At 40.0% G+C, this 144,179-nt stretch overlaps 1 protein-coding gene across 1 annotated transcript; it reads right to left on the bottom strand.

Moving 5' to 3' along the window:
- Nucleotides 1-34,510: 34,510 nt before the first annotated feature.
- LOC137501059 (zinc finger protein 135-like) lies at nucleotides 34,511-109,562 on the bottom strand. The gene is made up of 4 exons (XM_068227948.1): nucleotides 109,317-109,562; nucleotides 81,088-81,213; nucleotides 76,302-76,384; nucleotides 34,511-36,261 (listed from the first exon to the last, which is right to left on the bottom strand). Exons 2-4 carry the CDS (start codon nucleotides 81,151-81,153, stop codon nucleotides 35,346-35,348), a joined length of 1,065 nt encoding a protein of 354 aa, XP_068084049.1. The 5' UTR covers nucleotides 81,154-81,213; nucleotides 109,317-109,562; the 3' UTR covers nucleotides 34,511-35,345.
- Nucleotides 109,563-144,179: the final 34,617 nt, after the last annotated feature.

The raw sequence follows: 144,179 nt of genomic DNA, 5'->3' as shown, positions 1-144,179 counted from the left end.
AGAGAGAGGAAAGTGTATTGATATGATATGACGGCAATGAAAGTGTACACGCGTTTATGGGAGGGGGACAGATCACAATATACAGTAGGTATGTGGCGTGGGTTAAAAGCGGGCGTTATAGCGGACGTGAGTCAAAATGAAGATATATTTAATGAAGTATACGAGCTTGAGGGCAAATGTTATGAAACAATTGAATGGTGTCAAGTGATGTTTGAAACGAAGGATCAGAGTTGTAAATTAGAGTGATCTAAGAACTCATTTAATATACTTATTATTGTGTGAGAGGGCTTGTATACCGGACATGCAATTGACGTGGGGAGAGGATAATATGAATTTGTTAAGCTTGAGCACAGGCAGCGTTGAGAGGAGTTATAGAACGGACACTGAAAAATGAGATGATTAATACTGGCATCTGCGGGTCAAAAATTACATAGGGATGTTGTTGTAAACGAAATCGAAATTTCTATAGAGGTGTGAGAGCATGATTAAAGCGAAGGCGTAAGATATTGATGATATGTCGACGGGTGTAGTTTGAGTTTTGATACCAGAAAGTAGTAGGTAATAGTGGTTGTAGACTATGATAGAAATTTCCCTTCTCGCGTGCATATGTTGTCCATATGTGTTTCCATAATTGGTTTTGTTGTGATTTTAACAGAGATATGAAATCTGAGGATGGAACAGAAAATGTAGCTTAGCTCGTAGGTAATAGAGAAGCCCCTTTTGCTTATCGATCAGCCCTTTCATTATCTGGTATGTTTTTATATGCCGGTATCCAAATGAGTGTGACTTGGACACCTAATTGGTGTAAATTAAGTAGGATGTGGTTTACGTTATATACATACAAACTGAGAGTAGACATGATATATTTTAGTGTTTGGAGCACGGATAGGGAGTCGGTAAATATATTAGCAGATTTTATGGATATTTTTTTACGTATTTCTGCAGAAAAAATAGAAAAATGTGACGATAAATGATACAATTCAGCATACTGAGTTTGTTCATAGTAAAAAGCAGCTCCAACACCACAAAAGTTTTGGATCCATCAGTATAAAAGTTGTTGCATGCATTAATGGATGAAATACGAACTTTTTTAGAATATAGAGGAAAATATGAAAGCCGGTAAGGGGGCATAGCGAAGGGTGATTCTTTAGAAAAAATAATACTAGGAATGTATTGAATCACATCATATGATACAGAATAGTATGGTAACACATGACTACGAATAATATTAGGTTTTAATGGGGAAACGGACTCAAATGCCCAAATTAAGGCAGGGGCTTGGCAATTTTGTGTTAGAGGTGATGTGAATGATTGAGCGAATAGTTGTATTTTGGGTACAAGGTGATTGGAGATCACGAGAAGTCGTTTGAGAAGATATTTAGATGCAATAAATCTGCGTCGAAGTAGAAGAGGAGGGTCACCAGTTTCTATTAATAATGCATTAGTAGGACTGGTATATAATGCACCAAAACAAACTCGTAGCGCTTGATTTTGTATCGTATTGAGGGACTGAAGGGACGATGGAGATGCAAGATCAATGATATGGGCACAGTAGTCCAAGAGAGCACGGATGGTGGAGCAGTACACTAATTTTGCTGTAACAGGATCAGTTCCCATGGAACGACGTGTAATAGCTTTTAGTAGGTTAATATATGTGGCAGTACTGTTTCGTAGGGTTGTAAATGTAGAGAAAAGTGTAATTTACGATCAATTATAATGCCAAGATATTTATGATGCGAACGTATGGGAATTTCGTATGTATGGAATAGTAAAGGCTCTGAATTATAAACACGCTTGGTAGTAAAAATTACCGCAGAGCATTTATCAGGAGATAAGGATAACCCGTGAGAGTGTAACCAAGACCGGACTTTAATCAGGAGCTGAGTTATGCAATTTCGAGCAACATCCACATCTTTATGGGAAAAATAGATAACTATGTCGTCAGCATACATAATAATTCTCGCAGATTGGATGCAAGTTGCCTTTCAAGATCCGATAAATATAATGCAATGAGTATTCCACTGAATATATCACCTTGAGGGAGGCCGATAGTAGCTTGACGAGAGGATTGTGCAGTGAGAGGAGGTTTTGAAAATAAGAGTGCGATATGGCGTAGAAGTGTTTTGAAAGTGGTCGGGGTTCCTTTCTGTAATAACACATCCCATATTATATTCAGGGGGACTGAAACAGAGGCTCCTCGTATATCTAGGAATACAGAAATAGTGTGTTGTTTCATAGATTTAGCTAATAATATGTCAATGATAAGCATTTTAATCGGATCCTTAGCATTCCTACCTTTATAGTATGCTTACTGATACTTCGGAAGAAGGGAATAATACTCTATGTACCATAGAAACCGTTAGAGCATGATTATGTGAAATAGTTTGCGTAGACAAGATGCCAAGATTATTCAATATTCCCCTAATATTTGAGCGGTGGTCACTGGACGACGAGGCTTTGGAACTGGGACTAGGAAAAAAGTGTTCCATTTCGGAGGAGGAGTCATAGTGGTTAACAAAAAATTAAAGTACTGAACAAGCACTTGTAGGGCTTTCATCGGTAATTGTTGTAACATAGCATAAGAGATATAATCAGGACCTGGTGTGGACGATTTGCAAGAGTTAAGAATGGACGTAAGCTCTCGGAGAGTAATGAGACGAAAAAGGACTGAAGACCGACTAGTGGAAGTAGAGAAAGCTGGGGTGTAAGGTGTGATTACATGATCTGGAGTTAGGGATGTGAGAAATTCATTAAGAATATTCGACGTGATATGAGGGCGTGGAATATTCGTGGAAGCCCTAGTGAGAGCACGGATAGAATTCCATAATTGAGATACAGAAATATATGTATGGAAGGAGGATAAACACGTTTTCCAGGCTTGTCTTCGTTTTTTATTGAATACACGTCTGACATGAGCAATATGATGTCTGAGATGATATAATTTGAAAAGTCTCTTGCCTTTGAGGATTAATTTGTGGCATTCGGAATCCTACCACTTTAATCTAGAGGTACAAATTGCTTTGGTGCTTGACGGTGTTTAAAAGAATGGTATAGGTCAAGATACTGTGTTATGTTGAGAATTGACTGATAGAGTAATTCTGTTACTGGGCATTTCTCTAATTGGGTTACCTTAAAGGACTTAAAGCACGAAGCGTTGAAATGTTGCAGGGAAGTAATTTGACCCGTGTAGTTGTGGTTAGGAGGGTGTTTAGTAATATACCCACGTCCGTAAGTAATGATGATGGGAAAGTGATCACTTGTATGAGTGTCACTTAGTACTCTCCACGTAGTTATAGAGGCAAGAGTGTTCCGACAAAGTGATATATCGACTGCGCTTGGCAAGGAACCAGGAGGAGTGGGCCTGGTATGGGGACCATCATTCAGAATCAGGAGATTATATTGATTTACACCATGCAAGAACTGTGTGCCTTTAGAGGTGTCTAGATGAGTTCGCTACGTAGTATGTTGTATATTGACATCTCCCCAAAAAAGAACGGCTATCGGATGGAAATTTATTAAAACCTTTGAACCATTGTCCGAATGAGATGTAATTATCTGGTGGATTATATAAGTTTAGAACGTATGTGTTATGATATATAAGTCCCAGGGCATAAGTGTTTGATATTATGTATTGCAGATGTAACTGAGTGTGTGATAACGAATTATGTATCATAAGTGCGACACCATCATGGCGTTCAATAGAATAACGTGGGAAATAAAAGGTAGTAGTATAGGAAAAACAAGTTTCTTGCAGAGCGAGTATATGAGGAGATATTTCCTGCATTATAATTTTTAGTTCGTGTTGCGTACCACCATTATTAAAGATAAGGTGTAAACAATCTCGTAGTTGACTAATAGCTGGTAAAACATTGGGGTGATCTCCAATTAGTTGTGTAAGTTCCATTAGAAGATTGAGAACACACTGTTGAACATGTTCCCGCTGTGGGAGTGTGTTACCTGTTTGTAGTTGATGTTGTGCGGGTTGTAAAGTGGTTACTTGCTTCGATGTTTTTGGAGCTGGCTGAGTGGGATGTATGAGGTATTGATGATACAGAGATTGCAGGGGGCGGGAGGATTGAGTGGATTGCACGATGTGGAGTTAGCCAGCTCTGTCATAGCCGAGAGGAGGCTTAGCTGGCAAGTCCTTGACGATCACTTGCGTGAATTTACGTTTGCGCGGCATTTCTGGCATGGAAGGAAAAGGTTGAGTGGGTAGGGTAGGAAATTATTGAAGGTTATTATAATCAGAATAAGTAGGTGGAACCGAAAAGGAGATATTATCAATGCACATGAGTTTCTTAATTTCTACTTGTCTCTGATGGACAGCATAGTCAGATGAGCCCGTTTCATGCTCCCGATTACAATGTAAAAATAATTTTCATTGGCAAGGCAATCTAAGTTAACATGATTTAAGCCACAATTGCAACAACGAAAGTTTTTAGACTGGCAATTGCGTATGGTGTGACCATAACGCTGGCATTTTGAGCAAATAATGGGGTAGAATATAAAGGGATTAACTTCCAATAATACTTGATAGATTGAAACATATATTGTCAATGTTTTGGAGCAAAAAACAATCTTTACTGAACCAGTAGATAGATATGCTACCTGGCCATCCCGATGGGTTTTGCGACTTAGGCGATGAACAGAGTGAACTTTGACGTCGCTCAGAAGTAAAGTAAGAATATCTGATTCAATCACCTCTTTTCCTACACCTCGTATATTGCCTACTCGGAAGATACTGGAGTGAGGTATAAAGGCACGTACCTTGTGTGTATCAAGGAGCTTATTCTTCAAAAAGTCATTAGTATGACTAGGATAGTGAAAGTTTAACTGAATCCAATTACGGCCCTTATACTGAATGGATTTGACAGGAAAGTTTCGTTCATATAGTGAACGTCCAATAGCCATAGGGTGAAGTTTACCAATGTTATTACCATATTTTTGATGAAACAAAAACAATATATGGGCCTGGGTGGTTAAATGGGTACAAATTACATGCAATATTGTTTGTAACTTGAGCAGGAGTTGTAGGGTTATTATTGCGTTGGGTGAAATTTTGCAAAGAATAGGTATTATGAGAACTATCAGTCACACTTGAATCCATATTCACCACTTCTTCTCGTTCAACATTGCTATTTGATTCGGGATGAGAGTCCTGATCACCTCCACTGTCAGTGCTCATGTCACCACTTCACAAAATCACACGCAAGCTATCACTCGAAACTAGGCGTAAGTTCTAGAAACGTCAAGACACGGGACACGAAACCTAGAACACTTCCAAACGTACAGTACGATGTCGCGAACGAGACCAACAACTCTCTAATCTCTTGGACTCTAGAACTCAAAAACAGCTGATTGCAGCCGATAACCGGAGAGATTTTCTGGTCGCAATATTCTCTCATTGAAAAGTACATGAAGACTGAGTTAAGCAGATCGTACAGTTGACATACAAAACGGTTCCAAAACACTTCAAATACTTCATTAGAAAACGTAGTACGTAGACAACTGATAGTGATTAGATTATATAATAGTAGGATACATAAGAAGATCACAAGGACACAATGTATACTAATCTTCACGCTAGAGTGACCAATCTCAGCGACTTTTTACACAACGAAGAAGACCGGGTCTAAAAATAAGGTATAAGTAGGAAAGGGAGGTTGAACTACTGAGGGGTTAATACATGTAAGAGTGTGGGACGTTGGACAGAGGGAACTTAATATCTGGTCAAATTATATTGAGGACATAGAGAGAGGAAACTGTTATTGATATCGTAAACAAATAACCAAGGGACGTAACGTTGTGATGTTATGACGTCAATGAAAGTGTAAACGCGATTGGGGGAGGGGTAAAGAAGACAAAATACAGTGGCTATTTGGCGTGGGTTAAAAGCGGGCGTTATAGGGGAGGTGAGTCCAAATGAAGATACATAATATGAAGTATACGAGATGGGAGGGAAAATATTATGAAACAACTGAAATGTTTTTGTACCGGGCGGTAGACCTCCACGACGCAAATTCAAATATTGCGCCAGTCGAAACTCCTCTACAGGAGAACGCCTGAACTTTAACAAACTATATTAATTCAATGGTTCCTCGAAAGATGTCACCACAGTAAATTTGGTAATTTTGCAGTGTCTGAAAGGTGTCTATTTCGACTTGTGTTTGTTTCCTCTGGATCAAGAAGATTGGACGTTCCCTAACAGATGTCTCTACAAAAACTATAATAACGCACTTTGGTGTAAAGGAATGAACTGTCCTGAAGAAATTTAACATTCATAAGTTTTGTTTTTGCTAAATTTTGTTCTGTGGTTTGAGAGTTGGCAATGTTAATCCATTCTTTCTGCCAGTTTTGAAATTAGCCAATCCCGAATTTCTTAAATTAATTTTCGGCCAATCGGGGCTTTCTTCCCCAACCTGCTCTGTAACTGTGTTCTGTAACCAATAAACTGCTGTGGGTGTGTCTTATCATTCATGAAAGGTCTCGAATGTTCAATGAGGGTATATAAACTGCTGATTTTCTTGTCTCGGTGCCACATCATTAACATCTCTCCTAGTGTGATTATGTAGCAGGGGGCGGGAAGCGCCTCTTTCTTCGGGCAGCAGTTCATCTATAAGGTAATGGCCATTTAATAACTTCATTTCTCGCTAGCTCAGCAGTTTAATCCGCGGGGCAGGTTCGAAACCTTTCTCATGTAACCGACCTTTAATATGTAAAAGACATTTGGTAAAATTCTGTCTCTTTAAGTACAAATTGGGATAGAGTGTGCTAAACCCTCTCGAGCTCCCACTCCTACTGTTTTGAGGTGACTTTGTTTTCACAACCGTTTCCTTCTTTCTTAATGTAATAATGTCTTTTTATACAAGTCACCTCTTTAGTATGGGATTAGCCCTTGTGTATGCGGCCTAGTGCCAAGTAGGTTTTAAAAGTGTATTAGGAGTGCAAGTTACGCCTCCAGTCAAGTTGGCATTTTGGGCCATGTAATTAACCTGCTTCTTTACTGAACAGGCCCAGTAGGTTGGGTATTTATTACCCCTGTTCTTGGTATGCCTTGAGGGCAGTTTCAAGTATAGTTTGTTGTGGCCTTTGATGGGCTTGAACCTTGAGAGCGGGTTTGCTCTTTCTTAAATTTGGTTTCTGTGTGCTTCGAGGAGGCTTAATATGGTAATCAGGAGCCAGTGCTCCTTGGCATAATTGGGGTTTTCTGCCCCTTTGTTTGAACTTGGTATATAGGTAAAGTTGGGCTTATAGCTCAAGGTTCGTGAGTGTCGGGCTCAAAGCCTAAATTTTGTAACGAACTAAAATTGTACTTTCTTAATTTGTTGATCTGCTACTTGGTACCTGTTATAGTCTGTTATTTGTTTATCCCGAAAAGAAAATATAACCTTTGTTAAAGTTTTAAATTAACTTTAATTTCGTAAGTTGTGACCTATTCCCGCCCGCACCTTCTTTCACCTCTGCTGGTCTACGGGTAACCCCGTAACAGTTTTCAAGTAATATTCGTAATGAAGGATTAGAATTGTAACTTAGTGTCATCCAAGAACTGATTTAATATACTTATTATTGTTTGAAAGGGTTTGTATACCAGACATGCAATTCACATGGGCAGAAGATAAATTTGTTAAACTTGAGTACAGGCAGCGTCGAGATGAGTTATACAACGGACATTGAAAAATTATATGATTAATAGCGGCATCTGCGGGTCCACAATTACACAGAGGATGCTGTTGTAAAGCAAATCGAAATCTATAGAGGGGTATGAGAGCATGATTAAAGCGAAGGCGTAAGATATTAATGATTTGTAGACGGTTGTAGTTAGCGTTATGATATCAGAACGTATTAGGTAATAGTGGTTGTAGAATTTGATAGAAATTTCCCTTCACACGTGCAGATGTAGTCCACTGGTGTTGGCATGAGTTTTTTGTTGCGATTTAAGCAGAGAGAAGAAGTCAGATGCTGGAGCAAAAAATGTGGACGGATTTTAGGTAATAGGGAAGCCTCTTAGGCTAATCGATGAGCCCTGTGATTACCTGGTATGTTTTTGTGTGCAGGTCTCCAAATGAATGGAACTTGGACACCTAATTGGTGTAAATTAAATAGGATGTGCTTTACATTATACTCGTATACATACCAATTTAAGGTAAACTTGTTGTATTTTAGTGATTTGAGCACAGATAGGGAATCAGTAAATATGTAAGCGGGATGTATTGAAGAATTTTTTATGTAGAGTAACATTTGTCGTATGGCAAGCAGTTCTGCAGAAAAAATGGAGAAATGTGACGCTAAATGATACAATTCAACATACTGGGCTTGTTCATAGTAAAAAGCAGCTCCAACACCATAAGAATTTTTGGATCAATCAGTATAAAAGTTGTTACAAGCGTGAATTGATAAGGTACGAACTTTTTAAAATATAGAGGAAAATAAAAAAGCCGATATGGGAGCATAGCGAAGGATGAAGCTTTAGAAAAGGTAATTGTAGGAGTGTATTGAATCACTTCATATGATACAGAGTGATGTGGTAACACATGACTACGAATGATATTAGTTTTAAATTGGGAAACGGACTCGTCCGTATACATACGGACTCTCGCAGATTGGAGGGCGAGTTGTTCAAGGTCGGATAAATATAATGCTAAGAGTAGTCCACTGAATATATCACCTTGGGAGAGGCCGAAAGTAGCTCGACGAGGGTATTGTTCAGTGTGAGGAGGTTTGAAAATAAGAGTGCGATATATTAACAGATGACGCAGATGATTTATGGAGTTAGTAGGGATTCCTTTCTGTGACAACACGTCCCATAACATATGAAGGGGAACTGAATCGTAGGCTCCTCGAATATCAAGGAAGACAGCAACAGTGTGCTGTTTCCTGGATTTAGCTAATAATATGTCGATGATAAGCATATTAATCGCATCCTGAGCATTCCTACCTTTACAGTATGCATATTGGTACATTTGAAGGAGGGAATAATACTCTAGGTACTATAGAAACAGTTGAAGCATGATCTCGAGAAATTGTTCACGTATACAAGGTGCCAAGATTATTCGCCTGATATTGTAAGTGGTGGACATTGGAAGACGAGGCTTTGGAACAGAGACTAGGTAAAAAGTGTTTCATTCCGGAGGAGTGGTAGTGGTTAACACAAAATTAAAATACTGTAGAAGCACTTGTAGGTCTTTGATAGGTAATTTTTGTAACATAGCATAAGAGATATAATCAGGTCCCGGCGTGGACGATTTACAAGAGTTAGGAATGGACGTGAGCTCAGGGAGAGTTATGGGACGAGAAAGGACTAAAGACTGGCTAGTAGAAGAAGAGAGAGCTAGGGGTGTAAGGTGAGACTACATGATACGGAGTTAGGGATGTTAAAAATTCATTAAGAACTTTCGAAGTTATATGAGGGCGTGGGATATTATTCGAGGCCCCAATCAGAGCACGTACGGTATTCTATAACTTAGTTGCAGAAATATGTGTATTAAAGAGAATATAAACGTTTTCCAGGCTTGTCTTCGTTTGTGATTGAAGACACGCCTGACATGTGCAATATGATGCATAAGATGAAAGTAGTGTGAAGGGGTTAAAGTTTTTCGATATATTCTAAAAAGTCTCCTGCGTTTGAGTATTAATTGGTGGCATTCAGAATCCCACCAGTTTAATCTAGAGGTACCAGAGGTTATAGTATTCGAGGGTGTTTTAAAAGAGTGGTATAGGTCAAGATACTGCACTGTTATTTGCATTATCGAATGATAAGGATAATTCTGTAACTGGGCATGTCTCTAGTTGTGTTACCATAAAGGACGTAAAGGACAAAGCATTAAAATGATATAGGGAGCGAATTTGACCAGTGGCGTGCTGGGAAGGAGGGTGCTTAGTGATATACCCAAGTTCATAAGTAATGATGATAGGAAGGTGATCACTAATATGAGTGTTACCTAATACTCTCCACGCGGCTGTAGAGGCAGGAGTGTAGCGGCAAAATGATATACCGACTGCGCTATTCAACGAACCAGGAGGAGTGAGTTTGATAGGGAACCATCATTAAGAATCATGAGATTATGGTGATTTACAGCACGTAAGGACTGTGTGCCTTTGCAGGTGTCTACATGAGCTGCCCACTGAGTGTGATGTGTATTGACGTCTCCCAAAATAAGGAGTTGTCTATCAGATGGAAATTGATTAAAAATTTGAACCATTGTGCGAATGAGATATAATTATCGGGTGGATTATATAATTTTAGAACGTATGTGTTGTGATATATAAGTCCAAGGGCGTAGGTAATGGGTATGATGTATTGCAGATGTAACTGAGTGGATGATAGCGAATTTTTATATAAGAGCCAAACTATCAAAACCTGGACCATAATGCCGTTCAATACGATAACATGGAAAATAAAAGTTAGTGTTAGGGGAAAAGCAGAGCTACTATATGAGGAGTTGTTTACTTCATTAGAATTTTTTGTTCGTATTGCTTGCTTTGTAGACTCCTAGCATTCCATTGAAGTATGCGAACTACCATTATTAAAGATAAGGCGTAAACTTTCTCGTAGTTGACTAATAACTGGTAAAACATAGGTGTGATCTCCATTTAGTTGCGTAATCTGCATTAGAAGATTGAGAACACACTGTTGAACATGTTCCCGTTGTGAGAGTGTGTTACCTGTTTGTAGTTGATGTTGTGCGGTTTGCAAAGGGGTTACTTGCTTTGATGTTTTTGGAGCTGGCTGAGTGGGATGTATGGGGTATTGGTGATACAGAGATTGCAAGGGGCGGGAGGATTGAGTGGGTTACACGATCTGTAGATCGGGAGGAGGCTTAGCTGTCAAGTCCTTGGCGATCACCTGCGTGAATTTACGTTTGCGCGGCATTTCTGGGATGGGAGGAGAAGGTTGAGTGGGTAGGAGACGACATTGTTGAAGGTTACTATAATCAGAATAAGTAGGTGGAAATAATCTAGCGGAAGCTTCCGAAAATGCACATGAGTTTCTTAATCTCTACTTTTCTCTGATGGACAGCATAGTCAGATGAGCCCGTTTCATGCTCCCGATTACAATGTAAACATAATTTGACATTGGCAGGCAATCTGAGGTAGCATGATTTAAGCCACAATTGCGACAACGAAAGTTTTTAGACTGACAATTGCGTATGGTGTGACCATAACGCTGCATTTTGAGAAAATAATGGGATAGAATATAGAAAAGAATGACTTCCAATAATACTTGATAAATTTAAACATATTTTGGCAATGTTTTGGAGCAAAAAACTATCTTTACTGAACCAGTAGGTAGATAAACTACCTGACCAAACTGATCGGTTTTGCGACTTAAGCGGTGAACAGAGTGAACTTTGATGTCGCTCTTAAGTAAAGAAAGAATGTCTTGTTCAGATAACTCGTTATCTACACCTCGTTTAATACCGACTCGGAAGATATCGGAGTGAGGTGTACAGGCATATAGCTTGTGCGTATCAAGAAACTTATTCTTCAAAAAGTCATTAGCATGATTTGGAGCGTGAAAGTTTACCTGAATTCTATTACGACCTTTATACTGAATGGATTTGTCAGGAAAGTTTCGTTTATGTAGTAAACCCCCAACTGCCATAGGGTGAAGGTTAACAATATTATTACCCCTCTTTGAGGAGACAAAGACAATATATATGGGCCTGGGTGGTTAAATGGGTACGTATTAGATGCAACATTGTTATGAGGTTGTACAAGTGGTGGAAGGATTGGGTTGAATTTTGCAAAGAAGAGGTATTATGAAAACTATCAGTCACACTTGAATCCATATTCACCACTTCTTCTCGTCGAACATTGCTATATGATGCGGGATGTGAAGCCGCATTACCTCCACTGTCAGTACTCATGACACCTCTTTGCAAATCACACACAGGCTATAACTTTAAACTTAGCGCAATTTCTAGAAACGCCAAGACACGGAAGACGAAACCTCGAACACCTTCAACCACACGGGACGATGTAGCGAACGAGACTCAATTACGTACCTAATGAACGCGATGTATAGGAAACACACAAGGACACAGGGTGATAAACTTCACGCTAGACTGACCAACCTCAGCGACTTTTTACAATACGAACAAGACCGGGTCGACATTTAAGGAATGGAAAGGATGAGTAGGTGAAACTACTGGGGGGTTAAATATTAAAGGAATGTGGGACGCTGGACTGAGTGAAATTAGTAACTGAACAAATGGTGTTGGGACATGGAACGAGGAAGGGTTTGTTGATGTCAGATGCAACTATCCATATCTCGCAACGCTGAGATAATATGACGACAAATGAATGTGGATCCGCGATCTGGAGGGAGGGAAAAATGGCAATAGACAATAGCTATCTTGAGTGGGTTAAAGGCAGACGTGGGAGGGGAAGTATGTCAAAAAATAGACTCGAATATGCAGTATACGAAGTGTTAGGGAAATGTATCAAGAAACCACTGATATAATTTCGAGTAATGTATGTAATGAATGATAAGAGGTGTACATTGGAGTCGTCAAAGAACTGATTTAATATACCGAGTATCGTGGGAGAGGGACTGTAGAGCAGACATGCAATGCACGTTGGAAGAGGGTGATTTAAAGTTAATAAGCTTGAGTACAGGCGGCGTCAAGAGGAGTTATACCAAGGATATTGAAAGGTGATATGGTTAATATCAGCATCTGCTGAACCACAGTCACAGAGAGGATGCTGTTGTAGACGAAATTTAAATTTATAGAGGGGTGTGGATGCATGATTAAGGCGAAGTCGTAAGATATTAATGAAATATTGACGGATGTAGATTGCTTTATGATACCAGTGTGTAGTAGGTAAGAGTGGTTGTAGCGTATGAGAGAAAGTTCCCTTCAACCATGCAGACACAGTCTATAAGTTTTGCCACGATCGTGTTTGTTGGCATTTTAAGAGAGAAAAGAAATCATATGCTGGAGCAGTGAATTTGAGTAGGGGTGTAATTAATATGGAAGCCTCTTTGTCTAGACGATCAGCTTTTTCATTACCTTGTATCTCTTTGTGGGCAGGAATCCAAATGAGGGTAATTTGGACACCTAATTGGCATAAATTATATAGGATTTGTTTTACATTATATACGTACCAGTTTAGGGTAAACTTGTTGGATGTTAGTGATTGTACCACAGATATTAAATCAGTAAATATGTTGGCGGAATATATCGATGAGCTTTTATGTAGAGTAACGTTTGACGTATGGCAAGCAGTTCTGCAGAAAAAAATAGAAAAATGTTACGCTAAATGATACAATTCAACATACTGTGTTTGTTCAGAATAAAAGACAGCTCCAACACCACAAGAGTTTTTGGAACCGTCAGTATAAAAGTTGTTATTAGCATGAACGTATGAAATACAAAGTTTTTTGGAAAGTAGCGGAAAATATGTAAGCCGATATGGGAGCTTAATGAAATATGATGCTTTAGAAATAATAATGGGAGGAGTGTATTGAAGCACGTCGTATGATACAGAGTAATACGGTAGCACATTGCTACGAATTATATCAGATTTGAATGGGGAGACGTAACCATAAGCCCAAATTAATGCTGGGGCTCTGCAATTTTTTGTGAGAGGTGATGGGAATGAGGCAGCAGGGAGTTGTATTTTGGGTACGAGATTATTTGAGATAACTATTAGTCATTTTAGAAGATATTTAGAGGCAAGAAATATTGGGCGAAGCTGAACAGGAGGTTCACTCGTTTCTACTAACAGTGCATTAGTGGGGAGTGGGGTGGTATGCAGTGCACCAAAACAAATTCGTATCGCCTGCTGTTGTATCGTAGTGAGGGTCTTAAGTGCTGAAGGGGATACCATGTCAATTATGTGTGCACAGTAATCAAAAAGAGCGCGAATTGTTGCGCAGTATACTAATTTTGCTGTGACAGTGTCAGTTCCCCAAAAACGACTCGTGTTCTCTTTTAGTGGTTTAATATATGTGGCAGTACTGTCTCGTAGGCGTCGCAAATGTTGGGTAAAATTTAATTTTCGATCAACTATAATGCCAAGATATTTGTGATGAGTGCGGACAGGAAATTCATATGGATCGTATTGTAATGGTTCTGAATTATAAGCACACTAGTTGGTAAAAATAACGTAGAGCATTTATCAGGAAATAATGTTAATCCATGTGTGCTTAGCCAGTACTGGACTTTATTCAGGAGTTGCGTTATGCGATGCCGAGCAGTATCAACGTCTTTATGCGATAAAGAAATGACTATGTCATCAGCATACATGAGGATTCTCGCAGATTGCAAGACTAGTTGTTTGAGTGTTGGTAAATATAATGCAAAGAGTAGCCCACTAAAGATATCTCCCCGTGGGAGCCCGACTGTTGTTTGACGAGAGGATTGTGCACTGATAGGTAATTTGAGAATGAGTTCGATAGATAAGCAGATTACGCAGAATATTGTTAAAGCTAGTAGGGATTCCTTTCCGCGATAACACATCCCATTACAGATGTAAGGCTACGGATTCGAAGGCTCCTCGAATGTCAAGGAAGACAGCGACAGTGTGCTGCTTCCGAGATTTGGCTAATGATATATCGATGATAAGCATTTAATCGCATCCTGAGCGCTCCTGGCTTTACAGTATGCATATTGGTATTTTTGGAGGAGAGAATAATACTCCAAGAACCAGACAAACCGTTGTATCATTATCTTGATAAATGTTTTACGCATACAAGATGCTAAGATTATGCCCCTGATGTTTTAGCGGTTGTCATGGGAAGACGAGGCTTTGGAACAGGAACTAAGAAGAAGGTGTTCCGTTCCGGGGGAGGAGTGGAAGTGGATAGTACAAAATTAAAATACTGCAGAAGTACTTGTAGAGCTTTGATAGGTAGTTCTTTTATCATAGTTCAACCGCACCATGTCATTTTATGGCACGTTTGCCTTTTCTGAAGTCTTCACGTTCCTAGCGAACTCTTGTATCTATGAACATTTACTCTTTCCAATCATGTGTTGTTACCACCACGTAATCTTTCCTTATTCCCTTTGATGGCATCTCATATGTTAGAATATGTCAAAGCATTTCTTTTCTGCCCCGTCTTGTTGGGTTATCTTTCTGTTTGGTTGGGTGTGGAGAGTTTTGACTTGAGAAGATGGAAGGATTGGATTTCCAAGTCGCCTTTGTGGCATATAAAATATATTTTAACAGATTCAAGATGTCTTTGTATATATCTCGGCCCTTCGAGAATGTTAATTGCTTATGTAATTCAGGTATTTATCCTTACTTAATCTTCTCTTGGTTTCATAATTGCTTCGTTCTGTGCTCACCATGGTTGGGTTAGAAAGGTTTCCCTCATTACGTGTGTTTCTAATTTCTTTAGTGTTAACTGTGATTTGACACGCTTCTTTCGGTATTTTCCTTCACCGATTCACTATGTTTGTTTAGAAAACTGAAAGTGATACAGATTCATGTGTGTGTGTTTGTGTACGTGATTGTTTTCTGTGTGCCGTCCGAGACCTACTCATGTCGCTTCATTAACATACCGCTTGAGCTCATGTTGTATTATTTTATGGCGTGTTCTGTATAATTCATGTCCACTACATATACTTGGTATGAAAACAAGCTAATAACGCGATTGGCCTGTTTCTGTGTGTTTTGGTGTTGGAGATACTCCGTCTCTTTAAGATGGACCACTTTCTGGTTCATATTGTCTGAGCTCGAGAGCGGTTGTTTATTTTGTTATGTGCTGTAAGTTGACGTTCTCATACGTCCCTTTATTCGGCTACCTAACACCTTGGTCTCTGCGTGATCGTGGGTGGTTCTGACGCTTGGATCCGTAATATTTTTTGTGTATTGTTTACTTATTAATTGTTCGTTTAACATTGCCGCCATTGGCTTTCTTTACCTATTTTCTGGTTTAATATGTTTTCTATTCTTTGCGGGATGGTTTTCATTTTATCTTAGTTGTTTTGCGTGAAAAATGGTAACTTCCCCTTTTCTTTTTACTTTAATTTTATGATCTCGGTGCACCCTTCCCTCTTCTCCCGTTTTAAGCTCTTTTACTGAATGATCTTGTTTTCTCGAGGGACGTGAATTTTTATTGTTGAGACCTTTATGTCTTACCTTATAAATTGAAAACGAGAATTTTATAAAAAGGCGTTGTTACTCCCTAACTTATGGTTGTTTAGACCTGATGTGCATAAATGAAATACTTTGTACCCACCTGAATACATATTCTTCATTAATTATGATGCTGCCTCTGTGGATCAACGGTAGAGTGTCGGCCTCCGGATCCCGAGATAGCGGTATCAAACCCGGCAGAGGTAGTCGGATTTTTGAAGGGCGGAAAAAATCCATTCGACACTCCATGTCGTACGATGTCGGCATGTAAAAGATCTCTGGTGACACATTTGGTGTTTACCCGTCAAAATTAATTAAATCTCAGCCATAGACGCACAAGAGAGTTTCGGTTTACTCGGTCTGCCATCTAGTGGGCCTAGAGTAAAACGGAACGTCGAAATTGACGAGCAGGCAGCCAGATGGCGTCAAATTGAAATGTCTGCACACGGTAGCTGAGGCCATACGATTATTATTATTATTAATTATGATAGATGCCCAGCCCTTGTACCTAACTTTTCATCACGTCTTTTATCAAGGTAAGCGTGTGTAAAGATGCTATAATCAATGAATATTATATATTTTGATTATGGGCCACGTATGATTAATATTATCTATTTGATTTTTGGCCCCATTGTTTTGCCTATGCAACTTTTTTTGATTTTCTCTCCATAATAAATTTAAATTCTTGCCCTTATTACTGTTATATTTTTATTTCTTTGCGCCTCTTCTATGTATGTTATTTGTAAGAGGCCCGGGTTGAGTTCCTGGCAGTCTTTGCTAGTTTAGACCAAATCCACCGCACTGGGTCTTCATCGTGTTCTTAGTGTCAGTTCATAGCATAAGAGATGCTGTCGGGCCCTGGCGTGGATGCTTTGCAGGATTTAAGGTCAGGGAGAGTTATGGGACGTGTAAATACTAAAGACTGACTAGCAGAAGCAGAGAAGGTTGGGGTGAAAGGTCGAACCACATAATCTGGCGTTAGGAATGTTAGAAATTCGTTAAGAATATGCGACGTTATATGACGGCGTGGGATATGGTTCGAAGCTCTGGTACGAGCACGTACGGCGTTCCATAACTGAGATGCAGAAATATGTGAGTTACAGGAAGATATAAATGTTTTCCAGGCTTGTATTCTTTTTGATTGAAAACACGTCTTACAGGTGCAATGTGATGCTTCAGATGAAAATAATGTGAGGGGGTTAAAGTTTTGCGATATATTTTGAAAAGTCTCTTTCGTTTGAATATTAATTGGTGGCATGCAGAATCCCACCACATTAATCGAGATGGGGAGGATGTGGTGCTATGCGAAGGTGTTTTAAAAGGGTGGTAGAGGTCACGATACTTGTATATCATTTGTAAAATCGACTGATAAGATAGTTCTGTCACTGGGCCTGTCTCCACTTTTGTACCATGAATGACTAAAAGCACGAAGGATTAAAATGTTGTAGGGAGCGAATTTTACCAATGGAATAGTTGGTAGGATAGGTATGAGTAATCTGCCCAAGTCCATAAGCAAGTATGATGGGAAAATGATCACTAATATGAGTGTCTCCTTATACTCTCCATATGGTTATAGAGGGTTGTAGCGACAAAGTGATATATCTACTGCGCTGGGCGCAGAACTTGGAGGACTTAGTCGAGTAGGAGAACCATCATTTAGAATCATGAGATTATGTTGATTTGCAGCATTTAAGAACTGGGTTCCTTTTGTGGTGTCTACATGAGCTCCCCAGTGAGTATGATGAATATTTAGATTGTTGAGAAAAAGGAGTTGGCTGTCAAATGGAAATCGGTTGGAAAATTTTAACCATTGTTCAAATGAGATGTAATTATCTGGAGGATTATATAAATTTATAACGCAGGTATTGTGATAGAGAATGCCCATGGCATAAATATGCGGTATTATATATTGTAGTTGTAACCGAGTGCATTATATCGAATTTTGGATCATAAAAGGTGCACCATCAAACCCTGGTCCGTCATGCCGTTCAATGTAATAGCCAGGAAAATACAAGTTAGTGGTTGGTGTGAACCAGACTTCTTGAAGAGCTACAATTTGTGCAGATGTTTCCTTCATTAGAATTTTTTGTCCATATTGATTGTTTTGTAAACTTCTAGGATTCCATTGCAGAATTGCGACTACCATTGTGAAAGAGAGACTGTATACTTTCGTGTAAATGACTAAGCATAGGTATTATATTGGGTTGATTTCTAAGTAGTTGTGTAATTTGCATTTAAAGATTGAGCACACACTTTTGAACTTGGCCGGGCTGAGTGACTCAGACGGTTAAGGCGCTGGCCTTCTAACCCCAAATTGGCAGGTTCGATCCTGGCTCAGTCCGGTGGTATTTGAAGGTGCTCAAATACGACAGCCCCGTGTCGGTAGATTTACTGGCACGTAAAAGAACTCCTGAGGGACTAAATTCCGGCGCCTCGCCTACCGTAAAAGTAGTTATTGGGACGTAAAGCAAATAACATTATTATTACTTTTGAACTTGTTCCCGCTGTGTTAGCGAGTTGCCTGTTTGTAAGAGGTGTTGTGCGGGTTGCAAAGGGGTTGCTTATTTTGATGTTGAAGGAGCAGGCTGGGTAGGAGGTATGGGGTATTGATGGGACAGAGTTTCCATGGAACGTGGGAAATGAGTGGGTTGCACGATCTGAAGATATCCAGCTTTATCATAGCCAGTAGGTGGATGGAAAGTCCTTTACAATTACTTGCGTGAATTTCCGTTTGCGCGGCATTTCTGGCATTTTTAGGTAAAAGATTGAATGAGGTGAACTGAAACACTTAATAAATAATAAATATTACAAAATCGCTCTGACCCACTTAATCTTTGTTTCAACTTAGCAAAACAAGTCGGCCTAATTTCAAGCTAATCCAATTCCACTCAAAATCATTAACATAGAAAAACAATCTTTCGTAAACTCCAAATCCATATAAATACATATTCAGTGATTAAATATTTTGCATCACTTAATAAATGCATTTTGAAAAATTCGTTATAACAAGATACTGCCGACGTCAACTTAATTAGTTCATTCATTTAATTACTACCTATCGTGTTTCGTCATTATTTATTAAATATGGTTGACTTGTGATATCTACATCAACTTCACTTGAGTGACATTTCAATCCAAAATATAATTACATTCCTTCTTTCCATAAATTGTTTAATCGGTATTAAATCTTCATCTACAACTAACACAAAACAAATCCGGACCCAAGAGTATATCAGACACGAATACTACGGAATATCACTTGATTTTAACTGAGAAATATTAACTCAATATATACATAATCAGCTATTTCATATTTCACACTGAATAAACACAAACTGGTAGCGAAGAACCCTACAACTAATACAAAGCCCCCCTAAAGCTTATACCTACACTGAGTCTACAGCAGTGGGACAGAATCTCTGCTTCAAACATGACAACCACATGAAATTAAATCCACAGATCAAAAATCATTACAACCACAAATCAGAAATTGTTTTGCCAAAAATATGCAATAAACAAATTCACATAAACAACAACATAAATTCATTCACCAATAATAACCATCAGGAAATCCTAAATCCATTGACCTGGTGGAGAGTCGAAGTAACGACCGTCAGATGTGACATTACAGTGACCTAAAAATTCCTACCATTAATTAGAGCATTACAAATGATTTTAAATCTTTAAATCTCTTTGTGCGGTTATCTTACTAGTCAATCTGAATCAAATAATAAATGACAATGTAACTATCCTTTGACCGTATTTCAACGCGGTTTATTCTTTAACACGAAACGCAGAGCAGTGGAGAAATCTTATCTCGGAACTTGGGCACATTTATCCCCTTCGCAGTTTCAGCACATATATCTGTCAACACACCAATATCATAGTACTCCACATAACTTAGCCTTCACTGGGCTTTTATTCTCAATTGTACCGGGCGAGTTGGCCGTGCGTGTAGAGGCGCGCGGCTGTGAGCTTGCATCCGGGAGATAGTAGGTTCGAATCCCACTATCGGCAGCCCTGAAAATGGTTTTCCGTGGTTTCCCATTTTCACACCAGGCAAATGCTGGGGCTGTACCTTAATTAAGGCCACGGCCGCTTCCTTCCAACTCCTAGGCCTTTCCTATCCCATCGTCGCCATAAGACCTATCTGTGTCGGTGCGACGTAAAGCCCCTAGCAAAAAAAAAATCTCAATTGTTCTTTGCATTTCAAATACATAATGTCTAGCCTATAATCAAATCCCATCATGATTCACATCATTATTCATCGAGAACACTTAATCTCTTTATCTTCAATATTCTTACGGTACCTCGTTCCATATTAGCATTGGTTCACTGATCGTTTTGTGTGTTGAAGTACCTTATCTCAACTAAGCTCGAAAATAAACTACAGCGTGAAGTATATAAAAATATAAAGTAACTCACAGCACATATCATCCTGACAAAATCAAGTCACATATCGATGAACAAAACTCTAAATATTCACTTGAAAGGCCCGTAGATAGTCACTGGTTCATATCCGCACACACAATATCGGTGAACTTTCTGGAAGAGTCTGAATACTCATGCAACATGCCGCAATACAATTACCGTGCCCCAATAACTACTAAAAAATGTACTCAGTGCCATTTATCCTGATTAAATATAACCAAACACACGAGTACCGTTTCAAAAGATCAATACCACACGCTTACATCATTTCAGAAGGTAATATAACACAACACACGCTTATTAAAATACTTTAAAGGTCACAATAACATTAACACACGCATATCAATACACAAAATACTCACTCCCCCAAGGCTTTAGAACTATAAATGAACTACCTAACTCTAACTGACCCTTGCTACATTTAAAATCAAAAATGAAACTTAATCATCACATGCAAAAATTTAGCTAATTTGCTGATCATGCATTTTGGAATAAAATAAACTCAAATGTACTCATCTTAGTCCGGTTTCGTTCCATGTTCAGCCACACACCACTCCGACCATGAGGTCGGCCCACCAGCACGGTTCTCACATCATCATGACGGAGACTTTACCCTCTGTGAAAAATCTCATCTTGAGGTCCATGTTCTTGACACACTTTACGTATGGTACATTCGTACACACGTTGTCCGCACACCTTTGATGCTCTGAGCATACAAAGAAAAATATATTACAAATCATACACAAAAATACAATCTTCTCACTTGCATACAATTCCCGTAGCAGTGAATTCGAATTAAATCTCGTCAATAATCCACGATTTCGTGATAAACTGCACTCCAACGCGTCCCACAACTTAATTTTTAATCACATTTGCTGCTACTCGGAGAATAGGTTTATCGGCACTCAATACCTAATAATTTAAATCTATTACAATTAGAATATCTGATCCCTTATGGGAATAACCCTTGCGGATTAAGCTCTACATTAGCCACTTATTATTTATTAAGTCAGGAAATGCTCAGATCCACGTTTCTCCGACGGCGATCACCATACACTTCCGTACAGTATCGTCCCGAAGTTAGGAGAGTAGCGAGTGTCCGCTTCACCACTTGGCGTCCTTTGGTCCGCTTTCCTCGTAGCACAGCATCTAGAGAATCCCCTGACCAATTTAATCATATCCTGCTTCCAGTAACCACATATTTAAATTAAAAGGTTTGCCAAGATATTTCAGTTTCATTTGAGGTAACATCGCAGCGCGTTCATATTGGTGTTCCTGCTACTGCATCACTTCTCTCTCCGCGCGCTATCTTGTAATTCGCTGGTTAGAAAGTTCTGCCAACTTAATTTAGGATATCTCTGTCGCCTAAGTCTCACGCTTCTCTCTCTAGAGTAGAAGATTCCATTGCCTTCTTTCTTATACAATATCAGCCGAACTCTACACGTGTGCTACTGGACTTATAGCAAGCTCATTTACAACATGCATCCTGCTTCCCGTACAGACTTTGCCTCATTTAATATTACTTCCATTCAATTTTGACAATTATATGCCAATGACATGAACCAAATGGGTTCAATATTAATAACAATGTTATTGGTCTGACGTCCCAATAACTACTTTTTACTTGCCGAGGTGCCAGAATCTTGTCCCACAGTTTACCTGCCAGTAAATCTACGGCTGATATACTTGAGCACCGTCAAATACCAACGGACTAAGCCAGGAGCGAATCTGTCAACTTCGGCTCAGAGGGCCAGCGCTTTAACCGCCTGAGCCATTCAGCCCAGTACTCTTCTGAATATTACGAAACTATATGTGACTTAACTAATGAATAATTTCCATTAAGTATTAATTGGTTTCTGTAATATAGGGCTAATCATTGATTATTTTGTTTAAAATGTATAACGCAGACTTTGCGTCTCATTTCAGTAATTCATTTCATTCTTATTCCCCTCAAAATTTGCGGAAGATATACTTACTTTAAATGAAGTTTAACGTGAGAGTGTCTCACGTACGACCACTCGTGTTATAGTTTCGCTGGCTGCCACTCACGGGTTAAGAAAAGAATTTATATTTTTAGGAATAAGTAATAATTATATTCACAAATGTATAATATTTTATTTGCATAAACTTCGTAGCTCATATTCTTTGGATGTTTTCAATATTGAGCCACTTGGGTGAATGACTAGAACATTGATTTTTTGCGAGGAAAAGGTGCCGATGCTGCGTACCACTGCGTACCACCAAAAAAGAAGCAATGATTATCTATTATTTTTATTATTATTATTAATAATAATATTATTACAAGTATTATTATATCACCATCATTGTACAGAAAGGCACACAGAATGAGGAACAAAGGCTAGGTCAGCAATGAACTTGTGAATGATTCTGTGACCATAGGAGAATCTAAACTCGACCATGACGGCTAAGGGAAGTAGAGAGAGGCCAAAGGGTGGTAAATTCGGTTTTTAACCTCTTAATGATATGAGGTGGGCAACTGAACGAGGCCCTAGTGCTATGGAGAGACTTAGTGAATGCACAGAGGCTTGCAGACTAATCACTTAAGTGCGCAGTAGTATATAAAGTGTGAATATATTGTAATCTTGAAGCATTCTGAAACAATTTATACATCAAATATTCAAAAGTCAGCCTCTGTGGTGTGGACGTTAGTGTGATTGGCTGCCACCCCCGGAGGCTAGGGTTCTATTCCCGGCTCTGCCACGAAATTTGAAAAGTGGTACGAGGGCTGGAACGTGGTCCGCTCAACCTCGAGAGGCCAGCTGAGTAGAAGGCGTTCGATTCCCGCATCAGCCATCCTTAAAGTTGTTTCCCCAATTCTCCCCCAGGCAAATGCTGGTATGGTACCTAACATAAGGCCACGACCGTTTCCTGCACTCTTACTTGTCTCTCCCTTCCGAACTTCTCATCCCCACCACAAAGCCCCTGTTCAGCATAGCTGGTGAGGCCGCCTGGTTGATCATTCTACCCACTTGTATTGCCGGATCCAAAGTCTCACGCTCAAAGGTACTGCCCTTGAGGCCGTAGAGGTGGGATCACTCGCTGAGTCCGAGGGAAAAATCTAACCCTGGCGGGTAAACGGATTAAGAAAGAAAGAGAGAAAGGAATATTCAAAAAGTACTTTCTACGATCATAATCCCTAATTTCTGTATGTAATCCACGGCATATTTTGTGGAAATGACCTTCAGACTCTAATAAGTATGTGTACCTGAAGGTTCATTTAATGAAACAGTTATATTGGAGATATAACTTCTGAGAACTTCATGGGTATTCTATAACATTATAATTCATAAAAAAGGATGTGAAAAGGACATCTCATTAAAAAAAACAACGTATTGTAGAAATTGCTTTCTGATGATAACAACTAGGACACGGAAGTTAAAGCCCTATAGAAAGAGCTATAATAACAAAAGGGATTAAAAACTGCCAAACGGACGTAATAATGCTACAAAAATACATTCTTAATTTTAGTTTTAATTATATTTAATGAGGGATTACATTTTTTTAAATATATAATTCATGTGGCATGCAACATATAGTGCCAAAATAATGTCTGAAATTCTACTTCCTTCAGACATTATATATTTTTAGATTAACATAATTGTAAAAAAGGAATTCCTTGTCTGATAAAAAAGTACTTGCTTAATTTTGAATGAAATGTTTTTTCCACTGAAATTGGAATTATTAAACCTTACTTCAGTTGGATTTGCGGTATATCACAATAGTCTTCTCCAGGTTCTTAGGTGTGAAGGATTGTCTGGTTTCAGACAGCACGTTACAAAACATTGGGATACTTCTCTCCACATGAACGGATGTTAAGGTCATGTTTATAGTGAATTAGATCTTCCACTTTAAAAGATCCTGCATCAAAATTTCCTCCTTTAAATATTTCACTTTACTTCCACATAAATTCATACCCCTGGTTTTTTCAAACATTTGAGAATAATCTTCCTATAAACACCAGCACCATATGATTACCATCTGCGCCAGACTTCACAATCCTGAGTGAGTAGATTCCAAATACGTAGGTCTGTTTAAATAAGTTCAGCAGTTTTCCATTTTTAGGAGTAAACATATAGATAACCAGACAGACAGACACCGAAGAGAGAAGTACTACCTCATGTTTCCTCGGTGCTCACTTGCATTAGGTGCTATTAATTTTCAAGCCGAGCGAAATATTATGCATCCTGTTATGGATGATTCAAATAACTATAGGTCTGCGAGTGTGTCGTACACTGGGTGCAGAGCATGAAGCCAGTAGAAAATAGTATTTTTCTCCGTCATATGGAGATTAGGCGAAATTATGTAAATAATTGAAACTATTTAAAATGAAGAGGTGCTTAACATATTATAGTCTACATATTTTTATACTGAATAGTGTAATAGGAAATTGAAAACACTCTCCTGGTCTTCCTATAAACCTCCAGTTGTTACAGTGATTTTTAAATGATACGCAAATCGAAACGTGCTCCTGGATGAGAAGACTGTAAAATGAAGTTTGGTCAATATACAATCAATAATGTAAAAGAAAATTGTAAAAACTCCCCCAGACGACGTATAAAACCCCGGTCTCTTCTGTAGTTTTTAAGTGATATACATTTCAAAACCTGCTTCTTGAGGAGTAGATTCTAAATATGAAGCTTGCTCGAGATATATAATCAGTAGGGTAAGAAACAATTGAAAGAAACTCTTCTGGTCTTCCAAAAAAGAACAGTCTGTTCAGTGATTTTTAAATGATATGCTTATCAGGACCTGGCCTTGGAAGAGTAGACTGTAAATATGAAACTTGGTCGAGATATAATCAACATTATCAAAAGTGTAGTAGAAACTTGAAATCAATCTACTAGTTATCCTATAGCCCCCAGTATGTTCAGAGATTCTTAACCGATATGCATGTGAATAACCTGCTCCTCGATGAGTAGACATTAAATATGAAGTTTGGTCGACATATAATCAGTATTGTAAGAGGAAACTGAAAAAAAATATATCCCAATGTTCCTTTCAACCCCCAGTCTTTTCAATGATTTTTAAATGTTATACATATAGAAAATTGCTCCTGTACGAATAGACTTTAAATATGAAGATCGGTTGAGATCTATTCAGCCTTTTACTCATGATGGTGGAACAAACAAACATACATAAAACAGACACGAAAGCTAAACACTACTGGTTTGAACATGCGTTGACCTAAAACGGATAAACATATCAACATTTGGAGAAATAAATGACATTACGGACAGCGGACTCACTATAATTTTATTTATAAGACTATTACTACAATCCGTAACTCATCTTCCAATTAATGAATATCAATTTGCCCTCTTGAAATCACACTGATCTTCATAATAAGATATTTCCTACATTTAAAAACTCAATTCAAGCTTATTCGCCTACTTACGTTATTCCGTGCCACCAATCCACTGACATCTAAGAACATACCGCTCAGATGAACTGCTCAGCGTCCTACTCTTAAGTCTTACCAGTACAAATCTTGCAACATATTCGTAAAACTATTTTTCCGGAAATCACATAGAATAAAATTGTGGTGCTTTACATTGGATCTTTCCCAGTTCTCGATTCATGTAATCCTGGTGTGGGTTCCACACAATGGAACGATACTTAGATTGTATTCTTACCAGGAACAAATACGCAATATCTTTAACATCATTACTAAAACCCCTAAATGTGCTCAAAACCATATGAATAGTTCTATAAACTCTAAGTAAAACCCCTTCATGTTGTATTGAATACTCCGGTACTCTAGTTGAGGATAACCTGAAATTGGGGAGAGAGTGTGTGTTTTATTGCAATTCATTACATACCTGGATTACATCACAAATAATTACAATTACACTGTTCTACAAAGGTTTTATTTCCTGGATGAAAATATGCAATTCTAAAGGAATTGACATTGTCAAATTGAAACCTGAAATCAGAATGGCACTATCAGAGATAGTTTCCTATTCATCTGAACTTACATAGGATATGTGGTATCAATGTTTGCGGCAAATATGGTACAAATATGGGGAGGGAGCATTGATTGATGAATGAGTGAGTGAATGAATTGGTGGACTGAGATGAACCATCCATTTTGAATGAATGAGAAAGGGACTGCCTAAATGAATGAATGAATATTTTGTGTTCCAAATCTTCTCTCCGAGTCACTACAACCAATCTAAATATTCACTGTAATGTCTGTAGATAGTCCCTAGTTCATATCCGCAACTCAATATTAATGTTCTTGAAGATTATGAATAGTAACATGCCACTTACTATAAGTAACATGCCCCGAGAATTACTAAAAAAGGTACTAAATGCCATCTATCCTTATCATAATATTCAGACTCGAGAGTATTATTTCAGAAGATCACACGCTTATATTATTCCATAAGACTACAGTATAACCCCACCCTTATGAAAAATATTTTAAAGAGCACAATAACATTAACAGACGCAAATTATATGTAAAAATACTCATTGCCCCAAGGCATAAGTACTATAAATGAACAATGTAATCCTAACTGACCTTTGCTACGTTTAAAATAAAAATGAAATTTAACCATCGCATGCAAGAAGATAATATTTACTAATTTAAATGACAGACAGGTCATGCATATGTAAAGTATGTAAAATCAGAATGTACTCATCTTAGTCCGGCCTCGTTCCACGTTCAGCCACACACCATTGCGGCCATCAAATCGGTCCACCGACCTTGTACTCACACCATCATGACGGTCGCGTTACCTTCTGAGAAGATTCTTCTCTTGAAGTCCATGTTCATAACACAGTTTGCGTATGGCATAACACACATTTCCACACTCGTTTGACACACTGAGCATACACAAAAGGATAATTAGAATTAAATTATATTACAAATTATACAAAAAGTTACAACCTTCTCACAAGCGTGCAATTTCCATAACAGTTTAGTCAGAATTATATCTCGACAATGATCCACGATTCCATAATAAACTGCACTCCGAACGCGTCCCGAAATTTCACTTATAATCACGTTTACAGCTGCATGGCGAAAAGGTTAACAGTGATCGATACTTAATATTTCAAATTTATGACACTCTGAGATCTAATTCCCTTATAGGAATAATTCAGGCGGATTAAGTTATACTTTAGCAAATTATTATTCATTCCGTCAAGCAATGCTCCGGTCCGCGTTCCTCCGACGCCGATCACACAAGAGAGAGTGTATATTTCCCTGCTTGGCGTTCTTCCGTCCGCATTCCCCCTAGCGCAGCATCCGGGGAATCCCCTGGCCAGTTTCATCATATTCTGCGCCCAGTAGCCTCATAAATTAATTAGTATTTATTAATACAACATCTCCCATGAGGAGACTGCCACACGGACAAAGTATATCCACTACACAGTATTTTGTCTTCTCAGTCTGCTAATATTCCAGATGGAAATACCCATCACAAGGCTCAGGAATATGTTTGGAACGAATTTGGATTGTGGCATGATGTATGGTTCTTCAAGTGTTATATAGATCGTTGCGGAGTATGGTTACTGAACCTCGTATTGCGGCGATAGCGATGTCGTTAGTTAACCAGGATATTCCAGTTTATTTTTTCTAACCATTTAGAGGTCTTATTCATCTTTTATAATATCACCTTGTGGATTTCAGGTAATATTACAGCACGTTCTCACTGGTGTCCCTGCTACTGCATCACTTCGCTCCTCGCGTGCTGCCTTCGATTCGCTGGTTCAAAAGTCTTGCCAAGTTAATCTATATATTCCGCCCGTTTAAGCCACGACTAACACATTAGAGACATGAGACCCCCTCAGGGGTGCTCAGTAAGGGATTGAAATGTTCCATAAAAGAAATGGTGTGGATGAAGGAGATGGGCAGATATAAGTAAATAATGAACCATCGAAAAACAAATTAATGGTGGATGATTTATTACAAAATACTTCCGTCCTAAGAATTATGATTGTGTGAGATGATCACTAATAATTTTAATTTTACGTTAACTCTTGCTGTACATCCAAAAATAAAAGTAAATGGGATGGCACATGTTAATGAATTCTTATTAATTCTGAAAAAATTGTTTTCATAAAGGACACATTTTATTGAATACTATTTTGAATGTTAAATTTGATTTTGCTTAGAGAATGATGCTCGTACGCATGTCAAATCATGCCGGAAAATCTGGAACAAGATTTTAAATGCTTAAGTTACATGACTGGTCAAAAGATGAAATTTTTAATAAAATTGCTTTTGTCACTTAATTTCACTTTTATTTCTTTCTCCAATTTAACTCGACCTTTCAGTGATTATCTGTTCAGCGTAACAGAATACACGTGACTTCACGTGATAAAAGTAAGCAGAAGAAAATTTTTAAATTAAATTAAATCTTTAACCATGTGTCATGACCTTAACACAACGCCGAAACTCAGAACAACGATGGTAATACACACATCAATAATTCACAATAAAACAAAATCACTCAACCTGTGGAAATAACAAAATAAAAATGCACGTAATAAGTCTTCCCGTTACCATCATCCACCAAGGAAAGAATTGTAACCAACTACAACTAAGGATACTATTTTACAAATATACACACACGTCCACATGTTATCCGTCCATTTCATGGGAATGGCAGACTCCCATAAATAAGGGTTTGCACCTATAAGTAATCCATCCGGTACAAATAGTCTGGGTAATGGTGACTTATAATATCGTCAATATCTGAATCGAACTCAGGACTTTACCAAAAATTATCAAATATCGATGAGTTGAGTAATATTATACAGCTTCGATTTTGGTATTATTGCGATGAAGCTCACCCAGTATGACAAAAAAAGGCTCTAACCATCTCATACACTCAATTTTATTTTGTAGGAAGAAATGTGGTTCACCTCGTGGTTCAATAATATATTATGACGATGCTATCGCCTATGGTTCTCTCATGAAAACAACAACTCGCAAATACATAAAAAATGACAATAAATTATTCCTAAATATCCATTCATCATTGCATACAACATTGCAGAAAATAGAATACATGTGCTTCTGTTCATAGAGACACGAAGATTCGCCCCCAAATAGCACATAAAATCACCATAATCCATGCCGATAATTCTCCACATGGCACAGTGTGAGAGGTAAAAGAGCGAAAATAATTCGCAACATCCGTCCAAAATATCACGGGAAATTTCTCATTAATGTCTGGAACCAGACGTAAATATAATAATCAGACAATGTCCTCCCTTAAAAGTATTAAATTGGATCCAAAAGAAAGCTATCCGTATCGTTAGCGTAGCATTAATATGTCAGATGAGCCTGCTCCCTCATGAAAAATGTAGCAAACACTTTCGGAAAAATATAAGAGAAATACATTCCGAAGAATGGAAATACGCGGACACAATCCTCAATATTATAGTAATGGAAATTCCTTAAAGGTTAGCCGATGGCTGATATTTAAACCAGATACTTGTCTGATGACATGACTTATTGAAACCCGCATGGTCGCTGATGTTGACATACCGTCATCACGCACTTTAAAATTACATAGTAAGATGATGATGATGATGCTTGTTGTTTAAAGGGGCCTAACATCGAGTTCATCGGCCCCTAATGGTACGAAATGAAATAACAAAAAATTCAAATTCATCCCCTGACAAAAATAAAGTGAAAAATGTCATGAAGAATGAATGGATGTACATGAACCATACAAATAAAAACAAACAAACAAAAACAGTGGATCAGACTCAAAAAGAAGGTAGTTAATTAGAGTATTACTGACCAAGGGACCATTTATAAAGCACAATGATGCTTGATGTCTGAATGGGTGCTAAATTCACGTCTAAGGCCTCGCAGAATGGTACATGTCGCGAGTAAAGTAGAACCATGGTATTTGTCATTTTGGGGTACTGATCAAAAGTAGCGAAGACTCACGGTGGTCCACACAAGATGGCACTACTCACAAGTATTGCAATTCGTACAGGGAACGCAGACCTATGATGTTTCTCACACAATGGCGCTACTCATAGCCAACGTAAACCGGTAAGGTTCCTCGCCTAGGTGTACTAGTCACGGGCGCCGGTATTCCTGTGGTGTTCCTCACATAGTGGGCACCAATCACAGGCAACGCTGACCCACGGTGCAGCTCATATAGCGGTACAACTCACAGGCTACGCCCAGACCCGCGGTGTTGCTCACATGGGTACAACGCACGTGTACTGGAATCCACCAGGCCAGGCTTTTTACTGCAACTAATCACAAACCTATTTCGTACCAATTTAGTGATACTACTCGCAAGTACATGCAACCCATGGTGTTCCCCGCATGATGGTACGAATCAAGAGTAGTTTCATGGTTTTAATTCAATCATCCCTTGGTCGCCCCTTGTAGTCGCTTCTTACGACAGGCAGGGGATACCGCGGGTGTATTTTACATGTGCGTCCCCCACCCGCAGGGGGTATTGTGTTTGGTCCGCGAGAGGTATTTTATTTCCCTCAAGTCTGCCGGCAAGCCGGTTAGGACGCCCCTATCTGCAACCTGGGACGCGCCACGTGGGAGTATTACCTCTCCCCCTGCTACGCCTGCGTAGCAGGTTCATGGTACATAGTAAGAGAAAATACAAATCCAACGTCGTATAACACAAGAAAATGACATGGGAAAGATACTAGAAATCTACACAAACTACTGTTCAATCAATAATCCCTTGAAGAAGAATGTTAACTACTTATTACAGCTACATAGAACAGATAATACCCAGTGTAAATGAAATGTCGACTTAACTTGGACGTCTTGATGACCCTGGTCTCCTTCTAGGCTGGATTCGTGGCATTAGGACGCTGCCAGCATTGGTCCTGTCTTTTAGTACTGCATCCTGATGTGGGTGATGTCTCCGGGGCACACGAATTTCTTACTGTAGGTCTTCATTGCCTTGGCCGGTATCGAACTTGTATTGCTTGAGGTGCACTGAAACTTTCACAAAAATGTTAGTACAAATTCCCCACTCGTGGTTTCACAATTGACATGTAATGATACGTACTTTCTTCCTAGACACTATTGACGACTGTTATGACCGCAGATGGTTTGTTAAACTGCTAAGAAATGACACTGTTCTCCTCGTGGTGCAAGTAACAGCTGTCTAGGTCTATAAAAGACCTCCTTGCGTAGTGAGCTTCCGAGCAACACGCGTAGCCAGCAGATAAGCAAGAGTAAGAATATTCTAGTTCGGTTCGCCACCTATATTCTGAGCTCTGACGTCATACCTCGTGATTCGACTGACGTCCTGAATTCCTCGACGTTGTAATTAACATGTCCCCTAATTTCTTGTTAATTAATTAGATAATTAATTCCACAATTAATTTAATTACCAAATATTATTATTCATGCTTTCCTGAAATGTGATATCAAAGCTTTTATTAAAACGTCGAATCTGAAGTTGTGATATTACGAAAGATTTTGAATTTAATACTTCTCGTGCATGAAAAGTTCTGCAGTATTAAATTTTTTCCCGTCTTTTCTTGCGGTAATAACATTATCTTTCACCCCTTAACAGGTTACCAAACAGAAAAGAATAAAGTTATCCCTTTGGGAACACCTGGCGTACAGTCCGGTCTTATAAAATTCACTGCCAATTACAATAGACCTAAAATTTCACAATATATAAAATACGAGTTTTGTCTGTACATTGGTCCGAATTTGGAAATAATTGTATTAATTTATCTGTCATGTCCATAGTAACAAGGAAATGCACTTTTTTACTTCTCCGCAATTTCTGTCTGTATGTATGCATGTATGTACGTATGTATGTACACGCATCACGAGCAAACGGCTGAAGAGAATTTAATGAAAATCGGTACAAAAAGCCCGGGAATAAGTCGCTACAATCTAAGCCATAAGTAAATCGTTTGCACGCTGAAAGAAATGGTAGTTTACGGGAAGGCCGAAAATTTAATTCTCAAATATTTATTATTGTCCTATATTAATGAAACTCGGTATGCAAAGTCGGGGAAAAAGTTGTTATAATCTAAGCCATAAATAATTTTATTCACTCTGAGTGAAATGGCAGTTTAGGGGAAGGCCTAAAATTGAATAATCAAATATTTGTTATAAGTGGTCCTATTGACAAATTAGTATATAACTAAATTATATATTATTAAATTTCCGATCATTTGTGTCATACATTTTACTGTACCGGCTATGATAACAAAGATATTCATGAATTTGGATTATTTTGCTAAGTCTATTTCAGCGCTGTCACTAGAAAATGGATAAACGGATTTTAATGAAAATCGTTATGTAAAATCGAGGAATAAGGAACCACAGTCTACGCTATAATTAATTTTATAAAACACCCTAATATTACAGAGTCGAAAGATAAGTGAATGTGAAGGCCAACAATAGAGAAAGCTCATAACATTGATCAACAAAGAATTACAGTGACAACTGTTTGTTGTGATGTGCTTTGTGTGTCTGTTGCTGCTCATCTCCGATAGATGGCATTACTGCTGTATACCGAGTTTTTAATTTACTTTACGACGCGCCGACACAGATAGGACACTTGGCGAAGATGGGATAGGGGTGGGAAGGAGGTGGCCCTGGCCTAAATTACGTTACAGCCCCATTTAACTGGTTAGGAAATGGGAGATCACGGAAAACCATCTACAGGGCTGTCGACAGTGGGGTTCGAACCCACTACCTCCAGGACGCAAGCTCACAGCTGCGTGCCTCTAACTGCACGGCCAACTTGCCCGGTCGTACTGAAAATAACAGCCTGCCTGAATATTTGCGGAAAGCAGCTGGGGAGTTAGATAACTTTCTTCTTTAGCATGCCGCTGCTCTGGTTCATATATATTCAAATACTAATATTACATAGCAAACTGGTTCATCATAGCATTCGAGCTATTCAATCCCTACTCTGAGGCACTGATTGGAATGAGCAGCGTGCATATTTAATGGAATAATGTTGACTGTTAGATCGGCACCGTAGTTCTGTTCGCTAAAAGTGAGAAAAGGTGTGGTTTTTTATTTGATCGAGAATTTTATATAACATTGCTTTTAGTCGCTACATTCCTACCGACGACTTCAGGTAGGAAACTACAGTCTTTCGGAGAATCCCGTAGCAAAGCACGGGTACATCAGCTAGTTTTGGATAGCTCTGTCGCCTAACTCTTACACTTCTGTCTCTCGAGTGGAAGATTCCACTGCCTCAGTTCTTGTGCAATTTCCGCCAATTTTCACACGTCCGCTATTGGCCTCATAAATTCAGCAGGCTGGATTAGAACATGATTCCGGATTCCCATACAGACTTTGCCTCATATATTACTTCTAGACAATTTTCACAAATATGTACGAAAGATATGAACCAACTGGGTTCAGAACAACCAACTGGGTTCAGAACACACACACACACACACACACACACACACACACACACACACACACACACACACACACACACACACACACACACATACACACACACACATATATATATATCTACACGAGGTTGGTGCGTACATTTCAAATCTCGTACTTATTGTGCATGCTTTCGACTTTTATTTTATTTTAACCAGTTCTAGAGCAATATTAAAAAGATTAAGTAATTAATGCGTGAACATGCTCGGAAACGGAACAGTTGAAGATGCATCTATCAAGGCGCACTTCGAAGTTATGCCGGGATCAGTCAAGAAGCTTCTTGGGGGACGTGAATTGTAAACTGAAAGGTTTTCCATAAAACTTCAGATAATGAGTTTCTACCAGATTTCTACCTACACTCGTTCCCGAATTGAAGTATTCTCCTGCCACATCCATAGACGTAGAGAGATATTTCTCCGCACTGAAGCAGGTGTTAACAAAGCCACAGAATTTAAACAGAAAACATGGAAAACACGTTTGTAGAGCATTGCAAAGAAAAACAATAAAGACATGGATATAATCATTCAAATCATACATCTGCTTTAATATGTTAACAATTTTTAACACAGAATAGAGAGCGTACAACATACATAAATCGTCCTTATTCCTAATAAATGCACAGATGATGTAAATGTGAACTTTTTAACATAAAAATGAGAGCGACTTCGCAGGGTTAAATTGGCGTCGTAGGTAAAATTTCTGCCTCTTAGCAAGTTGACACTCTGATGTCCATACCATGCCGTAATAAATATCTCAAGCGAAAATGTATACTTGGTACTTTTTAAATGTTACTGCTATTATGTGAAACGGAACGGAATTCAACTTATATTCAACCCAAAACTTTATATGGGAAATAGAAACATATTTTAAAATACAATATATTTATTTGTTAGGTCCAATTTCGATGCAAGCCACTTATAGCTCATAAAATGCGTGATCGGCTCGTGTATATGGAAAAATTTCCAAGTGAAATGTGTGGCTAAATTCTTGATTCTACACTGAAATAATGACTATTTTTATCTACCTTATTTTCTACCTTACTGAGCATACGAGTGGAGTATTCATAATGAGGGCAGGTTGGATAATTAAAATTGCATTATTATTTGCGAATTTTTCAAATGTTTGATTCTTACAAATTATCACAGTTTTTATTTGATCAATTCCGCAGCCAGAGGTTTGATTAGATTATTTTCTTTATCATTATTACGATTATGTTGGACAGCATGGTGCTGCGGACGAATGGCTTGCCAAGTGACATATAATAGTGAGGCTTCTTGCCAGTGTGAGTGCTGAAGGGCACTTTCAGGGTACAAGAGTTGATATTTTATAGCATTACTCAGCACTTTTTGACTTCTAGCGCGTATGCTTCCGTATATATTTCAATAGCGTGAGTTTCTGCGTGAAAGCAGTATGGCTCCTAACCCGTATGTAACCGAGTGTGTTTGGTTAGGGCACCCTTTTGGCTAAATCCCTTGCCACATATATCGCAAGCGTATGGCTTTTTTCCTGTATGCGTCTGAATGTGTTTGGTAATATAGTCTCTCAGGCTAAAGGCCTTTCCACAAATATTGCATGAAAAGGGCTTAATGTCTGTATGCGTTCGCAGGTGTTTGGTTATATCGCCTTTATCGCTACAGCCCTTGCCACAATAATTGCAAAAGTATCGTTTCTCACCTGTATGCTTCCGCAGATGTCTGGTTAAGTGGCCTTTCTGCCTAAACGATTGCCCACACGTTTTGCACGAAAAAGGCGTCTCATCCGTATGCGTCCGCAGGTGTGTTGGAAGACAGCCTTTCTGGGTAAAAGCCTTGCCACAAATATTGCAAGAATATGGAGTCTCCCCTGTATGCTTCCGCAGATGTCGGGTTAGCCCGCCTTTAACGCTAAAGCCCTTACCACAAATATTGCAGGGATACGGTACCGCTTCTGTATGCATCCTGAGGTGGTTGGTAAGTTCGACTTTCTGTCTGAAGGCCTTCCCACAAATATTGCAAAAAAAGGGCTTCTCGCCTGTATGCGAACGGATGTGCCTTGTCAAATGCGACAATCTTCTGAACATTTTCATGCATATTGAACAGTGAAATCTCTTGTCGTCTCTATGAAGCCGAGTGTGAACAATCAACTTCCTCTTATTAGTAAAGCATTTGTGGCAAATTTCGCACATGTGGATGAAGTGTTCCATATGAACCATGACGTGCTCAGACAGGCTGCCTTCGCTACTGAACAGCTTTCCGCAGTGATCGCAGATGAGGGGACGAACCTCTATGTGTCTCTTGAAATGTCGTCCGCCATCTGGAGGTGGATGATCTGCGTAGCTCACTTCTGGGCTCGATCTAGAGTGAGAAATTGAAACCATATGACCAATTGTTCAACAGTCAACCCCACTACAAATCTCACACAGAGGAAAGGATACTGAACATTTCACTCACTGATACCCCATACAGTGAGCTCGTTACTAATGACCATCACATTCTTGAGGGTAAACATCATCTTCACTTAAATTCAGAGTGTAGTCGTCAATTACAAAAGCACTTGCTTGTTACGAGGAGGTGTTGCGTCTTTTCTCTCGAATGCCCAACGTCACAATCTACAGTGCAATAATCTTGTGACAATTTAGTAATGTACGAGCTCATGGACTACATCATTTAAAGAATGAACGAGGAGCAGTAGTCTACCCGAAAGGAGAAGCTCTTCCATCCGACAAACATTTATCTATTGAGTTCCGTAAAGACTACACACCTACATAAGGGACGGGTAATGCTTTGGAGCTTTCGATCTCATTCAACCACACTGTGCTTTGCGGCGGGTGTGTGTTTAATTTTTGTAAAAGCCCTTGTCGTTGTTTGAGAGAATCCCAGTGTTGTAGGTTCTAATACAGTTGAGAACATTCTTTGCCGACAGTGAGCAAGATCTGCTCATCGATGACAAATACTTTATAAATATTACATACTGTGACACAAACATACTATAACACTCTCAGCTGGAACGGGAGACAAGTGACTATCACTATGCATGAAGTTCGAAGAGACAGAATGCGCGGCGGAGATGGGAGTAATAATTTGTCGTTAGTTTTGAATGTCATGATGTACGCCAAGGCAAGGAAATGTATGTACTTGTGAATGAACGAAAATTGAGGAATTGTTGTATGTAATATTAACGTGAATGAGTTTTCTTTATGTCGCACCGACACAGGTCCTATGGCGACGATGCGATAGGAAAGACCTAGGTGTGACAAGGAATCGGCCGTGGGCTTAAGTTATGTAGAGGCCCAGCATTAACCTGTGTGAAAATGGGAAAAACGGAAAACTATTTTCAAGGCTGCCGACAGTGGGGCTCGAACCCACTAACTCCCGAAGGCAAGCTCACAGGTGCGCGCCGCAAATCGCAAGGCCAGCTGGCCACTTGTACAGTTTTCATAGTAGAGATTTTTACGAGATTGCTACGGAAAGGAAACTGGCGAATGTTACCGTATCACACGAATGTAACAACTGGTATCAGAAGTGCGATTGTCCTTGACTATTCGTGACTGTTAAAAGATAGTATGATATAAGGAAGAAAACACAAGGAGTGATGGCTTTGATGAAAGTGAGTTTGAATTATTTAAAAGTTGCCGAACTGAAGTGCGACCTGAAAAAAACGTGATGAGGATATTTCCGGAACGAAGGCCATTTCAAGGTCACGACTTGGAGCAGTAATAGCAGCAGAAGGTTCGGATACAGATAAATACATTTTTGAAATAGCAGGTGATTCTAACATATTTGCGCAAAATTTGGACGTTCGCAAATAGTTCTAAAAAGTCAAGCCGAAATTTTAGCTTATTGAAGATAAAGCTAGTTCTCAGAAACAAGCTGAAAAATATAGATTGGTAGAATCTAACTGAAATTGATCAAGGACTAAAGCAAATAGAAAATGTTGTAGAGAGTAAAACAACGGCTATAGAGGATCGACTTGCATCAATAGAAAAGAAGTCTATACGAAATAACACGTATATCGCTGAATTCAGAACAAAAACAGAGAATGTTGCCGGAACGCTGCATGTGAAACCACCACCTTATGTTTGTAAAACTCCATGTTCTACATATCGAAGGCAATTTTAAGCCGCAGCCGCCGCCAATGGGTTGACTAGAGAAGAAAAAGGCACTGCCTCGGATATTGCGCAGCGAGGTGATGCGCTGGATACACTCCCAGCGATTCCAGGCAGCGAGCAAACTAATTTCGATTCTCTGGTGGCCCGATTAGAGATGGGATAGGGTGATAAGGACTTTCAAAAAATTTACCATTCTTAGCAGACGTCAGAAACCTGGCGACACAACAAGTGTTCGATACAGACATCGCGCGTCTTCGTTCTATGGCTTGTCATTCACCTACAAATGATTTCATGGAACAGCTAAAATCATTTACAGTCCCTTTTGATGGATATATTCGAGCCAGAATTGCAATGAGTTCTTCGTCTGGCGCACCCATATAGGTTAGATAATGCGTTGGCTCGTGCATTTTAATTCGAAGCTGCTACGCAGACCTCAAATCTGCAGCAGCTTCGACAGCTGGATGAAGAGGGGCCCCTAGACGAGAAGGTAGAGGGGATTGTTTGATAACCCAGCCCAATGAAGACGGACGAATTCGAAGGCGGGAGATTCGCTGTTGGAGTTGTGATGAGTTTGGGCATATCAGTAGCCGCTGCCATAAAGACTCAAAGTTTCTGGAAAACTAAAAAGAGCCGGAACTAAGAGGCGAGCACCGATGTCAGTCCTCCTGCCCCGCTAAAGGTGGGTGGTATATATAATTTCACACCTGCGTGTTTAGACAGTATTTTTATCGACGGATAAGTGAACGGTTTTGTTCGTATTTCGCTTCTGGACATCCTGGCCAAACCAACGTTGTCAAGGACACCTTAAAAGGAGACCTGAAACCTACGACAGTTTTATTGAAAAGCGCAACCGAAGACCCAGTGAACACGTACAGCGAAAAATAATTCAACATCGGCCAGAGGAGCAAGTTGATAGAACATCGAGTAATAGTGGCTCATGTCACAGATGATGTTGTTCTTGGCATGAAGGTAATGACTAAACCTGAGCTCACTTTGGATCTGAAACGAGGATGCTTGAAATTCGCAAAGAAGATTTTTATCACGGATGAACCAGTCCGACCTTTCAAATTATCTAAATTACAGACAATGTACTTCATCCCAGAAGCGATAATGTGATGTGGGTCAAATGTATAACATAACGAGAAGTGACGGGAATAGTCGATCCCGTTGACGAACAGGAAGTCTGCCCAGCAGTATTAGAGGGAAGAGGTGTAAATGCTAAGGAGCCTATTCCAAGCACAAAGATGAGGCTAAATGATTTCCCAGTATCATTGAGGAGAGGCACGCAGGTGGTCTGTTGTAATCCGGTATGATCCATTGTTCATGGGGAGACCACGAAGGATGCCCAGGATGTCCATCACCTTTCAAAATTAACCGAGACACCGGACATACCAAGCTGACACAGGATCAAAAGGCCAAAGTCGAAGAAATGTTCTTCAAATATCAACATGTCTTCGCAATCGAGAACTGTCCGTACGGCAGGACGAGTGTCGTGAAATATAAATTAAACACCGGAAATATACAACCAATTGGACAGACATGAATAAGCAGAGTGTTACTGAACCGTCTAGTAGTCCCTGAACGTCACCGGTGATTTTAGTGAAGGAAAAGGACGAGTCGACCTAATTTTGCGGACTGGCGACAGTTCAACACCAAGACAGTGAAATACATCCATTATCAAGTATAGTTCACTCTCTAGACACATTGTCTGGATCTCAAGTGTTCTCCACACTGGATTTGGAAAGTGGATATTGCGAGTAGAAATGGAGGCCGAAGATAGAAAACAGCGTGCTCAATTGGTACGGGACTTTGGGACCGCATGATTACGAATTTTGTACTGTCCAATGCTGCAGCTACATTTGAAAGACTGATGGAGACAGTACTCTGAGGTCTGTCGTAGGAAACCTGCCTCGTTTATTTTGATGACCGCATTGAAATAGGTAAGACTTTGATGAACACCTATCGAACCTGGAAGAATTCTTTAAGCGGATGCAGGGAGCCAACCTGAAGCTGAATCCAAAGAAATGCCACCACTTCCGGAAAAACTGTCAGTTATTTGGGATATGTCGTTTTCAAAGATGGTGTAGTCGTAGATCCAGAGAAGATACATGCAGTAAAAGAGAGGCCTGTCCCGAGAGACGTACATGAAATCCGGAGTTCCTTAGGACCATGCTCCCACTACCGATGTTTCGTGCCCGGATTTGCCAACCAAGCTAAACGGATGAACAGGACGATTGGCAAACAGCTTTCTAAAATTATAGCCGACAACCAACTTGACTGGGATGAACACTTGCCATTATTTTTAATGGCATATCGGTCTCTGGTCCAAGAAACGACAGGACAGACTCCGGCCTGTGTTCTCTTCAGGAGCGAGCTGCATTTTTCCTGCAATCTGACGTTCGGCAGTAGACCCGGCGAGCACCAGATGGCTGGGGATGACTACGTGAGGTGTTGGAGAGAAAGAATGGGTCAGATTCAGAGCCTCGATCAAAGAAACAGAGAAACTGCTACTGGCCGAATAAAACATGGCTACGACGCGACGCGCGGGCTGAAGAATGTGGATTCAAAGCCAAGGATTTGGTGTGTCTCTTTAATCCACGGAGGCGGCGAGGTCTGCCACCTAAACTACAACGTTCATGGGATGGACCAAACAAGATGTTAAAGACTTTATATATATTATTCTTAGACTTTCCAGGGGAATGAAAAGGGAGGAGCATTTCAATTGGCTAGCACCATACGAAGGAGCAAATTCCTTGACTAACGGATAATCAAAGACTGGTTGCAAACTGATCCAGGACGGAACAGTCCTAAAGAGGGGGCAGTTTATGAGTCAAGGAGTAGTAATAAGTCCCTCAGATGGACAACGAGACAAACGACGATCGCTCAGCGAAAAAGCAAGGGGAGAGAAAATGTGCTGCAGAAGTGAGAATTATATTTTGTCTGTTGTTGTTGAATATCATGCTGTATGCCAGGGCAAGGAAATTTATGTACACATGAATGAAAGATGCTTTGGAAATTGGTCTATGATATTTTGATTTAAATTATTAGGATTAGCATGAATGTGTGTGTACAGATCACTTTGTAATTTGGTAATGAGATTTACAAGATACGGTGACATAGGCCATATTCTTAGTCACCATCGTAACGTCTCGGACAGTATTACCTTAAGTTGATATGGAAGCGTCCAATTTAGGGAGAAAGCTGTCATCTGTTTGTTATCTTTAAGATTCTCCAAGATTTCATCAGGACTGGTAGTCTCCATGTTGCATATGGCCACTGTTACAAGACATACGTTTCCGGTACTCATGAATGTAACAATATGTATTATACTTGTTCATTGTTATCATACCAGTGTAGCATTCTATTATGTCACAATTTGGACACACCAAATTACAGAGTTTTGCGCAAGATGGCGTCAGCGAAGGATGTAAGTGAAGATAGCTCCCGGTTCTCTTGCGAAATAATCGGGAATAAGTGCGGTGTAAACAAGAAGCGAGTGAAGAATGGTATCCAGTGTGAAAAGTGTTTAATTTGGTACCATTTTGAGTGTATATGTAGTGCTGGTTTTGCTAAAAATGAAGATACTTGGACTTGTGTTAGCTGTGGCGAGAGCAATTTGAATAGCGGTAACAAACCTAGGTCTACAACGGTCAACGAATCGCTGGCGTCTCATTCCTTGGAGGATGGAGGTAATGATAATGTACTTGTAATTCTTTCTTTACTGCAACAGGATTTACAAGCATTAAAAGCGGAAAATGAGATTTTAAAGGAGAAGGTACGTTTACTGGAATCGAAAGTACCAGTAAACACTCAGAACACGGGTGGCTCCGTGAATTCTAGCGCGTGGTGTCAAGTTGCTTCAGATTCTAGGAGGAAAAGAGTACAGTTAAATAAGGACAACTTTGTAATTGACACTAAAAATAGATTTTCAGCCCTGAGGGAAGTAAGCGATACGCAAGGTATCCGCACGGGAAGCAGTCAGACGTATAGCGCAAGACCCGTTACGAGAAGCGGCAAAGTTAGGCCTAAAATCTCACACAGTGCACCGGCGAAAGTGTCGAACATTCTCATATTTGGTGATAGCCAGGCGAGGGGAATTGCGGAGAAAATGAACAATAAAGATATTGCAGCATCGGCTGTCATCTATCCTGGGGCCCCAATGACGAAGGTATTGGAAAACACGGAGCAGGCGGCAAGAAATCTCGGAAGTCGTGATGCAGTAGTGATCATCGGCGGGACGAACGACGTAGCTCACAACGACGCTAAGAATGTCATTTCTGAACTTAAATATGCACTAGGTAAGCTGACTCACACTAACATTTTTGTAGTGAACGTGCCCCACAGGTATGATTTGATTAGAGACTCGTGTGTGAACATTGAAGTGGACAAAGTTAATACAGATATGCTAAAAATTTGTAAACATTTTCGTAATACACAGGTAATTGATAGCAGCAGTTTCGAGAGACACTGTTACACAAAGCATGGCCTTCATCTAAACAATTCAGGTAAACAAAAGATAGCAAATATTGTTCTAGATTTTATTAATCTTAAGATATGTACTGTAAAAGAGGCAACTCCCTTGAGTTATAATACTGACCAGGAAAACTAGTAGAAAGAGCCAGCCGTACTTCAAGCTGGCTCAGCCAACTAGAAAATGAAACTCAGGAAAGTAACGAATTTCAAGTTAACCAATTGCAACAGTCAAGTTTTAGGGAGGAAGGGGGTCTGAGATTGCTCTTGGTAAACTGTCAGAGTGTAGTAAATAAACAATTAAAATTCGGTACATTGATGGAATCTTATGAGACTGATGTGGTGATAGGAGTGGAATCGTGGTTGAGAGAAGGGGTGGGTAACAGAGAAGTATTTCCAGAAGGGTACACAGTCTATCGTAGAGACCGAGGAGATAAAAAGGGAGGGGGGTGTTTATTCTGGTGAAGGAAACTTATTGTTCACATGAATGGTTTACCGATGAAAGGGATGAAATATTAGGGATAAAATTAATTTGTGATAATATGATGGAGGTGGGAATTATAGGAACATACAGGCCAGGAAGAGAGGAAAGGGACGTGGAAATATTTGAGAAAATAATAGATTATACTCACAAAAACAATAATAATGATGTGGTAATAATTGGGGGAGATCTAAACTTGCCTGAAGTTGAATGGAATGGAGCTACAAGTGAAGCCCATGAACAGAAACTGGCAAATAAGTAAATCTGGGAGGGAGGATTTACACAAGTAGTACAAGAACCAACTCGTCTCAATAACTTACTAGATGTATTCTTGATTAAACCATGGGAAATTGTTGATAAAACTGAGGTAATTGAAGGAATAGGTGACCATAAGGCTGTAATAATGGATGTAGGACTGATACCAAAAAGGCTTAATAAGAGGGTCACACAAGACAAGAAATTGTACAGAAAAACTAAAGTTGATGAATTTGGGACTTACCTTAAATCACAATTCAGTTGTTGGATAAGTGAAGGGAGTAATGTGGATACACTTTGGGCTAAATTCAAAGGAATCATTTGGGAAGGAGAGAAGAGATTTGTACCTGTTAAGAAGGGTAAAATGACCTCAGACCCTGTTTATTATACAAAGGAAATAAGAAAATTAAAAAGAAAATGTAGAATAGTAAACAGGAAAATCAAAGAAGGTAGGGAGAGTAGAGAAACTAGAAAACAGCTAATGAGGGAACTGAATAGAGTGAAAAAGGAAGCAAAAGAGAATTATATGAATGGCATTCTTCAAGACCGTAATGACCACAAAGGGAAATGGAAAAAGCTGTATTCATATATCAGGAATCAAAAAGGAAAAGGAATCCAAATTCCTACAATGGTGGGAGAAGCGGGTGAACACTATTTAACAGATACTGAGAAAGCAAACCTCTTTAGTAAGGAATTCAGATATTCAGTAGATGATTGTCAGGAGTTGGAAACCGAAACAGAAGATACAGATGGAGAGACACAGAGGGAAACAAGAAGCTTCTCATTCACAAATGAAGATATTTTCAGAGAAATCCAACTGCTTCAGCAAGGAAAAGCAGCAGGAAGTGATCAAATTACTGGGGAGGTGTTAAAGACAATGGGGTGGTACATAGTGCCTTATTTAAAATTTCTCTTTGACTATGTCATAAATAATAGTGTAATACCAAAGGAATGGAAGGAATCTATAATAATACCAATTTATAAAGGAAAGGGTGATAAAAGGAAACCAGAAAACTACAGACCAATCAGCCTGACCAGTATAGTTTGTAAAATACTGGAGAGTTGAATATCAAAGTACATCAGAGGGATATGTGATGATAAAAATTGGTTCATGAGGAGCCAGTATGGATTTAGAAAGAAATTTTCTTGTGAGGCACAACTGGTGGGATTTCAGCAGGACATATCAGATCAATTGGATTCAGGAGGCCAGTTAGATTGCATAGCCATAGATCTTTCCAAAGCCTTTGATAGAGTGGAACATGGAATATTATTAAAGAAATTGGAGGGAATAGGACTGGACGTAAGGGTTACACGTTGGGTGAAAACATTTCTAAATTCAAGGGTTCAGAAAGTCAAAGTAGGAAATAACGTATCGCAGGAAGAGAAAGTTTGGAAGGGAATTGCACAGGGTAGTATAATCGGTCCGTTACTTTTCTTAATATACGTAAATGATTTAGGGAATAATATAACATCAAAAATAAGGTTGTATGCAGATGACATAATTGTTTATAGGGAAATAAATACCATTGAGGATTGTTCAGAATTACAAAGGGACCTTGAGAGTATCCAACAATGGGTTGAAGAGAATAATATGAAGGTTAATGGAGGCAAATCAACTGTTACAACATTTACAAACAGGAGTTTTAAAACTGAATTTGAATATACTTTGGATGGGGTAGTTATCCCAAAAGATGGCAAGTGCAAATACTTAGGTGTAAAATTTGAAAGTAATTTGCACTGGAAGGGTCATGTTGATGACATTGTTGGGAAAGCATACAGATCATTACATGTCATAATGAGGCTACTTAAAGGATGCAACAAAGAATTAAAAGAGAAAAGTTACCTAAGTATGGTTCGTCCATTATTGGAATATGCAAACAGTGTTTGGGATCCTCACCAAGAATACCTAATAAAAGAAATAGACAGTGTGCAGAGGAAGGCAGCAAGGTTTGTAACAGGGGATTTCAGGAGAAAGAGTAGTGTATCAGAAATGTTAAAGGAACTAGGGTGGGAAACTTTAAGTAAGAGAAGGGAGAAAACTAGACTTATAGGGTTATATAGAGCCTATACAGGAGAAGCAGCATGGGGAGATATCCGTGAGAGGCTTCAGTTGGAAAATAATTATATCGGCAGGACTGACCACAAATGTAAAATTAGAAGAAATTTTAGTAGAAGCGATTGGGGTAAATTTTCATTCATTGGGAAGGGTGTAAAGGAGTGGAACAGTTTACCAGGGGTAGTGTTTGATCCTTTTCCAAAATCTGTACAGATATTCAAGAAGAGAATAAACAGCAACAGAGAAAATAAATGAAATGTTAGAGGGCATTCGACCAGTGCAGGTTAATGTAAATAAAAAAAAATGTGTGTGAATAAATTAATTCCATCCCCTAGTCTAAGGAGTTTGGACAGCCAAAGTAGGGGACTGCCTGTAGGGGTGAAGTACAGTGGGGACTTCGAGGGCCCTGGGACCGCTACGGTAGCTGTGAAGGCCCTTCAGGAACTCTGAAAAGTGGTGGCAAAAGGGGCTCTGGTTAAGACGCAACAGGTCGTTATGCTACTTAGGTTTCAGAATGGGTAAAGGAAAAAAGAAAAAAGTAAATAAATGCAATGTAAATTTTAATCTTATACCAGATGTACAGTATCATTTGAAGTAATCCCACATGAAGTATATCAGTTGACTATATTTGTAAGTAGTACAGGAGATATTATTAGTAGAATTTTGTAAACAATATAAATTTACTAAGGATGAGCTGTGTGTTTAATAGAAAAAATTGTTAGCGTAAATTGTATAATATTGTATTATAGGAAAATTTTGTTCTCTTGTTAATTTAATATTTAGTGCTTGACAATAATGTATTTTAGTGTACCATTTGCCACCGAGGTAGGCACCTCATTTGCAAATAAAGAGATTTTGATTTTTTGATACCTTTATAGTGCAATCAAACAGAGCTGCCTTAAATACAGTACAGAAGGATTATACAAAGAAGTTCAGACTAACTACCGTGTATTACATCAGTCTATGTCTTAAATGCTTTCTTTAACAGTGGCCATATGCAACATGGAGACTACCAGTCCTGATGAAATCTTGGAGAATCTTAAAGATAACAAGCAGATGACAGCTTTCTCCCTAAATTGGACGCTTCCATATCAACTTCAGGTAATACTGTCCGAGACGTTACGATGGTGACTAAAATATGGCCTAGGTTGTAGTGTTTTATTAAAATGTTCTGATATCCTGAAATATTTGAATCCAAATGCAAGCTATCATGTCCATGAATATTCTTATAAGTATTCCTGTAAAGCTACAGCTAAAAGGAGCATGAAAATCAAAGCTTAAACCACAATTCAATACAACAGAACATTGAAATGCACCACAGTGTCACATAGCAAATATTGAAATGTGCATACCAAGCAAATTACAGCTCCTATGGACAAGAAACATAGGAGATACGAGCTGCCCAATATAGAATACGAGTACACGTAAGGACAGGAATCCCCGTGAAGATTAGTCCAAACACGGCTGAATACTGTAGAATGGCTATATAATGCATTCGGTAAAGTTTAAAACACTAGAAATAAAGCAATCTACGCTCCCATGGCAGTTCAAGTTCAGTAAACATGAAGGTCGATAAGTAATCCGTGCTGTAGACTTAAACATCTTTCACAGTGAGCACATCAAATGAAGGCTGCCACGAAATTTACTGTAGACGATAACACTATTTTATCTATGATGAACTGTACCATAATTTTAAATGGACGGAAAATAAAGCATCCGATGGTTACACCAATCCAGTACATTTTGCAGGGATCAGTTTCTTGTGAAATTCAACATCCTCTTTATTTCCTATCGAAGAATCAACCAAAATAAGAAGTCTATTTCTGTGGTGCAAATCAGGAAATAACCCTTGTTCCAAGAACACTTCCAAATCCCGTTCTGTCATGTTCGATGACCTGATAGCATATACATTCACACTGGGAAATTCAAGTGTCATGCTTGTTGGAAATTTCGCACTGTGATTCAAGACGATAACATACGTGTGGAATAAGGATGCCATCCATTAAAATAACAGGCATTATCATGTATGAACAGGTGGTTGCTGCAACTAAACCATTGGTACCACAAATTGTCTTTGCTCCCTTAACGGCAAGAGTTCTCCCAGAACTAAATCTTTATAAAATCTTAACTGATCTGCATTTAATTACCCGCTCTTCTGTAATATTATACTCATCAATGAAATGCCTTACTTCCATAACAAACTCAACATTTTGCTCTTCTATATCACCGGTATCACCAATAGATTGGCTGCCAACTTTTTGCATGATCTTGCAAGAAACAATCTTGTTTTTCTCTCGAATCGCTGCAGACATTCTTTGGAATCTGTGAGTGTTAAGGTGTTGCTTGCATCAATTTAGAACATAAAAGATATTGCCCAGATTCGTAGCATTCAGTCGTGTATAATTCCATGTCGTTTTTGCAGTGCAATGAACTGATCACGTACGTCGATATTTTTTTCTTTGTTGTAGCACTTACCTGTTTATGCAAAGTCATTTCAATAACTTTTCAAAGTTTTGCAAAACAGTCTTGTTTTTTATTTGTCCTATTGTCCCATTGCAGTAGCTGATAAGACCCGAGGGATACTAGAGGAGGGGAGCCTTGTGGAGGGTCATATCCTCTTGATGGCTTTGTCCAGATTTTGTAAGCATCAGCCAAATAACCTTCAGGAAATTTTGTTCCAGTCTTCTTTTGTGGTGATGGATAATATGAGGAGCCACTGCCATATACTGCTGGAACACTTCCTGAATTGGTCTTATCTTCTAGCTGGGTCATCCCCAAGATCCCACTCAATATCATCTTCATCGGTGAATTATTCTTGTACCATAAGAGTTTCATACTCGTCAACAAGAATGTCTTCATCAAAGAGCTGCCCCGTGTCTACTCCTTTCTTTGCACTCCATACACCCCTCTCCTTCCATTTCCAGCAGTTCATAGTACATCAAATTACACCAAATATAGTTTCTGATGTTCTGAAACATAATTAAATTGACCTTGTCAGCAAGAACAGTTAGATTCCTTCCTTGTAACCTTATACTGGGACGTGATACTGATGTCTCAGACTGCCCTCGTGGTCTCGTGGTCTCCTCTACCAAAAGTTGTTAAATCTCGCGAACCTCTGAACATGAAAGAAAAGAAAAGTTAATAGCAGGACTCAAGAGGTATTGAGAACAAAAACGAGCATCCGAAAAGAACTAGTCATAAGCACTCCATAGTGGGCTTAAATCACTAATAAGAAATAATAATAATGATACCCTAATATGTTTTTCTTACAGCTACAGTGAAACCTTATTCCATGCATCATATTACTAAATTATTTTAAAACTACATAACTAACCAGCAGACACATGCTCATTTATTCTTCAACCACTCAGTCAGCTGTCCTCAGCAGGTAGTCTCGGCATATAACTTCACATTTTGATAATGAGCTAGATTCTGTAACACGAGCTGGAGGGAATCCCATTGTCAGGTGCCAGTCACCACAAATAATCTATTATCTTTATGTATATGGTACACAGGGAAGGAACTCAAATGGAAAGATGGTGGATTTAGACGAAAGGTACAGTGGCTGCTTTCCAGCCAATATCCTAAATACCACTGATAAAATGTGTAGCTGCTGACATTTGTCAGGCTACAGCCATGAGAGAGCCGGATAGTATAGGGTGATATGAACATCATACCCGATACTGCAAACAAACTGCAGGTGACAGTTCAGTGTTCATTGAAATTTTAAGTGTTTGTCCCCTTGTCATGTTAACTAAAACGTCACAATAATCAAGACTAGGGAAAACCAGTGTCTATATTAGTATGGCTTTATTCCATATGGAATTATATCTCCATGTTGTTCAATAGGATAGAGAACTTCATAAATATTTTGATGGATTTATTTTTCAGGATCAGACAAATCAAGTGTTTAATTTATTATTATGAAAAGATTTCTATATGTTTTCATGTCAGGTATATTGTTACCATTCTGCAGGATAGGCAGCTCAGTAATCTCAGTAATCTTTATGATACTAATTGCATGAGTCTTTGTGGCATTCAGCATTTCGTTGAGCATATACACTCAGTCAACTCAGTGGTAATTCTTAATACTTTCTATTGTTTCACCTAAATCTAAAGTCTCACAGTGTTGATGTATAAAAGATCATTAGCAGGGAGATGGAGCATGTTGTTTCCCATCACAGATAGTTCATCATAAATATAAATACCAAAAGTAAATGGCCACTGAATTTAATTTTCCATTTAGAGGCCTTCTCGTTTACTGTTACCTGCCGTCAATGGTAACTAAAATAAAAAATAAAACAGAGCCTGTATTGAAATATAGTAACTGTATCTTCTCTATCATATTTTGAATTTCTATAGCATCAATTGCTCTACTGAAGTCAAGGATAAGTATAATGAGCAGTTGTTTGTCCATAACATTTCTTAGGGCTCACTAACATTCAAAAGTGGAGGCACAGAACTGTGACCCTTCTTAAGCCCAGAATGCATTGGGTCAAAAAAGAGCATATTTATTTAGGTATTCCAGAAACTGAGCATATATTAAATGTTCAAAGGCTTTAGAAAGCGCAGGGATTATGGAGACAGGATGATATTCAGAGAGTGACTGTGGGTCTGATATTTTAGGAACCAGTATAATAATAGCTGTTTTCCAGGCAAGAGGAAACATTGTATTTAGGAAATAATTTAGAATGTACATCAATATTACAGGACCAAAAAAACCAAACCCCATGGCAATTAACGCCCTTGAAAGGGCCTTGGCCTGGCCAGCGACCGCTGCTCAGCCCAAAGGCCTGCAGATTACGAGGGATCATGTGGTCAGCACGACGCATACTCTCGGCCATTATTCTGGGCTTTCAAGACCGGGACCGCCATCTCACCGTCAGATAGCTTCTCAATTCTAATCACATAGGCTGAGTGGACCTTGAACCAGCCCTCAGAGCAAGAGAAAAATCCCTGACCTGGCCGGGAATCAAACCCAGGGTCTCTGGGCGAGAGGCAGGCACGCTACTTCTACACCACGGGACTGGCCAATACAGGCAAGAGAGCACCCATAATGTTATTTAAGAAAATACTAGGAATATCATTGGCACATAGAGCATTTAATTTAATAAGAGTACAAGACCATTTTAGCATGATTCTCTGTGAGACAGTGAAATGTGAATGATATATGGGAATTAGAGGACAGAGAGTCAGTTAAGTGGGATAGGCCTAGGTTGAATTGTTCAGTTCAGGAAGTGGTACGACAGGATTTGTCTGTCACTCTAGATGTTCCCTACTCTCACGGCATGAAGTTCATCCCAAGTGAAATTAGAATGTAAATTGTTAGCTAAATTATGGAAATATCTAAATCCTTTGTTTCTGATCAACTGTTTTGTGTAATTCCTCTGATGCGATAAGGTCCAATGTGTGTCTTGCAGGGTTTGTTTATAACACTAAAATGACAAGTCACAGTGTCTTGGTTTCATCATCTAACCAAGGTCATGTAGAGTGGGAAAACTTAATCCATTGTTTAGGGGCATATTTTTCATATTAAGACATTTACCATTGCCTTAAACAATGCTTCATATAGACATTGTATATTGCTGCACGGTAGTTGATAACTGTCATATTTCAAGAAGTCCAAGTTTACATGCTTCGTTTTTCTGACTGTTGTTTAGTTGAGTTTGTACTTTGGTACTCTCAGAGAACAAGATAAATATATAAGGTCATTGGTCAGAATGGATGGCACACGGATTAGCCCATGGGTTATTACTAAACCTGGATTTTTGTTTTACTGAGAATGATAAGTGTGTGCGATGAATGGTTGGTTGGATTCATGTAATAGTAGGTTGTACCATGAGAATAGTTACATTATGGGTATTAAAAAAGCTACAAATTGATAGCTTCCATGGGTCATATTATGCAGGTTAAAGTCATCCACAATAATTATTTGCCTGGAAAATTAGTAAATGTGTTTAGTTCTCACACCAGGCAGTTTATTCATTAGAGAAATCACCAATTTTTGCCTCTTAATATTTACTTCAACAAATGTGTATTCCAGATATGTTCGAACGTCTTGGGATAACCTACATGAAATTTGGCTCCTTAGGTCATGTCTACAACGAACTGCTGCCCGGCATCCATGCCTTCCATCTGACCAATCATAATGTTTTAGATCATATCGATCAATTTCAAACATGGAGGATTGTAGTTGTACATCCTCTGTAAACAATAATATCCACGACCACTACCTGCAAAGAGTCAGCAAGCTTCCAAAAATGCAGTTTTCTTGTGTAGTGCTAGAATTTCAAAACAATGCAAGGAAGACAGAGGGAGTTTACATGGCCACACTTCAGGCTGTATGAAGGTGACGATAATGCTTGTTTCAAAGGAATACCTCCAGAGAAGGGAGAGCCCAGGCAGGAGAGATTATTGATACTGCCACTGCTAAGGTCATATCCAGGAGCAAAATAACTGTCTAGCTCAATAATGAGAATTCCAACAGGTAGGTCATTAGAAAATACATGCTGTTTAAAGAAAGCTACACATCTACACTTCCTTGAGAATGGGACAGTTCACTATTAATTGCTGGCACTTGCACACACATTCACATACTCTCAAGAAGTCGACAGCAACAATTACAACAAACATTGCTTTTATTGCTATCTCATTTAAAATTTTCTTTTCAAGTATGCATTTGGGGTAATAGTTTAGGAATGATAATGTTGGTGCATTCTGGAAGCAGGTGTCTACCTTGTATCAACACATATTTCATGCCACATCAAATGACTGAACTGGCAATAAGCTAGAAAGATACTGGGGAAAGTTCCAATTGCTAAAATCAATTCTTGAAGACGGCACCCGACCACAGATCTGAATCAGCACAGATCACACTACGGGTTTAAGTTTATCAACAACAAATGCATACTAATATATGAACTGAGCAAGGTTACATGTGCTTAACAGTCCCACAATCCACAGCACAGTCCCTGGAGTTGCCACCATCAAGTCGTCTTTACCGCCATGAAAGGCCCAAACCTTGCAGTCGAAGACAATGTGGCGAATGGTTTGGCATAAAGCTCCACATTCACAGACTGGAGTTGCTACCACCAAGTCTTCTTCGCTTCCATGATAGGCCCAAACCTTGTAGTTGAAGACAATGTGGTGAATAGTTTGGCATAGAGCTGCACATGCACAGTCTGGTGTAAGCAGCTTGTTCCATTTGTGTACTGCATATTCGCACCTGCCATGGCCCATTCTGATTCTGTTCAGGGACATCCAGGTCTTGCAAGGTAGCTGAAATACACTTGCAATTTAGCACCTAACAAGATGATAATGCAGGTGGACTTCTCTTGCTGCTCCCTGTCAAACTTCTCATTCTTCAAGAGATTTAAAACACCTGGCAACCACATCAGCAGCACACACAGTGTTGGATGACATCACTGTAGTCTCTGAAAATGTAAAAGTGGCAGGTCTCTATGTGGGAGTAAATGAGAACTTTCAGAATTCATTGATAAGGACAGTAGATCTGCACAAATCGGGTAGCATTATATCCATCAACAGGGAACTAGAGTGACTGGAATGCAATGGGTGTGAACAAGCCTTATGTATTGATGTATAACACTCTGTACTTGAGTACACCAAACCCAAGATTGAAGATTCCAGGGAGGTCCTTAAAGATCCCCAGGTAGCTCCACACAATATATGGAAAATGTTGTTACAAGTCCTCAATTTCTGAAACAATACATTGGGTTCCAATTATGACGAAGGACTTTGCTGCTGAAACATGCTGAGTTTTATGTTTGCCGTATTATTATTCAAATGAAAGCAACACTGGGTTGAAGTTGCCAGTTTATGAAGTATCCAATCTAGGTAAGATGTTGGTCAGCAACTTTTCCTCCTCTTCCAGTTGCTTTTGTTGTATGGCTAGAGCCAAATTGTCGGCTCAGGAGAATTTTCTGGCCTGAGTGTCAGAGAGGTGAGATATGTACAAGTTGAACAGTAATGGTGAATGAACTGATCCTAGGGTCAATCCATCATTAAACTTCCTCTCCTGACTTATTTCAGCATGTTATTAAGTCCAAATAATGTTGAAGGCAGGAGTAAAGTCAACAAACACCACAGATGTTTTCAGGATATAAGAGATACCACTTGGTCACAGCAATTATATTCTGGTCTGAAGCCTACCTCATCAGCTGGAATATGCTCTAAGACAGTGGTAATCATTCTGTTATAGATGAGCCTTTATTGAGCTTACATGAGTAGGTAAGAAGGGCTATGGGGTCACAGCTTTCTGCCTAGTTCCTTGGTTTGCAAAGTTTCAGAATAGAATTAACCTTTACCTTCTTAATGACCAGTCAACACGATGTTGGTAGAGAATTCTGCCATTGTTTAGCACTTACCAGTATATGAATCAGAAAGTGAATCCAGGAACATTTAGAATCAAGGTGTGAAAACATGAAGGAACGTGCAGAATCGGTTGTGGGAGATAAGAGACATTTTCGGGTTGTGCAGCTGTTGTTAATGTACCTGGTAAGTTTCTTATCAGGAGATACTCTAGTTATATTAATAATGTGAGAAGAAATTTGCTTCAGTGACACTTCAGAATGTTTTATGCATACTGGTGGACTTCTTCCCTACTGATGACCTAGATGTTTGACCCCTTTAAACAAGCAACAATCTAGATATTCTTCCCAATCTTCTAAGGTGATTAAATCTGTCTTTGTTCAAGTGGGTAATGCCCATTTTTTCGACTGTGTTTGTCCACTTTTGCCTGCGAGACAAGTCAAAATTCAACAAAGGTTGGATTGTTATATCAGGGTTTCCACTTTGTTGGAAGTGTTGGTACAGTATTTCACTTTCATGGTTCCATCTTGTAATATATTCTTTACGGTATCCTCATGGCATACACCCTTTAGCTGCTGTTCACACACTTACACAGAAAACTCAGTCCTGTCATTTTTCTGGATGTTCAATCAGACATGTGGTGTTCATTGTATGACAGGGACTGTCATACTTCCAGGTCCGTATTCGCTGTGAGCATAGACACCTAAGACTTTTCCCATGACGTTCATGGGATAGCACTTTCATTGCAGCTAACAAAACATAAGTCTGGATTTGGATCATTGACCCCTGTAGCGGACTTGAAAGTACATTAATCATTGGCATCAAAATCTACCAAGCATGCTATCTGTTGTATATTTGTCAGAGTACAGTAAAAATTTATGATGACTGTTGAAGTTGCCTATATAAACTGCAGTGTTCTGCAGTGTGTATGACATAATTAGGCCAGACTGTTTTGGGTGGCTTGTAAACATTTCTGAAAGTGATGCCATGCGGTATTGAATGACAACTGAATGTATATCTGCATCCAAATTTTCAGAAGTCAGTAAGGTCTCATCAATGTTGCTCCAGACATGTGCAGCAATGCAATACACCTCATGGTAAGTGGCTCCAAGTGTGGTATACACTATATTTTATTCTGTACTTCAGAAATGTTCTTCACTGGAAGAATGCCTTCCCCGAATGATGACAATAACAAAGTCCAACAAGAATTTTGATAGATAGGCACACTTTGCCTTTTTAACATTTTAAACGTTATGGTCGAGGATTGGAATGATTGGTCCAATGTTTCTCATTAATGAGCTCTGAAGGGAACTGTGTTTACTACTTTGATATGTCATTGTGTGCAATTGCCAGGAGATCCTATGGATAGTCTGGCTGCCTGTATCGCTGTTGATCATTCTGCACCATCCACTGATCGGCACTGAATATGAGGTTAATTTTAAGCCTAGTGCATCAGCAAGCTTACCCAACATGAAGTTCATATGAGATCTGCTAACAAGTGACACCCTACAGTCATAAAAAACACCTTTACTGCCCCTTACTCACAGCGGCAGTAGACGATAGAACTTCATATTGCTGAAAGGTTCCCTTGAACGTCCAATATGGCTGATTTCAAACTGTCTCATTCTGTGTGGAGGGATTGGTTGCAAATCCTGCTGCTTTCTACTGAGCACCTTTTTCTACATTTACTATATTGCTGATGAAATAAATGAGGTCACTTACAGTCATGTTTTTGAAAATACTACATTTTAAAGAGAATAAGGGCTATTACATCACCCGTATGATCAAGAAGTAGAAGTAAATGACTGAGGCCCCCTCACTGCTATATCAGTTTCATTTGATTGGATTTAGTAAATGTTCCTTTGTGGAATGACACAAGCTCAGGATTCTGAGAAATGCTCTCTTAAAATTTTACTGAAATTTGTAGAAAAAGGACATGCTTCACCTTAACTATTATATTCCGAGTGCTTCTGGAAACATGTACTGATTATGTCTGTGGTAAGAGAACATTTCCATGTAACTGAGTTTCCACCTCTAAAGTTTGTCCAACACTGAAACTACTGAATAGTTTTTATTCATTAACTTCACGTCCTTTGAGGATTCTGATCACACTGTGGTGGCCTCTAGTATTAATATATGTGTATAAACTCCTTGAACTTTGTTTATGTTTCGAAAACTTTTATATATTGATGTTCTGTGCTTCTAATATTATCTATATTCTCTCTGATTATTATTCATGTTTTACGTTCATCCCCACGATACTTGGAGTGTTAATTAAACACATTAATACACCATCCCTGTTCTATTATTCAAGTACATAATCATCATCAATAACTACATTGGTGGCTCCCAAAGTGATATTAAAATACGGCGCGGAACACACTTTGTGGTTAGTCAAGTGTAAAAATGACCAATGCCAGCAACGAAACAAATTCACCGCCAACAACAGTATGGAACGAAGCGGGTATTGCTCACATTTCAGTGAAGATTTCACCCATCTGGAAGAAAAACATAAAGGTATGGTTTCTTCAAGTTCAAACACAGTTTACTATGTTGGGTATCACTAACGAAACCACGAAATTTAATCATGTTGTTGCATCATTAGAAGCGGATGTTGTGGAATTAATTTCCGACTTTTTATCTCGTCCATTCACAGAGCTTAAAGCAAGACTAATTCAGGAATTTGAAGAGTCGGAGAATAGGAAAGTGACGAAATTATTAACAGAATTAGAAATAGGTGATAAGAAGCCAACTCAGCTCTTGCGTGAGATGCGAACTTTAGCCGGTATGCAAGTCAAGGACGATTTCTTGAAAACCATATTTATGCAGAGGCTTCCTGTTACCGCACGTTCTATATTAGCTATGAGTAAAGATAATCTGGACACCATAGCCACTATGGCTGACAATATTGTTGAAATTTCACAACCGGCATTAAATGTTTGTGCTCAAACCGCGCAGGCACCATCCACCATTGCAGTCCATAAAATAAATGATGTCAGTAACGATCGTATCTCAAGACTAGAAATGCAGATCGCTGAATTAACACTGAAAATCAATGAATTGAAAACGTTGTCATGTTCTTCAAGAAGTAGCTCACGATCATCTCGTTCCTCACCTAGAAGGTCACGAGACAGGTCCCGATCAGTCCACTCTTTTAATCCTAATGGAATATTTTGTTGGTATCACTTTAATTATCTCAGCAGAGCAAAGAAATATCAGAGCCCATGCTCATATCAACCATCTTCCGCTCAGAATTCTAACATGCAGTCAAACTAAAACGCTCCACACTAGCGGCGGCAGGTGATCGGAGTCATTTTTCACGCTGCCTACTTCTCACAGACAGAAGTAGCGGAAGTCGTTTCCTGGTCGATACCGGAGCTGATATTTCTGTGATTCCGCCTTCGGATAGTGGTCGCCCAAAAAAGACAGATGATATAGATGTTGATTCCCATACGAAATCTGAAATATTTGTTCCGAATGAGTAAATTTATAATACCAATATAAATGGTCCGTAATTGGACCTTATAAATTTTCCAGCTAACTCATTCCTGGTTGCCAGCGTTTCGCCCTCGTGTGCTAGGCTGGGCTCATCAGTTGGTACCTAGCACACCTACCAAGACGCTGGCTAGTGCATACCGTGGAGGCCACTGCGTAGGCTAATTGTAGCCACCGGCAGTGCCAATGCACTATGAGACACTTTGTCCCATTATCAAAAATTGATGCCTGCCTGGCCATCACATGATATAGATGTTGATTCCCATAGGGAATCTGAAATATTTGTTCCGAATGAGTAAATTTATAATACCAATATAAATGGTCCGTAATTGGACATTATAAATTTTCCAGCTAACTCATTCCTGGTTGCCAGCGTTTCGCCCTCGTGTGCTAGGCTGGGCTCATCAGTTGGTACCTAGCACACCTACCAAGATGCTGGCTAGTGCATACCGTGGAGGCCACTGCGTAGGCTAATTGTAGTCACCGGCAGTGCCAATGCACTATGAGACACTTTGTCCCATTATCAAAAATTGATGCCTGCCTGGCCATCAGATGATATAGACGTTGATTCCCATAGGGAATCTGAAATATTTGTTCCGAATGAGTAAATTTATAATACCAATATAAATGGTCCGTAATTGGACATTATAAATTTTCCAGCTAACTCATTCCTGGTTGCCAGCGTTTCGCCCTCGTGTGCTAGGCTGGGCTCATCAGTTGGTACCTAGCACACCTACCAAGACGCTGGCTAGTGCATACCGTGGAGGCCACTGCGTAGGCTAATTGTAGCCACCGGCAGTGCCAATGCACTATGAGACACTTTGTCCCATTATCAAAAATTGATGCCTGCCTGGCCATCACATGATATAGATGTTGATTCCCATAGGGAATCTGAAATATTTGTTCCGAATGAGTAAATTTATAATACCAATATAAATGGTCCATAATTGGACATTATAAATTTTCCAGCTAACTCATTCCTGGTTGCCAGCGTTTCGCCCTCGTGTGCTAGGCTGGGCACATCAGTTGGTACCTAGCACACCTACCAAGACGCTGGCTCCACGGTATGCACTCTTAAAGTAACAGAGATAAAAGAATTTGTTTCAAATAAAAAGTGTTCTTTGATATATCTTTTCACCAAATATCACAAATAAATAATTTTAAATGTATCCGTGGTTCCCACACAGCACATCTATGTAATGAATGTAACTGGGCCTTATATCCTGCTCTAACATGTAATAAGGCCCGCAGTGGAAAAGTACCTTAACATCATCTCTATGGGTAATTATGAGGTCAAATGACATGCTTTGTAGATAAGAAGTTTTAAAAGACATGTTCATTAATTCAAAAATATTTATGTTTAAATTTTAAGATTGAAAATATAATAATAAAAATTTCGTGTGGCTATTTCTAGCCGAGTGCAGCTCTTGTAAGGAAGACCCTCCGATGAGGGTGGGCGGCATCTGCCATGTCCAGGTAACTACGTGTTATTGTGGTGGAGGATAGTGTTATGTGTGGTGTGTGAGTTGCAGGGATGTTGGCGACAGCACAAATACCCAGCCCCCGGGCCATTGGAATTACCAATGAAGGTTAAAATCCCCGACTCAGCCGGGAATCGAACCCGGGACCCTCGGTACCGAAGGCCAGTACGCTGACCATTCAGCCAGCGAGTCAGACAAACTCGTGTCCTCATCCCGAGGTGGTGCAGCTCTTTTCAGGCACACCCCTGTTGCAGATGAGTTGCATGTACCATTTCAACCACATACCAGCCATCCTACCAGTTTTAAATTTCTGGCAGTACCGGGAATCGAACCCGGGCCCCTGAGGACAGCAGCTAATAACACTAACCATTATGTTATGGAGGCGGACAATTGAAAATAAAATATGGATTATTTCACCATGCTAAGTTAGGAGATCTGAATTTTCCTCTTTAAAAGTTACAGGAAGCATAATTTGTTCTCATATTACTTCTAAAAACTAAGCTAATGTGCTTTAAAAAACTAATAATAACCACTAAATATAAAATTCTTTAAAAGTAAATAACACAAACATTCAAAAAACACTTACATTTCAGACAAAGTCATTTTTAACTTTTCCTTTCACTTATTTAAACAACTAATTTACTTTAAGATAACATTTAATTCTGCATAATATAAGAGTGTTTGTTGTTTCAGAAACAAAGTCTGAAAACAAACTTCCTTGTCATTTATGGTCAGTCCAACACACACTTTCATCCTTTCTCCTGTTAATTCAGTAACGGTCACAGCGAGCGTCGCAGCTGAAATCTTGAACAGGAGTGAGCGGCTCCTGACGCTCCGCTGGTACTATGGCCACATGCATTTGATAACGCAGGTTTGAGTTTCATCTATGCCGCCATACAACACAACGCTTCACTCGCCACTTGCACTGTGGCCGAAGCCTAATGCTTCCCTTGGTTTTTTGACCGATGCCACCAATCACAATTGTTCTCACAACGCTGGGATAATGCTATTCCAGATCTCCTGGCCTCCTGGCTTTTCTAAAATACATGCTACCTTGAGACCACCACGGTAGTCTTTAATACTAAAGTCGTGTGTAAGAACATGTCTTCGACATCAAATTCCGATCAATACCAATGTGTACACTGGATTAAAAATATAAAATTGTTTACTTATTTTAAATAATTTTAGGCTATTTAGTATATTTGTGAAACTTGCTAAGTTAGGAGATCTGAATTTTCCTCTTTAAAAGTTACAGGAAGCATAATTTGTTCTCATATTACTTCTAAAAACTAAGCTAATGTGCTTTAAAAAACTAATAATAACCACTAAATATAAAATTCTTTAAAAGTAAATAACACAAACATTCAAAAAACACTTACATTTCAGACAAAGTCATTTTTAACTTTTCCTTTCACTTATTTAAACAACTAATTTACTTTAAGATAACATTTAATTCTGCATAATATAAGAGTGTTTGTTGTTTCAGAAACAAAGTCTGAAAACAAACTTCCTTGTCATTTATGGTCAGTCCAACACACACTTTCATCCTTTCTCCTGTTAATTCAGTAACGGTCACAGCGAGCGTCGCAGCTGAAATCTTGAACAGGAGTGAGCGGCTCCTGACGCTCCGCTGGTACTATGGCCACCTGCATTTGATAACGCAGGTTTGAGTTTCATCTATGCCGCCATACAACACAACGCTTCACTCGCCACTTGCACTGTGGCCGAAGCCTAATGCTTCCCTTGGTTTTTTGACCGATGCCACCAATCACAATTGTTCTCACAACGCTGGGATAATGCTATTCCAGATCTCCTGGCCTCCTGGCTTTTCTAAAATACATGCTACCTTGAGACCACCACGGTAGTCTTTAATACTAAAGTCATGTGTAAGAACATGTCTTCGACATCAAATTCCGATCAATACCAATGTGTACACTGGATTAAAAATATAAAATTGTTTACTTATTTAAAATAATTTTAGGCTATTTAGTATATTTGTGAAACTTAACAACCTAAAATAGCATTGGGTTAGCATATTTTTGTATTGAATTGAAACTAAATCTTTCGTAGCAGCTGCAGGAAATAAGGCCCACGCTTTGCACCATGTGGGCCTTATTTCCTTCATTGTGACCTTGAGGGTTTTCAATTGCATCATCTTGTGTTCTTAACCAAATTTGATAAAATGTACACCGTTTCATTACTTATTTAATGCTCTATTAGATACATATAGTATTTTAATGCTCTCCTAGTGCTAACACTCCCTTTTCTACTTCCCTTTTCAAAGAAAAGTAATAAAATGAGATCAACACCCCTTCTCAAGTTTTGACTCTGGCCTAGCAACCAAATACTAAGGTGAGCCGAGTTCTCACTTTCTCCAACAGGTAGCAAGCATAGACAGTAAGAAGACATGTAGGTTCAATACCGACAAAAGAAGCGGCATATATGAAAATCAAACAGTGGGCCTTAATACCTGCTGGGCCTTATTACCGCAACCTACCTTATCATAAATTATTACTATTTATCACGGCCGACTTGATGCGTCACTCTAGCTAGCTCCTTACCGGCCTTGACAATCGGGTCCACGCACTGTAATCGGAGTAGTTACACAGCTCGACACGTGGCACTGGCGGCCGACCTATTTGCTCTAGAAATGCATACTACTTTATGGATAATATATTGACTTTGACTGACGATTTATCGTAATTTAGATTTATGGAGAATGTTACATAGGTTAATACTGTTAAAATGATTAATCCTAAAGGCTACTTTCATTGATATGTGTCAAAATAACGTCGTGAAATGAAACTGCGGAGGATGGAGTAGTCCACCTGACGTTCCTTAATTGTGAGGAATAATAGTAATCATTTTTATTATCATGGCATTTGGATACATAGCAGAACTTACCACAATACTTTTGTCTTCTGATGTTAATATTGAGATTAAGAGTCATTGTTCAAATAAAGTTACAAATTTTTCAATCGCTGCTCTCAGGAAGGGGGCTGGACAAAACAGAAGTCTTACTTTTTCCATATTCCTTGTATGCATAACAAATATTTTGACACAAACATGTTTAAATTTTAATTTCAATATATAGTTTCAGATGACATTTCATTCATACCTTTCACTAGAATATTAAATACTGGGCAAGTTGGCCGTGCTAAATTCAGACAATAATTTTTACTTGAAATGCAGTAGGGTGGAAAAAGTTGGCCACGCGGCGTACAGCTGTGAGCTTGCATCTGGGAGATAGTAGGTTCGAACCCCACTGTTGGCAGCCATGGAGATAGTTTTCCATGGTTTCCCATTTTCACATCAGGCTGTACCTTAATTAAGGCCACGGTCTGTTCCTTCCCCACTACTAGCCCTAACCTATTCCACCAGCATCAAAAGACCTATCTGTGTCAGTACGACATAAAACAAATAGCGAAAAAAGAAGAAAAGAAGAATTTTAAATTAAAAATTCAGTGAGAGAAAAGTATTTTGAGTAAATAAATTGTAAACTGTTCTCTGCTCGATGATGATGATGCTTGTTGTCTGAAGGGGCCTAACATCTAAGCTATCGGCCCCAATGCTCAGGTAACAACACGTCATACGTTGGCCTTACAGTCATAGCAGTAGTGATTCTTACTTGTCAATGTTTAAATGTTAAAGTTCAGATTATCTTGGATAAAAATGTGTTGTGTTGCTGTCATATGGCAAATATGACACCGCCTAAAGGATTATTCGATGAAAGAAAATTCATGGGTAAAAATACCTGATTAGTGTGATTAGCTGCCACTCCCGAAGGCCCGGGTTCGATTCCTGGCCCTGCCGCGAAATTTCAAACGTGGTACGAAGGCTAGAACGGGGTTCACTCAGCCTTGGGAGGTCAACTGTGTAGAGCGGGGTATCGATTCCCACCTCAGACATCCTCGAAATGGTTTTCCATAGTTTCCCACTTCTCCTCCAAGCAAATGCCGGGATGCTAACTAACTTCAGGCCACGGCTGCTTCCTTCACTCTCCCTTGTCTATGCCTTCCAATCTTCCCATCCCCAACACAAGGCCCCTGTACAGCACAGAAGTTGCGGCCGCCTGCACGAGGTACTGGTCATCCTTCTCAGTTGTATCCCCGACCCGCAATCTCACGCTCCAGGACATCACCCTTGAGGTGGTAGAGGTGGGATCCCTCACTGAGTCTGAGAGAAAAGCCAGCCCTGGAGGGGTAAAGAGAGTAAGTAAGAAAGAAAGAAAGAAAGAAAGAAAGAAAGAAAGAAAGAACGAAGGTAAATACCCGAAATAGAAATGGAAAACTAAGATGAGAGTGCTACCTGCTTTTAGCCACTCTGTAATTTTGTCCTGGTCTACAGAGAATTCGTGAAATTATAGTGTCCCTTTGCTCTTTTTTTTTCCTGTTCGGAATACAAAAAGGCACATAGCAATATATATTCAAATATTTCCTAACGCAGTTAAAGAAAAGCAAATCAACACACCATTAAAGAAACGAATTAGCCTATAAATGAAAATCCTTGTTCAGGACAAAGTTACAGTGAGAAATCATTTTGTTTTAGTTTGCATAAAATTACTGCTCGAAGTACGAAAAGGTGCACAAGAATGTCACAAATTCCAAGATTTGTAAACACAATTTAAAAATATAATCACCACACTACACAATAAAAACTCACTAGCACAAAACTATCAGATCTCAATATCAAGTCAACAAGCACCATATTGCCAACATTTACGACAGCAAAACTATATAAATAAAACTGGAAATGCGGCAATTTGCGGTATACACCATTCTGTCAGTGGGTAGTAGGCCAGCGCTCCAGTGGCATTACGGTGAAACTTTCCAATTACAGCTTTATGCTGGGCTTCACAAGCGATTGTCAAGGCCGGTATAAGGAGCGAAGCGAGGGATCCAGTCGGCCGTGCTATTTATTCTCCTTAAATTATACATGTACAAGCTAGGGATGCTATAAAAAGAACATAAACAGGAATGTCTCCATCCCCATAAGTATGTTTACGAAAACTCTACTGAATATTTACATATGTATAAGCAATTTTAAATTTACATATTTACACTCTAAATACTGTACACTTAGAATAATTATCTTGATTTATGCTATACATATTAGAGTAAGAATACCGTGTCCTTCATACCCTCACTCACACCCCTGTGTACACATTCATTCACAACCACTCCCACACACGCACACATACATATCCACCTGCATTCAACTGTACACATCATTCTTAATTCTAATTTATACACATTATATACATCACATGAGGGATTCTATTTATATATTTTCTTTACTACGTGAAGAAGGTGGGGAAGAAGAAGCAGTTTTATTTCAGACGGTACAAGGTTTGAGAGATGAGCACACCCTGCCTAAAATTCATTTAAATATGAAGTTGTTCTGATGAAGGATGAGGAGGGGGTTGAGGACACAACAGTTACTTCTGAGCCTCTATTAACAAAGTGAGAATTAAACTGGAGGGAGAGTTGTGTGGCCTGTCAGAGATTTTTTAAGGGAGGCTACGTCTATTTGTTTACATAATGAGTTCACTGATGGCGATAACCTGGCTGTGTTTACAGGGATGTGTTTGTTTATTATATGTTCTGCTCGTCTATGAAAACCTTCTAATTTCCACATATTTTCTATTGTCGTTGGGTACAAAGAAGGAAGACCATATGGTAGTATGCGCCGTACATGGGAAATATAGGGTATTATAGGGTTTTAGTTCTTCCACCAGAAAGACATCAATCAATCAATCAATCAATCAATCAATCAATCAATCAATCAATCAATCAATCAATCAATCAATCAATCAATCAATCAATCAATACCGATCTGCATTTAGGCCAGTCGCCCAGGTGGCAGATTCCCTATCTGTTGCTTTCCTAGCCTTTTCCTAAATGATTTCAAAGAAATTGGAAATTTATTGAACATCTCCCTTGGTAAGTTATTCCAATCCCTAACTCCCCTTCCTATAAATGAATATTTGCCCCAGTTTGTCCTCTTGAATTCCAACTTTATCTTCATATTGTGATCTTTCCTACTTTTATAAACGCCATTCAAACTTATTCGTCTACTAATGTCATTCCACACCATCTCTCCGCTGACAGCTTGGAACATACCACTTAGTCGAGCTGCTCTTCTTCTTTCTCTCAATTCTTCCCAACCCAAACATTGCAACATTTTTGTAACGCTACTCTTTTGTCGGAAATCACCCAGAACAAATCAAGCTGCTTTTCTTTGGATTTTTTCCAGTTCTTGAATCAGGTAATCCTGGTGAGGGTCCCATACACTGGAACCATACTCCAGTTGGGGTCTTACCAGAGACTTATATGCCCTCTCCTTTACATCCTTACTACAACCCCTAAACACCCTCATAACCATGTGCAGAGATCTGTACCCTTTATTTACAATCCCATTTATGTGATTAACCCAATGAAGACCTTTCCTTATATTAACACCTAGATACTTACAATGATCAACAAAACGAACTTCCACCCCATCAACGCAGTAATTAAAACTGACAGGACTTTTCCTATTTGTGAAACTCACAACCTGACTTTTAACCCCGTTTATCAACATACCATTGCCTGCTGTCCATCTCACAACATTTTTGAGGTCACGTTGCAGTTGCTCGAAATCTTGTAACTTATTTATCACTCTATAGAGAATAACATTGTCCGCAAAAAGCCTTACCTCCGATTCCACTCCTTTACTCATATCATTTATATATATATAAGAAAACATAAAGGTCCGATAATACTGCCTTGAGGAATTCCCCTCTTAATTATTACAGGGTCAGATAAAGCTTCACCTACTCTAATTCTCTGAGATCTATTTTCTAGAAATATAGCAACCCATTCAGTCACTCTTTTGTCTAGTCCAATTGCACTCATTTTTGCCAGTAGTCTCCCATGTTCCACCCTATCAAATGCTTTAGACAGGTCAATCGCGATACAGTCCATCTGACCTCAGAATCCAAGATATCAGCTATATCCTGCTGGAATCCTACAAGTTGAGCTTCAGTGGAATAACCTTTTCTAAAACCGAATTGCCTTCTATCGAACCAGTTATTAATTTCACATACATGTCTAATAAAATCAGAAAGAATGCCTTCCCAAAGCTTACATACAATGCATGTCAAACTTACTGGCCTGTAATTTTCAGCTTTATGTCTATCACCCTTTCCTTTATACACAGGGGCTACAATAGCAACACTCCATTCATCTGGTATAGCTCCTCCGACCAAACAATAATCAAATAAGTATTTCAGATATGGTACTATATCCCAACCCATTGTCTTTAGTATATCCCCAGAAATCTGATCAATTCCAGCCGCTTTTCTAGTTTTCAACTTTTGTATCTTATTGTAAATGTCATTGTTATCATATGTAAATTTTATTACTTCTGTGGCCTTAGTCTCCTCCTCTATCTTGACATTATCCTTGTAACCAACAATCTTTACATACTGCTGACTGAATACTTCTGCCTTTTGAAGATCCTCACATACACACTCCCCTTGTTCATTAATTATTCCTGGAATGTCCTTCTTGGAACCTGTTTCTGCCTTAAAATACCTATACATACCTTTCCATTTTTCACTAAAATTCGTATGACTGCCAATTATGCTTGCCATCATGTTATCCTTAGCTGCCTTCTTTGCTAGATTCAATTTTCTAGTAAGATCCTTCAATTTTTCCTTACTTCCACAGCCAATTCTAACTCTATTTCTTTCCAGTCTGCACCTCCTCCTTAGTCTCTTTATTTCTCTATTATAATAAGGTGGGTCTTTACCATTCCTTACCACCCTTAATGGTACAAACCTGTTTTCGCATTCCTCAACAATTTCTTTAAACCCATCCCAGAGTCTGTTTACATTTTTATTTACCGTTTTCCATCGATCATAGTTACTTTTTAGAAACTGCCTCATGCCTGCTTTATCAGCCATATGGTACTGCCTAACAGTCCTACTTTTAAGACCTTCCTTTCTATCACATTTATTTTTAACTACCACAAAAACAGCTTCATGATCACTAATACCATCTATTACTTCAGTTTCCCTATAGAGCTCATCTGGTTTTAACAGCACGACATCCAGGATATTTTTCCCTCTGGTTGGTTTCATCACTTTCTGAATCAGCTGTCCTTTCCATATTAACTTATTTTCCATTTGTTGGTCATGCTTCCTGTCGTTCGCATTTCCTTCCCAATTGACATCTGGCAAATTCAGATCTCCCGCTACAATTACATTTCTTTCCATGTTGTTTCCCACATAGCTCACTATCCCATCAAATAATTCCGAATCCGCGTCAGTGCTACCCTTTCCCAATCTGTACACTCCAAATATATCAAGTTGCCTATTATCTTTAGAAATGAGCCTTACACCTAGAATTTCATGTGTCTCATCTTTAACTTTTTCGTAGCTTACAAATTCTTCTTTCATCAGAATGAACACTCCCCCTCCCACCCTTCCAATCCTATCTCTACGATACACACTCCAGTGCCTTGAGAAAATTTCTGCATCCATTATATCATTTCTTAGCCATGATTCAACTCCTATTACAATATCTGGTAAATATATATCTATTAAATTACTTAATTCTATTCCTTTCCTTACAATACTTCTACAGTTCAACACTAACAATTTTATGTCATCCCTACTTGATTTCCAGTTCCCTGTTCCCTTATCACCGCTCCCTAGGCCATCCCGTTTCCCTGAATGTACCTCCCTATTACCCTTCCAAACAAATTTCCTAACTTATACGTACCACTGCGGTTTAAATGAAGGCCATCTGAGTGCAGATCCCTATCTCCTACCCACCCATTAGGATCTAGAAATTTCACTCCCAGTTTCCCACATACCCACTCCATAGTCTCATTTAAATCCCCAATCACCCTCCACTCAGTATCCCTTCTACACAGTATTCCACTAATAACAATCTCCGCTTTCTTAAACTTCACCCGTGCTGCATTTACCAGATCCCACACATCTCCAACTATGTTGGTACTTATATCAGCTTGCCTTACGTTGTTGGTACCAACGTGAAACACTACCACCTTCTCCTTCCCCTCCTCCCTCTCTTCTACCTTCCTCAACATCTGCCTCAACCTTATTCCTGGATAACACTCTACCCTGGTACCCTTTCCTCCACACACTTTCCCCACGTGTCTAACGATGGAATCCCCCATGACCAGAGCCTCAACCCTACCCTCCTCATTTGACCCTCTCCCCTCCTGGTCAGCCCTATATTTTCTGATAGCTGCAGAAGCTACTTCCTCCTCCCTTTTCTCCTTCCCATGACCCTATTCCACCTGTCTTTTCCTATCCTCTAAACTACATTTTCCTTTCCTACCTTTTCCCTTCCTCCTACTTCCACACATCTCAGCCACAGTTCCCTGCCCCTCATCTTCCCTCTGTTGTTCTACCTGGAGTGACTTGTACCAATTTCGCACAGACACCTGTCCTGAATTCTGATCCTGAATAGAGCCCTTAGCGTGCAATCTCCTTCCCCTTAGAACATTAGACCACCTGTCTTCTACAACTCCTCCCTTTCCTTCCCCTCCATCTTGTACACCTACTGTAACCTGTACATTGTTTGAGGGAGTGCTATCTTCCTTCCTGTCTTCTGTGAGAATCCTAATTATCTCCCTCAAACTTTCCAACTCCTCCCTCATACCCCTCAATGCCTCGCCACACCGACAATAAGTACACTCGCGCTCCTTAGCCATTCTTTACGGGGGAAAAAATGAAATTAAAAATAAAATAACTTATTTGCAAAAAATAAATGAACGGAGGGATATATTGTCTGGGATAGTACACAACAATAAGGTAATTAATATACGACTACACTACAATACTACTTAGTCGTGCTCTATTTTTCTTTATATGTATATCCTACAAACCCTGACAGGATAAAAACTGCTGTTAATTACTGAATATCGAAAGTAATAGCCTACACAAGAGCTACACAGTTCCAAACTGCAATTAAGCCTATTCTAATTACAACAACAGTATTTTAGTAAGAGTTTCTACGGATATCTCTACTACACCAGTACTACACAAATATTTTACAATAATAAAATAATCACACTAAATTCTAATAGGATATTACTCGTATACTACTGTACAGTACACTACAGTAATTTTAAACTACTTTCAGACGTATCCTAATTACGATACCGGTACCGTACCGGTCACTAAATTAAACACAACAGAAACGAATTTTGCAAGAACTACTGTACTCAAAGATTACCAACGAAGCTAAATGTTTAGACAAATTATTATTAGTATTACGGTCTAATAGATATATGGTAATTCTAAATTCCCATGGAGGGAATTAGATATTTTTCCACCAATAGAGCATATCAAAAATCAGATCAAAAATTAGATGTTGGCTTTTCAGGCGTTTGCTCTATTAACCAGCATTTCGTCTTAGGTCTGACACTAGACTCGTCAGAGTGGGATGTGTCAGACCCTACCCACTGATGCTGGGGTGTATGCAGGTGAGCTTATCAGAAGCCTCTTATGTGGCACAGTCTGATAACTGCATACGGGAGGTAAAACTCCACAATGGAATGAATGCCCGCCTAGCAATTCCAAATGGCATCAGTGGGTAGGGTCTGACACATCCCACTCTGACGAGTCTAGTGTCAGACCTAAGACGAAATGCTGGTTAATAGAGCAAACGCCTGAAAAGCCAACATCTAATTTTTGATCTGATTTTTGATATGCTCTATTGGTGGAAAAATATCTAATTCCCTCCATGGGAATTTAGAATTACCATTTGGAATTGCTAGGCGGGCATTCATTCCATTGTGGAGTTTTACCTCCCGTATGCAGTTATCAGACTGTGCCACATAAGAGGCTTCTGATAAGCTCACCTGCATACACCCCAGCATCAGTGGGTAGGGTCTGACACATCCCACTCTGACGAGTCTAGTGTCAGATCTAAGACGAAATGCTGGTTAATAGAGCAAACGCCTGAAAAGCCAACATCTAATTTTTGATCTGATACTAATAGATATACACGAAAAATAACACACGAATATAGCAGGCAAGATACGGCACTATCTGAATGTACTGTATCTATCCTACAATGTATCTACACTACACTACACTACACTGCGTTTGGTTAAATGCTTAACTCTTACAGTGCCAAGGTGCCGATGCATCGGCACTTACATTCTGTACGAAAAATGCCAGGATGCCGATTCGATCGGCACCCTCGTATAAGTGGTGTAGTTATGCAGTAAGGCGCTATATTGCGCCACAAATCAAGTAGAAAGAAGGTAGAATGTTTGTAATTCCTTCTTATGTCATTAGATGACACTGACATATCTTCATTTTTGCTAGTTTACTCGTCGATTTTGAGTGTATGATCTGTGAGCGCTTGACATCTATGATCCAATATGGCAGCCTCCTTGTTTGTTTATGTCCGCTTGTTGTGACTTGTTTTCAATAATTTTACGTTCTAATTGACGCATTTGAGTTACTTATCGTAATATATTAACTTTATTATTATTTCTACTGTATTTATAGTTACTTAGCAATTTATTTAGGTCGTAGTAAAGTTGTAAATAGCACATTTATGACAACAAGGCATGTCGTCACGTAGGCCTAATTCGGGAGAAGAAATTGAGGAACTTTTGGGGTGGTTTGAAGATGTAAGCGACTCTAATTTTATTGAAAGTGATGATTGTGACGTTTTTGGGGTCTTCAGATAGCGCACCAGGGATGATGAAGCCGTGCCATTGGTTAATGGGCTTACAACATTTCGTGCAACATCAAAGAGTTATAGTAACAGTGCTAATGAAAATGTCAGTGACAGTGAATTAGATGGTTATTGGACTGAATGCATATTCCCAGAAAGTAATATTGTCCATCCCTACCATTTTTATCAAATCCCAGGGCCAAAACATGTAGGTCAACCTCATCCTGATGCTCCACCCATAGAATATTTCAATCTGTTCTTTACATTTTCATTCCTGACACTATTAGTTGATTTTGTATGTTATTCTTATCTTATGAACTGTTCTGTTGTAACAAATACTGGTATTAGACACAGTTCTCTCAAATGATTACTATTACTCTCCCAAAATTCATAAAATATCCAATCGTTGACAGGTTACACTGTTGGTGTCTTTCTCTCCACATGTTCAATGTTTTTGGAAATTAGTTTATAAATTGGAAAATAGACCTACATTAACAATATAAATTGGTATATATCACCCCCGATAAGAGTTAAGATGAAATATCTTCACATTGTCACTTTGGATTTAGTGTAAAATGTGCTAATTAATTTCAAATTATGTTTTTCCTTTCTTTAAATAAAAAATAATGTTGTTTTTGTGCACAGTATTCCACAAAATTTTGTTTTTTGAAATGCAATTCATATGTTTATATTCCTTGGAATATATCAAGCTCACATACCTAATTTTACCTCCATATCTTTTAAAATGAGACGTAAATAACAAATTTTATACAGTAATGGAAAATCCATTGAAACATGCTTGGCATTCTATGCACATGACGCCCTATTATGGGTCGGCATCCAAAGGGTTAAGTATTGAAAGGAATGCCGTACACGAAGAAAAACACGAATATAACTGGCAAGATACTATCTAATATATTATACCTTATCGTCACTACAATTCTACTGAAATGTGGTTATGTGATTTTTAGAGCTGATGGATTACTATTATTTTCCCTACTCCACGGGACGGAGAATAAAAGTGTCCTTAATTAGGCCTACTGAAAAATACGAGGTTGTCTACAATAATTTCTCAAATATTTCTATCAAAACTACTACTACTACTCCAAGGACTTGAACTGCAATTACTGGGATATATGAACTTTATTATTATTAGCTAACCGCTCATAAATACTGAAAGATCGAGGGAGCGAAATATAAATTGCGGATGCTTTAACTACCTACTCAGAAGTACAAATGAATGGAATACAAGGTCAGCTGATTTTTATTTATATTTACTTGATTACACTACACCCTTTGTTCACGACTGTAGCCAACAATGCAATATTTGAATATGAGGAGCGACAATAATCAATAACAATACAACGACTGTTAACTATTACCGTGTAATCTCTTTCACTTCTTTTTAAATGGAAGTTTACAGGCGTATCGTGTTTTTTAATGTAGTAAATTATTACCTTCGCGATAGTTTGAACGGATATCTATACAAAATACCGGAGAAGTTGCTGCAGAAGTTACGGTACTATTCCTTAGGATAATCTGCCTTTGTAAGTATAACCAACGAACCTACAGATATTTACAAATATTTTAAAAGTTAATATTATTACCTAAAGTATCTCCTAAACCTAAATTCGAAACAAGGTACACCTAGCTAGCCTACTTAACCTAGAAAACCTAATTTACTGAAGACCAACTGAATTACTTGTTACAAAATTTAAATAAATATCACTACTCCCAATGTCTACCAACAAGCACTAAACACCACTATATAAACAGCACTAAATGAATCAGATATACACAAAATTTAGCTATTTCAATAGGTTTTCACTACTTTATCACTACAATAATGCAAGAGCTCTCTCAACAGCCAACCGTTCTCAAGCGCATCCAACAATGCTCTTTCTACAGACAAAACCTACAGTAGTGCTCAATATGCCTTCTACCTCATTTCCTCCACGTGCTTATTCCAGGGTAGATTATCCATAACATGAATATCGAGCTGTTTGATGGAGTTAGAAGTTGGTAGCTGGATTCCATGTAGAGTAGGCTGGTTCTAGAGTGGTTGTCTAGCTCTGCTTAGTCTTACATATTTACATTTCTTAACATTTATACACATTTCATTTATATCACACCATAGTGCTATACTATCCAGATATGATTGGAACTGTACCAGATCATCATTATTTTCATGGCTCTGTAAATGATTGCATCATCAGCATACTATACCATGGTCGAATTTACACAATCCAGTAAGTCAAGAGCATAAATCAGGTACAAGAAGGGCCCCATCACACTACCCTGAACTACTCCAGAAGTAATTGTGGTTTGGTCTGATTTGGCTCTTCCGTGCACAACACATTCCGTTCGACCCACCAAGAATGACCACAGCCCTGCCAGCAGTTTACCCCTAATGACGTAGTTGTAAAGTTTCAACATAAGTCTTTCATGTGACAGCTGATCAAGAGCCTTGCTCCAGTCCAGTGCCATACAGTCTATTTGTGAAACACCTATCTGCTCCAGAGAGAAATGCCAGTCATCAACAAATATTTTTAAAAATGTTGTGCAGGATTTTCTAGGAATGAAGCTGTACTAGTTTGAGATCAACAGGCTTCTCTCCTTGAAAAAATCTAACATATATAAAACAACTAGACATCCCATACATTTACAGACCCCCGATATTATCGAAACTGGTCAGTAGTCACCCAAGTTATCCTTGTCTCCATCTTTGAAAACTGGGGCTATGTTGGCTTCTATCCACTCCACGGGCACTGTCCTGGTATTCATGGAATGCTGGCACACAATGTGGCCCGGCGCTGCATGTGGTCTTGTTTACAGAAGGCTAGACTTGACTTCACTTGTTAACAAATAAAGATTGGTTAGAGGGAAGAGAGGGGTTGTTGTCCTTCAATATGGCATGTTCTCTTCTTCAGTAGAGGCTGAAAAGTTATTAAATTTCCTATTGAAAGTCCCTGCTATTTCTTGTGGTGTAGAGACTCCGTACTGTTATTTTTAAATACAGATGGAGCTCTGTTGCAACTTTTACTTCTGAGAAATGCCCACAGTTCCATGGAGTTGGTGTTGAGACCGTGAATATAAGAATCGCAGGAATTTCCAATAGATTGCTTAGCCTTGCATTTAGCCAGTCAGTACTTATCCTAATAACAGTCGACTGGATTTATTTTCCATTTTTAGTACAGGCAGTTACTTCTTCGAAAGCCTTGTGCTGTCTCCTTGGGGATCCATGAGGTTTCACATTTGCTGGTTATGCTTACTATTTGTGTGGTTTCTTCTATACATTAGAAGAAAATTTTCCTGTAGTCTTGCCACATCTTTTTTATGTCTACACTGCTGGTGATTTTTGAGGTGAGAACAGGGAAGCAGTTTGATAGTAAAGTGCATAGACTGTTCCAGGTTTCTCGGGAAAAATGAAAAGCTGTTCCAATACAGAGTTTGGGAGGTGGTTTCATACGGGACAGAATGTCACAGAATCCGGGAATAATATTAAGGGATTGGACACGTGATATGTTACTTAGGAAAAGGTCAAGTGTTGAGAGTGATGTCCGTGTAATATGCATGGCTTCGAATATTAATTGAAGAAGGAATAAATCATAGAAAGCAGAAAGGAATCTATTTCCAAGGACATTATTTGAAACAGGGGCAGAATTTCTGGGTAACGTAATTTCTAGGTTGAAAGAAGCGATAATAAAAATGGCACTGTAATTTTGTTGTACATCTTACACACCCGAGTGAGAGAGAGAGAGAGAGAGAGAGAGAGAGAGAGGATTATTTAATCGTTCATCTCCGGAAATGACTTAGGAGCGTGACAAATTGATCCAATAAGGAATTTATGTTTGTTGCATATCATTTCTACCCACAGTGCTTCGGCTGTTGTCGCCACGTAATGAACTCAAGTTGGGTGACTTTCTGGCTTGGCCGCAATTAGAACTCCCCCTGCACAGCTGTGGGAATGGGCCTTCAATATCAGCATGTCAGGAAACATTTTGAGTCATAAATTTTGTTGGACAACCACATCTCACTGAAACATACGATGGTCAGGTGTAAGCTTCCAAGCGATGCGTGGATATTTTGTAACCATCCAGGTCGCATAATACTGCACACACTGAAGGTGAAAAGTGATAGATGATCATATACATATAGAATTATTCACAAAGTCACTAGGCGTACCACTGTTAACTGTAAAGAATGAGCCTGATAATGGCGATATTTCACACTGCCAGCATAACCATGTCCGCAAACCGTTCTTTATTTTTCTGACAACAGACATTGAAAGCTTTGGGCAGGTTCTTTGGCCATTTAGCGAGCAGCTATTGCAGTGAACAATTAATGACTCCTCTTTCACTATTTCCGCAAATTGTGCACTATTAAGGACGCAGGATCAGATTGATGTCCTCACTTAAGTCAAGCACCAACCACAATAATGGCTGATCAGCTATGGGCAATCTGACACCACCACACAAATTCCTCCGATGTGGCAGACCTATGGCTACCAGCTCCAGGCTTTCAGCACTGCATTATGACAAACAGTTAAGAGTACATTTTTCAGTTATGAATAGTTCTTCAAATAGAAGGATTATGTGAAGTGATTATATCACTTTTGGAGTATTGCACTGCAATCAATAACGCCATAAATACAATAATACTCCACCAAGGACCTTCAGGGCTATAGTGCCATGATATTAGGTTTCAAAATTTATGAACCAGGTATATCAGAATGCAGAGAGCAATGCAGGCCTTAATGTCATCCTCATTAGTGTCAAACCACTTGACATCATGTATTCTTTTCTTTTCCTATCTGGGTCCAATAATTGTTCCGTAGTGTAAATGTTTGTTTCCCATGCAAAGTGGGAAAACAACGGGTCTATAAACTCCAAAAAACACAGGCATTTCCGATAGAGAATTATCTAAATATTTGTCTCTCAGTTTTCCTGACACCCTGTGAGAGCCTGTAAAGTGATGAATAATTGGCTGTTTATCACTATTACTAACCCACAGCCCAGTCACTATGTTTTGCTTCTGCTCATGGAACTTTCAATACAATTTCACAGTAACTTTTACCAGAACAACTGTCACTTTCACTTAAAATCTCTTCTTCATTATCATGATAATTGTCACCACTCCAAACCATTTTCAATAACTCAGCAACAGCATTGCTGTCACTGGCCTTTACCACACCTGGAACTATGGCTAGGAGACTGACTGACACTTAATGAAAATTTGTGCTTTCAGAGGCTACAACTGGGCAATGTATTATGGTACATGCTCTCAGAAGGAGAACTGTAAATAAGCCACATTCCTGTTCTATTTAAAGAAGATCGCAAAAGGTAAACCATTGTGGGGGTGATCAAAATATAAACTACTACATACACCACGGCAGGCGAATGTCTCTTCAATTGAGATGAAGGCCTAGCCAATATTTGCATGAATGTCACATCAAATGAGTCAAGTGGGTTGTTAAAATTGGACAGAATTTCTAAACATCAAAAACATGACAGTCATAATGGGCCTACCTTGGCCTACGAGGCGATCACTACTCAGACTCAAGACATTATGACGCAATTTCAGGTCAGTGCAGTCAATCCTCTCAACCCCATTTTTGGATTTTTCGAACTGAAATCCATCTCACTGTCAAATAGCACCCCAACTGTAATAATGTAAGCTGAGTGGTCTTTGAATCAGTCATTGGATCAACGTATATATACGAAACCAGATCAGAAATCGAAACCTGAGCCTATGGAAGATAAGCAGGAATGCAGATATCCAGCTGGCTGCTTGTCTATCACAATCTAAGGGACACTAGATAACAAAGTACACCAAATCTCTCGAGGATCAAGGTCATGTAAACTTGCTGACATTGCACAACACAAAGGATCCAATTTTCAACAGTACAACTACCTGGAAAAGCTTTGAACCTGAGATCTTGGTAACCCGAAGCTGACTTACACACAGAGGGACCTAGTGTTAGGGGTGTAAAATATAAATTGTACTTACTTCTCCTCTTCTTTGAAATAGGGTACAAGATGATCAAGTGTAGGTTCCTCTATGATTAGTTCATCCTTCACATCTGCTGAAAGCTATAAAAAATACGGAAAGTAAATTAATAAAACTATAGTAAAGAGATAACAAGAACAAAATGTAAAAGGTGTCCCATATTCCCACAGGAGGTAATATTGGTCAATGCTAGAATAACCCTATCATTAAATATCCAGAAAAAATACCTGCTGAGATTTGGGCCATCTTATCTGTGCCAAGTATATGTGTAGCATTCGGAGATATAGACCATCTTCCTGTTGAAGATCAGTGTTCATTTCTGATGGTTGTGTTTGCAGTGCACTGACTGTTGTACCGGTACAGTTGAGGTTGTGCTGCCAGTGCAGTAATGTATCAGAGCAAAACTGGAAATTCTGTGCAGAGTGAATTATTTGAATAGTGAAACTGAGTCTTACTATTTCTTGAAGGAAATGATGGACATTGTATTCCACTATGGGTTAGCTACAGGCCCGTGTCATGTACGCTGAACAACATCCACAATTCCACATTCCTTTTGCAGTAATATTCAGCAGGCTATCCTGGTGACCCGCAGATATAGGGATCATTCACAGCAAGAAGAAGAGATCCAGTAGGAGTCACACAGTCCATGCTGGAGATGGAGAAGCATGTGTTATGACTTAAAAAACATGATTCTTCAACAACAAGTTTTGTGAAGAACCAATGCTACTGGAAATAACCACACACTTGTATGGTCAGTTCTGCACAATCAGTTACTTTACCTTTTATTTTACAACATGTGCAAGCTCTTCGGCCACTAGACAAGTATGTTGAATTTAGAGTTCTGCCATTGCCTCCTAGCTAGGACACTGAAGATCCACAGTTCACAGATAGCATTTTATTTACAGAAATTGCAGGATTCACAAGAGATGGTATATTAATTTACCAAAACATATCCATGCAGGCAGGCATAAATTTCCTGCACAACTATGTAGATATGGCATTAGGTTTGCTTCAGTATCAATGTGTCAGCAGGAATCATGTGTGACAGACTCGTAAGACTGCTCGTAAGACCACAAACATTAACTGGCACTGAGTATCATCAATTTCCACACCTAACTTACAATGAATTAACAACTCTATTGGGGAACTTTACCCTTGCAGAAAGACAACAGATGTATTTCATGCACAAAAAGGTAATACCCCAACTACTGTACCTTGTAAAACAGCATCTAAACCAAACATTTCATGGGTGAATGAATAGCCGAGGAGATACCAGTAACACAGTCTCCCCATTCATTTGCCCTGAATCCTTTCGATTTCTGGCTATGGGAACACTACATACATGGATGTGAGCCCAACCTATCCACAACATGCATGGTACAGGGGCATAAACTATTCATGCGACCAAATCTGAGTATAGCCAGGATGATCTCAAGAGTTCATGATTCGGTGACAAAGGGATCTGAAGCATGTGTAAGAATGCATGGTATCCACACGGAGCACATCCTTAGTGTCTACATCTACGTAATAAACAGATGACAGATTGGCCCATATCCCAACAGTTGACAAAATAAATTTCATTCCTCCTCAATAAATGCAGTATTTGACCATCAATGTTAAAATTTTAAAAATGGAAATGAACCAACAAGTACTATATCACATCAAAATTGTAGCATAATGGTTAGTGCCATTAGCTGCCCTCCTCTGCGGAATGGGTCTAATTGCTGGTACTGCCAGACATTTAAGAAGGCAGGAGGGCTCGTATGTGGTGAAAATGGTATTTGCAGCCGGAGGTGAGCCTGAAAAGAGCTGCACCTTCTCGGGATGAGGACACGAGTTTACCTATAATACAGGAACATGAAAAAGAACACAATAGGATAAACATAATGAGAGGACACCACAGAAAGAGGGAGCAACAGTAAAAGAGAAGGACAATCCCAATATCCTCACACAATGTCATTTCATCCCAGAATATCATGCCATCATCATCCTATTGTGTGTCACATGTTTGTTCCTTGCCATTACTTGTGTTCCCACAGATGAATTTTATCACCAAGCAAATATACACTGGATCTCATATCCATGCTAATGACTTCCTTACGGTGTTGAAGTTTGTTCTACAAATGATCAGTTCTTGTGAAGTTTCTTTCACTCAACAGAAGGTTTAATCAAAATTTACTAAAGTTACAATATTTTTCATTCAGATTCTAAAGGACTATGTGCTCGCCTCACAGTCTAGGGATAGCAAGTCTGAATTTGCCCACAGGCACTGGGGTTTAATTCACTACAAGGTCGAGGAATTGTACATTGATCTGAGGGCCGTTCAAGGACTAATCAGGCTGCAAGAAAACAATAAGGAGCCATCTTATAGTGAGATAGAGCTCCCAGTCTAGAAAATCGAGAATAAAGACCAAGAGTAACTGTAACGCAGACCACACATCATCTAGGGAACTGCAGGCTTTCGCGGCTATATCTCTTCCATGCATTTGCTCTCTTTTTGTGTTGGGAAATTCAGTCCCAATAGAAACCATTTTGAGAAGATCTTCTAACAATGGTCTATAATAAATATACACTAATATCAAATCACCATGCTCAAAGCTGGTGATTCTCCAGATTTATATTTAAAAAGATCAGAAAAATGGTAAGAGAGGCAAAGGAAGTTGGATAAGTGAATTTGTATAAAAGTTGATTCATTTGCTAATAAATGTGTTTAAAATGTAGACCTATATAAAAATATTAAGATCACAGGTAGGTTGGTGTATAGATTACAGTGGGCCTGGCAGTCTGGCATGTAACAACACTGTATTCATACAGGATCTGGCTGTATTGGGAATGTGAATATCTCAGTCAGTATCATACTGACCAAATCATGGATGAGATTGAGTCACAACATACACGGGAAAATTTTTTCTGGACAACACCAAAAGACACAGTGCATTGTGCAAACTTTATCTCACCAGAGAGGGATTTCATAATATTGTTATCGGTTTACATCCCACAAGCTATGTTTTATTGAAATTTGAAGATGCCAAGGGTTCAGAATTTTGTCCTGCAGGAATTCTTACACATGGCAGTAGATCTACCAGTATGAATCTGATTTATGTGAGCACCTTCCAATACCACCAGATTGACGAGGATCAAAACTGTGAAGTTGGGCTCAGAAGGCCACCGTTCTACCGTCTGAGCTATTCAGCCAGCAGCAAGCAGGTCACAGCCCTACTTTGTGCTACAATAGAGGCTGCAGCTACTTCTGCTCTCTACACCTGCATCCCGAAAGCTAATTTCCAATCTTGACAATGATGTCTTAAGATGGGACTCAACAATTGTATGAATTAAGTCATATGTGAGAAGATATTTCACCACGAAGTTTGCCAGAACAAGAATTACCACCAAACATCTGTTCTCCAATGGGAAGTGTGATGCATACTATGTAACATGGTGCAAACAGCAAAATAACAAACTAGCTCAGTTCTGCAATAATGAATTATTTACCTTGGAAATGGCCATTGGCTGCAATAAATGTCTCCCTTTCTGTGCCAACATTTGGTTGTGATAAGTGGAACACTATAAAACTGCACAGAGGGAAAACAGACTACCAGTATGGGAAGAGTAAATGAAACTGTCATAGATTTTGAAGAACAATTTCACTTTAAATTACGTTATATTCAGCTATAATGGAACATGCAGTACTCTTCCATGGTGTTGAGATATGCTGACACCGGGTGAGTTGGCCAAGTGGAGCACGCAGCTGTGAGCTCACATCCGGAAGATAGTGGGTTCGAACCCCACTGCCGGCAGGCCTGAAGAAGGCTTTTTGTGGTTTCACATTTTTACACCAGGCAAATGCTGGCGCTGTACTTTAATTAAGGTCACGGCTGCTTCCATACCGTCCCTAGGTCTTTCCTATCCTATCATCACTGTGAGTCCTATCTCTGTCGGTGCAATGTAAAGCAAATAACAAAACAAAACAAAACAAAACAAAAACAAAAAAAGAAATCTGCTGACAAAATGAAAAGAATTTCTTATAAATAGATCCTCACTACAAATTTTATACTCCATTCTGATAAAAGGTGCTGGTGTACCTGTCACAGAATTTTCAGTCCCTGGTGTATTTCATACTGAGCCACATGTAACAACATTTATCGCTCAGCCGAACCATAAGACGTACATAAACAAGGGCGTTGGAAATAATGTTTCAACATTGTGCTCTAGTGATATAAATCAATACGAATGAGAGCTTAGGATTGAGAGGAGGCCTGCATTTCTGTCCTTGGCCATGAACTGTCCTTGAACCAGCCCTCAGTTTCAGGTAAAAAATACTTCAACTTGCTGGGAATCAAACCAGGCCCCATAGATAAGATGAAGGTGCTTTAGCACAGTTATTTTGACAGTTTAAGCTATCCCTGGTAAAAATGACATGAATAAAATGTTCCAATATCAACAACTGCCCTCGATTTTCAATAACACTAAACGACATCAAAGAATGACATCACCAAGAATATCATGGGCATGTTACAACATGTTACAACATGCCAGCGATCAGTCACATTACCACCTAGATGTGCCGTGCAATGGAAGGAGAGAACAATAAAACACCTGCAAAACTACCTATTAAAAGTTGAAGAATTTGTTTCTTGTTCTGAATCACCTAGAATAACCCTGAATGTTCACTAATTAAAAGAGTAGGATATTAAAAGATTTCATTTCCTACATATATTGTTAACACAGAATTGTTGAACATGAATTAAATTCCAGTCATTATAAATCAATCCGGAAGTATACTTACGGATGATATACTTGCTATTTCTTCAAGTCCGACTGGTTCTTCTTTGATCTTGACTTTCTGGTCCATTTCCCACAGCTACTTAAGTATTTGCATCAGCTGAAGTAGTAAACCTCTTCCACTGGCTTTCTAATGAAACAAGGGACAGAAAATATATCACCATCATCATCATCATCATCATTGTTAGGGCAATAAGTTCACATACTAATCAAGCAAGGAAGCAAGCCTGTAGCTATGCATGACTGTCAATTTCCTTATCACAGCCACATAACCTCCTGTCATGCATGGAATCCAAATCACACAGGTACATGGCTTTTATTTCAAACGTAATACATGAACTGGCTGGGACTGAAGAGACTAAGAAAGAGGTGCAGACTGGAAAGAAATAGAGTTAGAAATGGCTGTGGAAGTAAGGAGAAATTGAAGGAACTTACTAGAAAATTGAATCTAGCAAAGAAGGCAGCTAAGGATAACATGAAGCATAATTGGCAGTCATACAAATTTTAGTGAAAAATGGAATGGTATGAATAGGTATTTTAAAGCAGAAACAGGTTCCAAGAAGGACATTCCAGGAATAATTAATGAACAGGGGGAGTGTGTATGTGATGATCTTCAAAAGGCAGAAGTATTCAGTCAGCAGTATGTAAAGATTGTTGGTTACAAGGAAAATGTCGAGATAGAGGAGGAGACTAAGGCCAAAGAAGTAATAATATTTACATATGATAACAAGGACATTTACAGTAAGATACAAAAGTTGAAAACTAGAAAAGCGGATGGAATTGATCAGATTTCTGGGGATATACTAAAGACTATGGGTTGGGATATAGTACCATATCTGAAATACTTATTTGATTATTGTTTGGTCGGAGGAGCTATACCAGATGAATGGAGAGTTGCTATTGTAGGCCCTGTGTATAAAGGAAAGGATGATAGACATAAAGCTGAAAATTACAGGCCAGTAAGTTTGACATGCATTGTATGTAAGCTTTGGGAAGGCATTCTTTCTGATTATATTAGACATGTTTGTGAAATTAATAACTGGTTCGATAGAAGGCAGTTCGGTTTTAGGAAAGGTTATTCTACTGAAGCTCAACTTGTAGGATTCCAGCAAGATATAGCAGATATCTTGGATTCTGGAGGTCAAATGGACTGTATCGCGGTTGACCTGTCTAAAGCATTTGATAGGGTGGATCATGGGAGACTACTGGCAAAAATGAGTGCAATTGGACTAGACAAAAGAGTGACTGAATGGGTTGCTATATTTCTAGAAAATAGATCTCAGAGAATTAGAGTAGGTGAAGCTTTATCTGACCCTGTAATAATTAAGAGGGGAATTCCTCAAGGCAGTATTATCAGACCTTTATGTTTTCTTATATATGTAAATGATATATGCAAAGGAGTGGAATCGGAGGTAAGGCTTTTTGCGGATGATGTTATTCTCTATAGAGTGACAAATAAGTTACAAGATTGTGAGCAACTGCAACGTGACCTCGAAAATGTTGTGAGATGGACAGCAGGCAATGGTATGTTGATAAACGGGGTTAAAAGTCAGGTTGTGAGTTTCACAAATAGGAAAAGTCCTCTCAGTTTTAATTACTGCGTTGATGGGCTGAAAGTTCCTTTTGGGGATCATTGTAAGTATCTGGGTGTATATATACGGAAAGATCTTCATTGGGGTAATCACATAAATGGGATTGTAAATAAAGGGTACAGATCTCTGCACATGGTTATTTTTTTTTTTTTTTTTTTTTTTTGCTAGTTGCTTTACGTCGCACCGACACAGATAGGTCTTATGGCGACGATGGGACAGGATAGGGCTAGGAGTGGGAAGGAATCGGCCGTGGCCTTAATTAAGGTACAGCCCCAGCATTTGCCTGGTGTGAAAATGGGAAACCACGGAAAACCATTTTCAGGGCTGCCGATAGTGGGGTTCGAACCTACTATCTCCCGAATACTGGATACTGGCCGCAATTAAGCGACTGCAGCTATCGAGCTCGGTGCACATTGTTATGAGGGTGTTTAGGGGCTGTATTAAGGATGTAAAGGAGAGGGCATATAAGTCTCTGGTAAGACCCCAACTAGAGTATGGTTCCAGTGTATGGGACCCTCACCAGGATTACCTGATTCAAGAACTGGAAAAAATCCAAAGAAAAGCAGCTCGATTTGTTCTGGGTGATTTCTGACAAAAGAGTAGCGTTACAAAAATGTTGTATAGTTTGGGATGGGAAGAACTGAGAGAAAGAAGAAGAGCTGCTCGACTAAGTGGTATGTTCCAAGCTGTCAGCGGAGAGATGGCGTGGAATGACATTGGTAGACGAATAAGTTTGGGTGGCGTTTATAAAAGTAGGAAAGATCACAATATGAAGATAAAGTTGGAATTCAAGAGGACAAACTGGGGCAAATATTCATTTATAGGAAGGGGAGTTAGGGATTGGAATAACTTACCAAGGGAGATGTTCAATAAATTTCCAATTTCTTTGAAATCATTTAGGAAAAGGCTAGGAAAGCAACAGATAGGGAATCTGCCATCTAGGCGACTGCCCTAAATGCAGATCAGTATTCATTCATTCATAGGCGGATTGGTGAGAAACCGCTGACAATGCTACTATATTACCAGTGCCCTTCCATGTCTGAAGACTGGTTTGATACAGATGACCATATCGCCATATCCTTTGCTAACCTCCTAAATGTCTTCATAAGCATTAAAGTCTACAACTACTATAATGTGTAAAAAAGCCCTAATTAATCCCCACCGCATACACTTCACTGAAGTCAGCTGTAAGACTCCTGGGTTTCTCAGCATGCATTCTACCAATGCTTTTTTTCTTTTTACAAGCTCCTTTATTTCGCATGGACACAATATAGGTCTCATATCGACGATGGGATAGAGAAGGGCTAGTAGTGTAAAGGAAGCTGCCATGGCCTTAATTAAGGTACAGCCTGGTATGAAAATGGGCACCACCTAGTGTAAACATCTTCAGGGCTGCCAAAAGCGGAGTTCAAACTCACTATCTCCCAAATGGAAGCTAAGAGCTGCGTGCTCCTAACCACATGGCCAACTTACTTGATACCAATCTCTTCTTAAGGTCTTTGGCTAAACATTTGTCCCCTTTCTAACTTTACTTACCTGCTATTTATTTGCGAACTGAACTTCCAATCTGATGTTTGACACATTTTCATAACAGCACATTTCAGAGGTTTCTTTTGTCGTTCTTTCTCTATCAGCTCTTATCCATGTTTATTCCCATACAGGGAATGCCGCACAGTAATGTGTTCAAAACATTTTTACGATTATCTGTATCTGAGGTGAACAATGTTCTTCTACTATTACTTATATTATTTATCACGAGTACCGTATGCCATATTTATTTATTTATTTATTTCTTAATGTCTTACTGTACTTGGCGGGGCCCAGGCTATTTTTCAAATTTTAGCCAGTAACTATCAGCTCTAGTTCTTCATTATGAACAGTGTCCAAAGACAGTTGGTGTATTTATATGATCAGATGGAGGCTCTTGATGTCACACCCTAGTGCTCTTACCCTCAACTTCAAAAAAGGAAGCAACAAAGAAATGCATGAAGTATGTATAAAGGAACAGTCACTAGACTTACATACACACTAGCTTGTAATCCCATCAGTGTACCATATGGTGGAACATAACCAAGGAATATTTGAAGAATGAGTGTTACTGTACAGGTGGTTGGGTGAGGAGGTCTACATAGATATACCTTATCTAAGGAAATGCATGGACTTGGTCTAAACTTATAAAGGTATCATGGAAAAAACTATGTCTGCCCATCGAGTGCAGAAATGATGTAAATTTCCAAGAGGTTAGAATGGAGGAAATGAATAGTGAAGATGCTGTGCATCAACATTATACACAACTTCAGAAAGGGCACAGGAACAGACAGAAGATCACATACCACATACAGAGGATGCCATACTGCAGGAGCAAAAATTAAACAATTTTTTGTCATATATCACACAAGAATACAAACATAGACAGTTTACACAATGGATATTAATTACATATATAAACATATGAATTAATTCCTTCAAGAAAACCTTGATTTAAACATAAAAATTTAGTTTTACATCCCCTCAGATAATAATACTTAAGTATCCATTTTATGGTTAATATTTTTTTTATTTTTTTATTTTCCTTCTTTCATGTGGCAAAGTTTTCGCTCCTTGCCTTTTCTTACACTTGACCCCATCTACTACAGTTATCTACAGATACATACATACATACATACATACATTTATTGAACATAACAGGCGACTTCGCCCCTATACATGTTCACATGCAGAGTAAAATAAATAATAAATAATAATAATAATAATAATAATAATAATAATTGTTACCGTGTTTTAGCGGTAGGTCGAGGCGTAAGAAGGTGCGGGCGTGAATGGGTTTCAAACTACGGAATCAAAGTTAATGTAAAATTAATTTAAAATTTAACTAGGTTATATTTTCTTTTCAAAAATAAAGCAATAACAGACATGGCAGGTACAATGTAGCAAAACAAGGGGAGATACAATATTTACAGGTTTTGGGCTTCACGCCCTGACTTCAGCGATCAGCTCAGTTTTACCACAAACACAAGTTTTAACAGAGGGGCAGAAAACCCCATTCATCCCTAGGAGCCCCTGGCTCCGAATTACACAGAAAAGCCTCCACGAGGCATATGACACTCCCTTTTCAAAAGAGCGATCCGCTCTTAAAATTTAAGCCTCTCAAAGGCCACACCAAACTCTACCTTCAAGCTGTCCTCTAAGGACGTATTCACAGGGGTAAAATATCCAACCTACAGAGGTCTATTACATGAAAAGAAGGTTGATTACATGACCTCTAAACTAACAATTTGAGAGGAGGCGATCTTGCACTCCTAATACACTTTGTTTTTTTTTAAAACCTAATCTGGCTCTGGGCCGCTAACGCAAGGGCTAATCCCATACTACAGAGGTGACTTAGAGAAGAACACTTTACATTACATAAACGAAGAATAGTTTGAGAAAATAAGTTTACCCCAAAACAAATGTGAGTGGGAGCTCGAGAGGGTTAGCACTCTCTATCCCAATACGTAGCTTTACAAGAAAAAGATGAAAAGAGTAATTACATTTTAGGAAAAGGTTACATGATGGAAATGCTTCGAACCCGCCGCGAGTGTTAAACTGCCGACCTAGCAAGAAAAGAAGTTATTAATAGGCCATTACCTGGTGTTGAACGGCTGAAGAAGAAAGAGGCGCTTCCCGCCTCCTGCTATGTACTTAATACACTGAAAGATGGAACAGAAGTGGCCCGGAGACCCCAAAATCAGCAGTTTATATCCTCTCGCGGAAGATTCTAGGCGTTAGGGGAAATAAAACACCCTCCCTCAAAGTCTTTATTGGTTCGGGAAAAGAAACCCCTACATAGAGGAAAAAGAAACACATTATTGGTGGAAAATTAATTAAAGAAATTCGGGATTGGCTAGATCCAAACTAAGGGGAAAAAGAGGGGTATACAGCCAACTTAAACAATGACAGAAGGAAATTTAACAAAGAACAAACTCTTGAAATAAAAATTTCTCCAACAAAATAGTTCTTTGACTCCGCACTAGGTCGCACTATTGTAATTCTTCAGTAGTGTCCTCTAGAAGAGAAAGTTCACACTTCTTACTTCAAGCGAAACAAAAACACATCAAAAGTGACACAGTTCAAAAACTCAAAATTTTCCACGTGGTGACATCTTCTGAGAAAGTAGAGAATTAATAGAATAGATAAAGTTCAACCTTCCTCCAGAAGAGGAGTTTCAACTGGCGCAACTTTTAAATAAACGGTGTAGAGGTGTACCGCCCGGTACAGACCTCCCCCCCCCAAAAGTTCCTCCAGGGGTGACACATGAAATCAGTTTGAAACAAAGTCCAAGTAATGATGTTGATACGCAGATAGATAGCAGAAGCATTAACAAGATTTCTTAATTCAGTTTCAAAATGTTGTTGTTGCAGGTGAATGAAAGTCTTTATGTTTGTAGAATTTGAATTTCTGAAGATAAACTTTTAATACTTAAAGGTGAAGAAAAATTTTGCAATGTCCACCAAATATTGTAGTTGAATTCCCAAGTGTAGTTATTGCTTATGGTGACTGTCCATGTAGTTGATGTAGATTGAGTCGAATGGCCGGACCGGCCGTTGCAGCTTGCGTCCAACGGAGGCCGCTCGGACCCCTTAAGTACCCTGAGATACCGCTCGCCCGCACTATGAGGGGAGCAGAGGTGTTGAAGTACGCCGCGCCCGCGGTGAACAGATACAGGCTGCGGGCATGTAGCAGGTCGTGCGCCGCACATCAGCCTTGGCCGGGAGGTGAGCTCCGGCTCGCCGTGCACATGTCGTCCTCGCTGGAGAGGAGGGGGCCCATCCCCCTCCCCAGTCGCTGCACGGCGCTGCGCGGCTGCGGGGGCGCTGAAACATTAAAGCTAGGCGGCAGAATTGTGTTGGACAATCATTTTCTTTGAGGGTACAGGCTTGTGGAGAGGTTGAGGGGCCAGCGGCGTGTAGATATCCATGGCATTTACTATTATGAAGCCACAGTGTAAGGTGGAGCAGGAGACGGGAGCGTGGTAATGGCCGTGGCAAAGACAGGATGGCAGTTTAATGGGTCGGGGCAGGTTTCACAAACATGCTTACATAAGAAACAAAATCCTATAGAAGGGGCAGAATGCCTTAAAAGTGAAACTCAAAAAAAAAATATAACCTTCATATCCTTTCAAAATAATATGAAGCAAGTTAACACAGAAATTACACCGGTTTCACCTGGGACAGGTGAACCCTAAATATCCTCTCGGTGGCTGGATTACTTAGCAATAAGGTAACTGGCGTAAGAAAATCGAGAATGATACAAGGCCCATGAAATCTGGGGGCAAGCTTGCCCGCGGGAACAAAATTTTTGACCATAACCTGGTCACCTACCTTCAAGGTGGTGGGTCTCCGTCCACGATCATACCTTTCCCTAACCTTTTCATGAGATACTTTAAGATTAGCTTTAGCCTTCTTCCAAAGATCTTTAATGTTGTCCGGATCTATTGTCTCGGGCAGAATGTCATTCAGAGACCAGAGGTTAGAGAGCGGCGTGTTGGGAACGAACTTAAACATCAAAGAAGCTGGAGTAAATTTGTGAGATTCATGAACCGCCGAATTCAAAGCAAAAGCTATCCAATGCAGGGACGTGTCCCACCTGGAAGGATCTTCATGATGATAGGCAATGAGTGCGGACCTGAGATTACGGTTAACCCGTTCAGCCAGAGATGGTTGAGGATAATAAGCAGATGTAGTTACATGAGAGATGGACAAGTCAAAACAGAATTTACGAAACAGATTTGATGTAAAAGCTTTAGCATTATCAGATACAATGTATTGGCACGGACCAAAAGAAGCAAAAATAGAATTTAGGCAAGTAATAGTGGACTGAGCGGTAGCCAGCTTAGTCGGAAATAACCAGGAAAATCTTGTAAAACCATCTACACACACAAAGATGAACTTGTTGGCATTACCCTTTGACTGGGGGAAGGGTCCCACATAATCGATATACAGGCGTTCCATGGGGCGCGACGCTTGATGAGAAGACAAAAGGCCTACTTTAGTGGACATGGTGGGTTTACTGATCAAACAAGATTTACAAGCTTTTACAAGTTCCCGAATTTCACCGTCCATACCTTTCCATATGAACATTTCACGAATCTTTTCACGAGTTTTAAAGATTCCAAGATGCCCCCCCAATGGGGTCTCATGATAGTATTTGAAAATCATAGGTACAAGAACCGCTGGAACAACAACTTTCATCAACTTATCATGCCTCGAAGGGCAACATAGAACACCATTCCTCAGAACATAAGGGACAGCATGTTCCCCAGAAGAAAGGGTTTCCATTATAGGAGCCAGCGTCGGATCTTCACGTTGGTATTTCTCAATATCCCTAAAAAGCATGGGAGCATCTGTTAGGATGGCATTAACCTCGGATAGTATGGACTCGGAAGGTGATGAACTGTCGACCGGTTCGTGGGTTTCGACGTCGTTATGAAACATACGGCTGAGTCCATCAGCAACAACATTTTCGGTACCTCTGATATGTCGTACATCAAATTGGAAGGCAGAAATACGGATGGCCCAACGGGCTATACGACCAGTACGACGCGGCCTACCTAAGACCCAGCTTAAGGCTTGATTATCTGTCTCCAGGTCGAATTTGACATGTTCCAGATAGAGACGGAACTTTTCTAAGGCGAATAAGACTGCCAACCCTTCGAGCTCATAGATGGAATACTTGGCTTCTTGAGCCGATAGAGTCCTAGATGCATAGGCGATGGGACGCCTCCCTAGTTCAGTCTCTTGAAGAAGGACTGCAGCTACAGCTGACGACGACGCGTCCGTTTGGACGATGAATTTCTTCGAGAAATCAGGCATAGCAAGTACAGGGGCATTACAGAGAGCTAATTTAAGATCTTCGAAAGCGGCTTGTTGAGAAGGTCCCCACTCGAATTTGATGCCTTTCCTACGAAGAAGGTTTAAGGGCGCCGCTCTATTAGCGAAGTTAGGAATAAACTTCCTGAAGAAATTCACCATACCAATGAATCTAGCGATACCTTTGATGTCCTTAGGAGGTTTAAAATCACGGATGGCCTGTGTTCTAGAATGATCGACAGCTACCCCATCGGGTGACACAATATGCCCTAGGAATGACATAGAGGGCTTAGCAAAGGCAACCTTGGACAACTTGACAGTTAACCCAGCCTTACGAAGGCGATTCAGAACTTCTCGCAGATGATCTAGATGTTCTTCAAAAGTCTCGGAAAATACGACGACATCATCCAAGTAGTGATATAAGTACTCAAATTTGATGTCGGAAAAGACCCTATCTAGTAGCCTAGTGAGCACAGCTGCCCCCGTGGGGAGCCCGAAAGGCACGCGGTTGTATTCGTATAAATTCCAGTCCGTGGCAAACGCTGTAAGATGTTTAGACTCCTCGGCAAGGGGAATTTGATTATAGGCCTGATTCAAGTCCAAGATAGTGAAGAACTTGGCCTTTCGAAACCATGAAAAGCAAGAATGAAGGTCGGGAAGGGGCACAGATTGCAACACCACCTTCCGATTGAGAGCCCTGTAATCAATGACAGGCCTGAAGCCTCCTTGGGGTTTCAGGACTAGAAAAATAGGCGAAGAATACGCTGACTTAGAGGGCCTAATAATACCATCCTTCAACATCTGATCGATGATTTCTTTCAGAGCCTTCATTTTAGGTGGAGATAGCCTATACGGTGGAAAACGGACAGGAATTGAATCCGTGACCTCAATTTTGTATTCAATAAGGACAGTAACACCAAGAGTATCAGAGAACACCTCGGGAAACGACTGACACAGTTTCCGAATACTATCAGCCTGCTCCTCAGGTAGATGTCTAAGGTCTAACAACATCTCATCCTGGGTAGGCGAAATAGATGAACATGATACAGAATTACACTTTAACAAGGGAATTCTACAATTGGACGCAAATTTGAATGTGCACGACCTACTCTGGAGATCGAGCACAAGACCAGTGTGAGAAATAAAGTCAGCTCCCAATATAATGGGGCAAGACAATTGCTTGGCCACAAACAATTTAACTTTCCATGTAAACTTAAAAACACGAATTTTGACCAGTAAGGAACCTAGAATTTCTAATGGAGATGAATTAGCCGAAACGTATTGAACAGGAGAAGAGACATAGTCAGGGAGTTTACAAACAGATTTCAATTTAGAATACCAATCAGCCGAAATAATGGAACAAACACTGCCTGAATCTAAGAGAGCTGTTATAGGCTCGTTATTTAACTCAATCTTAAGAAAAGGAACAGGTGCGGGGGTATCCGCCGCAATCCTAAGACACTCTTTAGGGCATTCAAAAGATGAATTTGAAGGCTGGTCGTTCTCTGCATTTACAACCTGTTTACTAGGGGCTGAGTCTCGGGAATATGGATTAGTCGGCTCAGCCGACGCCACTAGTCACTTATTATTATTGGAATAGCTGGAATTTGCACCAGAAGTTGAGCAGGAGGGGGTGCTATTTGAGTTTGGGCAATTCTTGGCGATATGTGAGAAGGCCCCACACTTAAAACAGCCTTGTGATGACCCTGCTCCATTCCTTGTCCCACTTGACTTGATCAGAGGACACTTATTCCGCAGATGTTCAGGCGACCCGCAAGCATAACATTTACGGGGATTGACTGGTCGGCGAGGTGGAGGCCGAGTGTTACTAAAGGAAGGCGGGGGTTCTTTCGCGACACGCAAAGAATCGGCATACCTAACTCCTTCCGCAGAGACGGCTAATGCTTCCAGTTCAGAGAAGGTTTGCGGGCACGCCGCGAAACACAAATATGACCTGTAGGGTGGTGAAATCCCTTCGACAATAGCTTGCACGATCTGATCCTCAGGGAAGTGGAGAGCAAACACCCTAGTGTAGAATTTGATATCTTGAATGAAATCAGCCAAGTTTTCATCCAAGCGCTGTACACGGTAATAGTACTTCTGAATCAGGGAGGACCTGGCCCTAGCCGGGATGAAGTTAGCTAGCAAATGGGCATGGAAATCCTCAATAGAAGATTGCTCGGCAATGGCTCTAACTATTTTGTCAGATAGAACACCAATAGCATCAGGATAGATAATTTGCAAAATTTGACACGGGGAAAGAGAAAACACAAGGGCATGATCCTGAAATTCCACTAGAAATCTTAAAAATGAAATTACGTCACTGGTGGTGTTGACGGAAAACTTAGAGATACCTCTAAGCAACATTGCCAATGGATGAGGCAAGCTGCTGAACCCAGGTGACATAGTCGTTAAAGGTTTCAAGGGCAAAGAAGTTAATTCAGAGCGGATGTTACTCAATGACGCACGGCGTTCAGATTCGTTGTTCGATGGGGCAGAGATAGTTTGAGCAGCAACGGTTATCCTATTGACTTCTCCCTGAGGAGGCTCTTCCTCGTTACCTACATTCACCGTGGCGGGTTGATCAGTTTTGGGAGGAGCTTCGCCGGTTAGCAATTGAGTGACCTTATTAGACAATTCAGAAATAGTTTCAAGGAGCGTATTAGCTTGCTTCCTCTGAACGTCATTCACCTTTAGAGACAATAGATCATTAACTCTATTTGCAAGGTGATACAGCCTGCCTTGCACACGCTTAATTTGATTAGGAGATGGATCGTTTTCATCAAAAAAGCTGACTACCGATGCTAGCCCAGTAATATTCTCGACAATCGTGGAAAGAGAGTCATCAATTTCTTTCTCTCCCAAATTGGGGATGGAAATGGGCAAATCAAGGGACTCTCTAAGCTTGTTAGTATCTATTGCAACCGTGCCTCCAGATTGAACGTTTCTGATAGTTAACTCATATATCAACTCCTCTTTGCGCAAGTAGTTAAGGAGGAGAACATCGCGAGGGCCGGGCATGATGACAGAACAATTTTGAAAAACTCAAAAATTCCAGCAACTGAGAAAATTGTTAGAGTTCGAATCAAAGCAATGTTTAGCCGTCAAAAGGGGCTAAATTGAGACCCATTCAACCACGCTCTGCTACCACTTGTTACGGAGATATCCGTGTTTTAGCGGTAGGTCGAGGCGTAAGAAGGTGCGGGCGTGAATGGGTTTCAAACTACGGAATCAAAGTTAATGTAAAATTAATTTAAAATTTAACTAGGTTATATTTTCTTTTCAAAAATAAAGCAATAACAGACATGGCAGGTACAATGTAGCAAAACAAGGGGAGATACAATATTTACAGGTTTTGGGCTTCACGCCCTGACTTCAGCGATCAGCTCAGTTTTACCACAAACACAAGTTTTAACAGAGGGGCAGAAAACCCCATTCATCCCTAGGAGCCCCTGGCTCCGAATTACACAGAAAAGCCTCCACGAGGCATATGACACTCCCTTTTCAAAAGAGCGATCCGCTCTTAAAATTTAAGCCTCTCAAAGGCCACACCAAACTCTACCTTCAAGCTGTCCTCTAAGGACGTATTCACAGGGGTAAAATATCCAACCTACAGAGGTCTATTACATGAAAAGAAGGTTGATTACATGACCTCTAAACTAACAATTTGAGAGGAGGCGATCTTGCACTCCTAATACACTTTGTTTTTTTTTAAAACCTAATCTGGCTCTGGGCCGCTAACGCAAGGGCTAATCCCATACTACAGAGGTGACTTAGAGAAGAACACTTTACATTACATAAACGAAGAATAGTTTGAGAAAATAAGTTTACCCCAAAACAAATGTGAGTGGGAGCTCGAGAGGGTTAGCACTCTCTATCCCAATATGTAGCTTTACAAGAAAAAGATGAAAAGAGTAATTACATTTTAGGAAAAGGTTACATGATGGAAATGCTTCGAACCCGCCGCGAGTGTTAAACTGCCGACCTAGCAAGAAAAGAAGTTATTAATAGGCCATTACCTGGTGTTGAACGGCTGAAGAAGAAAGAGGCGCTTCCCGCCTCCTGCTATGTACTTAATACACTGAAAGATGGAACAGAAGTGGCCCGGAGACCCCAAAATCAGCAGTTTATATCCTCTCGCGGAAGATTCTAGGCGTTAGGGGAAATAAAACACCCTCCCTCAAAGTCTTTATTGGTTCGGGAAAAGAAACCCCTACATAGAGGAAAAAGAAACACATTATTGGTGGAAAATTAATTAAAGAAATTCGGGATTGGCTAGATCCAAACTAAGGGGAAAAAGAGGGGTATACAGCCAACTTAAACAATGACAGAAGGAAATTTAACAAAGAACAAACTCTTGAAATAAAAATTTCTCCAACAAAATAGTTCTTTGACTCCGCACTAGGTCGCACTATTGTAATTCTTCAGTAGTGTCCTCTAGAAGAGAAAGTTCACACTTCTTACTTCAAGCGAAACAAAAACACATCAAAAGTGACACAGTTCAAAAACTCAAAATTTTCCACGTGGTGACATCTTCTGAGAAAGTAGAGAATTAATAGAATAGATAAAGTTCAACCTTCCTCCAGAAGAGGAGTTTCAACTGGCGCAACTTTTAAATAAACGGTGTAGAGGTGTACCGCCCGGTACAATAATAATAATAATAATAATAATAATAATAATAATAATAATAATAATAATAATGATAAGGATAATAATAATAAGAATAATATAGTATTCTTCTAGATGTCATTAGCTGTAGCAGTCACTCACTCAATGTTCAAACATATTCATCCAGTGTCCTTATTGTGCTCTGTACTTGCGTCACATTATTGTTCCTGACCTACACCTAATCAATAAATCAAACAACAACACTCAGCATTTCAGCACTTGCATTCCAGCTAACTTTAAAACAAACAGACCATGCAATCCTGTATCATTACCCAACTCCACATAACTAAGTACTCGGTCCCTATATTCCCTAAACCATTAGAATTTTTATCATACTATCCCCTTCCCTTATATATATAACTATTCCACCCCCCTATTCCCCTGCCCACCCTCTAACTCACTCTCCTTCATTTTACTCGCGCAGGCCTTTTTTGTCGCACATAAATACCTGTTCAATTCACCCCCTTTTTCCCATTGTTTAATAATCCATCTCAGGATTGCGTTCTCATCCCCTCTCCCCAATATTTCCCGATGCTCGGCACTCAATAATCCATGTCTTAACCCCCTCGTTACCTCACAGTCTCTTAGCAAGTGAAAATCATCATTCACATCTCCGCAAAGTACACACCTTGTCTTATCCCTCCCCTGTATCCACCCTGTATTCCTTTGCAAACCTAAAAGCAACCACATCATCCCATACCGTTTTGACCTATCGACATATCTAATATTCAACCCTGCTATCTCCTCTATTTTCGTCAAAACAGTCAGCGAGTTTCTTAGTCTGCTTTCCCCCAATAATTTCTGCCTATGGATATCTCTAATTCTCCTTTCCAGTATATTCATCCCTCTCACTTCTGTCTTCGACCAAACCTCCCCCCACAGGTGTCCTAATCCTATCCTCTCCAAATATCCCTTTATTTTTTCTAACCATCCACCCTTATACATGCTCTTACATTGCTGTGCATACGCTGCCTGTAATACCCTCCCACCTTCCTGTCTTTTTAAATTCATCCAGTATCTTACTATTCTTTTCACACCCTCTGATTCCAAATCCTCCCCACACATTAATTCCGCCCCTACATTTGCTGTACACCTCGGTAAGCCCATTACTAACTTAGCAAAACTACTAACAATCCTTCTTAGTTCCTCTCTTTTCTCATCCAGCCCCCAAACTTCTGCACCGTATAATACCCTCCCAAAGATTACCGACCTGAACACTAGCCTCAGTGTTTTATAACTGATCCCCGGGTATTTGACTAGCAAATTTCTGACTGAGGCTAAGGCAGCCAATCCTCTATATTTCACCCTTTTGATCTGGTCACTCCAAGTTCCTTTATCATTAAAAATAACTCCTAGATATTCCAACTTCCTTACCTGTTCCAATCTTTTTCCCTGAATTACCCAATTACGTTCTATCTTTCTTCTTTTGTCCACCTGGACTACTAATATTTTAGACTTATTTCCATTAATTCTCAATCCCCATTTCCTCGCAAATAGCGTCACTGACTTTAAGGCCCTATTCATCGCACCTGAAGTTAGCGTCATCAATAACACATCATCCGCAAATATCAGTCCTGGTACTTCTAAACCATTAATTACTGGCACAGCCCAATTTTCTGCCCCAAACCCCTCTAAAATATCGTTGATAAATAAAATAAACAGTATTGGCGATAACTTGCATCCTTGTTTTAAACCCACCTTGGACTCTAATGGTCCACTCAGTCTCCCTTCTCCCAATTTTACACAAAACCTGACAACCCTATATATTCCTTCCACTGCCCTCAACATCTTCTCCGAAATCCCTAGCCTGCCTAATTTCTCTAATAGGGCCTCTCTATTCACCTTGTCAAAAGCTCTCTCAAAATCTATTGCTGCTACATAAACCGTACTTCTAGCCATATTCTTATACTTTTCTAGAATAGTCTTTACTATCATTATATTATCCACTGTTCTTTTCTTTTTCCTAAATCCCCCTTGGTAATCTGGCAAAATTTCATTTTCTTCCACCCACCCGCTTATTCTGTTCGCTAACACCCCAGTATATATTTTACTCAAAGAATCCAACAGAGATATACCTCTATAACTGTTCACATTGTTCCTACTACCCTTCCCCTTGTATATAGGGCATATAATTCCTGTTTCCCATTCCTTAGGGTAATTACCTTCCTCAAATATACTATTGAATAGTTTAACCATGCCCTCTATCATTATCTCATTTTTGCTAATTTCCTTCCAAAACTTGTTATTTATACCATTACACCCCCCGGCCGACTTCGCTCTGGCTCTGCTTATCACTCTCAGGATTTCCTCCCTTGTGATTTCTTTATCCAGGTCCTAAATTGCCACTCTCCTATTCCTCCAAATTACTTCTTCTCCCGAACCTCTCCATCTTTCATCCCCCTTTTTCCCTAGTAATTCATTAAAGTAACTGACCCATTGCACTTCCTCAATACTCGTTTTCTCTATATTCCTTCCACCCTTAATAATTTTATTAATCTTATCCCAGACTCTCTCAAAATTATTTGTCTTGCAGTCATTATTTATGGCTTCCATTTGTTCCTCCAACCACGTCTTTTTTGTCTCACAAATTTTCTTTTTATACTCCTTCCTCAGTCTACAGAAAAACTCCCTTTCTTGGCTTCCACCTTTCCTTCTATATTCTCCTAACACGTCCATCACCTTCCTCCACATTCCTTCACACTCCCTATTAAACCATTCTTCTCCCTCTTTCTTATTTCCCTTTCTAGCTTTCGCCTTCTGCGCTATTATCTGTATTGGATGTAGCAGCAATTCCAAGGCTTTATCAGTATTATTCTCTTCTAACGCCCCTTCCCACCCATATTTCAGAAGTTGTAACTCCTCTTTTACTACCCTATTCCAATCCCAGCCCACCTTCTCTGTCCATTTATACTTATTATAACCACTCCCTCGTTTATCATTTGTGTCATCTTCCTTCATTGTACACTTCTCTTCCCCCCTTTTCAGCATAACCCTCACCGGGAAATGGTGTGATTCAATCCAGTCTCTTATTTCCATTCTTACAACTTCCTCAATCATCCCTTCCGAACTTAAAACCATATCTATCACACTACCACCCTTCTCAGTAACATATGTCAATTTCCCCATCTTGTCGCCCTCTATCCACCCATTCAGAATATACAAATTTCCCACAGCACACATCTCTAGGAGCTTCTCTCCATAACTATTTGTAATTTTGTCCTCACTCCTTCTACTTTCCAACAAACACATTCCATCCTCCCTACTATAAACTGGGCTCTGTTCCCCTATTCTCGCGTTCCAATCCCCGAATAACAACATATCCTCTTCACCTGGAAACATTCCCCTTATCCTACCAATATCTACCAATAACTCTTCAAAAAATATTTATTTGCATATGCTGAATTACTAGGGTGGCAGTAAACAAAAGCTAGATTTATTTTCTTCCTCCTTCCCTCACCCCCTCCCATATTCAATCTCAACCATATGGTTTCCATCATATCGGTCTCTATATCCTCTACTTTTTCACTAATTTCTTCCCTAATTAGAACTATCATCCCTCCTGGTGCTCGTCCCTTATTCCTCTCTCTTTTCTTCTATATTTATATTTTATCACAAACCCCTTCCATGAAATCTCCCTCCCTGTTTCCAGCCACGTCTCCAAGAGTGCCACAACATCAAAACTTTCAATTACTTCCCGAACTTTCTTGTTTCCGAATTTGTTCCTTAGTCCCTCAATATTCACACATCCTATTCTCCAATATAGTTATAACTTTCCCTCCCTCCCTTCTAGGTCTCCCCCTCTATTCTTACTTCTAGTAGTTATCGACCTCTCATCCCTCATCTCCATTCCTCCTTCTTTAACCAACCTATACCGTTCCATGTCCTCTGTATCTTCCATCCCTTTACGTACTTTTCCCCATATGTCTTTTAAGCTCCTACTTCTGACTTTACTCATAATTTTTTTACCTTCCTGTCGATCTGTCTCCTCTTGTCCTTTCTTGTTCACTACACCACTGCACCCTGTTCTCACAGATTCTTGCTGCTCACCCCCACTCACCCCCTCACTATTTTGGACTTCTGAATCCACCTTCCCTTGTCCTTTCTTGCTCACTGCAACACTACACTCTACTCTCCCAGTTTCTTGCTGCTCACTCTCACCGTCCACTTCACTATCTTGATCTTTTGTCTCCCGTCTGCACTGCCCATTCTCTTCTGAGATGCTCTCCTCTCCTGCCACGTCTCTCCTCCTCTTCTTTTCTTCTTTCTTCTTCCCATATTGCCTTGTCATCTCACCACCCTCAACCCTCTCGTTTTCGTCCATCTCCTTTGGCTTCGTCACTGAATGTACTCTAACCCATCGCCCGTTTGTCACCTCCAACCTCAGACCTCTTATTCGGGCCTTTAGCCCCTGGTTCCTCGCTCTCCATAGGTGCCTATTCAAGATCCTCATATTTTCACTTCCTTCTCTTCCCATGTCTCTTTTCACCCTTATTTTATGTCCCTGTAAATTCTTACTGTTACCTACCACAATTTCTGCCATTAGGGTAGATAAAAATTTTACCCTAATTGGCCTCCGACCTTTAGTTTTACCAATTCTCTCTACATCGTCTATGTCAACACTACTGAAATTTATCTTCATTGTATCATGTATAACTTCGATCACCTTGCCTATCAGTTCCAACTTGTCCTCCCTCACATCTGCCTCAACTTCATATATAAATATGGCTTTCTTCCATCTCTCCTGCATGTACTCCTCCCCTTCTTTCTTCATCCTCATCATCTCCTCTTTCAAATATTTCACTTCCCCTCTCAATAACTCGATTTCTTTCTCATTATTATCAACTCTTCTGCTTGATTCCTCCATCCTCGTTTCCAGCCATTTCTTCATGTTGCCTATCTCCTTTCTCCGCTCCTCCATCATGTCCTTTATTTCCTGCACTTTCTCCCACTGGCATTTCTCCTGCATGACTTCACTCACAACCACCCTGAGTGCGGCCAAATCCTCTGTGTTATATTTTCCACTGGTATTTGGGCTTGGGTTTAATTCCACGCCCCCAATAACCAGTAGCACCGCTACTACTGCCACTACCAGCACCGTTTCACTCATTTTTAATCCGTCCTTACTTATCACCAATCCATTCTTGTTCTCCTTCTTCCGTTTCGCCTGCCATTTGCCAATAGCGGCCCGGTATTGCTCGATGCCAACCATATTCACCGCACACACTACTCTACACGACCTCTCTCCTCGACCGCTCGAGCTAGACTGATCTACAGATACATGAATGTATAATCTATCAGAGTTTCACTGTACTAACACTCTCACATGTATAATAAAATTTAAACAGTATACTGCACATTAACCAATATGAAATAGCTCCTCAAACACATACAAAAAGTAAACACATATTTCACAACTATCAACTAGGTCTACACTTACAAGAGATACACTCACACACTTAGCTGAACAGTGCACAGCTTTCAACAGGTAGTCTCGGCAGGAATCACAGACTGGTAAGGAATTTCAAAGTTGGAAGAGTTTGCAGTAAAATAATTCTTATACATAGATGCAGAATAAAGAGGAATAGCAAGGGTAGGGCCAGCATAAGTATTAAATTATGAAAGGAGTTGTTATTGAGTTTGTGAATTAATACATGTGACACTAACAACATTTTTCATGGTTTAGTCAGTGAAGTTCTTAATACTAAGGAATCATATGCACATCACAGCTCACGTTAGAAGAGAATTGGGGCTACAGTTCAAGCTTACTGCTACTTCATCGTTCATTCCTTAGTTGCATCTTCAAGGATTACATCACAGTAGTAGAGGATAGGAAGAATTAAAGACTGGATTAGCTTTTGTTTCATGTCCACTGGTTAGAAAACCAGGTTTATTTTCAATAGACGAAGGAAAGCAAAAAAATATCCGACATACATTTTTGGTATGTTCCATCCAATTTAGAGTTTACGTCATAGTCTCACCAAGGATTTTCATGGTTGTATTGTAAGAAATGGTTTTATCATTTATTAGCAGAAGTGGAATAGGCGTACTGTTGATAATGCATAGGAGCTTCTGAGAACCGATAATGATTGCTCAGGTTTATGAGAATCCTCTTTGATCCTGCAAATTTGTTTAGTTGTTTTACATCAGCAATCGTTTTTGAACTACACCTGATAATCCATTTATTTTTGCAGTGGGTATATTTTTGAAGGTAATCTACATATAAGATGTAAGGATATGACTTTAGAGGAGATCACACTGATGTACAAAAAATAATATAGTGGTCCCAAAGCACTTCCCTGTGGGGTCCCTACTTTCCTGGGTTGCCGTTCTAAAATACTATCCCGAATTGATACCCACTGCCGAGGTCTTCAAGTATGATGATAAACTTCAGTGTTAAAGAGTCAAACCAGAAAGAATCCATCTCTCTAACTAACTGCTGTAAGTCTATTGTGTCTTAAACACCACCATACATGTTTCCATACCAAGTCTGACGTCTTGTGTCACATCATAGGAAGCAGGTGCAGTACCGTACCCCTTGTTGAAACTCCATTTCATGGGGTCAAGGAGAGAACAGTAATTTAAATATTCCAATACACATTTGAAGACATGTTGGTCCTGAACTTTAGGAAGGACCGGGAGAATATGGAGTTGGTCAATAATCAGAAGTTAGTTTGGGATCAAGTTTCTTAGGTATTGCACCCTGGTGAGGGTGTCAGCTGCGTCATTCAATTGTAATAAATTATTGAGGAATATATATTTCATATTCATAAGCAAGAATATCTTACTTTATATATTGTAAGTACGGGCCAGTTCGGAAGGTATTGTGAAACCTACCACAGACTGATGTTTCCACTAGAAATTGGGAAATACGATGACCACCAGAAACAGTCTTCTCAGAAATTGTTGCCGAGTTGGGAAGGGAAAGGTGTGGTTATTTGCGAGTCAGTGTGAAGTCCCCAAGCCGCGGGCGATGTGAGAACAGAATAACGAAAGGACGGCCAGCCAGATTTCTGGAAATGACGTCAGGGGAACACCAGAGTGCAGACGGGAAGGGAGCAAACAGTTGGCACTCAAAGGAAAAAATATGAAACGTCGTACTCCCGCGTAGCTTGCACCGATAGAAAAATTCGCCAGGGAGAAGCAGTCACGCCAACTTCGTGTTGTAAGAGGCACTAACAAAGGTAAGTCCACGGATTAAATTTATAGAAGGAAATGGAATACAAATTCGAGATAAGGTGAAATTTAGAAGCCTAATCATATATTAAAAATTGTTGAAAGTTATTAGGGGGAGAGATTTATTAAAGAAATATATCATCCGTCCTCCAATGAGGTTGACCATTTGGATCCGGAATACATTTTCAATTTCAATGGTTTAAAAATATCAAAAGATGAACATTGATTGACTGTCCTAATTCTGAGAACTCAAGAACGCTATTCACTGATTGGCTAAAGGCAAGACACGCTACAAACGGCGCGAAATTCCCCGTCCAAGGAATGGGAGCTAAATTCACAATTATATTCATTACGAAAGAACTAAATTAGTTGAGATTTGGCATAGAGGCTATAATAATATTTACATCAGTGGATCCCAAGTTCAAACAACTGGCAGGTCTGCAAATAGTCGTATGAAGATAGTAGAACTGCTCACTTTAGGGTGACCCCTCGTGAACTCGGAGAGGGGGTGAGATTCACATAAATATAAAGTCCGGGTGGCGGAAGACACACACTATTAGAATTTGTTGGAGCTGTTACTGCGCGAGTACGTAGACCAACTTGGATATATTCGTTCGAGCTGTTACTACGCGAGTGCGTATAGACACTTACTCACTTGTGAACTTGTATTCGAGCTGTTACTACGCCAGTTAGTCCAGTGATCCAGTTTGTGAATTACTATTGCGCTACGGAATTGAACTTTCTAGTATCAGGAGTTCGGATAGTTACGGAAATAACTAAATCTAAACCTATGGGTAGGAGTGAGATATTCTATCTCGGGAACAGTACCTGTTACGCGAAAACGCTCGCGGTTGTTCGGCATAATCAGACGCCTGTAGACATTCAGATTCGGGATGATACCTTGTCAGTCTCTTGAACGTTAGCATACAAGGACGTAAACAATTACGGGAGTACCGGGTTTGAAGAACGAGTGCGCGCCGGGCCCTTGAATGTGATATCGAGATGTCACAATTTCCTTAGTGACGGGAAAGCATGAAGAATATATGTGTGAATTAGGCGGGTCAGATAAAAGGTCTGAAGTGTAAATAATCATTTCAATATTAGTGTGTGTAAAAAATTTAAAATGTTAATTTTTAACTTAAAATTTTATATGTGTAAATCTGAAAAGTGCATTGGATTACCTCTTCAAGCTGGCATGAAAACCAGTAGGATGCAGTGATAAACTAGACAGGGCCGGTGCACCTCGTCCGGTTAGGCGAAGTACAAGGCAGAGATGAGTACCCAATCAATATAAATGTGTATATTGCTAACGTTAACGGGAGGGAATCGTACTATTTCATTATGGTAACTTGATTGTTAAACGCTTCCCGGCTCGTTAAATTCAGATATAGGTAGACAAAGCGACAAATTAGTATGTAGATAATTATATCAAGCACTCATAAGATTTTAAAGTGTTCATGATTGTATGGGAGCACGTTTCACGTAGAGATAAATTTATATTAATTTTAAAGTGCTCCAAAGGGTTTGTCTGACTTAAGGTCAGTTGTAAACTTTGTAAACATTAAGGCATGTTGTAAGACTATCCAGAGATAGAGGGTAGCCAGTGAATCTAAATATTGTGGAACCGGAATGTGGTCTGTTTGTTTTTCTGTAAATATCAATGATTATGTGTGCCGCGAAGTTTCGCCAACGGACAGAAATAAGTAGAATGATCGAAGTGATAAATGAACATGGGTAATGTCTAAATGAGTGTTTCATAATAATGCATTATGAATAATGGCACGGGCCTAGTTTGATAGAATGATTGCAAGTTAAAGTAATATAGATATGGAGATAACATGTGGCTTAGAAGACTTTAATTCGGGCAGTAAATTTGATTTGAACATTAATGGTTGATTTAACGTTTTTGAACTCCATAATAATCATAATAATTTGTTTAGAAACGATAGGTGCACTTGTAGATGATGACTACCCTATGTTGAAGGCCCAGAGTGGTTTAAGCCCAGTTTTGAATTCGTGCGGGACAAAAATCCGGCATGAGATGAATCCAGTCGTACTGATGTTGATGAAGAAAGAGATAATCCCGAGGCCTACATCGATATTGTATGCCGATTCCGGTGTTATGAGTGGCAGAAGAGTCCATGCACCGAGGATTAATTAGTGAATTAAATGTTTCGAAGAGTTCCAGTGGAATAAGTGGACTTCAAATGAAGAGGAAGGAATAACATAGCAATCGCAGGAACTGGATGTAGATTCCCAGCCGCGAGGTGCCATGGGATTTGAGATTTCTCTCTTGGGAGGACATGGTTGCACTTTCGAATACCGTTATTGCGTCCCGACCGATGTGAAATCGAATCTTGATAGTTCATGTGGGATTTAACATATGTGACTAATTTCTAAAGACTGTAAATTAAAATATAACCTTTTTAATAATAATAATAATAATAATAATAATAATAATAATAATAATAATAATCCAAGTAAACCATGTCTTAAATCGATTGCTTAGTGCCAAACTAGACCGGAATTGTAAAGGGTTATGCATTAAACATAATAGTTAACTGCAGTGTAACAAGTGAAATGAATTTATCATAATAATTATTTGAGACAGCCTCCGTGGCTCAGACGGCAGCGCGTCGGCCTCTCAGCGCTGGATACCGTGGTTCAAAACCCAGTCACTCCATGTGAGATTTGTGCTGGACAAAGCAGAGGCGGGACAAGTTTTTCTCCGGGTACTCCGGTTTTCCCTGTCATCTTTCATTCCAGCAACATTCTCCATTTTCATTTCATAGTATATATCAGTCATTAACAAATCACTTTGGGAGTGGCGACCCCATCGTACGAATTCATTCATTAATTCATTACATCCCTGACCCGGTCAATGACTGGTAAACAGGTTGTAGATTTTCATTTTTAATTATTAGAAGTAGTACAAGAAGAAGAATTTATTATATTATTTCCGAGAATAATAATAATGTTGAAAAATGAAATTAAAATATTAAATCAATGATGATTAAGTGAACGATAATGATAATATCCACTGATAATAATAATAATAATAATAATAATAATAATAATAATAATAATAATAATAATAATAATAATAATAAAATTAACATATTATGTTTTATTATTTCGGATGATGATGTTGACGGATACTATGGAAGTCGGCCGGCGAAATAACCTAATACTGTCAAGTTGTTGTAGATAAGAAGTTAAGTTTGTGATGTTTAAGGTGTTGGCAAATCCCTACATCTGGACCATTAGGTTAGAGTCTCTTTTTCATTTCCTTCAGTTAACGATAATATATCTGGGTTAGGAACCTGGGGACGGTTTTGTATTATCCGGGGTCGGTCTCATCTAAATAAAGGCGAAGGTGATGACATGATTCATGTGATCGAGCCCACCTGGCCAATAGGTAATTGGTCAATGACCATAAATAGTCATTGTTTTGTCACGACGGTCAAATTGCAACCTTCGGAAAACCAGAGTTTAACCACCCAATACCGTTATTGTGTCCCGACCGATGTGAAATCGAATCTTGGTGGTTCATGTGGGATTTAACATGTGACTAATTTCTAAAGACTGTAAATTAAAATATAACCTTTTTAATAATAATAATAATAATAATAATAATAATAATAATAATAATAATAATAATAATAATAATAATCCAAGTAAACCATGTCTTAAATCGATTGCTTAGTGCCAAACTAGACCGGAATTGTAAAGGGTTATGCATTAAACATAATAGTTACAGTGTAAAATATTTATATGTGAAATTTTCAGGAATGCTTTGCCAAATTATTGGCAAAGAAGGGCCAACGAATTTTGTGTGTGTTCAATTTAAATAAAATGCTCCCTCAGCACTTGCAAGGAAACAGTTCCAGGTTCTTGTTCTTGTAGAATAGTAAACTCTTGGTTACCGTATAAAATATCCGTCCCCATTCCTAGGACGGAGCTTTCCATTGTCCCACTTTGATTTGATTTAATGTATTTTTGTGAGTTTTTATGATGAGACTAAAATTAATGATTAGTGTCCCATTCAACCCTGTACTACTGATTAGATTGTGCCCGTATATTTAATTGTAGATTTTATATCTTCATATTTTTTTATTGTTTATTAGTTGCAATAAATTTGGACCATAACACCCCCTGAAATAAATACTGGTTGGAACTCAGGCTTTGAGCGGGTACAGTATTGCAACAACATTTGTACATTTCCAGAATGATGAAAAGGTAACAGTTTTAAGACAGTAGTTGAAAATGTCTCACAACAGGAAAAATGGCACTCATAATAGTATGGATGCAATTGTATTAGCATATTATCTACATTACAGCTGTAGATTTACTTGAATAAAGTACCTTCATAACATGGTTGCCAGAACAAAACGTAGGCGATTACACTGTGGGGGTGAATGATAGGTACAAATTCATGCCTGTTTAGGAGGTATTCTATATTTTTAAAAATATGTATTAAGCTTGTTGGTTCCCTCTGTTGCTGCTGACCTTTCAAATACCCAGTGAGCAAGTGTTACTTGTATTTTGTTTACTTGAATGAGAGTCAAATATTTATATTTCAGATTTCTTAGGACTCACTTGACTGAGTTTTGAACCATAGGGTAGCTTTGGAAATCACATCCATTGAGATTTCTCTTGCAATCTAAAAACATGCATCATAATGAGCCATCATAATTTCAATTTTCTCATTTAACCATGGTTAGGGATGGTGACTAACTTTCACAAGACGTTTGGGAGTATGCTTGTCCTGCAGTCTGGTATCAAGAGCATTAAACCTGCCAACACTTGTGTCAATATTGTCTAGAAGAAGAGTATCATTCCAGGTTAGGTTATAGGCATCATACATTAGGTGAACCAAATCAATGTTTTTTTTATATTTCAACAGGTGGTGAAGTTTAGCCTGTACTTGGGTACACAAAGGGAGTAGACTGAGAAAATTAGGTCATGAGTTGAGATTGATGGAATATGAATTTGGCCATGATTTACAACCTTCTGCACATTGTTAGTTGTAGGATAGATTAATATATGAGGTGTAATTATTTGTATATAAGTGATAAGTAGGATTTGAAGGAAGGATAGCCAGGTTATGGAAAAACGTCACGTCTACAAATTTCCCATTATGGGCTAATTCTTACTTTAGGTTGATATTAAAGCTACCTATGATTATTACATGTGCATGGATAGGCACAAGGTCAAATCAAAAAGCTTAGATCTCAGTCATGTCCATTTTGCCACAAGCTTTATGGACAAATGCAGTGGGAACTTTTCCTGTGCTAACAGTAATCTCAACAAACTTGAACTCAAGTCCCAGCTGAGGAACATGCAATGACTTACAAGCCATTTCTATAATAAAATGTTACTCCACCTCCTTTCCTAACACAGGATCGGTCCCAGGGGACAAGTTCATAGCAATCAAGTGCTACCACAGAGGATGGGACGGTAGATGTGAGCCAACTTTCACTGATATATAGGACATGTTGCCCATAATTCAACAGTGTGTGCAGGAAGACAGAGGGCATTTATATGACAACATTGTAAGCACTGTGATCTGGAGGCAAGGGCCTGATTCAACAGAATACCTTGGGTGATGGGACGGGAAGGGTGGAAGGAATAGTGTTGAGTCCCTCACCACGGCCAGAACCAGGTAGTGGACATGGTTCTAACTGTATGGTAGAATATTCTTACAAATAAATTGAGAGCAACAATGAATACTCACCTCATCTTCCTGGAGAAAAAGAACACTGACTGATACTAGCACCATAACGCACACACAAACACTCATGCACTTAAAGAAAGTATAAAAACAATTAAATAATGAAAATATAAAAAAAATTAAATCTGTATAAAACATAAATCATGAAATTCATCATCGTGCAGATTACATTAGATTATTTAGTTCGGTCACTGAGTAAACATAACCTTTGGTCTCATTTTAAAGAAGAACCCCAATGCGACCATACCATATCCAAACTTCAGTAATGCCCAATGATCCCTATATGTATTTAATACTCCCTTAGAAGTTTCTGTAAGTGATTCTGTTATCAGCCATTTGACACCCTTGGGTAATACCAATATAATGGTCCGTTATTGGTCATTACAAATTTTCCAGCTAACTCATTCTCGGTTGCCTGCATTTCCCCCTCGTGTGCTAAGTTGGGCTCGTCAGTTGGGACTTAAGTTGGGCTCGTCAGTTGGGACTTAAGTTGGGCTCGTCAGTTGGGAGCCCAACTTAGCACACAAGGGCGAAACGCAGGCAATCAAGAATGAGTTAGCTGGAAAATTTATAATGTCCAATAACGGACCATTATATTGGTATTAAAAATTTACTCATTCAGGACAAATATTTTAAGTTCTCTATGGGAATCAACATCTATATCAATTGAACAGAGTACTCGAGCATAATTCGGGTTTGGTTTTCTTAACTAATAAATTCTCACAAGCTGGAAATATATCCATGTCTTCCGGTAAACATGAAGGACAGTGTTATGGTTATTATACTGCTGCTAGATGCGACAACTGAACCTTGCCAATTAGAATGATTTTTTTGAGCATGTGTTCCGTGCACTTCGTTTTACCTCTCATTTCTACAATGATATCACAGTGTTTTGATTCTCTGAGCAAAAGTGTGATAGAGACCCTGATAAATAGAACATAATGCAAGACCTATAAATGTGGGCAAACTTTGCTCAGAAAAGTACTTAAAAATTACTGAAAACTATCGAGGAAATAGTTGAAATGCTGTTGCAAAAGCTGCAACACCCCTCTCTGTTTACCTAAATATTTATTCTTTATCAGGGGCAGTCAACATTATCTTGATATTTCATTCCAGCAAAGTGAAAACGTATGCCTTGAACGGTTACCTACGATTGCTGGTCATGCACGCTGTATAGGATACTTTCCACTCTCCACTATCTCATGTTTACGTTATTGAGCCATGACATGTTGACAAATTTCTTTCAAAATATGTATATTTCTGTCATATATATTTGTGCATGGATTAGTTGTTTTCATTCATACAAAGCTTCCCATAGTACTTTTGGATCCATAGCTTTGGACACAGACTTGGCTAAGTCTTAATTTTCTTGAAAGTCACTACCTGACATGAGGATAAAGCTTCATCTGCAGTACATAGCTTCTCATGCATTATGAAATATTTTACTACCAAGCATTGAAGCTACCTATAGGAGCACTAATATGTTGGCCGTGAAGAAGAATTACATGGGAAATGAAAAGCATGAAGGTCATTTTAACCCTTACCTTCGGATTGTCCCTGCCATCTAGTAGGAACCTCTGTTAGTCGCTAGACACTATCGGAACAACTGCTAGAACTCATAAATGTCAAATTTCTCCAACAGTCTACCATACACCACAACTGTTACAGCAGTCCACCAGAGTGAAAAGGTTAAATGGGACTGTAGAAAAGAATTATATTTACCAATCACCTTTTTTTTCTGTTAGATAACATATTTTTTTTTTAGCTAGGGGCTTTACGTCGCACCGACACAGATAGGTCTTATGGCGACGATGGGATAGGAAAGGCCTAGGAGTTGGAAGGAAGCGGCCGTGGCCTTAATTAAGGTACAGCCCCAGCATTTGCCTGGTGTGAAAATGGGAAACCACGGAAAACCATCTTCAGGGCTGCCGATAGTGGGATTCGAACCTACTACCGGTATCTCCCGGATGCAAGCTCACAGCCGCGCGCCTCTACGCGCACGGCCAACTCGCCCGGTAGATAACATATTAATGCTAATGTTTAATGAGAATATGCAGAAAATAATACATATATGATTTGAAGCAAATGTAAAAGTTTGAAATCAGAAAAATATATTGATCTCCTTTCATATGGCAGTTTGAAGAATAATAGCACCAGCTAAGGTCAGGGCTGAGATACATAACTATAGTTTTGGATTTAAAAAGAATTATTTACTTACATCAGTACAGGTTGATGTTATCAAGACTCGAAATATGGCTAAAATACGTCAGAGTTCAGTGCACTGAATACATCTGTCACTTTGATATACACATCCTGTTTGCCATCCTGTGTCTCAGCCACTGAATTAGACGACAAATTCTCTGGCTGTTTTACTCGGCATCATCCAACAGATCACCTAAATAATAAATTTGGAATTCCAATTCTTCTTTTAGTTCTTCCTGATCAGACGAGATGACAATTTTAAATTCAGTGAAATCACAGGTGAGTGAGATGAGACACTCTAGTGGTAGGTTGGCTGCGCCGGTGACACTGGGTGCCTGCTGCAGCCACACTTCGAAAGTTCTGAGGATAACTCCTAAAGCAGCTATTCTGCTATTTTTTGGGCTTCATTATGCATATATGAGTTAAGAGACTTACTATATCTAGGCAATGTACTACTCATATGCATGGGCTAAATAAGAGATTGGATCTGCAGCATAAGCAGATATCACGCACTAGGCATAGCCAAGTTGACTTGCTTATTAGGTTCTATCTAGTGCATCTAGTATATTCAAATTATAGTACACTATTATACATACACCGCATGTCATACAATGTCAGCACTCAGGTGAGCATTGTGCTCCCTTAAAATTCCTGCACATGGTAACTGAGGTAAAAATTGAAGACACCACAATTCCTTAATGAAGCAAACCATACAGAAATAACATATTTAACGCATTCAAAATGAACGAAGTATTGGGATTGGTCCCAAAAAGCTCATCCATATCAATATTAAACAGGGCCGATAACCTTGATATTAGACCACATCCTCAATAATATACAAAAAAACCGACCACTTCGAAAATGAACCGTTTAAAGGTGGGACATTTGTAACTACAGTATTAGAGTACTCAATAATAATAATAATAATAATAATAATAATAATAATAATAATAATAATAATTGTACCGGGCGGTACACCTCCACGCCGCTAATTCAAACTTTGCGCCAGTTGAAACTCCTCTACTGGAGGTAGCCTGAACTTTAACGACCATGTTAATTCTCAAGTTTTTCAGAAGATGTCCTACTGGTAAATTTTGAAGTGTTCTGAACTATGTCAATTTCGATTCATTGTTGTTTTCTCTGTAGCAAGAAGTGTGAACATTCTCTTCTAGATGACACTACTTACGAACTACAACTGTGCACTCTAGTGCGAAGAGTAGGTACCTTTTTTTTGAAGTAATTTAGTATTTATAAGTTTGTTCTTGATTAAATTTCTTTTAGCCATTGTTTACGTTGGCAATGTTAATCCTTTCTTTCCGCCAGTTTTGAAATTGGCCAATAGCAAATTTATGTAATTAATTTTCCACCAATCCTAGCTTTCTTCTCCAGTTGTGACATATAATCTTTTGGCCGACCAATAAAAGGCTTGTGGTCGGGTGTTATCATTCAGGAAAGATCTCGAATGTTCCACGAGGGTATATAAACTGCTGATTTTCGGGTCTCCGCGCCACTTCAGTAACATCTATCATTGTGTGATTATGTAGCAGGGGGCGGGAATCGCCTCTTTCTTCGGGCAGCAGTTCATCCACCAGGTAATGGCCTTTTCATAACTTCGTTGCTTGCTTGCTCAGCAGTTTAACTCTCGGGGCAGGTTCGAAACCTTTATCATGTAACTTTCCTTCAAAATGTAAAAGACACTTGGTATCAATTCTATCTTTTTAAACTACAAATTGGGATAGAGAGTGCTAAACCCTCTCGAGCTCCCACTCCTATTGTTTTGAGGTGACTTTAATTTCACAACCGTTTCTTCCTTAATGTAATGTAAATTGTCTTCTTATATGAGTCACCTCTATAGTATGGGATTAGCCCTTGCATTAGCGGCCTAGTGCCAAGTAGGTTTTAGTAAAGTGTATTAGGAGTGCAAGTTACGCCTCCTTTCAAGTTGGTATTTTGGAGGCCATGTAATTGTCCTGTTTCTTCACTGAATAGGCCTCAGTAGGTTGGGTATTTTTACCCCTGTGTGTATGTCCTTGGAGGACAGCTTGAAGGTGGAATTTGGTATGGCCTTTGATAGGCTGGAACTTTGAGAGCGGGTTGCTCTTCCAAAAAATTTGTTTCTGTGTGCCTCGAGGAAACTTTACTGTGTAATTGGGAGTAAGTGCTCACGGGCATGATAGGGGTTTTCTCCCCCTTTGTTGAATCTTGTATATATGGGAAAAGTTGGGCTTATTGCTCAAGGATTGTAAGTCTGGGTCTCCAAGCCCAAATCCTGTAACCTCGGTAATTGTACATTCTTCATTGGTTGCTATGCTACTATGTACCTGTCATTCTTGTTATTTCTTGATCTTGAAAAGAAAATATAACCTTTGTTCAATTTTATCTTAACTTTAATTTCGTAAGTTGAGACCTGTTCACCCCAGCACCTTCTTTCACCTCTAACTACCACGGAAATCTCCGTAACAAGTGGTAGCAGAGCGTGGTTGAATGGGTCTAAAGCTAGCCCCTTTTGACGGCTACACATTGCTTTGCTCTTGAACTCTAACAATTTTCTCTGTCGCTGGACTCTTCTTCGTCGTTTTTCAAAATTGTTAAATTTGGTCATCATGCCCGGCCCTCGCGATGTCCTCCATCTCAACTATTTCCGCAAGGAGGAGTTGATCTATGAATTAACAATCAGAAATGTGCAATCTGGAGGCACGGTTGCGGTAGACACCAATAAGCTTAGAGAGTCCCTTGATTTGCCCATTTCCATCCCCACCTTGGGAGAGAAAGAAATTGACGACTCTCTCCACGATCACTGACAACACTACTGAGCTGGCATCCGTAATTACCTTTTTTGAAGAAAATGACCCTTCTCCTAACCAAATTAAACGTGTGCAAGCAAAGTTATTTCATTTTTCTAATAGAGTTAACGATCTATTGTCTCTGAAGTTGAATGACATTCAAAGGAAGGAAGCTAGTGTTGTTCTTGAAAATCTTTCTGAATTGTCCGGTAAGGTTACCCAAATGTTAACTGGGGAAGTTCCTCCCAAAACTGATCAACCCACTACGGCGAATGTAGGTAGCGAGGAAGAGTCTCCTAAGGGAGAAGTCATTAGGAAAACTGTTGGAGCTCAACAAATCTCTGCCGCATTGGACAACGAGTCTGAACGCCGTACCTCGTTGAATAATGCACGTTCTGAATTAGCTTCCTCGCCACTTAAACCTCTACCTACTATGCCACCAGGGTACAGTAGTTTGCCTCATCCATTAGCCATGCTGCTCAGAGGTATTTCTAAGTTTTCTGTTAACTCTACCAGTGAAGTAATTTCATTCTTAAGGTTTTTAGTTGAATTTCAGGATCATGCCCTCGTTTTTTCTCTTTCTCCGTGTCAAATCTTGCAGATAATCTACCGCTATTCCGTGGGTGTCCTCTCAGACAAAATAGTAAGAGCCATTGCCGAACAATCATCTATTGAAGACTTCCACGCCCACTTGCTAGCTAACTTCATTCCGGCTAGGGCAAGGTCCTCACTTATTCAGAAGTACTATTATCGTGTACAGCGGTTGGATGAAAACTTGGCAGATTTCATCCAAGATATTAAGTTCTATACTAGGGTATTTGCTCTTCATTTTCCCGAAGATCAAATCGTTCATGCTATCGTGGAAGGTATTTCACCATCCTGTATGTCATATTTCTGTTTCGCGGCGTGCCCGCAAATCTTCTCTGAACTTGAAGCATTGGCCGTGTCAGCCGAAGGGGTTAGGTATGCGGACACATTACGTGTTGCCAGGGAGCCCCCTCCGCCATCAAGTAACTTTCGGCCTACACCTCGCCGAATCATCACTGTCCGTAAATGTTATGCTTGTGGGTCCCCTGACCATCTTCGGAACAAGTGTCCATCAATTAAATCTAGTGGAACAAGGAATGGAACAGGGTCATCGCAAGGCTGCTTTAAATGCGGCGCATTTTCCCATATCGCCAAGAATTGCCCAAATTCGAATAGCACCCCCTCCTGCTCAACTTCGGGCGCAACTTTCACCAATGGCAATAATAATAAGTGACTAGTGGCTTCGGCTGAGTCGGTGAACCCATCTTCCCGAGGCTCAGCCCCAAGTAAACATGTCGAAAGATCGGGGAAATGTCAGTCTTCTAATCTATCGTTTGAAGGCCCTAAAGAATGTCTTAGGATTGCGGCGGATACCCCCGCACCTGTACCTTTTCTTAAAATTGAGGTGAATAATGAGCCTATAACGGCTCTAGTAGATTCAGGCAGTGTGTGCTCTATTATTTCGGCTGAATGGTATTCGAAATTGAAATCCGTTTGTAAACTTCCTAACTATTGTTCGTCTTCGGTTCAATATGTTTCGCCTAATTCATCTCCATTAGAAATTTTAGGCTCCTTAAATGCCAAAATTCGTATTTCTAAATTTACTTGGAAAGTTAAATTGTTTGTGGCTAAGCATTTGTCTTGCCCCATTATATTGGGAGCCGACTTCATGTCCCATACTGGTCTTGTGCTCGATCTTCAGAGTAGGTCGTGCACTTTCAAATTTGCTTCTAATTGTAAAACCCCTTTGTTAAAGTGTAGTTCTGTATCATGTTCATCTATTTCGCCTACCCAGGATGAGATGTTGTTAGATATTAGACATCTACCTGAGGAGCAGGCTGATAGTATTCGTAAGTTGTGTCAGTCGTTTCCAGAGGAGTTCTCTGATACTCTTGGTGTTACTGACCTTATTGAATACAAAATTGAGGTCACGGATTCGATTCCTGTCCGTTTTCCACCTTATAGGCTATCTCCACCTAAAATGAAGGTATTGAAAGAAATCAACGATCAAATGTTAAAGGATGGTATTATTAGGCCCTCTAAGTCGGCGTATTCTTCGCCTATTTTCCTAGTCCCGAAACCCCAAGGTGGCTTCAGGCCTGTCATTGATTATAGGGCTCTCAATTGGAAGGTGGTGTTACAATCTGTGCCCCTTCCTGACCTTCATTCTTGTTTTTCATGGTTTCGTAAAGCTAAGTTCTTTACCATCTTGGATCTAAATCAGGCCTATAATCAAATTCGTCTGGCTGAAGAATCCAAACATCTTACAGCGTTTGCCACGGATTGGAACTTGTATGAATACAGCCGCGTGCCTTTCGGGCTCCCCACGGGTGCAGCTGTGCTTACGAGGCTACTAGACAGAGTCTTCTCCGACATCAAATTTGAGTACCTGTACCACTATCTTGATGATGTCGTATTTTCGGAGACATTCGAAGAACAACTAGATCATCTGAGAGAAGTTCTCAATCGCCTCCGTAAGGCTGGGTTAACTGCGAAGTTGTCCAAGGTAGCCTTCGCTAAGCCCTCTATGTCATTTCTAGGGCATATTGTGTCGCCCGATGGTGTTGCAGTCGATCACTCCAGAACAGGGGTGCACGGAAGAAGCCTCCCCGAAGATTGTGTAAATTACGCTATGAAAAATCAGTACATTCGGGCGCACCCTGGGCAACGTTGCAAATTAGCAGCGGCGGATTCTTCCACTACCGGTCAACACAGAAGTAGTAATCCTCCTAAAGGGTCTTTTTTAAGACCACTTGTTATAGTCTCGATAAACATTGAGGGTTTTTCGTGTGCCAAAGGGACCCTATTGGCTGACTTGTGTAAGGAATGTAAATGTGACATTCTTCTAGTGCAACAGACTCACCGGGGCTACAACAGCCATCGACCGAAAATCGCAGGCATGGAGCTTGTTCTGGAAAGGCCCCATGATAAACACGGTAGTGCCATTTTCACCAGACCAAACCTAAATATCACATCAACCTCACTAACTGAAAGGGATGATATTGAGATTCTTTCTGTATGTACGCCACACTTTAGCGTTACTTCTGTATACAAGCCTCCTAATGTTGACTTCACGTTTGAAGAACCTACTAACTTTAAGTACCAGGGCGTAAATTTCATCCTTGGCGATTACAACTGTCGAAGCACATCTTGGGGATACCCAGATTCAGATACCAATGGAGATAAACTGGAAACCTGGGCAGAGAATCATGATCTTCATCTAATTCATGATCCAAAACTACCAGCATCCCTCAATAGCGGTCGGTGGAAGAGAGGCTACAACCCTGACAATATTTTCGTGTCATCAAAAGTTGCTGGGAGTTGTGTGAAGATGTTGGGTAAGCCCATCCCATCTACCCAACATAGACCTGTAATCTGCAAAGTGAATGCCATGGTAGTGCCAGAGGAGGTACCTTTTAAGCGAAGGTTTAATTTTCAGAAGGCCAATTGGGAAAGATTCACCAACGAGCTTGATATAGAAGTTGCCAAGATCCCACCGAAACCTGAGATGTACGAGGCATTTGTCAAATGCGTCCAGACAGCCTCTAGAAGGACCATTCCAAGAGGTTGTAGAACAAATTACATACCAGGAATGACTGATGACAGCAAACAGCTGATGAACCATTACAAAGATCTTTTTGAGGCTGACCCATTTGCTGATGAAACTATCCAGGTTGGTGAGGAATTGATGCAAACTATATCAGCAAATCGCAAAGCTAAGTGGACCTCACTGGTAGAGAATCTGGACATGAAGTTGAACAGTAGGCGAGCCTGGAATCTCCTGAAAAACCTCAGCGGTGACCCAACAAAACCTAGAAACGTCACCACAATTACAGCTGACCAGATTGCAACCCAATTACTTATGAACGGGAAGATTAAAGGTCGGAGTACACGGGAGCAACTGGAACGAACCCCAGGAAGTGAGAACCAAAATCTCCAAGAACACTTCACCTTGAATGAACTAGAGTCTGTCATCTCCACCTTGAAATTAAATAAGGCTGCTGGCATCGATGATATCAGAGTAGAACAGATCAAGAAATTCGGCAGGACTACTCTGGAATGGCTGCTTACAATGATTAATGAGTGTGTATCTAAGCTTTATATTCCCAAGCTCTGGAGGAAAGCTCGAGTAGTTGCACTACTTAAGCCTGGTAAGGAGCCAAACGATCCTAAAAACTTTCGCCCAGTATCATTGTTATGCCATTGTTTCAAGATCTTCGAGCGCCTTATCCTTAACCGAATTAGTGGCATCCTCGAAGGAAAGTTCATTCCTCAACAAGCTGGTTTTCGACCTGGAAAGTCATGCTGCAGTCAAATCCTGAACCTTACCCAACACATCGAGGATGGTTTTCAACAGCGTAAGGTAACTGTAGTTGCCTTTGTTGACTTAACAGCTGCCTATGACACCATCAACCACAGGACGTTAGTGAGGAAAATTTACCAGCTCACTAATGATTATCAACTAACATCCCTTATTGGCATTCTCCTGCAGAATAGAAGATTCCAAGTCTCTCTCCATGGTAAGAAGAGCAGATGGCGCGTACAAAAGAACGGTTTACCTCAAGGCAGTGTACTAGCCCCTGTGCTCTTTAACATTTATACTAATGATCAACCCATTATGGAACATACCAGGCTTTTCATCTATGCCGACGATACTGCAGTGGCTGCCCAAGGAAAGACATTTGAAGAGGTGGAGGAAAAGTTGACTTCTGCACTAGATACTCTTGGCTCTTACTATGAAGGCAATCATCTAAAGCCAAATCCCAACAAGACCCAGGTGTGCGCATTTCACTTAAGGAATAGAGAAGCTCGGCGGGAACTGGACATTGTATCGCAAGGCAAACGACTAGAACATTGTCCAACACCTGTGTATCTAGGTGTTACTCTTGACCGAACACTGTCCTTCAAGAAACATTGCCACAACACCAGGCTGAAAGTTAGTTCACGGAACAGTATTTTGAGAAAGCTCACAGCCACCACCTGGGGAGCAAGCCCTCACGTCCTGAGAACCTCTGCTCTTGCTTTGTGTGTGTCCGCTGCAGAGTACGCTTCACCTGTGTGGAGTGCATCCACTCACACCAAGGAGGTTGACATTGCAATCAACGAGACCGTACGTATCTTGTCGGGATGTCTGAAGCCAACCCCAGTTGACAAACTCTACCCGCTTGTTGGAATAGCTCCCCCCGCTATCAGAAGGGCTGTTGCTGCTGATGCAGAGAGGACAAAGCGGACTAATGATTCTCGCCACCCACTGCATGATCACCAGGCCGTAGTCTGTCGACTGAAGTCGAGAAAGAGCTTCATCACCAGGACTCAACCACTGGTAGGAACACCTGAGTATAACCGCATCACCAGGTGGAAGAACATGCTGCCGCCTGATACTCTTGCAAAGGAAGAGCTAGCTCCAGGAAATGACCTGCCCTACCCTATTTGGAGATCACTTAATCGTCTTAGGGTGGGCGTACCTCTTTGCAAGACCAACATGCAAAAATGGGCCATACTTCCAGCTGATGGAGACGCATCCTGCGAGTGTGGTGTAACACAAGATCCGAACCACCTGCTCATTTGTCCCCTACTAGAACATCCCTGCACTACACAGGACCTAATCGAGGCGAACAACAAGGCCATCGGAGTTGCTACATTTTGGAAATGCTGACCGGACACGGAATGATGATGATGACTCCAGAACACAGGCCATCCGTGATTTCAAGCCTCCCAAGGACATCAAAGGTATTGCCAGATTCATTGGTATGGTGAATTTCTTCAGGAAGTTTATTCCTAACTTCGCTAATAGAGCGGCGCCCTTGAACCTTCTTCGTAGGAAAGGCATCAAATTCGAGTGGGGGCCTTCTCAACAAGCCGCTTTTGAAGACCTGAAATTAGCTCTTTGTAATGCCCCTGTCCTTGCTATGCCTGATTTCTCGAAGAAATTCATCGTCCAAACCGACGCGTCGTCGTCGGCGGTAGCTGCAGTCCTTCTTCAAGAGACTGAACTAGGGAGGCGACCCATCGCCTATGCCTCTAGGACTCTATCGGCTCAAGAAGCCAAGTATTCCATCTATGTGCTTGAAGGTTTTACAGTTTTATTTGCCTTAGAAAAATTCCGTCTCTATTAGGAACATGACAAATTCGACTTGGAGACTGAAAATCAAGCCCCAAGCTGGGTCTTAGGTAAGCCACGTCGTACTGGTCGTATAGCCCGGTGGGCTATCCGAATTTCGGCATTCCAATTTGACGCTAGGCATATCAGATGTACTGAAAATGTTGTGGCAGACGGACTAAGCCGTATGTTTTTGAATGAGGTAGAAATCCCTGAACAGGTTGATAGTTCCTCACCCCCCCGAGTCCAGACCTTCTGAGGTTAATGCCATCTTAACGGATGCTCCCATGCTCTTTAGGGATATTGAGAAATATCAACGTGAAGATCCAACGCTGGCTCCGATCATGGAAACCCTTTCTTCTGGGGAACATGTTGTCCCTTATGTACTGAGGAATGGTGTTTTATGTTTCCCTTCGAGGCTTGATAAGATGATGAAAGTTGTCGTTCCAGCTGTTCTTGTACCGATGATCTTCAAGTACTATCATGAGACCGCACTGGGGGGGGGGCATTTAGGCATCTTTAAAACCCGTGAAAAGATCCGTGAAATGTTTATTTGGAAGGGTATGGACGGTGAAATTCGTGAACTAGTAAAGGCTTGTAAATCTTGCTTGCTTAGTAAACCCACCATGTCTACCAAGGTAGGCCTTTTGTCTTCTCATCAAGCGTCGCGCCCAATGGAACGCCTGTATATTGATTACGTAGGACCCTTCCCCCAGTCAAAGGGAAATGCCAACAAGTTCATCCTTGTATGTGTAGATGGTTTTACAAGATTTTCCTGGTTATTTCCGACTAAGCTGGCCACCGCTCAGTCCACCATTACTTGTTTAAATTCAATCTTTGCTTCTTTTGGTCCGTGTCAATATATTGTGTCTGACAATGCTAAGGCTTTCACATCTAATCTATTTCGTAAATTCTGTTTTGATCTGTCCATATCTCATGTGACTACTTCTGCTTATTATCCCCAACCGTCTCTTGCCGAAAGAGTCAATCGTAATCTCAGGTCGGCTCTTATTGCTTATCATCATGAAGACCATTCCAGGTGGGACACGTCCCTGCATTGGTTAGCTTTCGCTCTGAATTCGGCTGTTCATGAATCACATAAATTTACTCCAGCTTCGTTGATGTTCAAGTTTGTTCCCAACACGCCGCTCTCCAACCTTTGGTCTTTGAGTGATATTCTACCTGAGACAATAGATCCACATAATATTAAAGATCTTTGGAAGAAGGCCAAAGCCAACCTTAAAGTGTCTCATGAAAAGGTTAGGGAAAGATATGATCGTGGACGGAGACCCACCCCTTTGAAGGTAGGCGACCAGGTGATGGTCAAAAATTTTGTTCCCGCGGGCAAGCTTGCCGCCATATTTCATGGGCCGTGTATTATTCTCGATTTCCTTACGCCCGTTACCTTATTGCTAAGCAATCCAGCCACCGAGAGGATATTTAGGGTTCACCTGTCGCAGGTGAAACCCGTGTAACTTCCGCGCTAACGAAGCTGATTTTATATTTGTTTTAACATTTTTGAAAGAATTCGGAAGGTTATATTTTTTTGGTTTCATTTTGAGGCCTTCTGCCCTTGGAGTCAGGTTCTTTGTATTTAAGCATTTATTGTACACCTTCCCCGATCAGTTAAACTGCCATCCTGTCCTTGCCATGGCCATTACCATGCTCCCGTCTCCTGCTTACATAAAACTGTGGCTAATAGGAATGAAATAAATATTTCCACGCCGCTGGCCCCTCTGTTCCACCACAAAGATTGTACCCTAAAATCATCGGGTCCAACAAAATTCTGCCGCCGAGATCTTAATGTTTCAGTGCCCCCGCAGCCGCGCGGCGCCGTGCTGCTCCTGGGGTAGAGCACGGGCCCCATCTACTTCATGGAGGTCAACCAGTGTACGGCGAGCCGGAGCCCTCCTCCCGGCCAAGGCTGATGTGCGGCGCACAACCTGCAACTTGCCCGCGGCCTGTATACGTTCGCGGCGGGTGCGGCGTGCTTCAACACCACCACTCCTCTCATAGTGCGGGCGAGCGGTATATCAGGGTACTTGAGGGGTACGAGCGGTCTCCTCTGGACACTAGCAGCGGCGGTTGGTCTGGCCGTCAAACTTAATCAACATTGAATGTACTTAATCAGCTACATGGAAATTTCATACCAACAATTACTACATTTTTGGATTCAACTGCAATATCTGGTGGACTTAGAAAATTTTTCTTCACTTTCAAGAATTAAAAGTTTTCCTTCTGAATTCAACTACTACAAGCATAAAGACATTACTTCAAAAGTTACTACAAAGAATTTTGAAACTGGATCCAATCATTTAAGAATTTTTTTTTCCTGCAATCAATGTCTACGTCAACATCATAACTTGGTCTTTGTTTTCAAACAATTTGATGTGCTTATGTGTCACCCCTTGGAAGGACCTTTGGGGGGGGGGGAGGTCTGTACCGGGCGGTACACCACCACGCCGCTAATTCAAACTTTGCGCCAGTTGAAACTCTTCTACTGGAGGAAGCCTGAACTTTAACGACCATGTTAATTCTCAAGTTTTTCAGATGTCCCTACTGGTAAATTTTGAAGTGTTCTGAACTATGTCAATTTCGATTCATTGTTGTTTTCTCTGTAGCAAGAAGTGTGAACATTCTCTTCTAGATGACACTACTTACGAACTACAACTGTGCACTCTAGTGCGAAGTGTAGGTACCTTTTTTTTGAAGAAATTTAGTATTTATAAGTTTGTTCTTGATTAAATTTCTTTTAGCCATTGTTTAAATTGGCAATGTTAATCCTTTCTTTCCGCCAGTTTTGAAATTGGCCAATAGCAAATTTATGTAATTAATTTTCCACCAATCCTAGCTTTCTTCTCCAGTTGTGACATGTAATCTTTTGGCCGACCAATAAAAGGCTTGTGGGCGGGTGTTATCATTCAGGACAGGTCTCGAATGTTCCACGAGGGTATATAAACTGCTGATCTTCGGGTCTCCGCGCCACTTCAGTAACATCTATCTTTGTGTGATTATGTAGCAGGGGGGCGGGAAGCGCCTCTTTCTTCGGGCAGCAGTTCATCCACCAGGTAATGGCCTTTTCATAACTTCGTTGCTTGCTTGCTCAGCAGTTTAACTCTCGGGGCAGGTTCGAAACCTTTATCATGTAACTTTCCTTTAAAATGTAAGACACTTGTATCAATTCTATCTTTTTAAACTACAAATTGGGATAGAGAGTGCTAAACCCACTCGAGCTCCCACTCCTATTGTTTTGAGGTGACTTTATTTTCACAACCGTTTCTTCCTTAATGTAATGTAAATTGTCTTCTTATATAAGACACCTCTTTAGTATGGGATTAGCCCTTGCATTAGCGGCCTAGTGCCAAGTAGGTTTTAGTAAAGTGTATTAGGAGTGCAAGTTACGCCTCCTTTCAAGTTGGTATTTTGAAGGCCATGTAATTGTCCTGTTTCTTCACTGAATAGGCCTCAGTAGGTTGGGTATTTTTACCCCTGTGTGTATGTCCTTGGAGGACAGCTTGAAGGTGGAATTTGGTATGGCCTTTGATAGGCTGGAACTTTGAGAGCGGGTTGCTCTTCCAAAAAATTTGTTTCTGTGTGCCTCGAGGAGGCTTTACTGTGTAATTGGGAGTAAGTGCTCACTGGCATGATAGGGGTTTTCTCCCCCTTTGTTGAATCTTGTATATATGGGTAAAGTTGGGCTTATTGCTCAAGGATTGTAAGTCTGGGTCTCCAAGCCCAAATCCTGTAACCTCGGTAATTGTACATTCTTCATTGGTTGCTATGATACTATGTACCTGTCATTCTTGTTATTTCTTGATCTTGAAAAGAAAATATAACCTTTGTTCAATTTTATCTTAACTTTAATTTCGTAAGTTGAGACCTGTTCACCCCAGCACCTTCTTTCACCTCTAACTACCACGGAAATCTCCGTAACAATAATAATAATAATAATAATAATAATAATAATAATAATAATAATAATAATAATAATAATAATAATACCCAGCATGAAGTTAGGATGTGCTAAAAGAACATAAGTCCATATACCGCATAATTGAGTACAAAAAGCAAAGCATCAAGTGTAATTAAAAACAGGAACAGTGAACGACGAACGGGTAATAAATTGAGACGAATTTTGCTAATAAATATTCTGCACAAACAAAGCTTGGTGATACACAGACTGGAAGTTATGCATACAAGCTATTTTATTGGAATAACTAGCTGATGTACCCGTGCTTCGCTACGGGATTCTCAGAAAGACTGACTTTGTGGTTTTTCTAACTGAAGTCAACTTATGTCATTACAAAAACGTCAGTAGAAATGTAGAGATTAAAAGAAATATTATCACATAAAATACTCGATCAAATTTAAAACTGCACATTTTCTCACTTTTAACGAACAGTACTACGGTGCCGATCTAACATTCCAAAGTTCCAGAACTGGAATGACCAGGCCGCAGACAGCCATGAACACTTCTCTGACATTATTCCGTTAAATATGCACACTTCTCATTCCAATCAGTGCCTCAGAGTAGGGAATGAATAGCTCGAATGCTATGATGAACCAGTGTGTTACGTACCAGTAATATCGGAAAATTTATGAAACCGAGGAATGGCATGCTAAAGAAGAAAGTTACCTAACTCCCCAGGTACTTCCCGCCAGTATTTAGGCGGACTGTTACACTTGTACGAATGGGCAAGTTGGTCGTGTGTTTAGGGGCGCGCGGCCGTGCCCTTGCATCCGGAAGATAGTGGATTCGAATCCCACTATCGGCAGTCTTGAAGACGTTATTCCGTGGATTCCTATTTTCGCACCAGGCAAATGCTGGGGCTGTACCTTGATTAAGGCCAAGGCCGCTTCTTTCACACTCATAGCCGTTTCCTATCCCTCGTCGCCGTAAGACCTAACTGTGTCGGTGCGACGTAAGGCAAATTAAAAAAAAAACTCGTTACGCAGCAGTAATCCTATCTATCGGAGATAAATGGCAACAGAAGACAAAGCACATCACAACAAACAATGGGTAATGTTATGTCATTGTTGATCAATTTTATGATTTTTCTACATTGTAGTTCTTCACATTTCGTTTTTTTGAGTCTGTGACATTAAGGCGTTTTATAAAATTATTTATAGCGTAGACTGTAGTTCCTTATTCTCCGACTTTACATACCGAGTTCCATTAAATCCTGTTTACCCATTTTCTCGTGACTCGGCGCTGATAAGGACTTAGTAACAAAAATCCAAATTCATGAATATCTCTGATCATAGCCGGTATGGTAACAATTATAAGACATAAATGATCGGAAATATAATACTACAGAACTAATAGTATTTATCGATACGACCACTAATAACATAATTATTTGGGAAATAAATGTTAGGCCTACCCCTAAACTACCATTTCATTCAGCGTGAATAAAATTATTTATGGCCTAGATTATAGTGACTTATTCCCCGACTTTGCAAACCGTACCTATTTTCATTAAGATAGGACCCCTAATAACATAAATATTTGATCATTCCATTGTAGGCCTTCCGCTAAACTATAATTTTTCTCAGCGTGAATATAATTATTTATGTCCTAGATTGTAGCGATTTATTCCTCGACTTCTCCTACCGATTTTCGTTAAGATGCGACCATTAATAACAAATATTTGAGAATTAAATTTTAGGCCTTCCTCTAAACTACCATTTCACTCAGCGTGAGCACAATTTTTATGGCCTAGATTATAGAGACTTATTTCCCGACTTTGCATACTGATTTTCTTTAAGATATGACCACTAATAACATAAATATTTGAGAATTACATTTTACGCCTTCCCCTAAACTACCATTTCAGTCAGCGTGAATAAAAATATTTATGGCCTAGATTGTTGCGACTTATTACCCGATTTTGTATAGCGATTTTCATTAAATTCTCTTCAGCCGTTTTCTCTTGATGCGTGTGCATACAGACAGACAGACAGACAGACAGACAGACAGACCAGCGCCTCCTAGAGAACAAGGGCTGGCAATACGAATGAGAGTAGCTGATGACGTATGTTGAAGTTGGCCCATGCCAGTAACTCAGTTAGCTTGTTGCTGCTTGGTGTATGAGGACGCGTTTCCCTATTATGTGTGTTTTTCATCGATTATATTAATGTTAATCGAGTCTTGTGTGTTAACACTCGCTTAATATTCCTATTAGTGTAAAGTTCAGTTAAAGGTGATAGTACTTATAAATTGTTAATATTGATATATCGTGTTTAAAGTGCCGGCATGGCCACCACGTGAGGTTAGAACTGAGTTTATTTTTAATGGTGTGTTGTGAATTGCGATCACTGTTTTTCAAATTATGAATAACGATGTCTCAGAAATGCAGTGTTCCAAATAGTAAGGGCAATTATCGCACTGGCTCTAAAGTGAGTGTTTTCTCGTTTCCAACTGACGACTCGGAGAGAGCTAAGTGGTTACGAGCTATTCGCCGGGATGATTTCGTTCCTTCCAAAACTGCAGAGGTAAGTCTTAGTTATTAGTGTATTATATATGATTTCAATCATTCAATCACTTAAGTTGTGGAATGGTCCTTGAAATGGAGCCCTGTGTTGTAGGTGTGCGAGCTCCATTTCAAAACTGAGGTTGAAAAGATGACCAGCATGTATGATGAGAGAAATGGGAAATTATTGACTGCACCTTTATCTCACCCAAGGCTTGTGAAAGGTTTGTGGATAGGTCTCTTATATCTTTGCTATTGATGAATGAAATAGTAGATTTTTAGGGTGATTTATATCTTACTGATTTAAGCATTTGCTGTATTGAATTGACCAGTTATTACATTTAGTTTGGAATGTGCTGAGTATTCACATTACTTCATAGGACTACTGTTGTGGCTATAGTGATATTCTGGGAAAACTTGTAGAGCCTAAATTATGAAGGTACCGTATGTAAGGTATTGGCTTTCAAGTATTCCTTCTGTGCTGGACCCTTAACTGCAAGTGAGCCAGTTCTGTTTATTATATCGCATGAGGGAAAATACCACTTAGTGTGGGTTAATATTTTTAGTTCAGGCTAGACAGCAATGTTATTGTGTTTATTGCAACTATGTTAGGTTCTGTATAATTATTATAAGTTCAATGATTTTTCTCTGTCTCCTTGTGTGCTATTCATTTTATATTAAAATCAACCAGATATATCTAAGACATGACATCGTCCTGTGAAGTAAGTGGTGCCATGAATTAATAGACGAGCGCATTTATATCTAGGCGAATGCATTCTAACTTGGCCTAAACGTTTCAGGAGCTGTTCCTTCTCAGTTTCCAAACTGCCCAGAGTACTTGTCTGATACCACATTTGCCCACCGAGAAGCTCCAGACGATAGGCGTTGTCGAGTAGACAATGAAGGTTTGGCCAAGGCTCTTGCTCAAAGTTTAGAGACCTATGAAGCTCATGTCAGTACTGTTTCTTTCAAAAACTTCCAGGAATTTGAAGAAAATTAAGTTCAATATCTGTAAAACAAGACTGGAACTGCTCTGAAAAGGAACAAATTTAGTAGCTCTATTTTCCATAGTAGTTTCTTTAGAAGAGAATACAGTAATAACACAAGAGCACTTTTATTTTATCATATTTATTGCCAGGTGTTACGTTTTCAGGAAGTGATATTACATTTGAGAGGGCACCTTTTATGTTAAACAGGTATTTTGTCATTTAACAAATACGGTTCATTACCTTGGTGGCACATATCCTACAAAATCATTAACCATCCTTTCCTTTTGTCTGTGGTAAGCTGAGGCTTTCTAATTTTTTTTAGTACATTACTATTATTAATCACTGAGTTGATGAACCTCTATGAATTCCATTCAAAGGGAATGTGTAAACTCTGAATTCAGGGCTAATCACTGTAAGTTCCTTCAGTAATAAACATTCCTGTTTGGGTAATTGTGAATTCAATTACGAATTTCCTCTTCCAGCATTATAGCCTATTCACACTGTGGTTATGAATTTCCTCTTGGAGAAAGTACTCCTTCCAGCTTTTGTTATGTAATGAATCTAACATGCATCTGTGAAACATTGGGGATTAATTACTTAATTGATCTCATGTGTGTCATATCTATATAATGCAGCTGGTTCATAAAGCGTGAAATGAGTAGTTCAGTGTGTGTTCTGCTACTTTTTTATTAATGTAATGGCAGGAATACTAGTTCTTAATATGGTTTCTTAGGATTTTAACAATTACTGTTCATAGAGATTTCCTTTTATATTTTCTTATATAATGTTCACCTCATGTCCATTTCAATTTTAAGCAACCTGGTGAAGTTAAATTGAAAACAATTTCAGAAAATGTCTGGCTGAAAGTCAGTTCAAATGTAATAAGAATTGGCATGCTACTTTTCAAATTTAAGAATTTCAATTTTTTTCCTGTTCTGGTTATCTGAATCAGGGTCCAAAATCATATAAGTACATTTATTTACACTAGGGAATGCGAATATAATTTTGATGACTTGATGAACAAACTATTGTTGGCATGTACTATAATCATTCTCTTTGCATAACAGCCAAATTGTGTGGGCTCTTCACGCCCTTAATTTATGTGAGGCTTCTATTGTAAAAAAAATGTTTACCTGTTTTCATGACCGACAACACTGAGCATTACAGCTTGCATGTTCCTGGACTGCTACTAATATACTGTAAGTAAGGTAGTTTATACGTTATTATTTTTATTTAATAGCTTTTTCTGTACTTACATGTTGTTTTTTATCTTTCATCAGCAAGTTCAGTTCTGTAAAAGCTTGCTTTTTCTTTTTTTGCGTCGCACCGACAGAGAGAGGTCTTATGGCGAGTTTTGTAAAAGGAACTGATCATTTTTGACTCTTAAATATACGTAAGAAAGTGTCATATAAACATATTATTAAAGTTGTTCAGTATTAAGACTCTTAAAAAATTCTTCTTTGCATTTTTAATTGTTCTTTCTAATTATTACGGTATATTACTCATTTCGCTTCCGATATGCGCGTCTACGAGAACGAATATTCGTAGAATGCACTTTAACCAGCGTATTTTTCAATTTTCGTAAGGAATTAGCTTCATCTACTATCCACTCGCACTGAGCCGTGGTGGTCACGGCTGAGCCCAGTCGCGTGACGTCACGAATCGTATTGCCAGGCCTTGTCCTCTAGGAGGCGCTGGACAGACAGACAGGCAGGCAGGCAGACAGAAATTACGGAAAAGTAAAAAGTGCATTTCCTTGTTACTGTGGGCACGACTGATACAGAAATACCATCCTTTTAAATTCTAAGCAATGTACAGACGAAACTCTTATATATATAGATGGTGAACTATATTGTTAATTTGGCAGAAAAATACGGACTTTCTGATAGTAATAAATAACTACCGGTATGTTATTTGCTTTACGTTTCACTAACTACTGTTACGGTTTTCGGAGACACCGAGGTGCTGGAATTTAGTCCCATAAATGTTTTACGTGCCAGTAAATATACCGACACAAGGCTGACATATCTGATTACCTTCAATCAATCAATCAATCAATACTGATCTGGATTTAGGCCAGTCGCCCAGGTGGCAGATTCCCTATCTGTTGTTTCCTAGCCTTTTCTTGAATGATTTGAAAGAAATTGGAAATTTATTGAATAACCACTGGTCGCATTTTTAATTGAGTTTGAACATTTATTGCACTATAATTACCACTCGTATATTTTTTCAGCTTACCTACATTTCTTCTTCCTCTTCTTGAAATGGTTATTCGTGATTTGCGCGAATGACGCTTGGACTCGCGAGGATCGAGTCTGGCGAGTCCGAGCCTCTCCGAGTAATCCGTGCGAAGTACTCGAGTCTCCACTCAGGCTCTGTAAGTCTTTAGAAGCGCCCTAGTCTCTACGGTGACGTCACGGTCCGTAACTGCGACCTTTTTTTTACGGGGGCCCCCCGTAGCCCGCTCCCCCGTCGTGGCAATCGACTCAGTCCACATTGCCTCCAACATGCTATTACTTCTAAGTAGAAATTGATAGCTGGGATGAGTGGGAAACGAGACAAGGAGTATCTGCCTGTTTCCATGTTAGACACGTTACCAGGCGAGTTTGTATTGGTTGGATGGTGTTAAGATGTGGTATTGAAGGGTCAGGGAAAAACCACGTAGGCAGAAAAGAAAGAGCCTACATGTAAAACCTGACATCTTTTGATAGCACATGCAAGGATGTGGGCTGGAAAAGTCCAGAGGTTGTGTTAGTTAGGAGTATGTGCCGTGCAAACATAACCATTTTCCTAGCTTTTGTCAATTATTATGGGGAATCAGTCCTTCTTGCCACTGCCTGCTGCGGCACGGGTCCGTTGGCGTCTGGGCTTTGGGCTACAGGTTAGTCCCTTGTTCCAGCAGCCAGCGGTCCGTGGTGCCAAGTCTCCTTTAAGGAGAAGGGGAGTATAGCCAAGCCTTACTTGGGGTAAGGGGTTTCTTCTTCTCGCCTGATGACTTCCCTTCATTGCGGTGTTGGTGGCACACATTTGTCTCTGCAATCATATATACACATATCCACATTCATACATCGTTATCATATATACATTTATACTTCTCGGTAGAGTGCGGGCCGCTCGTCCACTCTCATGTCCTGTAAAATTAGTAAATTAAATCATTAAGCTGCAGGGTGGTCTTCTGCCCACTCCTTTGTCTCTGGCGAGAGGCGGGGGTGGATTGGGTCGTCTCTTATTATGGCTATGTTGCTTTCGTCATTGTGCTTCTTCTCTCAATCCTCCCTCGCTTGGTTCCCTGTAACATACGTAAGGTAAGAGACATAGATAGACATGTACATATATACAGGTGTTTTACAGTGTAGTGTGTGTGCGTAGTATTGAGTGTTGGGGTGTAGTGAGATGGTGTCAGCTTAGAAGGGGGGACGTTTTTGGACTCCCGGCGTCCTTACCATGTGGCTGAACAGAATATGCTTCGGCGTGGGGTATTTGGTGTATAGATCGACGTCGTAGCGTCCTATTCCACTGACTAGTGGGTTGATCTTATTACCCCATGACTTCGTGTACATTCGGAGTGTTTGTTTTCGTATGTGTTGTCTTATCGAGCTGACTTTCGCAATTGCGCATAGGTGGCGTATTGGTGTGTCAAACGGGAGTCTAGCCGCTGCTCGAATGCATTTGTTTTGTATTAGTTCCAGCTTATCCAGGTTCGTTATAGCAGTGTAGCCCCAGACGGGGGCTGCGTACGTTATTATTGCCCTAATTAGGGCCTTGTACATGTTGATTGCTACTCTCTTATTAATACTGGATCTTTTATTCATTATAGGATAGAGCTGTGACAATCGTGCGTGTGTTTTCCCTTGGATGTCTTTAATGTGATATAGCATGGTTAGTTTTCAATCCAGGACTACTCCTAGATATTTGACCTTGTCGTGCCATGCTATATCTCGATTAAATAGTTTGAGCGGTTTAATATTGGCTGACCTATGTGTGCGTCTGTTCTTCCTAGTGAACATCACAGCTTGTCAACGTTGACCTTGATACGCCACTTGGTTAACCAGGGCTCAAGGGTTCGCAGTGCTACTTGTAGTCTATTTCGGGTGCATGCTAGCTGGGGGTGTTGTACTCTGATAGCAGTGTCATCCGCGTAGAGGTGCGTGGTAGTGAGTTCCGCTGTCGGCATGTCATTCGTAAATAGGATGAACAGGATTGGGCCTATTAGTGACCCCTGGGCTACGCCCGCCCTGATCGGTTGCGTGCTTGACAGTGTGTTGTGAACATCGACTTGGAACTCTCGGCCTTCCAGGTATGATTTAATTAATCTAATGTACCCTGGGTGGAATTCGAGGTCTATTAATTTCGCTAATAGGCCTTCGTGCCAGACTTTATCGAATGCCTTCTGGATATCAAGGAATGCCGTGCCTGTGTCCTTTCTGCTTGTTTAGTCTGATGGCCGCTTGTTCTATGACCCGGGTAAGCAGTTGCGGGACGGAGTGGCCGTTCCTAAAACCGAATTGATCATTTCGAATGAATCCTTTCTCCTTAATATGAGCTCTTCAGCGGTATTTTCTATAATAATTTGCTGAGGGCGTCCAGGAGGCTGATGGGCCTGTAATTATTAGGGTTAGATTTGCCCTTGCCTGGTTTGACAAATTCAAGGATTCTCGCCTTTTTCCACTGATCCGGATAATACTGCAATTGAAACATTGCATTGTATATTTTAGTGAGTAGTGCGAGGGCTTTCGGAGTTAGCTTTTTGAGTATTATGTTCAGAATCTCATCTGGGCCGGGTGCCTTCTTCGGGTTAAGGTGATCTATTATCCACTTAATTTCGTGGATATTAGTCTTCTTAACCTCGGGCTTAGGTGCGTTTGCTAGGAATTCCGCTACCTTGGCTTCTCTTTGTCTAATGAAGGCGGGATCTGACGGTTTGTCATTGGGCGTGAAAGCCGCTTCCAGTGAGTCAGCTATCAACTCGGCTTTATCATGGTTTTCGTATACTGGTCCATTAGGTCCCTTGATTGTTGGGATCGCGTGTGGTTCTCGCGTGAAATATCTATCTACGTTCCACACAGGTCTGGTATTCGTGTCAAACGTACTCAGTTTGTTATTCCAGATCAGCGATATGTACTCCATTAGTTCGGTTTCGATTTCAGTTCTGAGATCATTTTTACGTATCCGGTCTTCATCGCGGTGGTATCGGACCCAGTTGCGCTTGTGTTGCTTGCGCTTGCCTATTAGATCTTTAATGTGGGCCGGTATTTCGATGTTAGTGTGTTGTTTAGGTTTGTGTACCGTGATGCTCGCAGTTGTGGCTGCATGGATCGCATTTGTGAGTGTTTTTAAGGATTCATCCGTTTGGGTTGGGTTTACTATTTGTATGTCCTCAGTCCCCTGTAGGAGTGAATCGAGTTTTCTTTCGAATTTACCCCATTTGGCTGCTTTATAGTTGAGTCGGCGCTTGGGGTTATTCTGACATTCCTCTGGGTTCGCTTCCAGTGTAAATATTACTGGTTGATGTCTCGACCCTAGGTCGTTTATGACTTTTATGCTGTGTCTTTGAGGAATATGTCGCAGTAGGGCTATGTCTAGTATATCGTCAACCTGATCGTTTGGCGCTAGGAACGTGGGTTCACTGGGGTCTGTTACCACATAGTCCTGGGATAGCATGTGGTTGTACAGCCTTGTGCCGTCTGCGTTAGGTTTCAGGCAGCCCCAGCTAGCGTGTTTCGAATTTAGGTCTCCTCCTAGGATCGTGTTTCGATTTAGCCTTAGTACCGTTTCAATGTCTTGTGTGTTAAGACTTTTAGGTCTGGCGTATGCCGATATGACACTGATGAGTGTTCCTTGCACTGGCATGGCAATTCCGCATGCCTCCAGCTCGACCAGCTCTGGTAAGTCTAGTTTAATGTCCTTCCTTACCAGAACTGCCACTCCTCCGACTCTATTAGCCTTGTCGCTTCTGTGTAATTTGTAGCCTCTTATGGTGAACTTCTTCCCTGGTGGGAGGAAGGTTTCTGTTAGGAGAGCTACATGAATAGTGTTCGCGGCTAGGAAGGCTTCGAGTTCGTATTTTCTAGACCTGATGCCCTGGCAGTTCAATATTAGAACTAGAAGCTCCTGCGTGTTATTATTATTATCATTATTATTATTTTCGTCGTCGACGTCGTCGTATTGTTCAGACATCTCGGGTCAGGAGGTCAGAGATCGCATTAGCCAGGTCCCTTAGCCAGGGGAATGGGGACATGTTGGCCATCAAAACCCCAGTGGTTATTCCGTGAGGTTCAAGTTCGGAAAGATGTTTTTCAGTGTTTCCTCTATCCTTTCCTTGAACGCTTTTACTGCCATGTTCCCCTCTGGCTGCTGTGTGTGTGTTCCTGTGTGGGTGGTGGGGTTGGTGTGGTGTGGGGGCGGGCGTGGGGGGCGGTAGTGCGGATGCCGGTTTGCTGTCAGCAGGTATCCTGCGGGGGGTGGAGCTGGCCTGGGGCGGGCCCTGTGGTAGCTCGGGGAGAGCTCGCGTGGGCTTAACCTGCCTTTATTTCCTTACATGGGGCTGGGCCTTCTTGTTGTTGTTGTTGTTGCCTGAGGTCTTAGCTTGGACGGTGGTGGGGACTGGTTGGGCTGATGGCCCGGGGTTGTGTTTACCCTCCGTCCGTGTAGGTTTGAAGTTTAAGAGACTTCTGCCTGATGGGCGCTGGTTGCCTGAAGGGCCTTCTTTTTGGCCCTTTGTGCCTGGAGGGCCTGCAATACCTGAAGGGTCCTTTTTGCCTGACGGGTCTGATTTCTTGTTGCGTGAAGCGCCTGTGCCTGGAGGGCCTGCTTGGGCTTCGGGGTTGCCACGCTTGTCACCCTTTGGTCCTTTGCCTTGATAGACGGCTTTGAAGTCCCTGCGGCTGGGGCATTCCTTGAAATTAGCCGCGTGTTTCCCCCCGCAGTTAGCGCACTTAAAGTACGCGGGGTCGCTGCCTTGGGGGCAGTCACGGGACAAGTGGGAGGCGGCGCATCTGCGGCATCTGGGTTCCAGTCGGCACGCCGCCCCTGGGTGGCCATGCCTCTGACACACTCCACATTGGGGGTCAGTGGCTGGGGGGCGGTACGGCTCGACCGACTCCAGCATTTTCGCGAGCACCCACATTTTCCGCAGATTGTCCGCTCCTGAGTTGTCCGCCACGGCAAATAGGAATAGTTGCCCTTGGCTGCCCTATTTCCTGTTCGCATCCGCACCACGGAGAATGCGGGGATATCCTGTACTTTCAATGCAAGCTGGATTTCGTCCGCATTGCTTCCGTTAATGGGGGTCCTGACTACGAACCGCTTCATGGTGCTGTTGGAGAACACTTTTACTAAATTAATGTTGAGCCCTTTTAGCACCTCGATAGCGATTTCATAGCTCACAAAGCTTGCAATCTGCAGCCGGATCGCTTCACGCGCGTCTATTCTCGACCGAGAGAAGTAATAATTTCTCTGTTCATGCGTTAGCTTTTTGAGGAGCTCCATTTCTAATTTCTTCGTGTCCTTGGTGTATACCGTAAGGGGAGAGGGTTTTGACCCCCTTAAGGGTGGCTGGTTTTGTTTGTGGAGGTGAGCTCAGCCGAGTCTGCCTCATGTGTGCGTTTTGCTGAGGCTGGGTTGAGCCGATAGAAGTTTCTGTACGGCTACTGGCTGGGGAACTTGGCTTGCGTGTTCTTCATTCTGGCTCTGTAATAGTTCGAAATTCATTATTAAGTAAGTGGAACCAGTTGTTCCAAGCAATAGAATTTTGCCACGACTTTTTCTTACCTGAAAGTTCTGTCAGTTCACTAGTTGTGCAGATTAATAGTTTAATAGACAACCTAAAATCTAAACTTGAAAACCAGGAAGATGAAACTTCAGAGATTCTGCTAAAAAAATAACGTTCCTGCATGATCAGTTTACACTTGTATTTTTAAAGAAACCTAGATACAACGTCACTACAACTCTAAATGCATTTCTCATTTATATGCAGTCTACAAAGTGTTATAACGCAATTAGGTTTAACCATATTTTATCCCTACCTCACCCCCGAGTTTTACAAAAATTGTCTATTTCCTTCGCCATATCTCCGAAAGCTGATGAAGAAAACAGTAACTTTTAAAGTTACATTGTCAAAGATTTATCAAGTTTAGAAAGGGTTGTGAATTTACAGATTGATGAAATATATGTCAAACAAATTTTAGATTTCAAAAATGGGCATTTATTTGGTGTTGCTGCAAATAGATCTGTCGATTTAGCTAAGACAGTTCTGGCCTTTCTCGTTAGTTCTGCTTTTGGAAATTTGAAAGAGGTTGTTAAATTACTTCCAGTGAAACAGTTAACAGGTTTCCAACTAGCTGATATTGCAAAACGTGTTATCAGGGAAATACAGGATTGTGGACTGAATATTTTGTCCATCATAGCCGATAATAATGCTGTAAATCGTGGTATGTTCAAAGAACTAACCAAACATTCTGATAGTAATTACTGGTTCCATATTGATGGAAACCCCTTAAAAACCTTTCTTATATATGACAGTGTCCATGTATTGAAAAATATACGAACTAACTGGCTGAATGTAAGTGGCATTAACAAGTCATTTATTATACCAGTATGGGAAGGTTTAGACTCATTTTCAAATGTTTCAACTTCAGTTGATTGTAACCCTGATTTTAAAGAGGTAACTCAAGCATAATTCAGTGACATAAGAGAGATCTATAAGAAGGAGTCCGATTTACTGATTAAGTCTGCACCAAAGTTAACATTTAAAAGTGTTTATCCAAATTCACTTGAACGTCAAAGGGTTTCTTTGGTTACAAACGTGTTTCACGAATCTACAGTTTCTGCCCTAAACAAGTATTATTATAAAGGTACTGCATTTTTTGTTAGAATAATCCTAATGTGGTGGTCCATTGTTAATATTAAGCGGCCTCTCACCCATGTTGTTAAGTGTAACAGTCTTCAAATGCCTTTCAAAAATCCAGAAGATAAAAGGTTGGCTTTTCTAAAGGTATTCCTCCAGTGGTTGTCCACATGGAAAAAGAATGACGAAAATGACTCCTCAAAAAAGAATTGTTTAACCAATGAAACTTACAATGCATTATACGTAACAACCTACGTATTACGTGAGATTATTATTTATGCTCTACATACTGTGAGCCCCTATTATGTGCTGACTGGCAAATTTCAGAGTGACCCATTAGAATCCAGGTTTGGCCAATACCGCCAATTAACAAGGGGGAAACTATAATATATCAGTTACTCAGGTAATGGAGGCCGAATTGAAAATTAGGTTAAAAAGCGTACTTGGCATTCATTCAGATAGGTACGGGGCAGTTACTTTTTCGAAAGAAATATTAATGTCCTCTTCCGATACAAATTCAAGAAAAAGTACAAGCAACCTTTCGTCAATTACTGTTGACGATACCTTTTACAGTATTTTAGAAGACAAGTATACCGAAATCATACATTTTGATGAGTCAGGTTTTATTTATGCCTGGGGTTACATTTCGTTCAAGCAATGCCCAAAAATAAATGTGAAGAATGTTTGGCTTTGCTGAGAAATAAAGAGCAAATAAATGACAGCTACTTCAATCAAATAAATAGGGGTAGACTTTCAGTTCCTGAAGATTTTATTATATCAGTGTGTAAACATGTTGTTGGAATTACGCAGGCACTAATTTATGATAAGTTTGAGGAACAATTTTTAAAATGTAAATGTAACGATCAACGCCAAGTAATTCAGCATCTTAGTCTACTTGGCATTTTATCAGATATTGAATTGTTAGAAATTGCCGAGAAAACTTGTGCCTGTGGGTGTAATGTTATGACAATAGTTACAAGTATTGTCTTAACAATGAGTAACATTTTGTTAAATAATTACAGGAAGTTGAGGACTGAACGGGTAACTTCTCATACTAATCACAGAAAACTCGCCATTCTTTGTTAGAGTGTGGTATTATGTTTCTGTAAAAATGTCCAATAAAAATTGAGAGGAAATTAGTTTTGTTACTTCATGTACGCACTCTTCACTATCCTTTCACTTTAATGCTGATAATAACAAATACTTTATTTCCTTATTTCAATTCCTTTCGTAGCGAAGCAAACGCGTGCCAAGAGCTGGCAGTGGCCATCCAAGGCTTGAGAAGTGCGGGGTTGCAAGGTCGAACGCCGCGGCCTTATGTAAAGTCGGCCATGGTCAAGCTCGTCCTCTGCGACCTGTTGCCGAGCAGTCGGAATAAATACTCCAATCTAGGGATGGGATTAGCAGTTATTTTTGATTAGCGGTTATAACTGGAACGGTTACACAAAAATACTCGCTAACTTTAACGGTTAAAAATAACCTCTAGTGCCGAAATAAGTGGCTGAGACAGTGAGGTGCTGGCCTTCTGACCCCAACTTGGCAGGTTCGATCCTGGTTCAGTCCGGTGGTATTTGAATACGTCATCCTCGTATCGGTAGATGTACTAGCACGAAAAAGAACTGCGGGACTAAATTCCGACACTTCGTCTTCTCCGAAAAGCGTTAAAGTAGTTAGTGGGACGTAAAGTCAATAAAAGTATTATTATTATTATTATTATTATTATTATTATTATTATTATTATTATTATTATTATTATTATTATTATTATAACCTCTAGTACAAGAGGGGTACCTAATACTCGCTGCACAAAGGAAATATGGTGCCAGCCTTGTAGTCTCGGGGTAGCGTCCCGGCCTGGTCAGCGATCTTCAGCTGCATCTGAGGGCTGCTTCGAGAGATCCACGTGTTTATACACTTGAGAAGCTATATGACGGTGATGACGGCCTCGGTCAAGAAAGCCGTGAATAACGACTGGGAGGATTCGTCCTGCTGACCACGCGTCATCTCATAATCTGCAGACATGCGGGGTGAGGAGCGGTCGCTTAGTAGGCCAAATGTCCTTCGAAGCAGGAAGCATTAGGGAAGTATAGTATGTGTACCAACCGCGAAGTTGACGTAAGGGGCGTAAGTTCAGAGGCATAATTCCCTTTTATGTAAATACCACTCTACCGCAGATAGGCCTACTTCACCCACGGAAAGATACATGAAGTCGATCAGTTTAAGAATGACGAAAAATTACCTCCAAATAACAGAAGGATACTGCAAATGAATGTAAAATGCATGCTTAAATAACTTTAAAGGAAAGCCACGGTAAGTGTTTAACAGAAGCATGAACAAGGAACACAACAAAAATTTAATCCACCATCATTTAAGAATACTGTTAATTACAAGCCGAAATAACTTGCATAAATTCTGATTACTGTGATCGAAACTGGTAGCGAGTACGGCCGCAGGCTTTGCCCACTTTAATTCCCGTAAATCTTCAACACGTCTACGAGTAAGTACCGATTACTTCAGGCAACTACTGGTAGCGTGCATAACCACGCGGTGCCCTCGATAACCGAGTACACACGAGTATTGCCGAGTCGCTGTTATTTCAGTAATTGGATATTATAATACTAGTTAGTAAAAATACTAGTTACGGGAGGCAGTTACTGGTAACGACTTCGGCCGCGCACTGGCCTCGTTAACCGAGTACACACGAGTATTGCCGAGCCGCTGTTATTTCAGTAACGGGTTCTTATAATACTATACTAGACTTAACTAAAGTTGGCGTCTGACAGGTAAGGTTGGAGGGAGGTGCACTGCACGTGCCATTTCACGATGTTGCCACATTCCAGCATTCCTTTCCACATGCTCTTACCCCTCGCTTCCGGCTCACTTGTTCCCTCCTTCATTCTGACCGCTGTGATCTGTTGTTGACTACCTGGCCAGGCGGTGTCGTCCCATTTGCGATCACTCTTACACAAACAATCAGGTTCTCAGTGACATACAAACAGTCTGCTGTGAGGGAAATCCTTACTGAAGGATTGGTACAGGAAGACATCCCTCAAGTAACTGGCGAAACTGGGAATCTTACGAATCGTATGTTGAAAGTCATTAAATTACTTATATTTACCGTTTGAGACTGATGCGTTTATATCGGAACTGACAGGGAATAAACAGGACTAAAATAAACCTTTTATTTATCGAGCTTGGTAGCTGCAGTCGCTTAAGTGCGGCCAGTATGCAGTATTCGGGAGATAGTGGGTTCGAACCCCACCGTCGGCAGCCTTGAAGATGGTTTTACGTGCTTTCCCATTTTTACACCAGGCAAATGCTGGGGCTGTACCCTAATTAAGGCCACGGCCGCTTCCTTCCCATTCCTAGTCCTTTCCTGTCCTATCGTCGCCATAAGACCTATCTGTGTTAGTGCGACGTAAAGCTACTTGCAAAAAAACCTTTTATTTAGAGTTACCAGATGATTGTGGGTGTAAAGGCAGTTAAATGAGTTTTAAGAAGTATGACAAAAGATGGGCGTATTAAAACCATTGAATTTTACACTTTCCGATTTCAAAACAAAGGATTTTGCTGTAACACTTTACATCTTCGACAGTTCTACCCTTTTTAAAGCAATTGTAGCTCATCTCATACTTAACAGTAAACTTACACTTTCCTATGCAATAGGAGACAATATTAATATTAAATGAATGCTTACATAATGCTCAAAATGTTCAAATATTCATACTATGACGTTAAGTAAGCAGCTACTCAAAATATAATCAGCCTACTTTCCTCTGTCTGTACGTATGTCTATCTCTCAGTCTCGGGTCAGGATGAGATGCGATTAATTTATACAGCATGTTTCTACTGCCGGATGCCTTTCCAGGCACCAACCTCAGTTGAGGAGCTAATGAAGACGAAATGTGTTATGGCGAATGAAATTGGGTAAGGGGTGTCTATGGTTAGGAACTATACCGGCATTTGCCTGAAAGTGAAAATATTAAATCACAGAAAACTATTCTGAGAAGAGCCGACGGTGGGATTCGAACTCCCTCGAGGAGTATTCATCGTACTCGAAATATAAATTAAAATACAATGATTGCACGTGCGTATGTAACGTAAATAGTATTTAAAATACAATTAGAAACTTACTAACGGCCACTCACACTGAACTGCTTGCGACTAGATCTAGCTCACAAGTGAAGTGAGAGGTTTGGCAACTCCCAGCACGACGAGCTGCCCTGATATTTTATCTCCATGGCAACAGCAGTCGCCCCACCCTCGTTTCCATGGCAACCACACAGCCACTCCCTTTATCCCGCCTCGGCAGGCAGTAAGCGGATCTCCCTCTAAGAAATCTCAAACATCAACTCTTATTATTAGCAGTATAGTTAGTAAAAATACTGGTGACGGAGGAGTTACTGGTAACGACTTCGGCCGCGCACTGGCCTCGTTAACCGAGTACACACGCGTATTGGCGATCCGCTGTTATTTTAGTAACTGAGTATCTCTCGTAATCGTTACAAGCCCCAAGCGCGTACTGCTAAAAGATCCTTGTTAAGGTATTTACCAGCCATGATTTTCCTGTCTGTAACGTCTGCAAGGTAGACGCAAGTAGGGTAAGTTAAGCTTCGTAGTTTCCTCTTATGTACTATTTTCTCCATCTCCATTGCACAACCGACATCCATGGAGAAATATATAAAGTCGATTATTTTATAAAAGAACGAAACTATCAAAAAGAGGAATCCTACTTAATAACAGAGAACTGTACTGTAAAATGAATATAAAAGCCACAGATAAACAACTTTTTAGAAAAAAGCTGAGGCAAGTGCTGAATGGTAATAATAATAATAATGTTATTTTGCTTTACATCCCACTAAGTACTTTGTAAGGCCTTCGGAGACGGTGAAGTGCCGGAATTTAGTCCCGCAGGAGTTCGTTTACGTGCCAGTAAATCTACCGACACGGGGCTGTCGTATTTGAGCACCTTCAAATACCACCGGACTGAGCCAGGATCGAACCTGTCAAGTTGGGGTTAGAATGCCAGCGCCTTAACCGTCTGAGCCACTCAGCCCGGCAGTGCTGAATAGGAACGTTATGTTTTAACAATACGGTAATTACAATAATTGAAAAGTACAGTATAGTCCGCCTCTGTGGTGTAGTGATTAGTGTGATTAGCTGCCACCCCGGAGGCCCAGGTTCGATTCCCGGCTCTGCCACGAAATTTGAAAAAGTCGTACGACGGCTGGAACGGGGTCCACTCAGCCTTGGGAGGTCAACTGAGTAGAGGTGGGTTCGATTCCCACCTCAGCCATCCTGGAAGTGCTTTTCCGTGGTTTCCCATTTCACCTCCAGGCAAATGCCGGGGTGGTACCTAACTTAAGGCCACGGTCGCTTCCTTCCCTCTTCCTTGTCCAACCCTTCCACTCTTCTCATCGCCCCGCAAGGCCCCTGTTCAGCATAGCAGGTGAGGCCGGCTGGGCGAGATACTGGTCACCCTCCCCAGTTGTATCCCCCGACCCAATGTCTCACGCTCCAGGACACTGCCTTTGAGGGGGTAGAGGTGGGATCCCTCACTAAATCCGAGGTTAAAGCCAACCCTGGAGGGTAAACCGATTAAGAAGAAGAAGAAAAACAATAGAATGTTACCCTAAATAATATACGAGGTAAATGAATGCAAAATACAAGCTTAAGTAAATATTCAGAGAAACAATACAATTTGGCTTTAGGTCGCACCGACACAGATAGGTCTTACGGCGATGATGGGATAGGGAAGAGCTAGGAGTGGGAGGTAAGCGGCCGTGGCCTTAATTAAGGTACAGCCCCAGCATTTGTCAGGTGTGAAAATGGGAAACTACGGAAAACCATCTTCAAGGCTACCGACAGTGGGGTTCGAAACCACTATCTTCCGGATGATGCAAGCTTACAACTGCGCGCCCCTAACCATACGGCCAGCTCACCCGGTAGGGTCGGGTATGAAGTAAGACGAAGCTTCGTAACAAATTTTACGACCGGATGCCCTTCACGACGTCAAACTAATCAGAGGAGTTCATGAAATGATACGGCGTATGGTTTTTAGTGCCGGGGTGCCAGGATCAGGTCTTTTGAATTGACGGCCATAGGCGACCTGCGCGTCGTGATGAGGATTAAATGATGATGAAGACGACGCATACACCCAGTCCCCGTGCCAGTGGAATTAACCAATTACGGCTAACTCGCCCGGTAGGGTCGGGTATGCAGTGAGAGAAGCTTCATAGCAATGTTTTAAGATCGGATGGCCTTCCTGGCGTCAAACTCATCAGAGGACTTAATGAGAGTTTCGATATTTACGGGTAATATCAGCAGATAATAATAATAATAATAATAATAATAATAATAATAATAATAATAATAATAATAATAATAATAATAATAATAATAATAATAATAATAACTGTTACCGACGTTTGGTGGATCGGCAGAGGTGAAAGAAGGTGCCTGGGTGAATGGGTCCCACTATCAAATCAAAGTTAATTTAAAAATTTAACAAAGGTTATATTTTCTGAGCTCCAACAATTAATAACAACAAAAATCTAACAATTTTTGACTAGGTGAAGAAACAAGAGTAGGAAGGATCCAAGATATCAGAATTTTAACACCCTTGGGCTACAAACCCCTAGTTTTACAAGTTTGAGCTCCTAGCTCAGCATTACCAAACACAAATTTGTTCAAAGGGCAGAAATTCCCTAAAACATTGAGCACCAGCTCCGTAATTTAGGCTACAATGTCAAGCCTCCTAGAGACACTTTCACAACACATAAAAGAGCTGACCCGCTCTCAGATTTTCAAGCCCATTAAAGGCCATACCAGACTTTACAATTAATTGCCGTCAAGGCACAACTTACAAACATGACACGGGGGTATCTTGTACCCAACCTACTGGGCATTAGCAGAAAAAGAACAGGTTAAGTAAACGGCCCGAAATACAAAAAGGGATGGAGGCGTGTATCTGCACTCCTACACATGCATTCTTAAAACCTAAAAGGCACTAGGCCGATGACACAGGGGCTACTCCCAAACTATGGAGGTGACCCGTATAAGAAGGAAATTTAAACGTTATGGAAGAGAAAAAATCGGTTACCAAAACGTAGTCACCTCAAACCAAAATGAAGGGGAGCTCGAGAGGGTAAATCACTCTCTATCCCCGAATTACAGTTAAAAATTTAATTACGTTTTTACATAAGCCGGCAGAAAATTGCATGTTTATAAAGATAGGTTACATGGTAAAAGTTTCGGACCTTTCCCGCGGGTTAAACTGCTGAGCTAGCAAGAAATAAAGATATTAAACGGCCATTACCTTATTGAAGACCTGCTGCCTGATGAAAGAGGCGCCTCCCGCCTCCTGCTTTACTTTCACACTCTTAGTTAGATGTTGATCAAGTGGCCACGAGACGTTAAAATCAGCAATTTATAAACCCTCGGGGAAAGTTCGAGACCGTTCATGAATAATCAAGCCACACCCTCTTACTTCATTGGTCAATCTTGAAGGTACACTCAAAGTCGAAGAAGATATACATGATTGTGGGAAATTAATTACAGCAATTCGGGATTGGCTAAATTCAAAACTGGCGGAAGGAAAAGATCCATATTGCCAACCCACAAATGAACGAACTTAATTTAGTAAAGAACAAACTTAGGCATACCAAATTTCTTCAAAAAAATTCCTTAACTTCGCACCAGGGTGCATGATCATAGTTTTTTTAGCAGAGACATCTATGAGAGAATGTCCATACTTCTTGAAAAACGAAAAACAAAACAAGTAGAAATGTTCACAGTTCAGGAAACTTCACCAGAACAAAAAAAATTTGTTGTGCCATCTTCAGAGAAAATGTATAAGTTGGTCCAGTTTTAAGTTCATAGTTTCTCCTGTAGAGGAGGTTTATTGGCGCAAGATTTAAAAGTGCGGCGTAGGGATGTACCGCCCGGTACAATAATAATAATATACCAAGCGAGATCGCTACTTGGTTTAGGGAACGTAGTCGGCAGATTGAGAGCTCGAACCCCACTGTCGGCATTTCTGAAAATTGTTTTTCGTGTTTTCCCATTTTCACACCAAACAAATTAAAGCCACGGTCACATCCTTCCCAGTCTTAGCCCTGCCCTATTCCATTGTCACCATAACTCCTGTCTGTGTCGGTGCGACGTAAAACAAGTCCACAAATAATAATCATAATTAACAATAATAATATAATTCAATGTTCTAATTTTTCTTAAACTGTTATAGGTTTTTGAAAGACACCGGGGTTGTGGTATTCCATCCTGAAAAGAGGTTGTTTTCTTCTTTAATTTACTGGCATGAGTATCCTAAGTTGGTTTCCGCAAGACTGAGCAAAGAGAGGCAGAGAGATACAAAACCTATAGAACACTTATGTACTTGCCCCACTTTTACCTTGCCTGCTTACATTAAAGAGTATGAACACAAAATTGGTTTACTAAAAAAAAAAATTCTCTCAACTGCTGGCACTGCTATTTTTTAATTAATTGTTGGATGAATCCTTCCCACGTGCGTTTTTAAATTTGATATGGAAAACTTGTAAGAGCATTTCTAATAATATTATTTTTGTTATTTGTTTTACGTCCCACTAACTACTCTTTGACGATTTTCGGAGACGCCAAGGTGCCGGAATTTAGTCCCTCAGGAGTTCTTTTACGTTCCAGTAAATCTACCGACACGAGGCTGACGTATTTGAGGACCTTCAAATACCACCAGACTGAGCCAGGATCGAACCTGCCAAGTTGGGGTCAGAAGACCAGCGCCTTAACCGTCTGAGCCACTCAGCCCGGCAAGAGCATTTCTTCCCGTACATAGAACATTTCGCGAACTCGCAATCTATTACGGAAAAATATGACCACATAAAGCTCGTCTTTGCCCTCTTCATAACGTTGACGATATAAATGCATGGTTACAACTGAATACTGGTCAGTAAATTCCACGTTAAGAGTAAAATACTAGTTTATAGAGGCGGTTACTGGTGGGGAGTACGGCCACGCGCTGTCGGTGTTAACCGAGTTCACCCGAGTATTACCGAGTTGCAGTTATTTCAGTAACTGAATATTTCTTTTATGCGAAAAATAAATGACTATGTCATCAACATACATGAGGATTCTCGCAGATTGTAAGGCCAGTTGTTCGAGTTCTGATAAATATAATGCAAAGAGTAGTCCACTAAAGATATCTCCCTGTGGGAGCCCGGCTGTTGTTGATGAGGGGATTTTGTACTGATAGGTGGTTTGAGATTAAGAGTTAAATAGATAAGCAGATTACGCAGAAGATTGATGAAGGTAGTAGGGATTCCTATACGCGATAACACGTCCCATAACAGATGAAGGGGTACGGAGTCGAAGGCTTCTCGAATGTCAAGGAAGACAGCGATAGTGTGCTGCTTTCGAGATTTGGCTAATGGTATATCGATGATTAGCATATTAATCGCATCCTGAGCGCTCCTGCCTTTACAGTACGCATACTAGTATTTTGGGAGGAGAGAATAATACTCCAAGAACCAGACAGACCGTTGTATGATTATCTTGAGAAATGTTTTACGTATACAAGATGTTATGATTATGCCCCTGATGTTTTTAGCGGTTGTCATGGGAAGACAAGGCTTTGGAACAGTGACTAAGAAGAAAGTGTTCCATTCCGG

This window comes from Anabrus simplex, chromosome 5 (assembly GCF_040414725.1).
Source record: "Anabrus simplex isolate iqAnaSimp1 chromosome 5, ASM4041472v1, whole genome shotgun sequence".
In the NCBI taxonomy this organism is placed as follows: Eukaryota; Metazoa; Arthropoda; class Insecta; order Orthoptera; family Tettigoniidae; genus Anabrus; species Anabrus simplex.
The sequence above is the reverse complement of the archived record's forward strand: the minus strand, read 5'-3'. Positions and strand labels throughout refer to the sequence as shown.

Bases quoted from the DNA above. Each gene is read 5' to 3' on its own strand.
- LOC137501059 (XM_068227948.1), bottom strand. From the start codon at position 81,153: ATGGACCAGAAAGTCAAGATCAAAGAAGAACCAGTCGGACTTGAAGAA. The intron at 76,385-81,087 runs GTAAGTATACTT...TATTTTTTATAG, and splicing joins AAATAGCAAGTATATCATCC to CTTTCAGCAGATGTGAAGGA. The intron at 36,262-76,301 runs GTAAGTACAATT...TTCTCACTCTAG, and splicing joins TATTTCAAAGAAGAGGAGAA to ATCGAGCCCAGAAGTGAGCT.